This window comes from Nyctibius grandis, chromosome 2 (assembly GCF_013368605.1).
Source record: "Nyctibius grandis isolate bNycGra1 chromosome 2, bNycGra1.pri, whole genome shotgun sequence".
NCBI lineage: Eukaryota > Metazoa > Chordata > Aves > Nyctibiiformes > Nyctibiidae > Nyctibius > Nyctibius grandis.
In genome coordinates this window covers 111,987,941-112,132,119 of record NC_090659.1, presented here as the reverse complement: position 1 = coordinate 112,132,119, position 144,179 = coordinate 111,987,941, and the positions used below count along the sequence as shown (strand labels likewise).

At 40.1% G+C, this 144,179-nt stretch overlaps 2 protein-coding genes across 2 annotated transcripts; one reads left to right on the top strand and one right to left on the bottom strand.

Annotated features, from left to right (window-relative positions):
* Positions 1 to 69,905: 69,905 nt before the first annotated feature.
* Positions 69,906 to 85,317, bottom strand: ANGPTL5 (angiopoietin like 5). Its single transcript, XM_068395549.1, has 8 exons — positions 85,219 to 85,317; positions 83,355 to 83,502; positions 82,248 to 82,351; positions 81,584 to 81,677; positions 80,355 to 80,455; positions 72,637 to 72,757; positions 71,424 to 71,609; positions 69,906 to 70,225 (listed from the first exon to the last, which is right to left on the bottom strand). The coding sequence occupies exons 1-8, from the start codon at positions 85,315 to 85,317 to the stop codon at positions 69,906 to 69,908; spliced, it is 1,173 nt and encodes a 390-aa protein (XP_068251650.1).
* A 4,588-nt stretch (positions 85,318 to 89,905) lies between these two features.
* CEP126 (centrosomal protein 126) lies at positions 89,906 to 131,936 on the top strand. Its single transcript, XM_068395331.1, has 12 exons — positions 89,906 to 89,934; positions 90,017 to 90,142; positions 101,448 to 101,593; positions 102,929 to 103,034; positions 106,755 to 106,953; positions 118,767 to 120,888; positions 123,127 to 123,288; positions 124,819 to 124,937; positions 125,235 to 125,322; positions 125,851 to 126,060; positions 130,028 to 130,092; positions 131,808 to 131,936. The coding sequence occupies exons 1-12, from the start codon at positions 89,906 to 89,908 to the stop codon at positions 131,913 to 131,915; spliced, it is 3,480 nt and encodes a 1,159-aa protein (XP_068251432.1). The 3' UTR covers positions 131,916 to 131,936.
* Positions 131,937 to 144,179: the final 12,243 nt, after the last annotated feature.

The window sequence follows — 144,179 nt, the reverse complement described above, 5'->3', positions numbered from 1 at the left end:
TCCAGCTACGTGCCTGATCCTAATGTGAGGCACAGCAGACCAAAGCATATGCCATCTCAGAAGCTCGCTCAATCCCAGAGTTTAGTATTTCTCCCAGACATGCTGAATTCCCTCTTGCCTGTTAGTGCACTCAGAGTTTTCCCCCTTCAGCTCACCCAGAGGGTGGTGTTGTTCAGCAGAACTTTTAGCAGCAGTTTAAGCCGCTTTTCCCTGCTTGCAGAGGTGAGTTAAGCTTAACACACATGCCCTGACACTCGTAGTCCTCTCGGCAGTCTGCTAGAGCTGAGAGGCAATGGAAGAAGTTTTGTCTTGGATGGGCAGATCTCACATCCAAACAGCAAATTCAGTGCTAGGATTATAGTCCAACTTCCCTGATTCCAATCTGGTCAACTTTCAAGTGCTTTAATGCACTTAAGGTACTCTCGCCCAGCACATTAAGTGAGGACTAACTGATCATTTCTATGTAGGCATGCTAAGTGTCTTAGGCTTTGTTAAAAGCCTATTTGGAGACTGGCTTATTTTCAGGATTTCTCAAATTAAATATTGGGAAACTCACTGATGGGAACCTGGGGTACCATGACCATATTAGGAGAAAATCGAAGCATGGCCAGAAATCCTTACTCCTTTTCCCCCACCTTTGCCCACTTCTGGAGAGAAGGACTTCATGATCTTCGGGGGGAAAAAAAAAACCTATCAGGAAGGTAAAAACTGGAAAGTGGCATTGAAATAAATTCTAATTTATATTTCCTTTGTGACATGTTTGGGGATATTTCTATTTCCTTTGTGGGATGAGGGAGAAGAAAGAGTACTGTATTGCATGAAGTTAATATAAGTACTCTCATAACTGTGCATCTGACTCTGCTTTATTTGTGAGGAAAAATGCTCATACACACACAGCAGCGACCTGGGGAACCTCAGGCTGGATCTAAGGTTTATCTGGAACCAGTGAGGCAATAGAAAAATCATCTAGCCAGCCTAAACCGAACCATTTTCTGCATGAGAAAAGAAGATTTACAGAGCAAATGCAGCATATGTTGAGCTATAATTAGTTCCTCAACTGTTGGGCAGTTTTTTGAGAGAATTTCTACAATCTATAGTGCAATAGAGTAGAGAACATAATGTAATCACAGATTATTCTTTAATTTACACAGTTCTCCGTGAGTACCAGGGCAAACAAGTTGAACATCTGGTAGCAGAGATGTCTACCAATGAACTTAGAGCTGTATTTTAACTCATGCAGCTGTCCTAGCTAGCCAGATTAAAAGCTTTTGTTGCTCTTGATGTCTGCAACATATGTGTAAGAGTCTGTGGGAAAAAATTAAGTCTCATATCATTTGCAAGCTCTTTTTGTGAAGGAAACTCTTCCTCTCATAAAATATGTATTCATTCAGGCTAAAAATACTGCTTTGTAAGTCATGTTCACATGACCTATGTACTAAGAATGTGCCTATGATATCAAAATACTGATGTACTAGAAGGACTGACAAAACAGTGATACCTGACTCTGCATTGACAAAAGGGTTTTATTCCCTTGTGAGCTGTTTTACTATCTTTCCCAAGGAATTGAAGCATCACATATTTCTTTCTGTTCCTTGAAAATGTAATGTATTTCAACTTGATCCAGGTTATGTGCTTCCTGCTGCCCCACTCAAAGTTACTGACCTTGCACAGTGTGTGTGTCAGCAAATAATTTGGAGGACAAATATAGTATGATTTATGCTCATTGGACCCTTGCACTGGTTTTGCACAGGAGGACAAGATGACAGAGTAATGATTACAATGTTTCTTCTTCTTCCCCAGGCAGTGGAGGAACATGTAACATAGTCTTGAATATACTGACCAGAAGAAAATGAGTTGTTGTGTCTGCCACCATGATCTGAAACTTCTTGGTAGAACCAAACAGTACGGAATCGGTTTTATCCGAGCCATTGCCTAGTGAAATCATTTTTCAGGGATATGTGGTTGGACATCTGGGAAACCCATATACTTAAAAACTGCTCTAATTTTGTCTATTTAAATTTTGACCAAGAGACATGAACAAACCGATATTAGAAGTCTGACATTTTGAGCTTTCATCTCCCTACCAACATGGGGTTGATTCTAACTGCAGGATATTTTGACCCGCCTGGCTGTAAATTAGACACTTCATTGAGCTGTAGACATTTGACTAGAGCGTCCTTATTAATTATTCTTATTTGTGATTGAAATAATCCCTCTTTATAGAGTTAGCAGCCTCCAAAAATTGTCTGCTGTCCTGAACTACCTTATTACCAATATATTACTTGGGCTGCAGTACGCATCAGCAGCTCCAAATTACTATTCAGGATCCTACAGCTGTAGGAATTATATAGACCCATAAAGGCAATAATAGGTCCTCAAGTTTGTATTCTAAATCTAGGAAAGCTGTAAATAGTAACACACATAGTTACAGGGACTGTCAGGCAAAACGTGTGAATGATAGGATTTTTAAAAAATCTTAACAAAGAGACAGTCAGACGCCCTGCTAGCATGCAAAACACCCTACACTTCTCCTAAAACGTGCCTTATTAGTATGGACTCTTATGTTATTCAGACACTACCTTGATGTCCAGGCAAGACGGGGTCTTCTGTTATCAAGCTTTATACCTGAAATTCAAAATGCATGGTATTTTACTTGGGACTGGGGTAGTAATGGCCTTGTTTAATAAATGCCTCTCTTGTGTTTATGACAGTGTAATTACATACTAAAAAAAATGGAAAATTACTTTTTTGGGCTACCATTGCTGTGTTAAAGATCCTTCAAAATCAGTATGAATTTCTGCTTAGTACATGCCATTCTGAACTGCATGATACTTATGTTCCTGGGAAGAGGATTTTAATATCAACAAACAGGGAAATTGTCACAAAGGCAAGACTCATGCAGCACGTAGCCTTATTTCAGGAAACTTAGTAACATATGAGAGCTGCTGCATGTAGCTGGGTTGCTATTTGGGTAGCTGGGTTGCTATTTGGGTACTAAGCTAACGACAGTGTTTTTAATTAACAAAACCGATATTAATTTCCTAATTGCCTGTTTACTAATAGGCAAGCTAAAGCAAAACACAATTGCCAACCATTCATATCATCCTGAAAAAAAAACCTGGAAGTCAATCAGGTTCATGGATGCAAACAATACAGTATTTTCATAGTGCCTAGGAATTGTCCAGTTGGACCCGTGGGCATTCTCTTGGAAGCATTTGGTAACCTGAATTCTCTGTGGGCACAAGGGTTATTATGCTAACAGCCAAAGCTACACACAGTACTAGAACCGAGGCAGTTTTCTTGTGAGGTTTTATCACCTCTTGGAGGCGCAGCTAACATTATATTTATAGCACAGCTGAGAGCAGGGTTCTAGGATACTATATTTGAAAACAGACATTACATGACCTTGTACTATGTTTCCTGACAATTATGCTTCAAGGCATATTATACACTGCTGTGAAATATGCTCCAAAACAGAAAGTTAAGACTTTTGAATCAAGACTATTTATAAATAAGTACTGTGCTGCTCTGTTTTTTAGGTCTTTCTTGGCTTTGTGTTATTTTCCTGTTTACCTGAGAATTCATAATTCTGTTTTACCATACATATCTTAATTTCCTGTAATGCTGCACTTTTACAAAGCATTATCATAAACATTTTTGTATCTTGTTACCTGTACTGAGCAGTCGGTTCCTCATTCTAATTTAAATCAGAATTACAGAAGATCACTTTGATTTGAACCACTTATTTGAAACTTTTAATACTTAACTCTGTCACTCACTCATAGCTCCCAGGTTCAAGAATAGACCTAAATCAGTACAGAAAATTCTGGAAACAGAGAAAAAGTAGCTAATTCCGAGGTAACCCAAAGAAATTCTTTACTGTGAGTGTAGTGAAACACTGGAACAGGTTGCCCAGAGAAGCTGTGGATGCCCCCTCCCTGGCAGTGTTCAAGGCCAGGTTGGATGGGGCTTTGAGCAACCTGGTCTAGAGGAAAGGTGTTCCTGCCCATGGCAGGGTGGTTGGAACTAGATGATCTTTAAGGTCCCTTCCAACCCAAAATATTCTATGATTCTGTGATTCTGTGATTCTATGATTCTGTGATTCTATGAAATTCCTTTATCAAGTTTCTTCTCAAATTAAAAAACAAACGTAAGAAATGGGTTTTTTTGATATAAGTCAAACCTATGGAATATGAAAGGTAGAAAAAATATTAAGAAGCAAAATCATGGTAACAAAACTAAAACATTTCTAAACCGTCATTCTGTTCAGTCTGGTAGCGTCAGTTCTATCCTTTTTCTTTTCCTGTTTGACAGTGTCTTCTGTATTAATAGTCTTTGGGACAGACTTCATAGGTGTAAAGATGGGAATGAGGGAGAGAAGATGGAATGAAAGAGACTGGGATATGTGGAGAAGCTCTTGGATGATGCAAGCTTCTTCTTCAAGTGAATGGATAAAATATAAGACCGAAAGTCTTACAAATTAACTCAGATACTATGGACAAAACGGGGCTCATAGATGAGCCTAAACTTAAAATGTGTGTGTGGGTGAAAAGAAAGGACCTGTGGTCAGATTTGGGAATGTGAATAATACTGCTCTGTAAACACAACAATGCACAGACGACTATCCATAAAGACAGTCCCATACTCTCCCCAGGCATAGGGGAACAGATAATGTTTTCAGCAGCATATGCTTCACACTGATACAAACGGATGTGTTGAATTAGTAGAGTCATTTATTTTTACTTCTGATTCATAATCAAGTATATCAGTGGGAAAGGCTAATAACTATAAGAGATATTGAGCTAGAAATGTCTGAAACAGACTACTAACCATTCCTCATGCAATAAACTAATGGAGGAACTATATAACTGTTCCTCTATAAAATCACGTGGATGTGTTCAGGTATGTTAAAAAATATATGTGTGTGACCAGGAAAAGCAGAGTTTTAAGCATAACTTGGTATCATATGTTGGAACAAAGAAGAAAAAGATTTGCAGATTGAAAAAAGCTGCTTGAGAACCTTCAGTATATGCAAAGTCAGTCTTCTTTTGAGAACCACTATTTTAATTCTGCTTATTAGTTGACATAATGATCACACTATTTAATCTCATAAAATTCATCTTGGGAAATCTATTTAGTGTCTTGCTGAATGACACCTGGGAACCAAATCCCAGCGAGGTGTAGTCCAGAATTAATGTATTGGCTGAACTGCTGGATTGAAGAATTTGTTGTGGATGAAGAACACTGCTGAATAAATGTTTAGCACTGTATTTACACATATGACATATACCTTATCACCTGCAGAACAATTTAACAATAATAGCTCAAAAGAAAAAAAATGATGAGTCAGCATGCTGTGAAAGCAAATTTCAGATTTAAAACTTTAGGGTTTCACAGGAGATACTTCTCACAATTTACCATAATCTGCCTGTTCAGTTTAATTAAAGAATGTTGAATGCTTGAAGTAATACATGCAGTCATAAACAGTGAATCACTGGCATAAGTCAGAACCCTGACATTTCAGACATTTCTAGCTGAATATCTCTTATACTTATTACTTTTGTCTAGAGTATTAACTGGCTTTCAAAGAATCAACACATCTCTCAGAATGTGTGGTTGCCAACTAAAATAGACCTATATTTGTTTCATTAGTTATTGTGGTTACCAGTTCTAATCAGGAACATGCTTGGCCCTTTCTTCTATAAAGCAAAGCTAAGTATTCTGGCAATGTCTGATGGCTCTGGCTGCCAGGTAGGTCAGGAGTACCATGAGAGCTGCTCCTCAAGTTGCATTTTGAACCTTCCCTTTCTTGTTTTGTCTAGTAAACAAGAAGCACAGAGGTAAGCAAAACAAGTCACAGAAAAGTACATGAGAGTTTTTTCAAGATTTAAAAATGGTTCTCTCTCAGTTTGATGTTAAAGTTCATGGGACTTACCCAAAATATTTCCACCCTATTACTAGCCTTGGTTTAATGTAATCATAGAGCAAAGGCACTGTGAAAACTTCCCCACATAAATCTGTTAATGCACTTCAGGTTTGAGTTACGTAGTTGCTTTTCCACTTCTAGAACCTCTTCAGAAGCTGAACTGTATTACGCAAAATTTAAAGTCTTCTATACATGGTTCAGGGCAGTGCTGGATAAGATATTTCCAAGCTAGCAATGAGAAAGCTAAGATACCAACTAGTTCTCCACCAGGTTAGTATTGTGATGTTCACCAATTCACGTGGGTGCAGTACTAGCGAGTTTTTTTCCACGGGTTTAGGAGAAAGTGTCCATGGGGAGGTAGTTTTTCAAGCCTGGCCTTAACTGTTGGAGCTGCAGATGGTGCTACTGAGCTATGAACTCTTTTGAAAATCTGGCTCTTAATGGAAGAATCAAATTACTTGAAAAAATTATCAGGCATCACCCATCACGCAGCTGCCTCATGACTGATGTCACTCTTGATCTCACTTGAACAGACACAGCCACTTAAAGATTATTGCACTGTCATACTTTGTAGTGGAAGTTGCTGGGTTTGGCAGCAGCAAAGAAGATACTTTGTGTTTTTTAGCACCGGAGTATGCTTGTGAGGTATTTTGAGTTTTTTGGCATCTTCTGAATGGGGACGAAAAGCTTTAAAATTTGTAGAGGGGTTTTAACCTCCCAAATTAGTAACTTTTTACTCTGAAATTTTGTTTATTCCAAGTGTTTAATTTTGTAAAAGGGCAAATAAGCTTTCAGCTTCTATTAAAATACAGTGAGATTCTAATTTATTTCAACATTTCTTTTCAAAGATAAGTGCAAATTGACCCCTTTAGGCTTTTGTTCCAGCCCTCCTACCAACTGGGGGAATTAAAACAGGATTTCAGTTTGCATTCACAAATGCAGGTGATACTTCTGGCTGGTGACCAGGGCATCTATGGGACATGGAGGGCAGCCAGAACAGGAGGAGTCCTCAGGCATCCACCAAGACCGGAGGCAAGGAGAAGAGAGACCCAAGGAGCAAGGTTTAAGGGTCAGCCACAAAACAGGAAGGGTGTGGGGAGGAACTAAGTAGTAATAATTCTGCTTTGGCCATGAACTGAATTGTAGGGTGATCTGGTAACGGCTTTTTCAGTGATTAACTTTCTGGCTTAACTTTCTGACTGCTGCTGGAAATTATAATGGAATTCTTTTTGCAGTGGTTACAGAGAAATAAATTATAGTGCCAAACAATGAGGGATGCATAATAAACTTAACATCTGTGACACTCTCAGTGACAGATGCTCGAAACGTGTCTCCTCGGAAGATATGATTCCAGTGACCTTGACCCACCGTAGTAGTCTCTTAGAGACGTCCGGTGAAATGTTGTTATTCACAGAAAAGAGACTTCTCTGAAACACATTGTCATGACATACAAATAAAATTGTGTTACAAACAGTCTCATAGTGGGGGAAGGAACCCAGAATTTGTTTTCATTCCGGGTAGGATCACATTTCATGACCTCAATTGGAAAATAACTGAGTATACAGCTAAGATGATGAATCAAGCCCCTAATTCTAGCACATGCTGGAATACTATTAATCCTGGGATTAATCCTGCAGGATAAATTACTCCAAATAAGTGTTAAATCATACTGTATTTGAATTCAGGTGAGAAAGGCTCGAGTATGCTTTATTTTTTATTGTTTTAAGTATTTTTTATAAGAAAAAACATATCATTTTGATTTCATTTTGCATAATAACAGTATTCATTTTCTATAAAAACTTTTAGAAATGAAAGAAAACAACACTTCTTCCATAAATTTCTCTCATTATCTCATAGCAAAAATATAATCAAGAAATGCGAGAAAGTTAAACAAACCACTCTTGATTTCGGGGATAAGGCATAAAAAAAGCCATCAAAACTCATAAATAATAGTTCTGACAATAGAGAAATTAACAGCCTTTTTCCTGATATACTGCTTAAAAATAGGCAGAACACTAGGAATATTAAAAAAATCAAGGTCAGCAAAATATTCAAAAGCTTTAAAACAAACACTGAAACATAATAAAAGAAACTTAAAAATTGGAAGTGCATTATAACAATCAAAGAATTATTTTCAATGCTGGTACATCACTCAATCCTAAGTTCTGCCACTATCGTCATCTGGGTGTCCCAAGTAATAATAATGTCTTACTCAGCAGTTCAATATCACACAACCTCTGCAAGCAAGATTAAGTGCTCGTGAGATCAGCCTAGATTAGTGTGCCTGTACGTAGCCTGTCCTTAGGTGCTGTAACCCTCAGTCAGAGGTGTACCAACTGATTTCCTCCTCAGATTCAGATGGCTGGAAGGGGAGGTGGGTTAGCACCAGCCAGGCCAGCTATGCATCACTCCTTCACTGACCCCCTGATGCTATGGGAAACCTTAGCTGGCCACTTCGCCTTGTCTTCATGCTCATTTGTAAAATGAAAACTCATACAAAGCTCACAGACCTCCATTGGAGCTGGGGGGCTCAGATATATGACCATTTGAAAGGCTGCAGAGATATATCACGTTGTTTTAAACCTAACACATTGCAGTGGAAAGGAAACCTTCAGCTAACAGGAAAATAAAGACCATTGATGGATGCTGCATTGGAAAGCAAAGTGACAGCCTTTTCCCTGTTACTGTTTGGAAGCTGTGGCACAGATACATAAAAGCTAACTCTAAGCAGTTAATTCAGGCATCCACATTGCAAATTGATCTGACTTCCTACATGCTCTGTCAAAAAAGTGAGGCATGACCAGGTGGGCATGCAAAGAAAGGCACTCCAACTTTGAAATGTAAACTCTTTGCTTTGTTTTCTCCTAGAGAGCTCCATAAAGACTGTTGAGCCTTTACTGACCCCTGAGCTCCCATCATGTTTGCTTAATAAAAGATCATTGAGCCCCCATAAAGAACCTCTTTAGGGAAATCATAGAAAGAAAATTCCCAAGGACTGGGAATCTGGTCAGTACTAAAAGTTAGCTCCTTCCTACCACTGACCTTCATACCAATTTTTTCTACAGGGTAGGAGGATGCATTTGAAATTACAGCTTCTCAGTGATGTGGTTGTTTATTTTAAGGCTGCACTAGAAAGCAGTCATATGAGAGATTTGATAGAGGGAGAACCAAAGAGGTGGAAACAGCCTTCATATCCAAACCTACCTATTGCAGTGACAAATCTAAGAGACAATAATTAGGAAAAGATGAAGACATTTCAGAGAAAATCTTGTGTTTATTTGTCTAGTCTTTCATCTCAGGATTTAGATCCAGTGATCAGCTATAGGCTGATATGGTCATTATTAAATATTATACTCCTCACATCTAATTCTACTTTCATTGGCCTGTCACACTAAAACAGGAATAAATACTATTCACAGTATAGGTTTTTTAAATCCTATAATCTTTAAATAGGAAAATATCTTAAATGAAAGTGTTATAACTTCCAAGAAATAACCTTTTAAAGAAGATAGCTATTGCAAGAGGTGATCAGAAATTATTTTCTGCAAAACAGAACAATTAGTGGAGTTACCAAACTGAGCCCTCTGCTTGAGTAATCGAGTAATCAGTTCTGTCCATATTCTCTGGTTAACATGAACTCACAGAATGAAATGCAACATGTCTTTGAAACACAGTTCTGTTTGCTCCAGTTTTTTGATTGTTTCATGGTCAAGAGTAACAGAAGATAGGTTGACTGTAATGAACTGTTCTTCAGAAAGGAGAAAACATTGAGTATATTAGACATAAAAGCATTTATACCAGTAGTTTCTCAATGACAACGCTCATCCTGTTTCCTAAAGCAATTCAGTGTTCGTAAGAGACAGCAGGGAAAATCTGGACCTTTATATCATGGTGCTGTTCAAATACAGCAAGTATGAAAGATGCAACCAGAAATGAAAGATCTATGCAGGCAAGACTGCAAACACAGACTTTTTGTTCCCACATGAAGCTCATTAAAGCACACACTGAAATCTACTTGCCTGGTACTGAATTTACTATTAAAATGTAACTTGAAAAGAGACATGAAACTAATAGGGTAGGTGGAAGAGGAAAGAAACACCACAATCTCTTTCCCAAAGTATGCCACAGGTGGACAAATTCCGGAATTTCTGTTCTGTGTGATCATTTAGTTCTTCAACGTTTCCTTTTGACAGAAATTGAAATAAAATGTCAAAACTTCCCATGAGGTGAAATTTCTAGAAAAGTTCACTTCAGAAATATTGGATATTATCTGGATATTCATTTCAATAAATCAAAAAGACTCTTCTCACTAAAGCTTTCCGTGATGAATCATACTATAAAAGTCAACGTGATAAAGGCAGAACGAAGCACTTCAGCTTTACCACAACACTCCATTAAGAAGCTACTCACAGCAACTATGAGAACTGACAGTTCCTGCAACAGCGTGACTTAATCTGATCTTTGCTTTTCAAACAGAAAAGTTTCAGATGTCTTTAATACAGTAACACACTCATATATCAGGATTCTCAAACATTCTCATAAATTTTAAGGACTGATAAGGCCTTTAAAAGTATTTTTAGATGTGTGTATTATTATCCACAGAAGAATAATTTGTCTTCCTCTGTTTGCGGTTAGTTCTGCTTGATGCTCATAATTTTTCTTTTTTTCTCAAAAAAAAAATTGCATGACAGCAGCTGCTTTCCTCCAGTTCTACAGAGCCCCACAGCACAGCACAGCTGGCAGACACCACAGTTCATGCAGTGGTTTCTGGGCTCCACTTCGAGATCCTGTATGTCTTCTGGGAACTTTTACTAAGACTGTCAAGGGACTCCTGGGAACCCTTTGAGGAAGACCAGGGTGCCTGCTGCTGCCAGGAAAGGTCAGCTGTGGGAGGCTGCGACCACCCGGAAACTCTCACAGCGGGAGGAGGCCAGAAGCCTGCATACCATCAGGGTGATGAGGGAGAGAGTGGCTGGATCCTCTCTGAGACCTGCAGTCTCTGCAGTCTCGTGAGCTTCTGAGACCTGCAGTCTCTGCAGTCCAATGAGCTTCTACCCTAGCTACACTAAGAGAGAGACCAGCAGCACCTCTGCTTATCGGGTTGGGAAATGGAGACTCTTACAATGAGAGATGGTGAGTTGGCCAGTCAGCTCTGGCCAACCAAAGGCCAACTGGCTGGAAAGCAGTTTTTCAGAGAAGGTGGAGAACAAGTTGACCATGAGCCAACAATGAGCCCTTGCAGCAAAGGCGGCCACCTCCTCCTGGGCTGTGTCAGGCAGACCATTGCCAGCAGGTCAATGGGAGTGATCCTCCCGCTCTGCTCAGCGCTGCTGAGACACATCTGGAGTGCTGTGTCCAGTGCTGATCTCCCTGGTACAAGAGAGACATGGACATGCTGGAGTGAGTCTAGTGAAGGGCCATGAAGATGAATGAGGTCTAGAAGCATCTGCCATACAAGAAGAGACTGAGAGAGCTGGGACTGTTCAGCCTGGAGAGGCAAAGGCTCAGGGGGATCTTAGCAACAGATATAAATAACTGACGGTAGGAGTAAAGAAGACAGAGCCATGCTCTTCCCAGTGGTGCCCAGTAGCAGGACAAGAAGTACAAATTGAAATACAGAAAATTCCATTTCAACATATAAAAAAAATTTTTACTGTGAGGGTGGTCAGACACTGAAACAGATTGCCCAGAGAGTCTCTGAAGACTCCCTTCTTGGAGATACTCAAAACCCAACTGCACATAGCCCTGGGCAACCTTCAGCTGACTCTACTCTGAGCACAGTGGTTGAACTAGACAATCTCCTGAAGCACCTTCCAACTTCAGCCATTCTGTGTATCTGATAAAACTACTTTCAGGCTATTATTGTGCCTTTGTCATTGCAGTATTACTGCTTTATGAGAAAGAAACCACATATGGTGTCAAATCCTTTCTCAGTGGACTTTTTTTACTTAGCTTTCTATCACTCATCTCCATACGAGTGCTGTCTCATTCTCTTTGTTATCTCCACCCTATTCACTGGCAGACAAAATGTTTGATTTTTCTGAATTGTTGAATTTTAAATTAGATTAAATTAGAATCCAATTTGAATAAAATAGAAAAACATCATAGTTTTACAAGAAGATTTAAAGTGGTTTGAGTAAATTCTAAGATCATTAATATTTCATTCCTTTCATGAAATTCATTTGATATCAACCTGTCTGTTTCACCTGACTTTTGTTTTGTTGGTATTTTCATGGTTTTAAGAGAAGAGGAAATGGCTTGACTGATATTTGCTTAATTTCTATAGTTTTTCTTTCCTTTTTTTCTTTTCTTATACATTACATACATTATGGGTCATTTATGTTAAAAAGTCCTACATTTTAAAGATGGGATTAATATAATATTTGTATTTTTATTTAAGAGACTATTGGACATCCTGCTCCATGCTGGAGGTGAAGAAGTAACACCAAGCAGTGACACAGCTGTCACAGAAGAATTAAAGTCTCAAACTAGGTGAGAAACAACAGACAAGAAAAAGACTCTTCACTCTCAGCAGGAATGCTGAAGTAGAGGGCTTGTGTGATGCTTATTCCTCCTCATCAGTGTGCTCACACTGCAAATTACAGCTCATCCTTTGATCTTTCAATTTAGACCTCTGCGGACAATTTTCTTTCTTAATATAAACTATAAATGTGATTTTAGGCAGAAAAGGTGAGTTTCCTCCAGAACATGGGAATGGCTGTATTAGGTCTAACAAAAAGCTCATCTACGCAAGGATCCTCATTCTGTTTGCTAGTCATCTTCTGCTCTTAGAAAAAGAACAGGATATTCATGTATGATGCTTCGCTCTAATACCCTCCTGATTCGGTTCTCATCTAAATTTAGACATACACAACAAAGATGTCTACATCTGAGAAAAGCACTCTGGGAACCTCATCATATGGAACATGCATTTGGTGAAATTTGTCTGACCTACTTTAAGCACTACTATCAGGATGCGATGAATCGCACTCTGAAAGTAGTTACTTCCCCTTTAAGTGGGGAGGGAACCAAGCAAGATTAGCTCAGACATTAAGTGTCTTTGTAAGAGAGAGATGAAGTTATCTGAGATTAATCTCATTCAAAACACCTGTAGTCAAACTTATATTTGGGGTTTTAAAGTTAAGAGGGCTTTAGGGCTCAGACCTGTGCTGTGACCCATGCCTAATGTAGCTGTATTCCAAGGGAGGAGAAAACTTGCAGTGCTGAGATGTGTTCAGCAAAGTGGGAAGAGCAACAGCAAAGCAACGACAAGAAACAGCAACAGAAACAGTGTTCAGAGGCAGTAAAAGGAGCAGCAACAGGATAGCAGGCAAAACAAATATTTTTTTGAACGAGAGAGTAAGCTGACTAGGAGCTAGGCAATGAGCACCTAGTGCAACATAAACAGGGAGGAAGGCTTGTGGCTTTAACGACGTCAGTAAATCTCAGTTGGAGGAGTACTCATTTGAGAACCAGTACCACCATTTCTGCGAGAATGCCAGTCCTTCCCTCTTTTAACTCTGTCAGCTGTTTTTCCAAGATGATATTACAACTATGCTTTCCTTCCTTCAGATGAAGGGGGATCTTTATCTTCCTTAAGGCTTTTACAAACATTATCTGTGTGTAAGTGCTGCTCTTTCTGACGCACCCAGAAGGTGCAATGTAGTGTCTGGAATGGAGCACAAGTTGCAGTTGTTTTCACTTTTTTAGTGAAAATCCTTAGAAACTGAACCTAGCCTGTTCTTAACTATTTAAACACATGTGACAGGAACGCTTGCTTCCAGCAAGCAAATTGTACAAAACATCAGCTTCACTCTGTACAGCATCTTTCATGCAAAACAAAGCAGAAATACCTTCAAAAGCAAGAGAAAAAGATAGAATGATTTCTTTTAATGAAACCCAACATAATAAAAAGTAAAACTAAACAAGGACAAAGCTAAGGAAAGAATTCTAAGAATCAAAGCAAATTAAGAACGAGAAGAAACAAGAAATCCTGGTAGGTTAGTTCAAAATGAGCAAAAAGCAAAAAACACATCTAGTCAGCCATAGCACCAATATTTCACTTTAATTTACTTAGCAAAATGATACCACAGCCTCCAGACTTTTTCTCAGATAGTATTTGAAATTCAAGCTGCCTTATGGCAAAATAGATTAGGTAAAAGAAAACTACTAAGGCTAAAACACAACTTGCTTCTCAAGAAAATGTGGTGACACCATAAATGTGGTTCTTATTTAAGCTTGATGAGCATAAACTTAGCGTATGAATGAGAACATTTAGAACAAAACATAACTTTAAAGCCATTCTTATGAGTAAGGTGCTGCCTCATTGCTGTTCAATATTTGGGACTGGAAATATTGGTAATTACAAGTCACAAAATGGCTGTAGATCAAACTTTCTTCTGTTAACTGAGGCTTTTCTAATCACTCTTCCCACTGTTCTGCTTTCCACGCTTAGACCTTTCTCTCTGCTGGTTTTAGGGAAAAAACACTTTTGCATGTTAGATGCTTTGTTATTTGCCAGAAAGATAACTGCATTTTTCCTTCCAGCAGTTCTCATCCCACAATCATCCCTTCTGCTGTCAAACTAGTTTACTCTGCAATGACTCTTGAGGCTGCTTTTCACTCAAGAAGGGAAAAAAAATGAGACTTGTTTCCCAGCTTTCATCCTTCTGAAACTGGTTACTACCATGTCTCTACTGATTTCCCTGTGCAGTGGAGTATCAGTGGTCCTGCCACCAAAGGACCACCTAGGGTTTAGCTTTGATATTGCTTCTACTAAGTCTAGCTGTTAAAGTTTTGGAGTTTAATGATGCAGAATCAGACTCTTGATCTTGTATGCCATTCAGAATGAAATGCCCTGTGCAAAATCACACTGGAATGCAAAGTGTTAGCAAGAGTGCAGCCTCTTGAGTAATGAACCTCAGGTGGAAAAAAAAAAGATTTGCACTTTTATTTTTTGTGCTGTAAGTATAAAAGAGAGTCTTAATTTTGGAAAATGAAATATTGCACATAGGCTCTGTTACCATTTTTAGTATCAAAACAAGTTCAAAGACCATCAAGTTCATCTGCAATGGTAATATTTATTGTGGGTTTTCAAGGGAGGCCATGAACAAGTGCTCTGAACTTTAAAAGCAATCATGACAAATCATTTAAAGCAGAGATGCCAAGTGTTTTGACATCCAGGCCACATGGTGTTTACAAATAAGAGACTGTGAGACAGAGTGGAATTGCTCCCTTGAGTTATATGGTCTTTGTTTCCACGACCTACTGTGATCCTCTTGTTCAAGTGTACTGTACATTTCCTTTCTGTATGAAACACTACTATTTCCAGTTTATAGAATGATTTAAAATGTCACTATTGAAGCATGTTCCAAAATTCACAGGCTTAGTCATATTCTCTTGAAAGCTTCTGTGGCTTATGGCGTAAGGTTAATGATTCTGAAATTGAGTCATTTGAACAAATTTCTTCCAAAGAACCTGCTCTCCACCAGCTCCCAAAGCAGGACACTGTAAGTTCAACACGTTCTCCTGACTTCTTTACATTTACGTGGAGCTTGAAAAATGGCCCAGATCAGCAGTGCTCCATATTTTTCAGGAAATAAAATGTACAATAACTGTTAAGCAGAATCTAACATTTTCTTAACAAAGGCCACACTTGTATTTGAAAGAACTGTACCAGTCCTGATACTTGTCTAGTTTCAAATCCAGAGTTTCTTCCAGAAGAACTCTTGTACATTTTACAGTCTCTTCACCTCCCACGGGTACTTTTAACCCATGCACTTGAGAGGCCATGGAGCAGAGCCCTCTGCCCCAAAGCCACGTAAATATCATTTTAGCATATTCAACAAAAGTCAGTACTGAAATAAAGCAAATCCCCTCCCCCAGGTTATATGCCAATTTCTGCTCTTTAACCCCAAACATGGGAGGAAGAGCAGCGAGCACTAGGAAGACACCTCATCTTGAAGGACTCTCACCACCAGTTACCTCCTATCTAAAGCCTGGGACACAAGAAAGATTTCTCCAGTTTCATAAACTGGTGTTCATCAGTTGAGCCACAGTCATGAATCATGTTTACATTCTCAGTTTTGGGAAAACAAGGTAATACATATTGATGAACCAGATTGTTACTAATCCGCATTATCTCACATTTGCAAGGAGACAAGAGCATGCATGCAGTCAGATATTGCTACTCTGTGATACACAATGACGTGTTAAATCACAAAATCCATGAGTCACAGCTAAGTCAATCTTCTTCAAGCTACCACTCTCTATTTCCTACAACCACCTGGGAAAATTCAATGCAACCACACTACATACAGATTATTCTCAATGACTCCAGTGGCTCCATAACTCACGGGCTTTGGCAAGTACCTGAACTCTCTACTATGCAAATCACAAAGCTGATTTCTAAAGGTTTCTGGTTTGCCTTGTGTCTACATTCAGCCAGTTTTCCAACTAATTTATAAATATTTAATACTGAAAAAATTAACTAAGAGGTGTCTCTCTAGGTATCAACATTACAAGGACCAGTGGGCCAGTTCTCCACAAAATTTAGTTTTTCCATGTGTCTTTTCACTCCTGTTTTTACCCTACTTATTTTATGTGGGAAACATTAAATGGTTATTCTGTGATCAAATGAAAGGTAGCTCTTCATCTAAGACATAACAAACCAAGCAACAGAACTGAGTTTAATTATGGGGCATGTGGTAAGGCCTGTCAACACTGCCTAAATATCAAAGCCTAAATCCCAGTCACACTTAAACACCAAAAAATCTTAGGAAATTCAGGAGGCCAAGATTATACCTTTTGAATTACTGTGTCTCTCTATTTGCTGTTTATGGAGCATCTAAGATGGATAACCAAGACAGGACATTTCTTATTGGGAAGCCATCACTTAACAAATTACATACAAATCATTAAAACCAAAAAGATTACACTAGGGAGTATCCAGAAAGATATCTGGTTTATATTTCACTGGGTCTTGTTACATTCTGTAAAAAGACTTCTGTTGAACAGAAGCCTTTCTCTGACCTTTTCCCAAACTAGTGATGTTTTCACAGAGAGGTAATAGGAGTTATTTTCTGTTACACGAGAATCCATTATATCATATCATAGACTATTATTTTTCCTAAGTGAAGCTGGAATTAAATCAGAGGAAAAGAAAACTCATCCACTTAAAAGGGACTTGAGAGAGTAAAATCCTGCATTTGATAAAAATAAACATGTATTGAGTGCTAGGAACACCATGTCTATCTTCAGCTTCATATTTAGCTGCAGATTGTGAACAGTGAAAGAACTGATGATTCAGCCAGAACTGACATACAAAATGGGTCAGAGAGAAATGGGTCAGAGGAAATACTTATTTATAAGAAGCTTATATGGCTCTTACACCAATACAAAGAAGATATTTCACATTGCCAGGACACTTGCCCCCCAAAGACCAAGGATGTTTTGTTTAGAGTTATGGGCATAGTATTAATTTTTGCTAGGCTACATCCTAGTCACAAGAGTTTTGCAGTTGACCACAGGGCCCTCAGGGGATAACCTGTCAATACCAACATGGTTCACTTCAATCTCTGCACTCTTCTCACAAATATCCCTTTGAGAGATATGTTCAAAATGAACACTGTGGTTTCTATATAACACAGTGATTTTAAAAGCTACAATACTTTTGTATGCATTTTTTTCCTGAGGAACTGCTAAATATTTCCATATGCACAAACAGGGATTTTAATACAAGTGCACAACTTTTACTCAACAGTTATGTAGAGTGATTGCTCCACAACTTCATACTAGGTGCTTCAGAACTGGCAACTGGACTCAAGGCAGGTCAAATCATACTAAATGAAAGAGGCAAAGACTGAGTGGAAAATCACCCCAAAAGATCAAAAGTTTGCACTTGATTCTGACTTTTAAAAAACTCATACTGCACACTTGCCCGTTGTTCCTAACCTCTTTTCATAGAAGACAAGACAATCCTGGCTGGTTATCCTTTTGCTCCCCCAACAGCATTGCTTCTGTATGAAGAAGACACTGATACAGTAAGCAGTCACCCGAGTCTTTAGATAATGTAAGTAAGTCATGCACATTCATACTTCAGAAGTGTAGAATAATCAACAAAATAAAAACACAGGATGGGCAAATGTGAAAAGAAATTCTGGAAAATAACTGTATTTGTGCTTCAAAATGACTCATCAAATGAATGGTATTCTAAAAGTGGAATGTATATACCAGAATTGATTAGGAAAATTTCAAAGACTGCTTTTTGTCAAAAAAAAAAATCTCTTCATTTTAGCCATGAATTTAATGGAAAAACTGTTGGAAATAAAATTATGTTGTGCTTCCATCATGTAATTATTTCATAATTGTCACAGTGACCTGTTTTCCACATGAAGAATTCTCCCTTTAAGTCAAATCACTTTCATTACAAAATCTAGTATGTTCTAAGCTAAAAAAGTTAAAGTTTTAAAAGAGGTGTTAAATTCAAAGCAAAAGTTTCTACTGTCCAAAACTGACTACATTTTTAAGTGTAGCTCATGAAAACATTGAGAATTTTAAGGATAGTTTCAGATAGGATTCAATTTTTTCAAAATTTGCTGTGAGGTAGGAAAGTAATTTCCTCCCCATTCGTAGTATGATTCTTAATATTCATGCTGCATTTCTACAATTAGTCTATTAACTGCAGGACCTTAATTTTCCTTTCATGGTACTTTTTACAACAGGTGATTTGAAAGTGCGCACTTAATGGAGCTGGTTTGTTTTCATTTTTATTTCTGTAAAGGTAACCATCGATTTCTGGGGAGATATTTTATTCACTACTACAAACAAGGTCAAAACCAGACTTCCTTCCAAGTCACGTAGTAACAAGTTACAGCGAAGTGGTTTTATCAAACGTTTTCTAAATCACAGTAACTAATTTGAAGCTGCTTTAACAGTGTTATGATATTTGAAATTAGAGCAGCTGGCTGTAGTCCGCACCAGGGCAGTGAAAAACTCAGCCTTTTCGGTCTGCTAATGTTCTTAACAAGCACCAAGTTTCATTTTACACTGTCTGAAGTTTCACAGTTGGATTTAAGTTGAAGCTAACTTAAGGGGTTTCCAATGTTAGAGTGTTCAGTAATGAACGGATTGAAACTGGTTTAAAACAAAGTTGGTCCAAATCCTTAAAACAAGTCTCTTTAAGCTTTATATAAATCACCTTGGAATAATCCAGAGTTTTTGGTTTAGACAAACTTTAGTTCTGCCTCTGCACATGAACTGTAAAAAACATTGGATTCAATTGTCATGCCACTGATACTTTTTTTTCCTTAGAGTGAAATTACTGATTAAATTGATATAAGAAACTCAGCTCTGGCTTTTGAGTTTTGTTATAAAACCTATTTGGAGAGGGAGTTTTGCTATTCTTCAGACAAAAAGAGGAGAAAAAGATGTTCTACCCACTTTCCAGCTGGAGAAATATAATACAGTTGTAAGTCTATTGTCTTTAATGCTCTGATGTATAAGGCCTGTGTCTGAGAAGAAAACTGGACTGGAAAAATACAGAGGAGCTCATAGCACACAGGCTTGTTATTGTTTTAAGACTTTTTACCTTGCAAAATGGTTTCTTCTTGCCTTGAAACTGCAAACAGCCTTTTTATTTAAATCCTTCAAAAGGTAATTTCAAAAAACCCTGTAAATTTATTATTGCAGAATAACCAGCTCTCAGAAACAGAGCACAAAGCAGCATGTAACTGCATCCGCTTCTGGGAATCCTGTACTCTGCAAGGCCAAAATGATGTTTTTCCATTTTCAGAACACTGTCAACATTTTTTGGGATCGGCCCCAAACTGGTAGATTATTTTCACTTTCTGTAATGCAGATTCTAAAATATAACTAGAAAATTTGGTGGGAGACCCACCAAGTTCAATGTAATACAGAGATGGGTCATAGGAAGCAGAAGCTATATTCCTGTTTAATGAGTCACCCAGCTATTCAAACTATATTTTTAGGCTTTTATTAAAATGAAGGTATCTCTAAGCACATTTTGAGGAAATAACATTGCAATGTTAAAGTAATAAATTAGTAGTAAGGATATAGAATTAACTTATGTAATAGTTGAATATGTGGCATTGCTAATTTTAATATGTTTAATATTGTCTGATAACTCTACTGCATGATTCAGCAGAGACGAAAGAAATACGCGATGCAGGCACACAGGACAGTGAGTGGTCTGTTGATGGAGCTTTAATACGAAAGTACACACAAGAAATCTGACTTTCAAATGCAAAAAGGAAAACTTTCATCTCCCACCTTAAAAACCTTCTGAAAGACAAGCATGTTTTCTAACCTCCTACCTGCTGAAGAAAAAGGGCATCAGCAAAGGCCCATCACCCAGCTTTTGTTTTGCTTTCTTTTATGAAGACTGACCCTTTCTCCAGTTTTGAAAATAAAGAGATGTGGGCACTTATTTCCAGAGCAGGTCTTGTTCTCAGGCAGACGGAGGCTCTTGGGCTGAGCACAGATGACTGCACGCTCCTGCCCTCCCTGTTGTTTCTGCTTTGAGCCCTCTCCCTGGCGGGCATGGGGACCAGGGTTGGTTCATGCACTGGATCCTACCCTAAGACTTCCCCTACATTAAAAAGTGGTACAGTGCAATGGAAGTGGGTTGGTATCAAGGATCCAATGTGCACAATAGATGCACACTGGGAGGTTTAACTTCAGACTAGAGCTAGTCTGGCCCTGGGAATTTAACACCTCTTAGCAGGCAGAGTGCATTGGGTGAGATCTTGGAGTATATCTCCCAGTTTAAGTTTCTTCAGAAAGAATTGAGTCTGTGTGCTGTGAGACCAAACGACAACATAAACTGAAGCACGGTAAGTCTGTTAAGACTGGGATTCACTTCTGAAGTGCACTCCTAACCTAAATTAAGATGCTAGATGCACTCAAAGGTGCCTCACTCTCCTGCACTGGAGAGAGACTTGCTGTTGAGTATAATATTACTAATTCAAAGACAGAGTCCAGCAGCATTAAATTAGTTGTACGTGAGGATCAGAAGTCTGATAACAATCAGCTCACAGAATTTTACCAAAAACAAGTTGACTTTGGCCTTAAGATAGGTTTGTGTTAGTCAAAATGACCCAGTGTATTTTATTAGACTGCCACACCAGCCAGTCACAGTGATTGCTCAACCTTCCATGCTGTGAACTACGGTTCTACTCTTTATAGGTCAAGCACAGTCCATTTGGAAGAAGCAAGATGATATCAACAAAAATAATTCAGCTCATTGGTTATCCAAAGCTTTTAGTGTTCAACATCACCATGCATGTTTGAAACAATTTGCTGACCATGTCCTACTTTTTTCTCTGTCCTGTGTTACCTTTACTTTGGAAGCCAGTTCCAAGCAGGGTTCACCAGTAAAGGCCATCATCTGCTATTACCATCTAGAAATTAAGTCCTCCTCTGACAACTCAGCCTGCTGGAAAAAAAGCCAGCTTTTGCTTTCCTACTGCACCATCAAATGAACTAAATTAACTTCCTGAAAGGATGCAGGGCTCACTCTCCTGCATGTTTCAACTGCTGGCTGTCAACTGGGACTTGCAAGTGCTCAAATAAAGATGTCGGACAATTTTGGCTTCTCGGGAACCTTAAAATAAAAATCTTTTTAAAAAGCTATACAGTGCCTCCTCTCTTAACCGAAACATAGACAGTGGAATAATCCAGCTACGTCAGAGCATAGAAGGTGAAGAAGAAGGACAGGAGTTTATTTGCCCTGCAAAAGGAGCCAGTGGTGGATATCCTCGAACTAGTCCAGCACTGCCAGGACGACTGATCAGAAAAGATGCAGCGATGGTTTGCCGTGCTCAGGCAGCACTTAGAATTAATACTGGCTTTTGGTACATGTGTTTAGCTCAATTGCAATATTAGGCTAATGTTGCATGACTGTGGCTATACTACACCCAGTCTGTACCGGCTCATACTAAGCCAGCTTGGGTGCCTCTCCACCCTTCTCTTCCATCCTGCTGGCACCAGGATGAGCCTGAGCTAAGCTCCTACTGCTCTCATGGATTGATATACACTCCAGCCATTCCCAGCCCAAGAGGAGCAGAGCTGGCTCAGCTCCTAACGAGGTTCACACTCAGCGTGATTGCAATGACTGCAAGTGGTCCTCTGCTGAGCTACAATCCACTTGGGCTGTGTGTCACACACACTCATCAGTCAGCAAAAGATGTATCATCATGCACCTCTGCTTTGAGAGGACAGAAAGAGGGAGCACCGACTCACTTTGTTGCAGTATAGCCCAGTCATGAGCTTGACTTTGACCACGGGCCCTCTGGAATTACTCTTGGCCTCTGATGTGAAGACCTCTAGTTAGCAGTGCTCACACGAAGCTGGAATTTTCCAGCTGCCCACTGGACACCCCTTTTCACTGCCAAACCCAGTAATATGTGCTAGATGCATACACGTTCAAATGCAGTCATTAGGGGTCTGCTCCCACCAAAGCTAACAAAAGTTAACTTAATTTGCATCAGTGGAGGCTGTACTCAGTTCCTTACCAGAGAAAACAGAAAGAGTGAACGCAAAAGAGATACAATACACTTGCTAATGTACCTGGTACTGGCAGTAATACTAGAGCACAACCCATAGGATACCACTTACAGCTCGATAATCACTATGTGCTGGGGACTCCAAAACTCAACATAGCATTACAGCCCTCATTAGCAGCAGTGAGGTTTCATGCACACCCCCTACGAGTCCCAGCTGACGCACTGACAATAAATATCGAGCCAACGTGCTTGTGCATGTATCCATTGATGCAGTTAAAATGCTTTGGAATGAACGCCTGATAACAGGTTTAGTACTTTAAATTAGCTTAGAGGAAACACCAGCTGGTAAAGCCAAGGCATTATTTCAGGCTTGCTGTTTTAAATAAAGTGATAATAACTATGTTTGCTTTTTGCCAGCCTATTCAAGGCTACAGATTTGCTGCACACCAGTCTCCAGTACTCTTGTTCATGCAGCAGTTGATTCACCTTCTGTTGGCATTAAAAATGGAGTTGGAGACAAATGAAAAGACCCCATATCAGGGGGGAAGCTTTCAGGCTTTGGGGCATTGAGACGCACAGCAACAGTCATGCTGACCTCAGAGAGTCAGGCTGATGGCTGAAGCAGCTAAGAACAGAGCCGGCACTCAGTAACACTGAATCACAGCTCGCAGTGTTTCTCCAAGTTATCCCTGTATCAATCCACCTTCAGTTACAGATGCAATTCAACCACCCATAGGAATCTACCCTCAGAAAGATCCTATCCAGATGAACGCAGGTTGATTGTCCCAGAGTTTTTATACTGGTGTGGAATAAAGCAGGCAGCACTTTCACAGCTCCAGCTGTGACATTGATGGTTTGGTTTTGTCCAGGTCCCTGTCATCCCCTCCCCACTGAAGGTGACTGTCCCTACAGCTTCCATCAAAGAAGTGGTTCATGTGGGTGCTCTCTAGTCTATTCGGTCAGAATAATCCAGACCCTTTGTTAAACTGTTTAAAAGAATTTTGCTTGAATCAGAGTGCAGGGCACAGAGAAGAACAACTCATCAGGAAAAGCTGGAGGGGCAGTAACCTTCAGCAGAAGGACAGATATGCCATCATCCCATGAAGCTGTTTGCTGAATGAACATCTCCCAACAGCCCTGTATTCTCTTCCTGTCGATGTTGCTGCTCCAGTATAAAATGCTTTTACTTACAGGTTTATCATTTCCAGGTGCAGGAAGATTACTACTTTAGCTTTGCTTGTATAATTCAAGTGAAACAAATAATCGAAGTGCAGACAAGATCTCAGCAACCACTGCCTCTTCTTCAAATAACAAGTACACATCAGAGGTACATGCTCTCCAGTTTCCTAGGGTTAGGGCATCAATGGACAGAGATACATTAAAATGGAGTACCAGTAAAGAAACAGCTCTTTAAGGTACACATCCTCTCGTATATTTTTTAGTACTTGGCAGAAACATGTTACTTCTTCCTTGTATGAATATCTTAATTTTCCTTGCCAATTATTTACAACAAAGTGTTGGATATGAAATATGAGGGTATAGAAAATCAGAGGCTAAATACAATTATATGTCTGCATATTTCTGCTTCTCTTCTTTCTGCATTTTTCTTCTTTCTGCATTTTCTTTCTGCATTTTTCCTGGTTTATGTTCACCATTTGATTCTCAGGATACTAAGGCAGCTTTTAGTGTAGCATGTTTTGAAAGAGTTGGAAAATATGGACTAAATAATTTCTAAGTGAGATGAGTTAATAACAGTAATAAAACAACCTGCATGTTTCTCAGCTGAAGATCTCCAAGCACTCAGATTAACACACAAAGCATCACAGACCTTTAGGAAAAAAAGTTATAGCTAGGAAAACTGAAGTATGAAAAGGTGGCATGATTAAAGCACAGCACTAGTAAAACTGGGAAAGTTATCCCAACTTAATAAGCAAATGAGCTTTGGGGCAGCAGTTCACTCCATCAAACCCGCACTCCACAAAGTGCATTAGAAATAGGAAGGGCCATGTTGGACAACATGTGAAACAGCCACTGTTTGTGCTGATGCAATTTTCTTTTTTGCGCAAATCCAAATTGTTTTCAAACATACTTACCTCTTCTTATTATCAAATAACAACAATTTACTTTGGAGAACACAAGAATTTCCTTGAGAAGAAACAATGTAAGCAATTTTATAGTCTTCCCAGCTCTTTAAATCCCTTGTTAATAACGATACTTGTTGCTGTTGTGCTTGCTTATTTGGTTGCTAGTTCAAGGATTGTGTGACCGTTAGTCTAAAACTTTTTCCACTAGGAATTAATCCCTATTCCAGGGAAATGGCACTGATTCATTTCTCACTGACTGAAGATGAAGTAACAAGTTTCATTCTCACGCTCTCAGGCCCCAGTGAGCCAGACAGGTTACAAGAGCTGTTCTGGGGCTGCCTCCTGCTGTAATGCATCAGGGAGAGCAGGCAGGGATGCAGGATGAAGCTTTTTAATATACTTGACATGTAAGAAGCTACACGCTAAACACTGTGTGTGCACTCTTGGACTGCCTCTATGGATCTGAAAGGGTACTTAAGGCCTCCCGTGTAATGCTGAATATGTACAGAATGAATTAAATTGATGTAAATCAACACGGATTTAAGTTACTGAATCACTACTTACGCAAGCAATTCCACCAGTGATGCGAAGTGTGTAGAGCATCAAATAACAGAAAATCTTCATATCTGCATCTGGCTCCCATATAAAACGTTGCCCTGTTGGGTGTATTCATGCAAGTTAATGGTTTCCAGGAATAATTTTGCATCACCACGTGGTTCAAAAGTTAGAAAATTTATCAATAATGACGAGAAGATTTTAGATTCTGAATTACATAGTGTATGTTTTTTGTCTGTAAAAATTTCCTTAGAGCAACATGAAAAAATATTTGCCCCTATGTTACTTATGATACCCTATGTTGCTAACAGGGAAAGGGTTTCAAGGAAATTGGATAAATTCAGCTTCTTGTAGTTTTCTCTGTTATATTTTTTTTTTACACAACAATAGGAAGAGATGCATAAAAGTGGAAAAAATAAAGCTGCAATATTGACATAATTTTATCTTAGATATTGAATTCTGCTAACTGTAGGGAACAGTGGAAACAACCTGAAGCTGTATCAGACTCTGGGTTGCTTTGAAGCATCTTAGACTTCATCGTATAGTGTCTATCTTCAACTATAGAAGCTGATTTCTTAAGATTTGCATTTCAGTAAAATAAACTCATGTAAATCTTAGTGAGAGATTTTGTAGTCTTAAAAGAGTTTTCATGATGGCTGACAAACCAAAGAATTTCTTTTCTTCATGCAGCTGAAGCCTGAAGCACTGACATTTGCCTGATTTTCTAGCACATCGATCCTCCACTCAGTACCATGCGTCCCTTCAGTAGTGTGCAGAGATTTTCATTATGAACTTGCAAGGACTATTCTGGAAGGTGGTAACACAGAAGGACAGAATCCTCCAACAAGCAGAAGAGAAGGGAGAATGCCTGAGACTCATGGTCATCCTCAAACTGAGACTCCAATGTTCAGTGCCATCCCACACCTCCTCTTTTTCGATCTTTCTTCACATCAGCAATCAGTCTCCATTTTTGACAACCCAAATGTTGTGTGCCCAAATCATGAATCAAAATATTAAAGAAATCAATCCCAAAAATAATTTTTGAGGAACTCCACTAGTAAAATCCTTAAAGGCTGATTCCTACCCTTTTAGCTCTACACATGGCCATCTTTCACTTAGTCAATTCATCACCCACTTTATAATTTCTGCCTTAATCCCCACCTTCTTCCATTTAATTAATAATTTCCACAGTGCTATACCACTTCTTATACATAGTCAATAGTTACTCTTTTCAAATAAAGATACTGGGTTAATGAGGAACAATCTACCTTTGGTAAATCCATGTAGCATTTTAACCTATTTTCCATTCACTTCCATATCTTCGATAATAATGAGACACGTGAGACACTGGCACAGGTTGCCCAGAGAAGCTGTGGATGCCCCCTCCCTGGTAGTGTTCAAGGCCAGGTTGGATGAGGCTTTGATCACCCTGGTCTAGTGGAAGGTGTCCGTGCCCATGGCAGGGGGGTTGGAACTAGATTATCTTTAAGGTCCCTTCCAACCCAAACCATTCTATGATTCTATAATTCTTTCCCTCAAAGTATGTTCTAAAGTCTGTACACACTTGATGTCAGATTAAAAAGATAGCAGATATCTAATAAACAAGTCAAAAAGACAAATTCTAGCTTGAATTTGTATCTTAGATAAGGGGAGAAAAACAATTTATGGAAGTCTTAAAAACCAAAAAGACAGTAGGTGGAAAAGGCAAGTCTATAAAGAATGCAAAAAGAGACTGATTGTGAAAGAAAGCTACAATTAAAGAAGCCAGGGAGTGCAGGGATAAAGAGAGAAAAGGAAAAAATCAGGTTTCTGAGGAATGATAATAAATAATCTCAGCATGTCTCCACAATAACTGCTTTACCTGAACACAGAGTTACAATTTTGAGCTTGGAGACAAAGTCAGGTTATATAGTGGGAATGAGAAGAAAACAGAAATTATCAAACCTGAGGTGGAAACAAATTTCAGCATTTGCTTGGTGGGTTTTTAACTATATAAACAGTCATCTTTATCCAAGCATGCTGAAGGAACATGAAACTACAAGTCTGACAGCAAGGACTGAGCAGAAATAATAACTCCCCAGTGGAAAATAACAAATTTACTTCTTATCCTCAAGAAAAGTGGCAAGAGGATGCCTGAGAAAGTGACAGGGCAACAACAGACCTCATCAGAGATGTGCAACCAGCACCACCATGCTAACTGCTGTGGAGAATAGCTGCTCAGGACCAGCGCTGGCCACAAAACATATAACCCCCGTCAGCAACTTTGTACTGGGACTTGGTGTCATTTAGCTAATTCCAACAGTGTCTATAAAGTTCTCGAACTTTAATCTTGCAGATGATGCTGAAGCCTTCCTCCTTACCTCTTAATAAGCTGTGATGGCAGCATAGTGGCTCTCTGCATCTATATCATAGAATCATAGAATCATAGAATAGTTTGGGTTGGAAGAGACCTTAAAGATCATCTAGTTCCAACCCCCCTGCCATAGGCTGGGACACATTTCCACTAGACTAGGTGGCTCAAAGCCCCATCCAATCTGGCCTTGAACACTTCCAGGGAGGGGGAATCCACCGCTTCTCTGGGCAACCTGTTCCAGTGTCTCACCACCCTCACAGTCAAGAATTTCTTCCTAATATCTAATCTAAATCTGCCCTCTTTCAGTTTAAAACCATTACCCCTCATCCTATCACTACATGCCCTTGTAAGAAGTCCCTCTCCTGCTTTCCTGTAGGCCCCCTTCAGGTACTGGAAGGCTGCTCTAAGGTCTCCCTGGAGCCTTCTCTTCTCCAGGCTGAACAACCCAAACTCTCTCAGCCTGTCTTCATATGAAACCCCATTAGCAAGGGCAACTTCCTGAGCTTGAGCTGGAACTCAACAATGACTCCATCCCAGGTAAAGTAGGCTTTCTGCACCGAATCCTCAAGGAAAAACAATGAAGAACTGAATCTGTTGGGCTCAGATCTCTTGTTCTGAGGGTTTGCTGTTCATGATTTATCTGAAGATGTTTGTCTCCCACCTCTTCCCTCCCCAATGCCATAGCTTGTAGCGTCATTAGCTGCTTTGAGATAGTTGTTTGCAAGGCAGATCTGTAAAAATGGTCACTGAAACAAGTTGGCTACATTGCTACTGAGAGCAACGCAAAAATCCTGGAGACTGAAAAAAAGCACATAGTAGGGACAGAATGTGGAAGGGTACTGGGATGGAAACTCCCTAAGAGCCATCCCTTCTCTTCAGTCTGCTGAGGCTTTTTACTTGGAAAGTCAGCAGTAAGAGACAGGATGAAAACCAGCACCTCTCCTCTCTCTGGGCAGTCCCCATCCCACCAGGCCTGGGAGTCAAGCTTCCTGTTGTTTGTTCTGTCTGTCTCTGGTGCCTTGAATCTTTCCTTCCTCTCTGAACAGGGGCCCAGACATTTCCGATCAAGGGATTTTGACAAAGGAATGAAGGGCATGCGGCAGGAGGGCTAGACGTCCCTCAGGGTGACTCAGGAGTTCATCAGAATATTGTTCTACACAGAAACCTTATGAAAAATGTGAATAAAAAATAGCAGGAGATAGCGTACAGCCACATATTTACTGGGGGAATGACTATTAGTGAGAGGAATCATAGTAACACATAAGCATAAGAATCATAACAAAAAAATGTTATCTTAACATATGCTGGATTTGTATCATTCATGAAAACATACAGAAAGAGTTTACTTCTAATTCCTTTGTGTGCAGTTGATTTTTACACTATGTCAGTATTATTCAAACATTTACACTAGAGATTTTTCCCACAGCATGCCTCCGTTTCCTGTTTGAAATCCAGTGACCTTAAATACTGAGAAGCTCTTTAAATAGCTTGTGGCAGGTGACACAAGCTCATGTTTTTATTTTAATGAGAAAAGAAGCATATGTAATGAGGATCATTTATTCATGCAATAAGAATCACTGGGGCAAAAATGTTCCAGTTTACCAACAATACAAAATGAAGTGAGTCAAGTCTGATGTTAAGAAAGTAAATCCCTTTTTTATTGTGGTGGGAAATGTGTAGTTTCATAACCTGACTCAAGTATGTCAAAATCTAGCCTCAGTTTTCTTCATCCACTGTTAGCTACTAGAGCCCAAGACCTTTGGGTAGCACATATCAAGGTTTGCTTTTTCTTTATTCCAATTGAAAAATAATTTACTTTTTTTTCAGCTTTCTTTCCTTTATGCATGAAATTAATAATAATTTCTACACTAGTGTCTACCTGTAGCATTGAGTTCTCTATATCTGATATCAACCAAATGGAAAGCAGGATCCTGACTTGCCAGTCAACCTCACCAATCTTACATCAATGTCTCTTCTTTGAAATTGGTGATATGACACCAGCATAAGATCAGGATCAGATTCTCCCACTTCATCTACTGAAAGTAGAATAGTAGGTATTATAGTAGACAGATATAGATATAGATAGATATAGATAGATAGATAGATAGATATAACAATAGAAAATCACACAAGCAATCAACTGCATTCCCATCACTAGGTGCATGCTGTGGAGGCAAATGGTGCCACCAGCACACGGGGAAAGTGAGAAACTGCTACAAAACTGTCTTCTCACTAGTGAATTTATCAGTGTGATCTCTGGCCTGATTCTCCACTGCTCAAACAATAATGAAATTGCAACAGTAGAGTTTTTTTCATAAAAATACCCATGGCCAGGAGAACCAGCCACCCATACTATCTTCCCCATGCACCCACTGGTATCAGACACCAAGCAAAATTTTCAGTAGAGCTGAAGAGTGATGGGAAAATGGGACAAGCATGTGTTCAACGATGCTTCAGTGTGTCTGAAGAGGAACACTGCACCTACAAGAGTAAAAGGCAATAGGAAGTAAGCGCTTTAGTCAAATGTGAAATGATTGCCTTAAGTTCAGCTGTGGCTAAGGTACACCAGCGTGCCAACAAGGGAGAGAAAGGAAAAATGTGCTGTGTATAGTGAAAACATAGCAAAAGTCTTCACAGTCCTCATGCATCTGCCCCATCTCTCTCTCCTTCCTTTCAGGGCCTTCATGTTAGACATACCATCCTTTTAAGAAAAATTCCTGTCTGACTTTTTGGCCTCAGAAGTGGTGTCAGTACTATGTGCCTCACTCGGCTTTTGTTTTACACTCTTTTCTCCTGCTCCAGGTAGAGTTGTCCACCCAAGCAGGCATTGTTGCCTATTGCTCTGCCTTTGGAATGACAGTCTGTGGTGTCTGACATAGGACAGTCCTACTAATGCCATAGACATTAGATGTCATAATAAGGCTTAATGTTTCATGGTATCACACTGTTAACTCATATGGAGTTCATCAGTTCACAGAATCACAGAATCACAGAATCAACCAGGTTGGAAGAGACCTCTGGGATCATCGAGTCCAGACATTGCCCTGACACCACCATGTCAACTAGACCGTGGCACTAAGTGCCACGTCCAGTCTTTTCTTAAACACATCCAGAGATGGTGACTCCACCACCTCCCTGGGCATCCCATTCCAATGTCTAACGACCCTTTCTGTGAAGAAATGCTTCCTAATGTCCAACCTGAACCTCCCTTGGCGAAGCTTGAGGCTATGTCCTCTTGTCCTATCGCTTGTTGCCCAGGAGAAGAGGACGACTCACACTTCACTATAACCTCCCTTCAGGTAGTTGTAGACTGCAATAAGGTCACCTCTGAGCCTCCTCTTCTCCAGGCTAAACAACCCCAGCTCCCTCAGCTGTTCCTCATAGGTCATACCCTCCAGACCCTTCACCAGCTTGGTCGCCCTCCTCTGGATTTGCTCCAACACCTCAACATCTTTCTTGAAGTGCGGGGCCCAGAAATGGACACAGTATTCAAGGTGTGGCCTCACCAGTGCCGAGTACAGAGGGACGATCACTTCCCTAGACCAACTGGCTACACTATTCCTAGTAGAGGCCAGGGTGCCATTGGCCTTCTTGGCCACCTGGGCACACTGCTGGCTCATGTTCAGCTGTCTGTCGATCAGCACCCCCAGGTCTCTTTCTGCTGGGCCGCCTCCTAACCACTCTTCCCCCAGCCTGTAGAGCTGCATGGGGTTGTTGTGGTCGAAGTGTAAGACCCGGCACTTGTTCTTGTTGAACCTCATGCCATTGGTCTCAGCCCATCTATCTAACCTGTCCAGATCCCTCTGTAGGGCCTTCCTACCCTCCAGCAGATCGACACTCCCATAGTCACTTAGTTCTTCTAATGAAAGCATCCTGTTCTGCAGTGTTGGTGCCCAGCTCTTTTTTGTGCATGCACAATATTTAACTGTTTAGACCTCTGTCAGCTTGCCAGTCTTCTCCTTTCTTCTTCCTCTGTCCTCTGGAAATTTTTTAATCCATTGGTTAACTTCAGTCAAACTGAACAACAGTAAGAATCTCACAGTTTAAGCAGCCAGGAAGATAAATTGCATTAAAACTCTCATTTCTATAAGAATAAGTTCTAATAGGAACTTAATTGAACATATTAGAACTTCTTAGAGCTTACTACAGTTCCCTCTGGAATGGCTACAGGCTCAGTCCCTCTTACAAATCTGAGGACTCACACAGGAGCTCAGTCTCCAAGCACATTTGCATCAGTTCCAGCATTCATGGAAGGGTCTTTTTGTTTGAATCTAACTGTATAACCCAAAATCTGCAAGAATTTAACTGTATAACCTGATCTGCAACCTGGATAAGGAACCTGGGTCCAATGAAACTGTGTGAGTGTCCCATTCTTTGGGACACAATTAGGTCTGACGATCCAGTCATAAAGGCCTGACAGTGAATCTGGAAAACAAAACTCTTTGAGTCCTTATTGTCACCAAAAACTTCTTATGGGATGGTAGGTAAGGGCCATAGTCAAACAGCTTCAATTGCCCATGACTAATTTTCTAGTTATTTGGCTCTAGCTGGCTTGACGGCCTTCACAGACATCCAGTAGATGATATTAAAATCAGAGATCTGAGAGAAATTTAAACCTTCTAAAACCTCATGTTTGCTTTTTTTTTTTTTTCTGGTTCAACTTCCCAGCTGGTAAATTTTAGACAACAGTTTTTCTCTGTTTTACTGCTACAGAAGAATATGTTAAAAATTGCAAGGCATTCAGATGTTACCCTAGCGAGGAGGGCCATATAAATACCTATAAAACACAAGCAGTATTCCCTATACTAACACTGACTTAGTAGTTTGATTCACTGTTTTGTTCTTCTACATTAAAGTCTCCCACTCTTTCCCAAGAAAGAAAAAAAAAAAGCAGCATTTAAAAAATAATATTAGATATCAAATGCTAATACATTTGTTGTTGTAACATCAGTTTTTTTGTATTTGTGATGGAAATACTGCTATCAACTTGTTACATTTTGTCTCTGTAGTATAGCCTCTGTGTGTTTGCATATGTACACATACACATATACACAAATATATTGCAAAGATCTCTGTCTTCAAGAGTCAGAGCAATGTTACATAAGAGTTTACTCAATTTAAACTCACTGGTAGTATAGTCTTAAAGAATAACAAGACGTGGATATAAATAAATTAAATATATCCTTTTGGAGCAATTTTTTCATAGAACCTGAATTACTATCCAACATTCACTCAGAAGAAATCAAAGACATCTCTTAAGAATCACTATTTTTGTTTTGTTTCCAGCCTTATGTGTTGCTGCTGTTCCGGGTGGAAACAAGAGAAGGCATGTTACATGTATAAATCATAAAGTAATTCACTGTAAATCAGAGCAAGTATTATTATGCAGAGTTACAAATTACCCAGTTTACTGGGTATCAGTCTTCATAAAATTATACTATTGCTACACTTGTCGGGAAGTTAAAGCAAAGAATAATGCCTTGTAGTACTAATTTGGTGTATTCAGGAACTACTTAGCAAAAAATGGGGCCTCATTAAGGCATTGACTAAATTTGTAAGTGCAGTTTTTCATAATTGTGAAGAAATAGGATAGTGGTCAATCCAATATTATTGATTGGTTAAGTAAAATTTATAGAAGTGTGAGACCACCAGAGTTACTTAAGAGTAACAAGTAATACTTATTTAGAACATGAATCTGATAAAGGTGACCTTGTAGAAGTTAAAAGCAAGTAAACAGTAGGGTGAACACAATGGATATTGTTGGAAAGAAAATCAAACTTTATCAGAGCACAAAAATATTCTCAAGACATTGCCAGTAATCAAATCCTACAATTTCCAAAGGTCCAGTAAAACTTTCATAAACCTTTGGCATGTTAGCCAGTAACACTAAGAACTCCAAGTGCTGACCTTTTTTCCCCACTTTTTTAAGATTTAAAAACACCACTTTTTTAACCTGCTTTTGCAGTAAGAATAAGTAAGCAAAGGATAGGATCCCCTAAGTATTATTAGTTCTCTTTTCTTACTCACACCATAGGAAGACAGTGGCAGCAACATCAAGAACTATGGACTTAAATTGCTGTAACCAACACTGTCCAGAATCATTGCCTGTGTATATCCACAGTGCACATTAGCAAACCACTACAGTAGGAGATCTACTCAGTATAGGCTACCCTCAGATGTTTGCTCCACCTAGTTTGCAGTACGATATTAGGCAGGGCAAAAGCTGGATATGTCACATTTCTTTTCATGGAAATTTTACTTAAAGCTTTCTCATTGAACATCTTATTGGTCTAAATGTGCTATTTACTGGGGAGTTGGTACTCTGTCCCTACAAGAACTGGCTTAGAATTATTACACAAGGAATAGGTATTTCATTTTCAGCTGGACTAATTCAGCTGAGCAAACGCCAAAGTCAAGTTTACATACATGTTTATCACTGCTCTTCCTGTAAATAAGTTACCAGGCTGGGTGAAATCACTCATACAGGATGAAACCAAAAACTAAATATTGTCTGTCCCCACTGAATATCATCTATGTTGTCCCAATCTGCAGCAACAGAAAAGTAATCAAATGATGCAGCAAGTTGTTTCCAAAACTATTTTAACAGCAAGGTCCACACAGAGTTCATCTTCAAGGATCTGACAAGGATCTGTGCTGCTGTGGTAGGTAATAATGGTGTGGGGCCATAATAACTTGGAGCCATAAGAACCTGGACGGCCACTGTCTCTGGATGCAGAACTGAACTTTATTGAACATTATTAAAGCAACCAGTCAGCAGCATCATTCCTAGACTGAATGCATGTGGATTTGCAGTCCAGCTGTGTTACACAGAGTTATCATGAGGCTGAAGCAGTTTACATAAACTGTTTATGTTTAGATTACGTTAAAGAGTCCTCTTTTGCATTCCTGCTCTAAGTCTCTGTAGATGGCTGTCTGTTTAGCTAAGATACTGTCTTGCCTTACAAAATACATCTTATATTGGTGAAATTTTAAATGAAGCTTCTTTCCTCTGTGACTACCACATCTCAGCTCATCTTACGACCGTACTCATTCCTGGCATTTGCTTGGAAGCCACATGGCTGTCATAGCCTCATTGCAAGACTTGGCTTAGAGGACTTTGTGTTCCTCTTGTTGTCTTCTACAGAAATTGCCTTGCTGTTCAACATTTTTGTTGCAAATATTATCTTCAACAAAGCAGGATCCAGTATGAATAAATAATGTATCATAAATTTCTTTGGGATATTTACAATCTTCTCTCACATTCTTTCTCATTTTTCTTTGTTTATTTCTTCCAGAGTATTACCCCACTCACTCTCCCTATTTGTCTAGTTTGATCTCTATTGTCTGATTTACCATAATCCTGTATTTTTTGTGTGGGAATAGTGATCACCTATTTTTCCATGCACACAGACCTACACTAGACTCAACTGGAGAATCACAGCCATTATTGTTATCACTGCCATATGCAGCAGATATTCAAAGCAGGAGCAATCTCTTGGGTGACTGAGTTCAAGCTGAAACAGAAGCTTTAATGAAATATGAAATGTTGCCTTTGGATACGCCATCAAACTTAATCATTAGTGCATGCATCTAGTGGAAAACGTAAACTTGATCCCTCTCAGGCTGGAGAATGCAGTCTTCTTTCTGGAGCTCTCCAATCACTTGTTTCATTCTGTAAAAAGCAGCTGCCATTCAGAAAACAAAGTATGAGCTAGTTGTCTACAGTTCAAAAGATAATTAAAGCACCCAAATCAGGGACAGGATTTCAAGCTGTGACTCACGGTCATTCTCACATGGGAGAAGGAGAAATACTCAAGTCCTCCCCCTTTCCACCTCCAGGTTCAACAACCCTCCATCCTGGCTGCTCTAGGTGTACTCTAGAGAGGGGACACCCTCTCTAAATGCACAGGAGGGAGAAGGCACCAAGGTTGGGCCAGGGATGTGCAGTAAGAGCCCCTCCTGTTTCTAAGAGCTTGTCATATGCACTGCAGGTGCTGAGTGAGGAAAAGTAAAGCTCATCTCAGAGGTCAGCTCAATTATTGCCCTGAAACACTGATATATCCCTGAATCTGCCTCTGAATGCCGGTTTGATTATGCATAACTAACTTCAGATAAGATTTTCATAAGGTATAACTAAACTGCAGGTTTCTTGTTTTCTGGATATCTGACAAGCAGCCGCAGGGCCTATTTTTCTGAAGCACTGAGTGTTTCAATCTGTATTATACAATACAAAGTATTTTGAACAGGATTAGTCTTTAGTAGATGTCTCCGTGTGCCTCAGTTCCCAAGACGTGCAATAGGGACAAAAACAGTCCTTCATCTAACACTATTTTTGTGAAACTAAATTAGTATGTTAGAAAGTCTTACATTCCACATGATGATTGCCATGGAAACACCGCAAGGAAAACATTAGTTTTATTTTCAGAGAAGCGTATAGTAAATAAAGGACAAGGCCATAGCTTGAAGAATGAATATAAAACAAAATACTGGCCAGTGTAACACAGTCCATCATGTGCACTGAATGAGGCAGCGTACCTCTGCAAAGAGAATACGCAATCATGTCATGAAATATTTACTCATGTACAAATGGATTTTCAAGTGCTTTGCTCTATAACTTTCCCACTCTCTGATCATTCAATAAAAATATTTATCTATATACACGCTCATGCATAACTATGTAGAGAAGTGGGTACCTATACATAAATATATACACACACACACCCCCCTATCTATACATATGTAGGAACACATCTTTTTCCTGTCCTATGACATTGCTATTAGTATTTCAAAAACTTCGTCTGCCAGAGCTCCTGTATATGCAGTGGCATTTCTGGTTTTTTGCATCAGCCCTGCTTCTTTTCAGGGATGTTCTGAAAGCATTTCTTTTATTTTTTCCTATAACATTTTAATAGTCAAACAGTGAGAAATGAACCTCACAATTCTGCTGTTCAGTGACACATACCATATTGAGACAGTCTTTTATTAAAGAACTGTTGAAAGCAAAGGTGAATTATATGCACCAATGCACGCAGTATGGGCAACAAACAGGAAGAGCTAGAAGCCACTGTACAGCAGGAAGGTTATGATGTGGTTGCCATCACAGAAACGTGGTGGGATGACTCTCATGACTGGAGTGCAGCTATGGATGGCTATAAGCTCTTTAAGAGGGACAGGCGAAGCAGGAGAGGCGGTGGGGTAGCGCTGTATGTTAGGGAGTGCTTGGACTGTGTTGAAATTGAGGAATATGGTGAGGATGACAAGGTTGAATGTTTATGGGTGAAGATCAGGGGGAAGGTCGGCAGGGCGGACATTACGGTGGGAGTCTGTTATAGACCACCCAACCAGGATGAGCAGGCGGATGAGGCGTTTTACAAGCGGCTGTCAGAAGCCGCCCGGTCGCCGGCCCTTGTACTCGTGGGCGACTTCAACTTGCCGGATGTCTGCTGGAAATACAACATGGCAGAGAGGAAGCAATCTAGGAGGTTCCTCGAATGTGTGGAGGACAACTTCCTCATGCAAGTGGTAAATGAGCCCACTAGAGGAGGGGCCCTGCTTGACCTGTTGCTTGTGAACAGACAAGGACTAGTGGGAGATGTGAGGGTCGGTGGCCGTCTTGGGAGTAGCGACCATGAAATGTTAGAGTTTTCGATAGTGGGGGAAGTAAGGAGGGGCAAGAGCAGAACTCCTGCCTTAGATTTCCGGCGGGCTGACTTTAGCCTGTTTAAGAGGCTGGTGGACCGAGTCCCTTGGGATTCGATCCTGAAGGGCAAAGGAGTCCAGGAAGGCTGGACATGCTTCAAAAGGGAATTGCTAAATATTCAGGAGCAGGCTGTTCAGTCTGTAGGAAGGCAAGCCGTCGGGGAAAAAGACCGGCCTGGTTAAACAAGGAACTTAGACTAGAACTTAAGGAAAAAAAGAGAGCCTACTTGCTCTGGAAGAAGGGTCGGGTAACTTGGGAGGTCTATAGGGACGTGGCCAGGTCGTGTAGGGAGAAGATTAGAACGGCCAAAGCTCAATTAGAGCTCGATTTGGCTGCTACAGTCAAAGACAACAAAAAAAGCTTTTACAAATACATCAACAGCAAAAGGAGGGTCCAGGAGAGCCTCCACTACTTGCTGAATGAGGAAGGTAGTGTAGAGTCAGGGGATGAGGAAAAGGCAGAGGTGCTCAATGCCTTCTTTGCCTCGGTCTTTAATGTCAAGACCGGTTGTCCTCAGGAGACTCGGCCCCCAGAGCCTGAAGTTAGGGACGGGGGGCTGTGTGAACCTCCCATGATCCAGGAGGAGACGGTTAGTGACCTGCTGTGCCAGTTGGACACCCACAAAGCTATGGGCCCGGATGGGATTCCCCCCAGAGTAATGAAGGAACTGGCAAATGAACTTGCCAAACCACTCTCGATTATCTACCGGCAGTCCTGGTTAACTGGAGAAGTTCCAGCTGACTGGAAATTAGCAAATGTAACGCCCATCTACAAGAATCACAGAATCACAGAATGTTAGGGATTGGAAGGGACCTCGAAAGATCATCTAGTCCAATCCCCCTGACGGAGCAGGATTTCCTAGACCATATCACACAGGAACGCGTCCAGGCGGGTTTTGAATGTCTCCAGAGAAGAAGACTCCACAACCTCTCTGGGCAGCCTGTTCCAGTGTTCGGTCACCCTCACCGTAAAGAAGTTTTTCCTCATATTTAAGTGGAACCTCCTGTGTTCCAGCTTGCACCCATTGCCCCTTGTCCTGTCAAGGGACGTCACTGAGAAGAGCCTGGCTCCATCCTCATGACACTTGCCCTTTACATATTTATAAACATTCATGAGGTCACCCCTCAGTCTCCTCTTCTCTAAGCTAAAGAGACCCAGCTCCCTCAGCCTCTCCTCATAAGGGAGATGTTCCACTCCCTTAATCATCTTCGTGGCTCTGCGCTGGACTCTCTCTAGCAGTTCCCTGTCCTTCTTGAACTGAGGGGCCCAGAACTGGACACAATATTCCAGATGCGGCCTCACCAGGGCAGAGTAGAGGGGGAGGAGAACCTCTCTCGACCTGCTAACCACACCCCTTCTAATCCACCCCAGGATGCCATTGGCCTTCTTGGCCACAAGGGCACACTGCTGGCTCATGGTCATCCTGCTGTCCACTAGGACCCCCAGGTCCCTTTCCCCTACGCTGGTCTCCAACAGGTCTGTCCCCAACTTGTACTGGTACATGGGGTTGTTCTTGCCCAGATGCAGGACTCTACACTTGCCCTTGTTATATTTCATTAAATTTCTCCCCGCCCAACTCTCCAGCCTGTCCAGGTCTCTCTGAATGGCTGCGCAGCCTTCCGTTGTGTCAGCCACTCCTCCCAGTTTTGTGTCATCAGCGAACTTGCTGACAGTACACTCTATTCCCTCATCCAAGTCATTAATGAATATATTGAATAGTACTGGTCCCAGTACCGACCCTTGAGGGACTCCGCTAGACACTGGCCTCCAACTGGACTCTGTCCCATTGACCACCACTCTCTGGCTTCTTTCCTTCAGCCAGTTCACAATCCACCTCACTACCCGATCATCCAGACCACACTTCCTCAGTTTAGCTGCGAGGATGCTGTGGGAGACCGTGTCAAACGCTTTACTGAAATCGAGATAGACCACATCCACAGCTTTACCAATATCTATCCACCGGGTTACATCCTCATAAAAGGCTATCAAGTTGGTTAAGCATGACTTCCCCTTGGTGAAGCCATGCTGAGTGCCCCTAATGATCCCCCTATCCTTGATGTGCCTAGAGACAGCACCAAGGACAAGTTGTTCCATCACCTTTCCGGGGATGGAGGTGAGGCTGACCGGTCTATAGTTACCCGGGTCCTCCTTCTTGCCCTTTTTGAAGACTGGAGTGACATTCACTTTCCTCCAGTCCTCAGGCACCTCTCCCGTTGCTCACGACTTAGCAAAGATGATGGAGAGTGGCCTAGCAATGACTTCGGCCAGCTCCCTCAGCACCCAAGGGTGCATCCCATCCGGGCCCATGGATTTATGGATGTCCAGATTGCTTAATTGGTCCCTGACCCAAATGGTCAGAAGGGTCAGACAACCTGATTGATTCTGTGATTCTGTGTGATATTTATTTGTGTAGTAATTTTTAAATGCAATAAAAATTAAATTCCATTTTTTAACTTCTTTGATTCAGGGACCTGCTGCTTTTAAGGTTCACCAATCCTTCCTTTGATGTGGCATTACTCAGAATCACAGAATCAATCAATCAGGTTGGAAGAGACCTCAGGGATCATCGAGTCCAACCGTTGCCCTGACACCACCATGTCAACTAGACCATGGCACTAAGGGCCATGTCCAGTCTTTTCTTAAACACATCCAGACATGGTGACTCCACCACCTCCCTGGGCATCTCATTCCAATGTCTAACAACCCTTTCTGTGAAGAAATGCTTCCTAATGTCCAACCTGAACCTCCCTTGGCGAAGCTTGAGGCTATGTCCTCTTGTCCTATTGCTAGTTGACCAGGAGAAGAGGCCGACTCACACTTCACTATAACCTCCCTTCAAGTAGTTGTAGACTGCAATAAGGTCACCTCTGAGCCTCCTCTTCTCCAGGCTAAACAACCCCAGCTCCCTCAGCCATTCCTCATAGGTCAGACCCTCCAGACCCTTCACCAGCTTAGTCACCCTCCTCTGGACTCGCTCCAACACCTCAACATCTTTCTTGAAGTGCGGGGCCCAGAACTGGACACAGTATTCAAGGTGCAGCCTCACCAGTGCCGAGTACAGAGGGACGATCACTTCCCTAGACCAACTGGCTGCACTATTCCTAATAGAGGCCAGGATGCCATTGGCCTTCTTGGCCACCTGGGCACGCTGCTGGCTCATGTTCAGCCGGCTGTCGATCAGCACCCCCAGGTCTCTTTCTGCCGGCCCGTTTTCTAACCACTCTTCCCCCAGCCTGTAGAGCTGCATGGGGTTGTTGTGGCCGAAGTGTAAGACCCGGCACTTGTTCTTGTTGAACCTCATGCCGTTGGTCTCGGCCCATCTATCTAACCTGTCTAGATCCCTCTGTAAGGCCTTCCTACCCTCCAGCAGATCAACACTCCCACCCAGCTTGGTGTCATCTGCAAATTTACTGAGGGTGCACTCAATCCCTACATCTAGATCATCTATAACGATATTGAACAGCATGAACTCGTTTGATTTAGGAATGACTCGCATAAGGTACAAGTATCTTCAAGTTATCACTGGCATTTCAACAAACCTGAGTTAGTTGGGAAGTCTTTAACAAGATCCTCTGTTCACATGATCCTACTGTCTGGGGGGTTCTGGGATTTGATGACAGGTTTTGTTCACATGAATGAGTGAACACATAAAAGCTTTTATTCACAGCAGGCATAAATCTGGTGGACAGGGCAGAACAATCCCTCAGGGGAAAACAACAGTGGTAGGAAACTCCCTCCCATTTGTGCAAAGTCAAATGAGACCTCATGAGGAATATTTTCCCAGCCTCAATAATTTTCAAAATGGTAACTTGTTTATCATACACTATAAGAAAAGCTTAACAAGATATTATTTAATTCAGAGTGTGCATAACTGACACTACTGTCTTGCTTAACCATCTTCATGGCAATGCGTTCTTGCTCGCAAATCGTTGCAACATCCTGCATCTATCTAACCACAGCTACAAAAAATTACATCTCCTGCCTTTTTCCATGCCTGGACTGGCATCCTCTCCATTTTTGCAACAGATTCAAACTTCTTGACCTTACCTTAATTCTTGAAGGATGGTGCTGCCTCTAGTCTAGTCTCTAGTTCTGCCTCATCCTTCACCTCTCTCCATCTCTACCTTCTGCTCAGTCCTCTCCTCAGCTACCTCTGCACCTTCTCCTATCCTTTGTACCTGTTTTCTGCCAACACATGGAACAGATTCCTAGCCCCTCTCCGTTAGGCAATTTTCTGTTTCTCCGTATTAGTTCCTTAAAAATTCACTGTCTTGCCTTTATGGCTCTCCTTGGGCTCCCACATCCATGATAAGCCCCTTATGATGGTCTGACTTCAAATGAGATCATCATCAGGTCAGAGCAGGGACTTCTCTGTCATGACATTAATCCCAAGATGGACATCATACAGAAGCAGCAAGTTTCTGGGCTGGTCACTGAGAGGATACAGAAGAGTGCCTGAGTACTCAGAGTGGGCTCAGGTCAATAATCTTAGAAAGAAAAGCCTACCTTACCTCACTGGCATAAATATACACATTTCTCCTGCAACTTGTTTCTCCAGACACAACTTTCATGCTCTCTCTTGAGCAGAGGCTGGTTTTGGGGCTCAGGCTGAGATCAGAGATGAACTAGAAAGACTCGACAAGATAGCAAAGGTGAGAAGCAGAGACAGCTACAAGCAGGAGACGATTCTCCTGATGTGGATCAGATGGTTTCAACATTTGGCAGAGCACCGAGGGGACAAAGAGATGAAGAGGGCTCCTCCTGGGACACATATATACTAGGTATCTAGCGAACACATTTCATTTCATGCCAATGCAAACATTTTAAGGGAGTATGCTTGGCCAAAGATAAATGTGACATACATGAGAAAGCAGGGTTCCCTGACCCTGTCTGAATCAACAATCACCATCAGTTTTCCTTCCTTTTCCCCCTCCAGATATCTCTATGCCAAGCTCCAGCAAATCCTATCCTGCCCCAATTAAGCATCTCCTCCCCTTCCCGAATCCTCTTCCACAGGAAATGCTGGGGGTGAGATGCACTTGGGGACAAATTAATTTGGAAAACAACTGTAAAGTCAGTACTTCAGAATATCCTGTTGGGGAAAGCTGTTTCTGCAGCAGGGGCTGGGAAGGCACGGAGGAGTGCTGGCTCCCTGAGCCCCCAGCCCCAGTGCTGCCAGGGAACAGGGACACATGGGGCTGGAGCTTGGCTCTGGACAGTGGGGCTACACACGGGGAGCAGGGCTTTTGTTCAGTTTCAGGTCTCAGACAGTTTCTCCTAGGAAGCAGCTAATTTCCTTGGAGCAGAAGAGGTGCTGCAGGGCCTGCTCACTACAGCTCTGCTTTTGCTGCCTCTTAAATAACTGCGGGATCCTGCTCCATGTGCCAGAGGAGATGTTTAGATCTCCTGTGGGGTCCCAGACCTCAGGTCACACTGAGCTTCTGAAGAGCAACTGAAGAACCCAGCTGAAAATCTAGAATATAAATAGAACCCAAGACAGCAAACAAGCTTCCAACAGCCTCTAAAAATGTCATTTTCCAATAGAAAACTGTTGGTCAGAAAAACTTCTGACCAGCTCCACTAAATTTACTTATTTATATGTCCCCAGCTGTGAAAGAGGGGTTTTTTTTTTATTTCTCTAAGAACACTGTACAGAGGTTCAGCTAACAAGCAAGCACCTTAACATGCTTTCAGTGTTTCTGGAGAAAATTGTTGCATAGGTGTGCAAATTCAGAAACAAGGAAACATCCAGCTACCTCAAGAATTTAACCAATTCATTATACTCACGGCTGTAAAGAACTCAAATGATGGATATTTTGTAGAAATATCAAAAACTTACAAAATATTTTTGATGTTTTCTTTATATCTAAGGAACTTGAAATTTTCTAAAGATCAGCCTCTTCAAAAAAGCCTTATACAAGTCACAAATATACCTGGTCCAAATGGATCAGCTGAGGTCTGCCTATCTAATGACAAGAATAATCACATATTTCTACAGCAAACCTGATTCTAGAATAATCCTGACTATTATGAACGACAGAATAACATACTCTACTTCCAGTTAAAAGGTTTTTTGAAGGTTTTCTTTCAAAAAAACCCCCATTTCTTAATCTAAGATTACATGCTTCAGTGCACTGCAAGGCTCTCTACTTTTCCATTCAGGAAGCACAACTTTTTTTTTTTTTGTCTATTTCCCAAGAGGATTTTCAGAAGAGATTTGCATTGCTCTGCTTCACTTGTCCATAATTACAAGTCTTCAGGAATATCCTCAGAGATGAGAGCTTTAAACTAAGAGTGACAGGGAAGGGAGATGACAAACCACTTCCAAGGGAGGGCACGGTGGCCTGGCTTGGTAAGCAAAGGGAGCAGGTTGAGAGATCTCATAATTGGCAAAACAGGGTTGAAGGGGTCCCATCTCAAGCGTATGTACACAAATACAGAAGTGGTGAGAGGACAGGATGATAGGGGAAGCTCTCGCATCCTTTCTGGGAAATCAAGAAGAGTGGGCACCTCTCCAAAATGCATGGATTTATGAAGGGGAAGCCATGCTCGACCAAGCTAGTAGCCTTCTACAAGGAGATGACTGGCTCAGTGGATGAGGGGAGAGCCATGGATGTTGTTTACCTTGGCTTCAGAAAGGATCTGGACAATCTTTCCCATCGCTGCCTTCTTCAAGACAAGCTGAGGAATTACGGACTACATAAATGGACAACAGTGAGGTGGATTGAAAGCTGGCTGAACTGCCAGGCTCACATGGCTGTCACCAACCTGTTCCTGGATCTGTTGAACACATATAGCAGTATTACACATACATACATTGTACACATATGGTGTACAATAAATACATATATTATACATACACATGCAGACACATGAAAGTCCTGTCCTTCCAATTTCCCAGTGCAGAAACAAATAAGCATCTGGGAGAAAATGTAGCTGGCTTCAGGTAAATCCTATAGGTGTATCATGGGAGGATGGCAAAATAAGGTCTAGCATTATTAACTGGAGAGGTAAAACAGCATTTATCAGGCAGAAGCATTTTAAATCAACAGGATTCATTAATTTGCATCCACATATCATAGACAGTTTTGATGAGGAGAAATACGACTTACTGGTATTAAATTTTAAAACATCTTGAAATATGAGGGGACTGAAGGTCTGCAAAAGTTGTACAGATACTAAAAAAGGCAAGTAGGTTGTCTGACAGAATTTGAGAACAGTTTGCCTGATGTTAATCCCAGGAAAAAAAATAGCGAGTTCTACAAGGGATCTGATTAATACAGAAGAACAAGAATAGCAAAATACCAGTCTGCATGGCTTTAAAGGAACCAGATCTCATCAGATGAACTAGGACTATGAACCTGATTTACACAGCCAGAAGCAAAAATACAAGAGTTTATAAGGCATCCACTTTGCTACCGTGTAATATTGCCGTATGAAAACTAATACTCTAACATGTCAATTAAACAGAGATTAGCTAAAAAGTGGGAGTAAAATCTGCTAGTTAATAACTGGAGAATCATTCCCAAATGTACATATTTCTGTAAAGCTTCCTCAGTGATTAATATTGATTCATAGATGTTCTTCATGCCCAGGGAAAGGACAAGCACAAGCCCCAATTTATTCTTTGCCAACATCTGTCTGGAGAGGCTCTAGCCCATGGCTCAAAGCAGGTAATACACCCTTGCCCTTCACTGTGCTTCCAGGAAAGGCTGTGATTTTGAGTTTTCCTGTTGTCTAAGATCACATCTGCTATTTCTGTTTCTTTTCTGATATGCCAATCTTTTCTCTAAACTATAATCCTCACAGATCTGCCTATTAATGTAACTTCACAAAAGGAATTTATTTTTTATAGACTTGTTTTTTTCCGCTGACTTCAATAGGCTGTGGATCAATATCCAGTGCATTTGCTGGGCATATACTGTCCTTTCTCACCCTACTTCTTTAACACACAGGTCACCGATGCCTGCAGCTGTACTTGCTGGCTGCACTTCCATAGCAGGCCATGTCAAATGGCATCTCTGCTCCCAGTGAATGTAAACTCAATAAAGTACCCTAAAAGAGAGCCTGTCATAGTGTCACTCTGACACACAGTCCCTGGTAGCTCAAATACTTGGCAGGTCAAAAGAAACTTGGTAACAAAATGTCTTCACCCACTCCATCCACTTCTAGGAGATGAAGACACAAACCAGTGGAAGAGCGGTCTCAGAAATACAGAAATTCTTTGGGTATAACATATTCCTCCTTCTCTGCTTCTAAATCACAGGAAAGCAAATAACAGAAAATAGAGTTGGTTATATCAGAGTTGATAGGAGTTTCTGAAAACAACTCTGGGTTCAAGTTTGAGGAACTATTAGAAGTGCTACAACAGCATGACTGAAACAACATCTCCTCTGCACCGGCTACACAATTTCATGGTTGTTTAAGCAACAGCTTACAGACCACTTTTCTGCCACCAAAGGGGTAACATCAGGGTATCTTAAACATGGCAGAAGCATACAGTGTGCTACAGACAGTGGACATAAGTGTGTTTTGCACAGAATTCATTGGCCTTTGAGAAAAGAAATGCCCCAAATTAGTCACTCCGTTGCATATTGTGCCATCAGTTTGCAGCAAATTCACTGTGCGTTGAGAGTCCGTCCCAACCCAGTAGCTCATGGTAGGTGAACCCCAGCAGGAGCACAGAAAGCAACAGCTGACACACCAGCCAGCCCCTGAATCCAGTGTGCCATGGCAGATGAAGGCTTCGGGTGGCAGAGGAAGAGGCGTTCATCGCCGCTATGCTGTACCCAGCCATATGCACAGCCACAGCCCCCAGCATGGCTGGTGTGGGATGCTCTGGTGCATTCCTGAAGAAATCCAGATGCAGCCCTGAAGTATTCAAAGAGGAAAAAAAAAGCTCTGCAGCAGGGGTTTAAGCAATGAGCAGTGTTTTCTTTCCATCACCGATGCATTGCTCTGTGGGTCTCTTCCCCTCTCTGCCCCGGTGCCACCCTGCAGCTACCAAACAAAACCTCCCACCCGCTCACCCGGTCTGTCCCGCACCAAGTCCAGCCAGCAAGGCCTGGGTCTGCCATGCAATGTGGCTTAGGCACAGCGCCAGTGAGTGTCACACGCTCGTCTGTAAGCTCCAGGTCCCCCTCTAAGATCCCACAGCCCTGAGCACCCTGCCTACGCGACACCCCAGAACAGCCAAGTGCCTCCGACACGACAGCGGGGAGCCAGCCAAGGAAACCCTGTGAAAGTGGGCACGGCTTAAACCTGGCCCTCCCCTGGCTTTCCTCGTGATCCTAAAAACATGTCCCCATTCTCCAGTTTGCACTCAGGAGTGGCTACCCCGAGAGGCCTGCGAGCAGGGTCGGGGGGGCAGGTGTCCCCTGCTCAGTTTGGGGGCATTTCTACTGCAGCTAATTTAGGTGTCTCTTTAGTTGATGCTTTTATTTTGTGGATGCCGCACTCAGATACCTAACTTTTGCCAGGCACCATGGAGCAAGCCTAAAACAGACTTATATATCCTTCCTTTGTATCCTTGTCTTAGAGAAATTCCTTACAAGAAGAGTCCAAATTCCACAGATTTTTTTCCCATAACTCTAATCAGGAACGGTACGTATTTGGCTTGAGGTAGTGATGCCTGTTGTGAGCTTTCGTTGCTGCTGGGTGGCTGCTAAAAAAAAATGAATCTAGAATTTGAGCACTTCCTTTTCTGATGTAATTTGAGAAAGCAAGTTTGTAAATAATTGGACTATACCTGCAGTTGATGACATTAACTACATCTATTAGTGTAGTAATACATACAATGACTGTCTTCAGTAACTCTGTAAGTAGTGATGCAGGAAAAGACAGAGGTTTTACAATGAACAGCATCAGCTAGTCAATAAAGGTGTACTTGATTGACTCATAATTAACTGTGGAATTTTCCTATCCTTTTAAATGTTCTTTCATTACAGCCCAGAGAATAAATTAAGCCAAGGCTTTCTCCAAGTAACACTTTAAAAGTTATCCACAAACTCACCAAATCAAAGCTTGTCATATACATTCTTCAAAATCAACACAAACATACAGCCATTTAGGTTTCAGATTATTGTATAGTTACTTCTGTGAAGGAGCTTAATCACAGTTAATTCAATTCAATAGAGATTTCACTTTATAACAAAGCTGAAGTACACTCTATAAATGCAACCCAAAGGAACACCTTGCACCCATATATCTGATACGAAATTTAATTAAAGATTTCAGCTAAAGATCTTTTGCCTTGATTGACTAATCTTGGGTGCTAAACTGAGACTTCAGCTTCCAGAAAAACGCCAGACACTGATTCTGTTAAATATATAATTAACTCAACCTGCAGTTAGTTTGGATAGGAGTGCCCAAGCTGCAGCAGGACCAGGGAGCCCTTGAGGAGTGCAGGCACCCCCACCCTCCAGTCCCAGCAGGGACCTGCTTTTGCGGAGCAAAGGTCCATTCCCAGGGCTCAGATAGGGAAAACCAGGGTGCACAAGTCCAGGTGTCCCCAAATTCCCAATACAGACATACCCAGTGCAAGGAATGAGCATCTCCCCAGGCACCCACCTTCATCCGTCAGAGCCCAGAGGAGATCAGAAGGTTGGCTCTGCTTTACTGGCTGTGTTTAATCTCTTAATTTCACTCAGGTTTTCACTTCATTTTAGGAGATTGGGGCTGTAACTGCAATATGGCAAAAAGACTCAACAATTGTCACATCACAAATTTATATCCCCTATTTTTTTTGCCACACTAACAACAAGGAGAAAAGCTTAACTCAATCAGAGAAATTAACAACAAGCAAGATAGATTAAAATCTAAAAGTATAGGTATTTTGTCTCAAAACAATAACATTAAAAAGTGATATTTATAGAACTCTCCAAGGGATTTCTATATGTGTAAATCAAGGAGTTACGTTCTCAATGCAGCTGGCTGCAGGCTTTGACTTTTTTATATGGCTAAATCACATTTGTTACAGAAATTAAACTGACGCAACATGACCAAATTTCCACCTGCAGTTACAGCAAAATAAATACGAGACAAAGTCTTTTGAACTAGTTCTTTTTTATCATTTATCTGTCACTCCCAATGCATTTCATATTCATATCCACTTTTCTTAGTGGGATGGAAAACAACTCCTGAGCCTGAAGCTATTTCTTTTATTCTCTTAAAAAACATAACTTACATTTAGGTATTAATATCCTATCAATCTGTACTCTAAGAGTGTTCTCTTCCACCTCCCCTGGCTTGATATGTCAAAACTTAGCCCAGGAATGATTATTTATTGCTGGGCCTGATGATGCTGCAGGTGCTCCTCAGCCCACCGCAGCAGAGGACAATCGCTTTTCAAGCCAGAGACAGACTCCTCTTTGCAGAGCCTTCACGCCATGTCCCACTCCGGGTGTGCGTCGAGGATAGACACACTGCTGAGAAACAAAATAATTCAATGGAGACTGTTTTAAAAAACCTGTTTGCCTCATTGTGCTGCCTCTTTCTTTGATGATCAAAGTATTGCATGTGAAAACAAACTGATGGAATCTCCCTCCTCATGCCAGCACCAAATGGCCATAAATCCGCTCCATAATCACAAGGTAATGAGAAAGATGTTAAGAGGAGTTAAGACAGACTAATTAGGAACACTTCTGAGAAAACTTCTCATTAAAAAAATATCTATCACTTGGAAAAAATGGACTTACTGGGGATTTATACAGATAATATCTAAATTCAATTAGTGTTTCTCTGGTTCCTCTCAGTTTTGTGTTTTCAATAGCATTTTAAAATCCTATTATGGTTAAAGAATGGCCATTTACCTCCTGAACTTACCCAGCCTAGTCCAGTGGACAATCTGAGAGCAGACCTCCCTCTCCAGTACTTACAAACACTTATAAAATTATCCCTAAATTTTCTGACCATAGTTATCTTTCATTTGAAGCCAGTGATATTATATTAAATAAGAGAATGGCATTACTCCGATTTTTACTCCCCTCAGTTGGCTGATGGACCCTCTCCCCTTCACTTTAAAGTCTGCCCTACAGAGGGGACCTTGGTGGTCTGGAGGGACAGCTTGGCAAGTGGTGCAGGGGCACCACCTCACTAAGCTTTTGCATGGATGTGAGCATGAGAGAAACTCCAAAAGGAAAAGAAATTGCTTGAGAAGACAAAAAAAATTATAAAGATGTGTAGTTTATTTAAATTCATGCTGATTTTTAAAGAGTTCCAAACTAAAAAGGTTATAAATAAAAGAGCTCAAGCATCTTCTGTGTTTGGAGGTGCATTAAACACAGCCTACCCCAACATGCCCATCATTACCATCTGGGTCTGGACAGACCATGGGGAATTTCTCAGCTGGGAGGGTCTGTAACTCCTCCCACACAGCCACACCTGACAGCAAAGCAGCCCCCAGACCCATGGCAGTTTGTCAGCAGCCGGCCAGGGCGCAGCAGCCCCATGGCTCAGAGACCCCAGGTCGCAGAACAGTCATGGCCTCAGTTCGTACCCACTCACATCCTTCTGGAGCTTGGGCTGGGATACAGATGTAAATGCCTGCTTACTTTCTCCCACCCATCCCTTTGTACACAGCACTGTGTCCAGCCATCGTTCAGACCAAGTCAGACACTTTTCCATGAGCAAAGTCAAACGGGTCGGTGGTTTTTCCTTAAACCAAGCACCTCTGACAGTAAAAGGCAATTCACAGTATTCCTACTTTGTCCACTGCCTGCTTGGCTCTTTATCCAACTGAGACCCAGATGACACAGCTGATGCACTCATACTAATTATTATACTACAGATCACATACTTCCACAAACTCAAGACATCCAGACTGCTACTCCTCACTCCTGTAACCTCGGGCTCCCCGGGTCTCTGCCCAAGCTCCCGCGCCGGTACGCCTCTGCCTGGTCTTGTACCTCCCTTTACTGAAATAAACTAGTTAAAAGAGACTGTAACTTTATGGTAGCGGTGAACAGACTCCTGAAGTTAAGAAACAGGGAACTTGGCAAAACTGCGCCCGAGCACACCAAGCCAGCACAGAGACAGCAGGGTAGCAGGGTAGCAGCCTTGTGGGGCTCCGCAGGCTCCTGCGATGCTCATCTGCCCAGTCATGTGTGAGGAGCACAGGAGGAAGATGTTTCTCCAAAAATAAAATTGTGACTTTTTCTCAAAAAAAAAACGGAAAACCTGAAAATTACGGCTGGAGACTCAGAGTCCACATTTTCTTTCATACAGCAATTTTGATACATTTTTCCTACCAGGCCTATAGATAGCCAAGTTCCCATCTATTTGCTGTCATTAAAAATGCAACTGTTATTTTTAGATTAATTTAAGGCCTAACCTCAATGTCCAGCAAGGGAGAGTACTGTGCCCACCTACTGAAAACCCCAGTATTTTGTGCCTTATGTGTCTCAGACATCCCATCATGACAGCTTTCCCTTAGCCCATGGAGTACACCTTACTGCCAGTGCCAGCTTTCCTATTTCCAGCACCTCCCAGACCACTAAGCACCAGTATTTCGCTGCACCAGCTCAGCATTCCCACCAAACGAAATGAGGTGCTCTCTCTTACAGGACAGATCCCTGCTGAACACATTTGTAACCCCGTACTATTTGCTAATCCTCATTGCCAGAGCCGAGCCGTTGTGAAACGCTCTGGTGCGCTGTCAGGTGCCCATCAAGCTCTGCCTTCCGTGAATTACTACCACAGTCAGGATCAGGCGACCGAGCAGCCTGCTTTATTTCACCTCGATGGTATCTGTACCTCTCGGGGAATTAAAGTGCTTGTCTGATATACACCATGGCAAAGCAGTGATTTGTACAATAGGTCATACCTGAACATTTTTTTTTAATCCTCTAAATAAAAGGTGTTTTAGTACGATAAGCACTAATCGATAATTAATTTTCATTAGAATGAAGGGGTTATTTCTGCTTCTGCCTTTTAATTGTTAATTAAAAAGGACAGAAAGGAAGTGGAGACAAATTGTTACGCATCTAAAAAGTTATCAGCAAAAGAACGTAAAGCAAAATCTGAACAATTACATAGCTGGATTCCTTCAAATATTTCACTAGAAAATAGAGTGTGCTTTTTCTTCTCATTGCAATTTTTTAAAAAGAAAAAGTTATTAAAATTGTAATATCTAACAGGCTTTGTATCAAAATATTCTTTTATATTCCTTGGACCTTCTCAGCTTTTGTACCCTGGTCTGCTCAATTCTCTTCTGTTCATTTATGGGCATTTTAGTGGACTGTCAATCTGTGTGGTTGGATCAGAATTAAATCAGAGCACTAGAAAGGTTTGCAAAATACTCAACCTTGCAATAATGCAGGACCTTAACGAATATTATGACACAAAAATATCTGCGAACATAAAATGAATCTGCTGTCATAGGCAGGAGACATACAAAATGAAGCCTTATTTTTTAAATACTTAGTTTTGTACTTATGTGTCTGTGCCGAGTTCTGTTTCATAACTCATGTATTTACATTTGCAACCAAAAAAACACAGAGGAAAAAATTACTTCTATTTTATGTCTGCTCATCGTAGAAAATTAATTGGGTTTTGACATTTTTTATCTGCAGCTAAATACCACAAAACAGCTGACACTTGGAAACATCTACTGCATTTTCCTGTATATCTCATAGTTTCCTCATCTCTGGTTCAGTAACAGCTTTGTTAGAAGTTTGTTGTCAACTGAGTGTTGAAAGAAAATATGAAATTACAATCTGTAAAAAAGGTTAAAGGGAAAGTAGAAAAAGAAGTCGAGGAGAATTTATTTTATAAAGAAAATGTCGTGTCCATTTATAAATTCATATTTGCCATATTCAGAATAGTCATGAAATACCTTCCTAAAAGTGGTATCTGCTGGCACTGGCAGTTAAACTGTTTCCTGATTTGCAGTTCAAAGGCAAAAAACCCGTATTAGCTGTTTCCTAAATTCCCAGAGAGAAAAAATCTACAAAACGTTTTGCATAAGCCTAGAGCTGGCTGCCTGTACTGTCCTATAATACTAATGAAAATTCAGGGATTGCTGTCTCAGAATAATGTGTCCCGTGTTAGTTTACGGGAAATGACACAAATACATCAGAAACAGAGGTGACTCTCTGAAGTGCCAACTAACCTGACGCTGGTAACCTGATTACCACTGCAGTTACCAGCGTCCGGCCGTAAGGCTCGCCTGCAAGGAGAAGTTAGCACACACACAAGGTGCATCCCCACCCACAGCACACCGGCTGCTCCTCACGCCCCGCATGCCAGCTCAAACTGCAGCACCAAGACACAAACCTACAGTTTTGTACATGGTCCAGGAAAGGAGGCGCAAGGAGGGAGAGAGTGACATCTTCTCCCTCTGTGCCTACGTGTGGGTGCACAGTGAACTCCGAAGTCCTGCTCTGCTGAGTGCTCTGGGCAGCACCTGGTCAAAGTGTGCTGTAACATCTGCCTAGGAGATATCACGTGTTACTTTTGCATGAAATCTCGGGTGCATAAGAGGAAGAAGTGTCTGGCATGCACTCAAGCACAAGAGGAGTTAAGTGTAAGTGGTGTTCAGCCACTGACAAAGCTTACCTGTCCCACCTTAGGAACTACAAAGTGCTTCCCATATCTATACAATAAATGCAACTTCTGAGCACTTACAGAAGGAGGTTACCCACCCCACACATTTCCATTACACAATCTTCATCCAAAAGACCATCTAAGCAAGCCCCACACCTGATGGGAGCCAATAGAAGGTGCCTATGGCAGCTGTAAAGGTAAAACAAGACTCAGCCTCCAGAAACCTCCGGTGCAGAAGTTTCCTGATCTAGTGTCACTGTCTGTGAACACAATAGCCTTCATACATTCGTCTTCCATTAATCCATCCAAGTCCTTTTTGAATACATGCAAACTTTTACTGTCATTTTAGCAAACTCCAAAGCTTCACTAGAAATTGCGTGCAGACATATTGCTTTTTGTTTGTTTCAAACTTGCCATCTGCTGATTTTATTTGCTAGGTGTTGGTTTGGAAGATACATGACATCTGTGCCCTCATCACCCTTTCCATGTCATTATGGATGCTATAGATCTCTTATATTCTCCGCTCCACAAGAAGGTCAACGTATTTAAGAGTCTTTATTTATTTGCTCCCACATGGAAGCCATTCCCTAGCTTGAATCATCTTTGTCTTCTTTCTTTGTACTTTCTTTCTTTGTAGCTTGCAGCAGCTCTGCTCCCACTGTGTAAATGAGGTGAACACCGAGGCTACTGGAGTGCATACCTTCCCATTCTTCCCTTTGCCTCATCACCAGGGGGTCTGCTTGGGCTCCAAGGCAGTTTGAGAGTTACTTTATTCTTTTATTTGGGGTTTTCTTCCCAGTTTCATGTATCATATTGCCTACAGAGGGTCATGAATTTCTTCCCAGCCACTCCAGCACTTGTCCCTAAGTTCCGTTGCGCATCTAGAAGCACATAGCAGCCACAGCTGCCTCTGTGCCATGCTGTGGATGGACCCTATGAAGGTGCCTCAGTGACTTTGGTTGCCACACTTTGAACACCCTGGAAATGCCCAGTGCAACTACACTTGTACCTTGTATTTTACTGTTTAACATTCAGTGCCTGTGCTATATCAGTTGCAGAGAACTCAGTGCAGTTACTTTTATGATCGAAGCTTCATCACCATGAGGCCCTCTTCCCTGGTGTGAAATATGAAATATCTTCTAAAGCCTTGCATGGCACTGCACAGAGTAAATACAAGAACATGCAATACAAAAGAAAAGGAAACGCACGAAAACCACAGTGCGTGGATAGACGGTGTGTGCTCTAGAGGTTTCCTCATGGAAAGCAAACACCGATGACTTCAGTTCTGGGCTACAAGGGAAGCCCTGCAGAGTTTGTGCCTCCTGCCACCGTGCATCCTGGGCTGATACAATGCAGGTAGGTAACAACTGCAGGAAACTACAGGCCAGTCAGCCTCCCTCCATCCCTGAAAAGGTGGTGGAACAGCTCTTTCTGGATGCCATTTCTAAGCATGTGGAGGGAAAGAAGGTTATCAGGAGTAGTCAACATGAAGTCACCAAGGGGAAATCGTGCTTGACCAACCTGATTGCCTTCTATGATGGAATGACTGGCCGGGTAGATGAGGGGAGAGCAGTGGATGTTACCTACTTTGACTTCAGCAAGGCTTTTGACATTGGCTCCCACAACATCCTCATAGGAAAGCTCAGGAAGTGTGGCTTAGATGAGTGGACAGTGAGGTGGATGGAGAACTGGTTGAGTGGCAGAGCTCAGAGGGTTGTGATCAGCGGTGCTGAGTCTAGTTGGAGGCCTGTAGCTAGTGGTGTTCCCCAGGGGTCAGTACTGGGTCCAGTCTTGTTCAATTTATTAATCAACAACCTGGATGAAGGGACAGAGTGTACCCTCAGCAAGTTTGCTGATGACACAAAACTTGGAGGAGTGGCTGCTACACCAGAAGGCTGTGCTGCCATTCAGCGTGACCTGGACAGGCTGCAGAGCTGGGCAGAAAGGAACCTAATGAAGTTCAACAAGGGCAAGTGTAGGGTCCTGCATCTAGAGAGGAATAACCCCATGCACCAGTACAGGCTGGGGGTTGACCTGCTGGAAAGCAGCTCTGTGGAGAAAGACCTGGGAGTCCTGGTGGACAACAAGTTCACCATGAGCCAACAATGTGCCCTTGTGGCCAAGAAGGCCAATGGTATCCTGGGGTGCACTAGGAAGAGTGTGGCCAGCAGGTCGAGGGAGATTATCCTCCCTCTCTACACTGCCCTAGTGAGGTCACACCTGGAGTACTGTGTCCAGTTCTGGGCCCCCCAGATCAAGAAAGACAAGGAACTACTGGAGAGAGTCCAGCGGAGGGCTACAAAGATGATCTGAAGACTCGAGCATCTCTCTTATGAGGAAAGGCTGAGGGAGCTGGATCTGTTTAGCCTTGAGAAGAGATGACTGAGGAGGGATCTTATCAATACTTACAAATACCTTAGGGGCAGGTGTCAAGAGGAGGGGACCAGACTCTTCTCAGTGGTGCCCAGTGACAGGACAAGGGGCAACGAGCACAAACTGAACCATGGGAAGTTCTATCTCAATATGGGGAAAAACTTCTTTACTTTGAGGGTGCCAGAGCACTGAAACAGGCTGCCCAGGAACGTTGTGGAGTCTCCTTCTCTGGAGATATTCAAAACCCGCCTGGACACGACCCTGTGCAACGTGCTCGAGGGGAACCTGCTTTGGCAGGGGGTTGGACTAGATGATCTTCAGAGGTCCCTTCCAACCCCAACCATTCTGTGATTCTGTGAACTGACATCACAGCTGGAGGATGCTGCCTGCCAAATACGATTATGGTTAAAAAAAATAAAAAAAAAAAAAAAATAAAAAAAAGAAACACTTCTTGCCGGCTAAACACGAGCCAGCAGTGTGCCCAGGTGGCCAAGAAGGCCAATGGCATCCTGGCCTCTATTAGGAATAGTGTAGCCAGCCGGTCTAGGGAAGTGATCGTCCCTCTGTACTCGGCACTGGTGAGGCCGCATCTTGAGTACTGTGTCCAGTTCTGGGCCCCGCACTTCAAGAAAGATGTTGAGGTGTTGGAGCGAGTCCAGAGGAGGGCGACCAAGCTGGTGAAGGGTCTGGAGGGTATGACCTATGAGGAACGGCTGAGGGAGCTGGGGTTGTTTAGCCTGGAGAAGAGGAGGCTCCGAGGTGACCTTATTGCAGTCTACAACTACCTGAAGGGAGGTTGTAGTGAAGTGGGAGTTGGCCTCTTCTCCTGGGCAACTAGCGATAGGACAAGAGGACATAGCCTCAAGCTTCGCCAGGGGAGGTTCAGGTTGGACATCAGGAAGAATTTCTTTCCAGAAAGGGTTATTAGACATTGGAATGGGCTGCCCAGGGAGGTGGTGGAGTCACCATGTCTGGATGTGTTTAAGAAAAGACTGGACATGGCCCTTAGTGCCATGGTCTAGTTGACATGGTGGTGTAAGGGCAACGGTTGGACTCGATGATCCCTGAGGTCTCTTCCAACCTGGTTGATTCTGTGATTCTGTGATTCTGTGAAAGCGGAACAGGGAAGTACAACTCCTGCTCTGCCTCCCCGCGGGACCTCCTCCGGGCGGGCCACGGCCTTCCCCGGGAGATGTCAGCACCGCGCCGCCCAGGCTGTGTGAAGCGGGAGGCGGCGGCGGGCCCGCCGTCCCGGGGTGCCGCGGTGCCGGGGCGCCGCCGTGCCGTGTTGCCGCCGTCCCGGGCCCGGCCGCCGCCGCTGCTGTCCGGCCCGGCGCTTTGGCGCCCCCTGCCGGCCCCGCGGCACACGGGTTCCCGCGGCAACGGGACCTGCAGCCCGCCGCCGCGCGTCCCGCCCGGGTGTGAGGGAGCGCACCCCACGGGGCCCGCGGTGTACCCGGGGCCTGCCGGGGTCAGATAATCCCCAGGTTTCAGGATTTAAGTCCCGGAGGACGGACCTGCGCGGTGGGAGCGAGCCGGCGGCCCCTTGGCAGGCGACCCCGCCCCGCCCCGCCGCCGCCACCCGAGCGGGGCCGTCCCGCCTGCTCTGAGTAACCCTTGAACCCACCGGGTCAACACCAAGCGGGCCCCCGCTGCCGCCACGCTCCTGGGGGCTGAAATCGAGCAGGATTCAGGCACTTAGGAGCCCTCCGCAGCTGACAGAAGAAAGAGGCGAACCTGGAAAAACTCTCTTAAATTTTGAATGGTTTTTGTAACAAAGCTTTGCTGGCCTCAAAGCTGAGCTTGGTATGTGCTTCCGAGGGCTTGTTTTTGTTACACAGTCTTGCCTGCAAGTCACCTGCCAAGGACGGTCTTCTGCAAAAATAAACAAAAATGTCAGCCCATGTGAAGCTCAGGAAGAGCTGAGGCAATGGAGAAACGCACATGGAAAATAAATGTGTGCAAGCCCGTTTTATACTGGTCTTACCAGACCTCTCTCTCACTGGGAATTGCATTAGAAATATGTACCTGGGTATGTCTGCTCATGTGTGATCCCTACACACATGTGTGCACACACACATACACAAAGCTAAAATTTAAAATCACGGAGAAAAAATGTTTTCTTTAAAGAAAGGACTGTTTCTTCATTTCATGAGTTATATCTTTATGAAATACTGCATGGTACATGTGACGTTTGCACTGTTCTGTATAAGAAGGATTTATTAGAGCATGTTGTAAGACCTTAACTTCTGGTCAATGAATATTAGAACATGTCACCAGGACCTACTGCATCCACTGAAAGCCAAGGATGCATTTCTCTCATCAATTTTAACTCATTTTACAATGAACTACAAAATGAAGTGCAGCCTGTCTTTATAGATTAGAACACGTGGCCAGCCTGGAAACGGTTGTGCGTGTTTCCATTACCCTCTTGTAAATAACTTCTGTTCTCAGTACAGCCATGCGAACAGAAATCCCACACAGCAGCTCTCCCATGCCGATGGATTCTCTCTGCTGCCTTCTGGGTCTGTAATGGGGCTCCTGCAGGGCATGCTCCAGAGGGAGCGGCGCAAAACAACACTCAAGTCACCAGAAAGGTTTCTGATTCACTGATTGTAACTGTAAAGTAGCTCCTATTCTTCAGGTTTAGGTGTAGTAAATATAAACCGAGTTGCAGTGGCTGCATTTAGAAAGGATCTAAGTCATAAGTAGAATTATTGTATGTGCAACATCTTGGTAATGCCCTGATTACGTATGGCTCAATGCAGTTTGCCAGCTGGAAGCTCATCTCCAGTCACGACATCAAATACATCTATGGCAGCATTTCTGGTATGAGCCACCACTGCGGAGATTAGAACAAGTAACATCAGTGTGTATCTCATAAGATCTCAGGGGGGGCACAGTGTCACTCCTGTGGAGACCTGTTTCACACTGGCCTGCCCTGCCAGGATGTCGCTATCAAAGTTATTTCTAGACCTCTCCTGTTGGGAAAGGTTCAGGCATCTCAAGCCATCTGAGATGTCCTTGGGTGTCCTCTCTGGCCTGCACTGGAGCTTCAGAGCAGCCAGTGTCCTGTGTGAGACCTCACATGTGCCAGGACATTTCCAAGGGCCCTGATGCCTCTGTGTAGGCAAATTAATCCCTTTTTAAAGGTTTGCATATGCTCAGGACTTGATTTGTCCTGCCGAGCTCCAGGCACACTCCAGGGAAGCTCAGGTAAGAAGCGCAGGTTTCCTTTGCTCCCTGTGTAATCCATAGAGGCAATTCAGCTTTCCTCAGAGCTATTTAAGGTCTGGCTCCAGCTCTTGATGTGCATGCCTTTCACTGATGAGATGGGGAGCACTGAGTAACTACACTCCCAAGGTAAAAGACTTGGCATGTCAGAATTTAAACCTTTTTTTTTTTTTCCCAGTGATGAGACCAGCATAAAATTCTGGCTGCTGAGATGGTTATTTGTTAAGCCTAAGCACTGTTCACAAATTCAGAAAGTAACTACAAAGACTTTAGGGCACTTGCAGGTGGAAACCTCTGCATAAGCCCAGGGTCAGTGCTGGAGGAACACCACACTGATGCAGATTCCTTATTTTACTGGCTTATCACTAACACGAAATAATCTTGTTCTGTGCAGAGTCATGAGCTATAAGCAGTATTATCCTGTCCTGAGGTATGCAAGTTGAGAAAACTTAAGCCTAGCTGTCTGACCTTTGCATGTGTGAAGTGTTGGTTTATTTCTCTTTGGCAAGTTCTTATTGCAGTGTTTTCCAAGTCATCTATTTCCTACTAACCTAGTTAAAGCTGAGTGTAAAAAATGGTGCCTGTTGTTATTTATATTGGGGGAGCAGCAGCTCAAAAGAGAGCGATGTTACTATTTCCTATATCATTTTTATGTAGTAAAAGACTAAGATTAAGTGATAGGTCTAACCTGGTCAGAGCACTGTTTTGAGCAAAAAAAATAATTCTTTTGTTCTGTTTTAATATTGGAAAAATTCTAGTGCTTTTTCTTACATGGTAAGATGTAATGAATGTGTGTTTATTTTATCTCCCTTCTTCTTAGTGAATTCATTCTTTTTGCCCACAAGGAAAAGGACCACACATCAAAACTTCCTTACCCACTGCAATCTCCTGCCAGTGCTGAATGCCAGCTTTACACAGTGGCTTTATTTTTATTTCTATCATCAGGCAAGGACCTTCCACTGTAGCCTTCACAAGCCTCTCAGTCAAGCCATGAAATGTGGTGATTTGCTTACTTTGGTCTCTTGGCTTTGCATTTCACTATACATTGCTCAGTGTGCAGTTACACTTGCCACCCTCTCTACCTTCATTTGTTTCAGAGCAAAAAAAGCCATCAGTTTTCTTCTCCCTCACTGTATGTATTCTTATGTCTGCAGTGTCTTACTTATTCTTGATACTTTCAGGTCAGGAATTTCACTTATTCAAAGAAGCGCTTGGCAACATCACTACCTACTTCTCCTTTTGGAATTTGATTCTTCTGTGTTAAAAAGAGCTCTTTCCCCCACTGCAAGACAGAAAATCCATCACTCCTATTATGCAGTGAGCACCAGACCCCGAGCGCAGCTCAGAGACATACCCGGCCTCATATCACATTTCAGACTTGGCCTGCAGTGGATGTTGCAGGTGCTCCAGGGATCAGTGTGAGATGAGAGCAGTTAAAGAGTGACTTCTCTTTCATACCTTCCCATTTTCTGGAATTTTGACATTTAGGAACTTCCTGAACTGGATCTTACATTTGGAGTTTGTATCATGTTTAACAGTGCCTAAAGAGTCCTGATTATATCTTGTCCCTTGTTGAACACACTTGTATTTTTGGCATTCACAATACATGATGACAATGAGTCCTAAAATTTAATCACATATATGAAAAAGGTTTCCTCTGTTTGTATTAGGCCAGCTGCTCCCAGAGTACACTGGGAGCCACTTAACAAACAATGAGCAAGGATTCATCTTCTCCATGACATTAACTGTTAATCACAGATCTCCTTATTATACCCTTTTTTCCCTAACCTAGAGAGTTTCTTTTCCTTTAGTTTATCTAACATTTTAGTCATTCTTGTCACTCTTCTTCGTACTTCTTCTCCTGCTGTGACCTTTCATAGGTGGAGTGGCCAGAGCTGCATGCAGTGTTCAAGAAGCAGGCACACCATTCGTATCTACGTCATTTCTCGGTCCTATGAACTCTTTGGTAGGCTTCTTAGTAGTGATGTGCTTGAAAAGCTATTTGTTCTTATCTTTAGCATATTTCTCCTGAAAGTTGCTTTTAAACACACACCCACAAATGATCAAGCCAAGTCACTAGAGGTTGCATTCTATTAAATTTTCTTCACTGCAACACAACTTCAACCTTTATTTTTTTATTGGAGTCTCCTCTTAAATTTCAAAACAATTCAAAGAGAAGACAAGTGCCAGGCACTTTATCTGCAACTGGAGCATGCCTTCAGTAATGGAAATAATCCTGGGGGTGTTATTAAACATTTGTTGTTTATACCTATAGTCTATTTTGCAGCATCTAGCAAGTTCGAAGCAGATGTTATCTATCTTTCAAAACTGTTGTGGTTTAACCCCAGCAGGCAGCTAAGCACCATACAGCCACTCACTCACTCCCCATCCCATGGTGGGATGGGGGATAGAATTGTAAGTGTAAAAGTGAGAAAACTTGTGGGTTGAGATAAAGACAGTTTAATATAATATTAATAATAATAGCAACAACAATAATAATAATAATTGTTAGGAAAAGAAAAAATACAAAGAGAGATAAAAATAAAACCCAAGAAAGACAAGTGATGCAAATGAAAACAATTGCTCACCACTAACTGACTGATGCCCAGCCAGTCCCCAAGCAGCAGCTTCCCCGCCAACCTTCCCCCAGCTTTATATGCTGAGCATGACACCATATGGTATGGGATATCCCTTTGGTCAGTTGGGGTCAGCTGTCCCAGCTGTGTCCCCTCCCATCTCCTTGTGCACGCCAGCCTACTCGCTGGTGGGGTGGTGTGAGAAGCAGAAAAGGCCTTTACTCTGTGTAAGCACTGCTCAGCAATAACGAAAACATCCCTGTGTTATCAACACTGGTTTCAGCACAAATCCAAAACATAGCCCCATACTGGCTACTGTGAAGAACGTTAACTCTATCCCAGACAAAACCAGCACAAAAATGTACCTGTCTGGGACTGTGTTGCACACCTAAATATGATAAACTACAGAGTCAACAGAAAATTAGCCTCGTTTCTCAAAAATCTTGTCAAAGTATTCCACAGTACTTAGATTATTTTTTTTCATGGTACTGATATCTTGATTCGGACTGGCAAAATGCTAGCAGGCAGCATTCATTCTCACCTTCCTCATCACGTCAATCTCATATCACAGGAGTTTGAAGCAGCTGGTCAGGGCCATTAGAGAGGTGCAAAGCCTCTGAACAGCTGTTTCCTAAATGTCTGCTAAAACCATGTAAGTTTGAACTTTCTCCTTTGTGCACTGTAGTCTCTTCAAGTTTCTAAAGCATCTATAAGGGAAGATTGTCAATGTTGGCAATTTTCTCTTTTCTTTTTTTCCTCCATATTCTAACACAAATATATTTTTTGTTCTCCCTATGTCATCTTTACAGTCTTATTATTGAATATCTTTCATGTATGGGAATTCTGTAATTAGGCCTCTCACCCCTTTATCAACTTCCTTGTGTGCCATTGCAACTACTATCATAGGATTGTTGCATACTAGAACTTTTTATGCACATAAACTCTCCTGCAGTTTTAACAGTGATTCAGTAACTGAATCATTATTAGACTTAGTCCAGTAATGTTCTTGTCTTACCATCAGAAGCCAACTATACTTTTTCTCTGTAGGGAACACATAGTTTGAGTTCAGTCTCTTTGCTTTTGGTTTAAGATAGTGTTACAAAACCTTATTCTGACTGTTACTGGGAGTGAAATCACCTATTGTGGTTTAGAACTCAAAATCCAGCTATGTTGTAGTGCCAGCTCAGAGAGTATTGTTTCCTACCATTTTTTTAAAAGATTCATTCAAGTATTTTGTCATGACATGGCTTATCATGGTGACAATTATCTTCTGCCTAACAGATCTGTGGTTACAGCAGCCACCCATGAAATGAGACAACTAATTTTAGGCAGCCTTGAGCCGGAAGTCCAGCAGAACCACATCCTATCTACTAGACTAGTTTGTTACCGAAAGCCATCTCTACCTCATGCCCAAACCTTTATATTCATACTGTCGAGTGGCCAGTTTCAAAAAAGATGTTGCCCTAGAGCTTATAGCCAAAATAACCTCCTACATACAGGTGATCTGACATAAGCTCTAAGCTTGAAATTGATCTAAACTCCGACTTCACAGTAAAGTATTGTAGACACTGACAACTGTAAGCCGTTATGCAAACAGGAAGCATTTCCACTGCTATTATCTTTTTTTTTTTTAATAATATCCAAATATATCCTTACAAAAGGGGAGAAGTTAGGATCCTGAGTGAATGAGGGCAATAAAATTTCTTCTTTTTTCCTGTATAGTCAATGAAGGGAATAACATGTTGAAACGTGCTCTGGAGGACTTCAAAAGGTGGATCTCTGGGAAGTGGAAAACACTTTTTTACTGTGATGATGGTTGAACACTGGGTTGCCCAGAGAGTTAATGGAGTCTCCATTTGTGGAGATATTCAAAATACAACAGGACATGATCCTGGACAACATGCTCTAGGCGACACTGCTTGAGTACATGACCTTGAAAGTTCCCTTCCAACCTCAATAATTCTGTAATTCTGTGATCTCTCTCCATTGAAGTTCTGGGAGATTGAAGTGTCGTTGTCATTGCTCAGGACTAGGGAGTTGAATTTCAAATGCATCTGAGCCTCCACTGTGGACAATGGATCCTACCTTAAATTCATTCTTTAGGCAGATATTCAGAAAAAAAATCACCAGACTGCAATTTTAGTACTTATTTGAAGAATCTAACTTGTACAGGGTGGGTATTTTATATGCCATGGGTTTGGTTTTTTTGCCATTGTCACATTAGTCTTCAGTCACCTTTCAACTTTGGCAGTAGGGAAAAATAGAATTATATGAAGAAGTCCTAAGGATTTTTTATTTAAAATTTTAAGAGAACAATCCTATCCTCCTGTTTCATTCCTGGCAAAGAAGTCCTTCAATTTACTATTATGACAGGAAGAGCTTGTGTATTTCCCTATGCATTAGAGACTTGTTGCAAAAACTTGACTTTACAAAGAAAAATGATGTTATTGTTTGCTGTTGGTCTGTAGTTTTGTAACTGGAATGATGTCACCACTTTTGCAACAAATAATTGCACTGCAATGAACTTGGAGGGTTTTTTCAATCAAAGACTTAGTATATACTATGCAGAGCCAGCTTTTTCTCCATAAAGGGGAGTAATCAATTCTTAGAAAAGTAGAGTTCTTGTAGCTGAAATGCAGGCCCTGGTCCCTGCTCTGTTGTAATAATTGCTATAAAAAACACACAATAAGAAAGATGATCATTGGAGAGTTTAGAATCTAGATAAACACCCCCAAATGCATACATGTGCTCATCCATTCCAAAGTACAAGAAGTCAGGCAAGTATGGCAGAAGGCCAGCATGGTTGAACATGGAGCTCCTGAATGAGCTGACACAAAGAAAGACCCAGAAGGTGGAAGCAGCAACAGGCTATTTGAGAGGAACACAAATCTGTTGCCTGCACAAGTTTGAGTATTTTGCAAAGCCAAAGCTCAGCCAGAGGTGAAACTAGCCAAGGGAGGTGAAGGGCCACAAGAAAGGGTTATATAATTATATTGGCAGCAAAAGAAAAGGTAAGGAGAATGTGGGCCCACTGCTCAAGGGGGCAGGAGACCTCGTGACTAGGGAGATGAGAAAGGACGAGGTACTCAGTGCCTATTTTGCCTCAGTTTTCACTGATAAGGCTTGTCCTTAGTCTTCCCTAGTCCCCCAAGCCTACTAGCAGAGTCTGGGAGTGAAGCAGAACCCACAGTAGAGGAAGAGAGAGTTAGGGATCACTGAACCCAGTTCAGACACACACAAGAAATCAGTCAGTCAGTACAGGACAATAGGTAGCAGGCACAAGCTAGAACATGGGAAATTCCAATCAGATATTAGGGGAAAAAATATCACTATGGAAGTGGTCAAATACTGGAACATGTAGCCCAGAGAGGTTGTGGGATCTTCATATTTGAAGGTGTTCAAGGCTCGAATAAAAGAGTCTCTGAGCAACCTGACCTAATTAAATGTGCTGTTAGCAGGGAGCTGGACTAGATGGGCTCCAGAGGACATCTATGATTCTATGCACTTTACCTTGGTTTATAACCCCATATAACCCCATATAACAAATACCTCTGTCTCTACATTTTTTACAGGCACCTTGACAAACTGTAGAAGAGATGAGAGAGAATAAGGGCTATAGTGAAGCTTCCCAGAAGATACATATTAAAGCATCAAAATATATGCAATGCCATATGCACACACACACACAAATCTTCTAAAGGACATAAGCTTTTTCTCCTGGCTTTAGATAAGCCTGAAAGGAGTCTGGTCCCTTAAACAGACCCAGCAGGATTATCTGACCACAGAAGTCACAAGGAGCTACTCGTACCTTTCTGTTAAAGGAAAAGGCTGATAGAAGATAGTACCTGTTGGGACTGATATGACTGAGAATGGATTGAGAGCAGCCCTGAGGAGAAAGACTTGGGGGTGATGGTTGATGAGAAGCTCAACATGAGCCAGCAATGTGCGCTTGCAGCCCAGAAGGCCAACCGTATCCTGGAATGCATCAAAAGCAGCATGGCCAGCAGGTCGAGGGAGGTGATTCTGCCCCTTTACTCCACTGTCGTGAGACCCCACCTGGAGTACTCTGTCCAGCTCTGGGGCCCCCAACATAAGAAGGACATGGAGCTGTTGGAACGAGTCTAGAGGAGGGCCACGAAGATGATCAGGGGGCTGAAGCACCTCTCCTATGAAGACAGGCTGAGAGAGTTGGGGCTCTTCAGCCTGGAGAAGAGAAGGCTCCGGGGAGACCTCATAGCAGCCTTCCAGTACCTGAAGGGTGCCTACAGGAAAGCTGGAGAGGGACTTTTTACAAGGGCAAGTAGTGACAGGATGACGGGGAATGGTTTTAAACTGAAAGAGGGTAGATTTAGATTAGATATTAGGAAGAAATTTTTTACTGTGAGGGTAGTGAGACACTGGAACAGGTTGCCCAGAGAAGTTGTGGATGCCCCCTCCCTGGCAGTGTTTAAGGCCAGATTGGATGAGGCTTTGAGCAGCCTGGTCTAGTGGAAAGGTGTCCCAGCCTATGGCAGGGGGGTTGGAACTAGATGATCTTTAAGGTCCCTTCCAACCCAAACCATTCTATGATTCTATGACTCTATGATATTTCTGGATGACTTGTACAAAACGGGATCACAATTTGCCCTGAAGATCAAGACAAGTCAGGACTGTCTCTATTTTATTGGATCATCCAGCAACATTGCTCAGGAAGAATGAGAGCCCGTGCTTATTAGACTACCTATGGGCTTAGTTTGTAAACTTTCAAGTAAGCCAGAAAACTAACCAGCTCTATACAGACCAGTCACTGAACAGAGTTCCCACACAAAGTTGTGGGTATTTACATGATGAACTACATGTAACTGATAGTTACAAACTTTGTTAAAAGAATAGTGGGCTTGGACATTCAAAACAAGCAGCAGTGAAGAGATCTTGAATTTTAATCATCTGCCAATACTTCTTTCTTGTCTTCAAAATGCAGCCATGTACAAGTTAAACTGTAGGCCCAGTCTCATCTCACCTTTTATTCTTCCTTCCTTGCTCACTACAATGTTGAGTTGATGTTGAGCTTTGCATCCCAATGAGCTAATATTTCCATTAAAACCATCTCAGGTTCTGTTCAAGGGCATCTACAGAGATTAGGGTGAGGCTAAAGGGAACTTCACCATGTTACTGCATTTGGTGTTTTAGTATTTTATCTTTTATGTATCAGATGAGGAGGAGGGAAATACTGTTGTGGGTGTCTATTACATGTGCGTGTATTTTGTAGTGTGTACTTTGTGTATTTTGTAGTGAAGCATCAATACGCTGTAGCATTAGAGTATTTTTTCATAAATATGTTCCATAACAGAGACCAATAACAAAACCAAGATGTTTTTTCATGTTAATGAAACATGGCTGATTATAAAGTTTAAAATACATGCCAGAATTTACAGGGAAAAAAAAAAGTAGAAATCTAAGTAGTTTAGAGGCTCTTTTACTGTCCAATTAAGGATTTTCCAAGTGGAAAGTAAAATGCCTTTGGTTGTACTGTTTTGTTATTTCCAGATGTCTAATACACTGACCCCTGCACTGCCACGTCAGTAGTACTCAGGCTGTGGAAACCATGTTGTCATTTATTTATATTACTGTATCATCATAAACTGGGTCAAATAATTTGAGTTCACCAAACTGAGATTTACAAATTGAAGACATACTCTTGGAAAAAGAAAACAAAAGAAAGAAATGCAGTTTCATAACATCGGAGATTACATGTCCTTTAAAGACAATTTCTCATAGTGTGGAGTATCATTCCTGGAATAGATATTAAGTGCAGTTTAACCAAGCTACTTTTTATTTGGAACACTCAATCAGTTTCTCTTAATATGCTACACCCTACATGTTTCTTTTTATTTAGTTGAAACAAGACTGTTTGGACAATAACTGGCTGATTACCAGTCCTAAATATATGGCCACAAAAATCTTATGTATGGTGGTTGGGAACCATCAGCTGTAAATAAGGAACACAGGCCCCTGGAATCAGTTTAATGTCCTTGTAAATTTTCCGTGATTAACTAAAAAATTATTTGTTTTCACAGTTGTTTTATTCTTAGAGAGGAAATGGAATGAACCTTTGAAGACAGTAGCCATCTATCACATGGAAAATGTTCTGTTGTCATTGCTGCATTTCAGATTTGCACCAGGCAAGCTGCCAACTAATCTCTAGCACTCTGCTTTTCTAAGCATACACTAAACTTTAAAACAAAACCAGACTATGCCAATTCTCACATTTCAGCACACTCAAATGATGATAAACTATGAGATTCCCATGCTCAAAAGCTTTTCATAGAAACCATAAGGTTTCTAGCATCCTCTCAGCTGCTAGAATCCATGAAAGGAAATAAAATAATTAAATGACATTAATTATTATCTAATTACTTGTTTTGGTGCCACAGAAGCACTAAGTGTGGTCATGACTAGTAGATAATGTAGCAAATACAAGAGGAGAAATTCATAACAGTCTCTCTTTTCATGTATGGTTTCTAATCTGAAAAAGGAATGAAGCATTGTCCATCTTTTGCTTAAGAACACTGTACTGAGAACTCATACCTCAGTGATTTAAAGGAGTGAAAAACTGACTAGTGTTTGCAATTTGGACTTCATCCTGTTTGCAGTTTACATTGCAGATCCAGCTCTCACAGCACAACTAAGATGCAAGTCAAGCCTGGGGCAAAACGAATTCATTTTATCTACAAAGGGAAGGAACTCGCAGCCACAGAGAACAATGTCTGCCTGTGACCTTGCTAGTAGAACAGTACTTAAAGGTATTAAAACATATGTATTGAGTTCAAAGCGGTCTCTGCAAAAAGTCTTGGAAATTTTTTTGTCTTCCAAGGAACAGTAAATATTCCCATGTCCTCCCAGTACTGATATTGAGAATTCAATTCATTTATTGTACAGGTTACAATTTCACTTGACTTTAATATCCAATGTCTATTTGAAAGAATGATACTTCAAGCTTTAGTTATCTTTTCAGGCCCATCTCCTCCGTCATTTGTTACTGCCAGCTAATCTAACCAGCGCTGACAAAGGAGAGATTAAACCTGGTAATTAAATGTGGTATCATCTGCCAGCATAGATCTACAATCTTCATTCTCCACCTTCATTTTTAAGCAGGGATTCTAATAAAGCCAAAAGGAGCCTCAGGGTGTCAGTAGACTCTAGCTCTACACTCAGCACCCAGATTCCCTACTTAGACTCTTCCTTTCTGCTCACAGGTTTGGACCTGGTTGTCAGAGCAGAGGTCCCACTGTTAAATTTTGAGGCTTTCATCAAAGCCATTAAATTTCCATGAAATGTAGCCCCTGGCATTCTCCAGTAGGATTGTTGTACTGCAGCCTGGAGACTCTTTCTGATGTAATAGCCCTAGTACAGTAACAACATCCAGGCTTGCAGCCAGAATTAATACTCTTTAAACAATCACATACTGCTCTAATGCTAATTAACCTTAGTGCAGAAGCTCTTCCATTTTAGTATCTACCTTTATAGGTCTGCTGGGTCCATGTTGCTGTTAGAAAGGGATTGTGTGCCTAATAAGCCTGGAGTGAGAGGTGGGGCTAAAGATTGTGTTCATACTATCTCTCCACCTCTAATTACAAAGACTACAGGGTCTGACAACAAAATCCCCCGGCACTCAGAGAATTGAGTCTCTCCCAGGAGCGTGAGCTACCCGCTCTCTCACAATCCCTCTACAGGGCCTGTGATAGCTCTCTAACAGAGAGAAACCTGCTTTTAGCAACTTTTTACTTCCAATTGTTAAGAACTAATCAAGCATAGAAGAGAAGAGGAAATTTTTATCTCCCTTAACCTTGTAACTGTATACATACCCTATCACAAGCTTCATTTCCTCCAATAGTTGCATATATCTTTGGAAAGAAGTTCTAAAACATGGTGGTTCTGAACTGATGATGGTTTCTGCTCACTGTATTGATGTTCGGTCAAAGGGCGAGACAGAGAAGAGGAAACCCATAGAGTTTTTAACTTATTTCATTCCACATGTTACTACAGAGCTGATCTACTGAAACTGAAGCAGAGATGAGAAATACCATGCCTAGTTGCTACAGGATAGATGCCAGGTTTGAGAAACACTGCTGTATTGACAATATTCACATTTTTATTGATATTATTCTATTTTTACTGCCAGAAATTCGAAGAATTCATACTACTTAATTTAAAATGTACTTATACAACTCAAATTGGGGTTTTGTTCATTACCACATGATTGTTCACAAAGTGAATGCCAATAAGAATGAAAAACATAAGATCAGGCCCATATATCCAAAAATTAAAACTCCAGCGGTTATAGGAAACATTATACATTTTCTTTGGAAAAAAGTGTTCATTTGTAGTGAATTGTGAAATAGACAATGGTAGAGTAAAAATCTGATTATGAAACACATTGACCATGAAAATTATATAGAAAACAGACCATAGTTCTTGTGCATCAATATCTACCTTACTTGTATAAAAATCAGGCCCTGAGAGTATACAGAACCTTACATATGTGTTGAAATAAGTCAGTATTATCTTGCCTGATAAGGAATACAGAAAGAAGAGGTGATTCTGGAAAATTAACCTAAGGTGAAGAAAAGGTATTTTTCCAAAATATAATGATGTGATGGAAATGGCAGGTACATGGCTATTTAAAAGAAAATTTGCTGAAAATTCTTGGCAATTCAGATATGCAGAGAGCATAAAAAACAAGTTCAAAAGTCAGCATTACACTCCTTTTTATAATTTTTCTGCTGGCTCTAAGATTGCATAAGAGGCAGTTGAATAAAAGCTGACAAACACTAAGCTTCATCTGTTTTCTGAAAACTCCATTCTTCTTAGGGCCTTTTTACTCAAGCTGGAACACTACAAATGCTGACATTTCGTAATAAAAATGAGTAACTGTATTATGGAAATATATGATAAAGTTTTAAGATTGAACTGTTCAAGTGAAAATGAAAGGTATTTATGATGCAGTGATACATTACCCCACATAACTGCAAGAAGAGATACATTTCTATTTTCATAGCTTAACGGAAATATGGATGATAGGTTCTTCGAATTTTCATTGAAACTGATTTAATTTTGACTGGTTTATTGTTCATTGTCCATGTATCCCAGTGAATTCCAGTTGCAAGAAATCTACCTGTGTAGCGATGAACACCATTAAGATTTGCAAGGCCGCACTGATTGAACCACCACCCAGTGTTATCACTGAAGTTACTGCAGCTCTTTACAGGCTGTTCTTTAATAGTGCACATTGGCCTGCATCCATCATTATCAACATCATATGTGCTGAAAGGCATTGAATTCTGGTTATCTTCTTTTCTATATCCTCTAAATGCATCACCTAAGTACAAGATAAAACAAAAGGATAAGAGAGTTCTTTATGGAGAAACATAACATTTCTTGCTTGTTGGCTACCTCGCAAACTTTTCCTCTGAATTTATTAGAAAAATAGATTTCTTCAAAAGTGGTGCAAAAGCAATGTGTTAAAGACGTAGGAAAAAAAAGTATAAAATACTGAGAGGTATGGAAGAAGTTAAAATTCAATGAAACATCTTTATATTGTTGTTGCTTTTACTGACACACACCAGCTGTGAAGGTAGAGGCTTCAGTCCTCAAAGACAATGGAGGAAAAAAGAAATGAAAATGGTTGTTAACTTCAGATTTTCCAGTGATGTGCTCAAAGCCTCAGAGTGAGTCATGAGATAGATAAAATGGAATTGTTAAAACACAAAAGGTCAGTGATTACTTGTTCTGTTGTCTTACTAAAGAAATGTTTCTTACAAAGACAGGTAAAGCACCAACACATTTAGAGAGCAACTATTACATTGGTAATAAGGAATATTCTTGCATATTAAACATGAGGGAAAAAAAATGGAAAAAAAGCAGTAAGACATGGTGCAATACTTAACACACATCTTTGCACATTTGGTATAGCTATGATATTAAGGAGGTCTGGAATTGTTAATTAATTTGTCTATATACAGCCAGTAACTGTTATACACTGTAGGCTTAATTTGTTCCAGTCAGTTTCCTTCTCTGTCCTTTGTACACCACTGTCTGGGCACTTCTGAACTACCCAAAGCAACAACATCAGGAAGACTTCCCCTAACATCAGCAAATTTGGGATAAGAAAACAGACATCTAAATAATCAGACCATTAGACAGATATACACAAGCACACACAAAATCCCTTATGTATTTTTTTATATGTATTCTGTGGACTTGAATCCATTAAAGTTCCTTTATTTTCTTTATTGATTTTATTAAAGGAGTGTTTATTCAATTATTCCATTAAAGACCTTGAAGCAATAGAATAAAATGATTTCTTACTATGTAAAGATTGATTTTGGCATAACCAATCACTACATTATTAACCATTTATCTGCATAAGTGTTCATTATGCACCAAACAGAGAAAACCAGATCAGAAATAAACATTTTTAAAGTTTTCTTAATTAAATATTGCTCTTTTGACTGCAATTTTTCACATTAAGAAAGGAAGCAGCTATCTTTCAGTACTTGAAAGACGGAGGTTCTTACCAGCATTTCCTGAATAACGCCCCAAATGGATCTTAAAAGAACATGCTTCATCCCCTATCCAAAATCCATCATATGATGCGTAGGCATGCTTGTCATTTTCTGATTCCAAATCCACATAAAGCCTGAAACTAGTAGCTTTTTGATTTACGATGTGAAAAATCTTCCTCAGTCCAAGCCAAAATTCCCCTAAACCAGAAATATATAGTCAATAAACTTCTAGAAACAGAAAGCGTAAAAGAAAAAATGGATTCCTCTAGTTTTCATACTTTCCTTCCTGAACCAAGTGCAATAAAAGTTGTCTGATGTCTTTGAAAGACTAATGAAGGTACAGAGTAATCTTCCTATTTCATTGGGAAATCCATGAATTCCCATGTGCACATCTCCTTTTTTCTCTGTGACATTTTTAGAAAATTGCCAATGTGATAACTTTCAAGCATTTGTCTTCAATATACGTTTAGAAGACCACAAAAACTGGATGTGTTAAAGATCCACATGATTAAACATAATTCAGTAGCGTTCCTAAGGGCAATACTGAGAAATGATAAATGTTAGCATTCTATGAAATGCAACAAAACTCAAACCCTATTCTCCAGATTTGCTGTCTCTGTAAAACACACTTTTTTCCATGAAAGGTTGCCCCATCTGAGCTGTGCTTTTTTGTATAGTTGAAAAGTAGTGTGCTTCCATTGCAACCCCAGATAAACTCCTGACAAAGCAACTGATTTTAGACTTGCTGGATGAAAGGTGACAGTAAAAAAGTAACATCACAGTCGTGTTGGTATTAGCTACTGAAGTATTTCCACTCTGTTTCTAACTTCACATGCCTTATGGTGAAATATTACTGGTTTTTCTCTGCTTTAAGGAAATATTTCGCAAATGTGATTAAAACCAACTAAGGCTTTTTTTTAAAATCTGAAAAAAAAGGGTAGTACAATTTATACATTATTTCAGGATGAAAATATCACAACCTTTTAAACACCTCTTGTGAGGATGAGTAATGGCTAAAGACTCTACTAGGGTGATAGTCATTATTGAGAAGATCACACAACAGGTTTTATGAAAAAAACCTCTTAAGTATAAATAAGACTTTTAAGAAACAAGAACTTTACTCTCTATGCTACTAAAAATCCCACACAATTTAGTGGAATGCAGCTCACATAAAGACAGCAGAAATGTTGGGCCCAAAGCACTTTAGAGTATTTAAAATTAATACCAGAAAGGTCACCAAATCCATCCAGATATTCAGACCATGTTCTCTGAAATGGAATGATTCCATCAGTTCTCTTCTGAACCACAGTCCATCCACCTCCTTGAAAATCCATGTCACACAAAACCTAAAACAGACATAGATATGATTAAGCATTCTTGAAGTAGCTGTTATGAAGAAAACATTTTAATTAAATAAAGGTGGACTATTCAGAGTTTTGCTAAGAAACATGCCTTTCAGATACCTTAATAAAAGGCTCAAGGAAAATTAAAAATTAAGCTGCAGTATTTTCTTCTATGTTCTTGTTGGACTGCTTGATTTGGATATTTCCTCAACCAGTAGAAACTGTTGTGTGCAAATGTCTGCTCATATCAGATATAATAAATAAGCTTTGATAAATGTTACTGTATATTAATGATAGCATAAAGTGGAAGCAACATGCAATGTCATGTATGATCATGCAAAATATTACAATACAGGCACTAACACTGAATATACCTTTATTTCAGCAAAGCAAAATAGACACAACTTCTTATGTGTTCTCCCTTACCATTAAACCTTCTTCCCCAGAAATACTGTGTTTGTGATGCCTGGGAAATGTAGAGCCCTTAATAAAGGTGAGGAATGGAAAAAGTGGTAGCAATAACCCAGTATATAATAATTCATGCTGGAGCAGCAAAAAACTCTACATAAAAAGAGGCCCCAACCCAGGGAAGTCCCAATATGAACATTTAACATCCTGCAACTGAGCAGTCTCACTGAATACCTAAGATCAGCTCTCAAATTTATGAGTCTTTATGAGTCTTTGCTAAAATTTGTGCCCAACAGCATGTCAAATGGCAGTGGTCCAGCTGCCCTCTGCTCTGCTATAGAATATCACATTATGGGGCACATTTTCTTCTCAGCCCATTTAACTTTAGACACATCATTGAGTTCCCTAAGTGAGGCACCTTATTGCCCTTGTCTCCCCTGTAATCACCCTTATACAGAGAAATGTGCATTCATAGCGTGGCTCTGGGAAACCAAGATCTAAATCACCCTCTGCAGATGTAGTCACCTCCACTGTCTACAGAAAGGGCCCCTAGACCCTTGGCTGCTCTCTAGGGATTTCAGCTAAGTGCCTAAAGTTAAATGGAATGTATCCAGGTCACTCTGGGTATTTTTCAGTTATGTCCCCAGTGTCAGAACTTGACCAGTTCTAACAGAGATTAGAAAGTCTCAGCATCCTGAGAATATAGAAAGACATTTAGACACTGCACCACCTAACCTGTTCAAAGTAGTTCTAGGGGATACTATGCTCAATTAGTGTTTAAAAACAGCAGCTCATTTGTAAGTGTCTTCCAATGTGACTAATATCAGGAGAGTTAACCTGGAAAATGCTTATAGCTATGGAGCCATTAGGCTACTTGTGGTAACAAAAGTAAGTTCATAGTAAAATGTTGGCTATGAGTAAATCATAACAGGAAGCAGATGCACAAGTGATGGAGTAAAATAGGAATTTTTTGTTCATGTTACAGGGAATGTACAGAATGGAATATGTTTCAGAAAAGAGAGATTTGCAATCTTAGCCACTTGCTAAAGGTAGAGTCTAGGTGGAAGTCAGTTTAACCCTCAAAAAATTTGTGGCATTGTGAACTTTATATGTTGCACCCCCGTTGCCTGTACCACCTAGATATTTTTTGTGAAACCAAAGATTTGTTCCTTGGCAGGAACACATCAACATCATATTCAGAACCTCTGTGACTTAACAACATCTTTTCTATGAGTGACAAGAAAGCAACAGGACAGAGCTGCCATGTGATCTAATACAACCCAGGGAATCTTGGATCTTCAAGTCAGTCAAGGCCACTGGATGCTTTGAGCAATTCTTGCAACACAGATACTGAATGAATCATAGTAAGGATCATGTGCATGAAAGAAAATTATATAGGCTTTATTCCCTGGAGAATCACATGCTTATTTCAGTCACCCAAGGAGGGTGGAACTGGAATAAAGAGAAATACAGAAGATTCCAAAATTAGTATTTAGATGCAAATACCTAAAACTCATTAAAAATAATCCCATTGCCTCATCCGCTGTCTTGAGAAAATGATTGCATACTTGGCTACTCCTCTCACTATGACTCAAGAAATACAAAGAGGAGCTCACTTGGTCACAACATCAATCTTCAGTCCAATATAAATCACTGGGAGTGTTGATAATTCTCGGAGCAGATTTGGTTCTACATGAAAGGTCATCAGCCAGTTAGATATGGCACCAAAACATACACCAGCTAAGTAAAATATGAGCTAGATACACAAAAAACAGTCATCACTGTGTGGTTTCTTAATCCCTTATATCCTGGAAATGATGCATTTTTCTTTCTTAAAGCCTTATAATAGTTAATCCACTTTACAGCTTGTTCTATGTCTCATGTTGTGCAAGGTATGAGGGGCATGACTGTGCCAGGTACAATTTACATTAAATGAGCAGGAGGATGCTTCTACTGAATATTTCTTCCGTTTCCACCTTTAGTGTGTATAAGAGGTAAATTCACAGAATCATAGAATCAGTTTGGTTGGAAAGGCCCTTTAAGATCATCGAGCCCAACCATTAACCTAACACTACCAAGTCAATCACTAAACAATATTCCTTAGGACCACATCTACTCATCTTTTAAATACCTCCAGGGATGGTGACTCCACCACTTCCCTGGGCAGCCTGTTCCAATGCTTGATAACCCCTTCCTTGAAGAAATTTTTCCTGATATCCAATCTAAACCTCCCCTGGCACAACTTGAAGCCGTTTCCTCTCATCCTATCGCTTGTTACCTGGGAGAAGAGACTAACACCCTCCTCACTACAACCTCCTTTCAGATAGTTGTAGGCAGCAATAAGGTCTCCCCTCAGCCTCCTTTTCTCCAGGCTTTAAAACAACCCCAGTTCCTTCAGCCGCTCCTCATAAGACTTGTGCTCCAGACCCTTCACCAGCTTCGTTGCCCTTCTTTTTGGACCCTAAACAACTGTTCAGTTTGTCTGACACAACAATTCCAAACAACTGTTCAAATTGTCTGACACACCTTAGAAATACCATTGGTCAAAACTTACTCATTGAAAAATGTATCAGAAAGTGATCAAGATTCAATTTTGCAGAAGTGAAATTGGTTTTAATTGCCTCATGTTTGAATGCTCAGACAAAAGCCCATTTGGGACTAATTTTCTGAGATGACGAGAACCTGTCATTACCACTGAACCTGGATATTCTTAGAGCTCCCGGAATTCAGGTTTCAATTAGCCCAAGTTAAGCTTCAAAATCTATACTCACTTTTGAAAACATGAGGATTCAAACATGAGAACAGGATCAAGTTGTCTAAATAGTTTTCTTCATTTATCTGTTATCTTTATGCAAACGATTATAAAGACATTTTGGTTTAGTTTCAGTTACATTTAAAGGGCAGCTTATTGCTGAAAAGGTCCTTATTGAAATAAGTTGTTTCATGCTGGCTTTGTTTTCTGTTTTTTAGTTGCTTACTGTGGTTTTCTGCTTCTTTGTATTTTTCTTATTTTGCTAGTCTGCAGAATTTCCAGAACTCCTGGCTATTAGCCCCTTAAAATGAATTACAATTTCTTGTTTATGTTTTAATGTCTTGATATTTTTGTTCATCTGTCATTACTCTTGTACCCTTTTTATGCTTCCACACATGGAAGAACTTGCATTAAACAGTTTTCCTTAAAATAACATTCTTTACAGAACACACATATTTTCACAGAATCACAGAATCACAGAATGTTAGGGATTGGAAGGGACCTCGAAAGATCATCTAGTCCAATCCCCCTGCCAGAGCAGGATTGCCTAGATCATATCACACAGGAACGCGTCCAGGCGGGTTTTGAATGTCTCCAGAGAAGGAGACTCCACAACCTCTCTGGGCAGCCTGTTCCAGTGTTCGGTCACCCTCACCATAAAGAAGTTTTTCCTCATATTTATGTGGAACCTCCTGTGTTCCAGCTTGCACCCATTGCCCCTTGTCCTGTCAAGGGACGTCACTGAGAAGAGCCTGGCTCCATCCTCATGACACTTGCCCTTTACATATTTATAAACATTCATGAGGTCACCCCTCAGTCTCCTCTTCTCTAAGCTAAAGAGACCCAGCTCCCTCAGCCTCTCCTCATAAGGGAGATGTTCCACTCCCTTAATCATCTTCGTGGCTCTGCGCTGGACTCTCTCTAGCAGTTCCCTGTCCTTCTTGAACTGAGGGGCCCAGAACTGGACACAATATTCCAGATGCGGCCTCACCAGGGCAGAGTAGAGGGGGAGGAGAACCTCTCTCGACCTGCTAACCACACCCCTTCTAATCCACGCCAGGATGCCATTGGCCTTCTTGGCCACAAGGGCACACTGCTGGCTCATGGTCATCCTGTTGTCCACTAGGACCCCCAGGTCCCTTTCCCCTATGCTGGTCTCCAACAGCTCTGCCCCCAACTTGTACTGGTACATGGGGTTGTTCTTGCCCAGATGCAGGACTCTACACTTGCCCTTGTTATATTTCATTAAATTTCTCCCCGCCCAACTCTCCAGCCTGTCTAGGTCCCTCTGAATGGCAGCACAGCCTTCCGTTGTGTCAGCCACTCCTCCCAGTTTTATGTCATCAGCGAACTTGCTGACAGTGCACTCTATTCCCTCATCCAAGTCATTAATGAATATATTGAATAGTACTGGTCCCAGTACCGACCCTTGAGGGACTCCGCCAGACACAGGCCTCCAACTGGACTCAGTCCCATTGACCACCACTCTCTGGCTTCTTTCCTTCAGCCAGTTCACAATCCACCTCACTACCCGATCATCCAGACCACACTTCCCCAGTTTAGCTGCGAGGATGCTGTGGGAGACCGCGTCAAACGCTTTACTGAAATCGAGATAGACCACATCCACAGCTTTACCACCATCTATCCACCGGGTTACGTCCTCATAAAAGGCTATCAAGTTGGTTAAGCATGACTTCCCCTTGGTGAAGCCATGCTGAGTGCCCCTAATGATCCCCCTATCGTTGATGTGCCTAGAGACAGCACCAAGGACAAGTTGTTCCATCACCTTTCCAGGGATGGAGGTGAGGCTGACCAGTCGATAGTTACCCGGGTCCTCCTTCTTGCCCTTTTTGAAGACTGGAGTGACATTCGCTTTTCTCCAGTCCTCAGGCACCTCTCCCATTGCCCACGACTTAGCAAAGATGATGGAGAGTGGCCTAGCAATGACTTCCGCCAGCTCCCTCAGCACCCGCGGGTGCATCCCATCAGGGCCCATGGATTTATGGATGTCCAGGTTGCTTAACTGGTCCCTGACCCAGCCCTCATCTACCAAGACAGATTCCTCCTCTATCCTGACTTCTTCTGGGGCCTCAGGGGACCGGGGCTCCTCAGGACAGCCTCCAGCAGTATAGACAGAGGCAAAGAAGGCATTCAGTAACTCTGCCTTCTTTTTATCCTCTGTCTCCAGGGCCCCCACCTCATTCATCAGTGGGCCTACATTGCCTCTAGAGTTGGCTTTACCTGCAATGTATTTGAAGAAGCCCTTTCTGTTGTCCTTGACCTCTCTTGCAAGGTTTAATTCCAAGGAGGCCTTAGCTTTCCTAGTTGCCTCCCTACATCCTCTGACAACAGACTTATATTCCTCCCAAGTGGCCAGCCCCTCCTTCCATGATCTGGACACCCTCCTCTTCCACTTGAGTTTGCCCAGCAGTTCCCTGTTTAACCATGCAGGTCTTCTGGAACCCTTCCTTGACTTCCTACCTGCTGGGATGCTCTGATCTTGAGCTCGGAAGAAGCAGTCCTTGAATGCTAACCAACTATCTTGGGCCCCCTTACCTTCTAGTACCCTGTCCCATGGGATTTCCCATAGCAATTGCTTGAAAAGGCCAAAGTTGGCCCTACTGAAGTCCAGGGTTGTGATTCTGCTAGGCATTCAGTGAGGCAAAGAAGGCATTCAGTAACTCTGCCTTCTTTTTATCCTCTTTTTTAGATATTTTCCTCTGAGAACCTCTTGGCACTATCTTTTCAGTCCTGTATAACATCTACCAGACAAGAAATGAGACACTCATTTCATGAGTGCAGATGTTTCTTCTCATTATCTGTTGTTACCTTGTGCTTTTAATCAAATTACTATGGTTTTTCCTTTTGTTTCTTGTTCTCCTTAAGGAACCTTTCCACTCATATAACTGATTTGCAGATTCTGGCAGTAACTTTAAATGTAGAAAATTGTCAAAAATACTTTTGAAGTGAAAGGGACTTTATCATTTCAGATTTATTTGCCAAAAGTTATAAGTGAACTGAGAAATCACTTTTCTCACATAGATTAGTCATACTATCTCTCAGGAAAAGTAATTTGGGTGAGGTATGAGTATTTCCTCAGTGGAATGCCCCTCAATCCAGACGAAATTCTGAAACAGATGCATTTTGCGCTATGGTTCATCCTGGGGTGAGGTAGACAACATTTTCTTCATACTATTAAATATGGTTGTTTTGTGAACACTTCTACCTGTCTTTGCCTTTCTTTCACCTGGAAGGAACTTGTCAATTATTTATAGATCTTTCCCCTGAGCTTGCTGCATTGTATAGAGAATGACAGGTTTTTCTATCAGGGGTCTGCAGAACCAAGTTCATTTTTTTCTTTTGAGATCTCAGCATACTTCTGAAGCTTTTTCATAACCAGTTTGAGCTCTTTTTTTGTAGCATTTTGTAGGGTTCCAGTTGGCTAGAGATAAAGGGATTCATCCTTCCTTTATTAGATATAAAGGAAGACCATAAAGTTAGATATTAAATTTTGCCATTTATTAGCTGGCTTAAACTCCACATTTTTTCTCCAAAAACTAATGACCCCAGCATGAACTGCAAAATTAAAAGTTTGAAAGTGCCATATCTGTCTTTCCACTATGCATAAGGGCTTCTCTAAGTAGAAGAGCCTGAAATGGAAATAAACACTCAACACAAAGTATTCTTGTGTTTGCATGGATCTGAACGTCCTGAGCCTGAGGAAATTAACCCAAAAATCTCTTCTCCTAGATGAGCACTCTAACTGAGCAATTACAGAAAATGCAGGTGGTGATAGGAAGCATGACTGCTGCAGTTCATGCTGAATTTCATCCTTTTTTCTTTGTCTTAAAAATGTATATCCTGCAAACTGGATATGAAGACTAAAAGTTTAGATGCCTCTCTGCCTCTCTGCCTCAAGACTGAGTTATAATGGTGCTCAGACAAGAGATAAGCACCTACTCCTCAAACTAATGTACATCTGCACCTATATGTAGATGCCTATACAATATCATGGTCCAAGCTATAGGCATCAGCCGAGTCACCTCTCACGAGAAGGCAACTGTATACAGTCATCCAGCAGAATAATTCAAAAAGCCAAAGGTCATATTTTAGGAGCCAAATGGGTCAGTCACTTGGCTCCTCAGTTTTCCATCTCTAAAATAGAAAAGAACAGCACTTCTCAATGTCAAAAAAGGGTGCTGGAAAATATCTTGGGTTTTCCTCTTTGGTACATTTTTCACTGTATATGAAAACTGATGATGGGATCTTATGACAGATGTTAAATTTCTTAGGAGAAAATGAGAAACTCATCAAAATTATAGTAATGGCAGACACATTTGGAAGATTTAATACATTTCTTATTCACCTGTTGAGAAACAGTCTAGGAAAAGCGCATATTCTCAAGCAAATTGTGACTATCCTGAGAGATGAATTTATTACCTCAAAAGGATAATTTGATCCTTCCGGATGGATAATGTACAGACCAGTTGGAGTTTTTGAAACTGAACCAACGGTGTCTTTAATATCAGTGCAATCCAACCCTAGAGAACAAAGGATGTGATGAGGTTTGTTAGAAAAATACGTTAAAAAAGAACAAATACAGCTTAAGCACAGAGTATTACTTTTCTTGGTAACACATGAATGATCTCAAATAGCATTTTCTTGTAATGCAAAGTTTAAAATCATGTTTTTTCATTAATTTACCTTATAAATGAAAAATCTTTAAACTCCATTAAGCTCAGAAAGAAGTATAAATTATATTGTACAGAGAAAGTTCTTTCTAATCTTAACTGGTATGATACAGAAATTAAAAATTATGTATCTGGGTCTTATTATGTGTAGCTGGAACACAGGAGGTTCCACATAAATATGAGGAAAAACTTCTTTATGGTGAGGGTGACCGAACACTGGAACAGGCTGCCCAGAGAGGTTGTGGAGTCTCCTTCCCTGGAGACATTCAAAACCCACCTGGACGCGTTCCTGTGTGATATGATCTAGGTAATCCTGCTCTGGCAGGGGGATTGGACTAGATGATCTTTCAAGGTCCCTTCCAATCCCTAACATTCTGTGATTCTGTGATTATTTTACAGATTTTATTTCGGTAACACTCGTACTGAGTAAAAAGGCATATTATCTAGGGAAGGATGTCTTTTTCCTGCAAATATTTGTATTCATATTTGTAAAAGCATTTATATTATAATGTACACATTAAAAACCCTTTGCTTCTAAGTGTTAAGCCGGGTTTGTGTTATACACACTCAAGCAAGCAGTTTCTACGTCCCGTAGGACTGCTTAGAGTTAATTTCCTTTAGTTGGGATGAACACTACAAAGATTAACTGTCCAGTATTCAAGTGACTTCCATCTCATTTGAAGAAGGATACTGCAAATGCTGAGCACACTTTATTTCATTACAAGAGAAAGTGCTATTTAGCAACATCAGACCGCTTATGAACAAGATGCCCAGAACTATCAGTTGCCAATGGTTTAAAGCAGTCTTTATGATGACATTCTTAAACAGTTCACAAAATTTCCAAAGTTTATATGTGCATACTAATACAGAATAAATACTGTAAATGTTATAATTGCTTACCTTTGCTTTAATTAGTTCTTTGTCAAGATACAAAGATAAAAAGGGAAGAGGTCAAGACTAAATGTGAAAAATACTTACCATGAGATTGAACTGCTTTGTAAGGCAGTGGATCCAAATGCTTTCTCAAAACTTCTGCATTCAAAAGAAGTAGTCTGTTCATGAGTTCGTTTACCTGCAAATTCAAATAAAAGATCTTTAAATAGGTTGCAATGAGGAATTTTACATTCTAAAGTTGTTCTTTTTGACTCCTAGTGAATATAATCTGAAGTTAATTTTTGCGATGTGTTAGTGATTCATACCTTCATTATGTGAATTGGTCCAATTTTTTACTTGTTGCATCCAAAATCACTCTTAGGCACAATTCTATTTAATTCAAGAAAAGCCCTTCATTTTGAGTAAGGCTTTTTATCTGTCCTGAGTGAGTGCACAGCGTTTGTAAACTACTGTCACAGGAGTTAATGATAATATAATATGTAATCTACACAAATATGACAGGACTGCTGATAGGAACCAATGTGGAGGAGTGGTCCGTCACTTGCCCTACTCCTAAGTTATTGACCAGGTGGTGCTAATCACTCCTCATAGAAATGGAACTCACACCTTACCCGAGGTACAAGGAATGGTGATAGAAACTATAATTCTACGGTTTTAATGACAATATAAATTCTTAATTTTCCTTGGTTAGACTATACCTGTAGTGCTAAATAATAAACAAAAATCTGTATGATGAAGAAAAAAGTACCTGATTAGAGAGGTAATCCAAAGAAGACTGTTGATCATCCATCATGTTTCTTACCATTTTTTTTGTACTTCTTGCATATTCAACAAGAGAGTTCTGCAAATTTCCTTTAAAAGAAATATGTTCACCCACTTTGTTATCATAAATCTAGAAAAATTTTTGACTGAATAATGACACATATATTTATGATATCTAAGTGAATATTGAAGGTGTTTAACCTTAGGGTACCTAAAAGTGAAATTAAAGTAGTACAGACACCACAGATTAAATCCAAAGATGCTAAGAACCTCAGCCTCACTGGTTGCAGTGAAGATATCTTAAGAAGAGATGGCCCTTCTTAAGGTTTGAAGAAGAATTTAATCTTATCCTTGGGCAACTTGGATAACCACTTGATGGACACCACAGAAATACAAAAGCAAATGATAAGAGACAAATACATACATAAAGTTTCCTGTCATCCTACATTTACTCATTCACTCTGCTACTTACTCATGCTCCTGGTTTTTTGCCTAAATATAGGCAAAAATGCCAAAAATACAGAAATTAAACTTGTCAGGTAATTAATAATAGATATAAAAATCATATGGGAAAGACAAGAATTTTGACAAATTTTTCTGAGGCTGATTACATTGTTTGCTGTGTAGTTTGTCAAGGCAGTGAACAGAGAACGTCCTTTATAGATATCTATAAAAGGCAAGATGAAGTATAGACTTCCTCCCACTTAACTAACTCCCACACATGTAATTACAGTGTTTAAATGAGGGACAGACACCCTACTCTTCCTGTGCAATGGAGGAGCTACCAACATTCAGAGGGTAACACAGATTTAGCTGGGCTAAGCTGCCGCCTGGATTTCCCTGTCCTCACCAGTGATTACGAAGAAAGACCAGCATGATTATACCCTAACTTTGTCACACCAGCTGCACCCCAAAAACATGGCACTCCAAATTTTCTGAACAATACTCAGCCTGGGCAGCAGGGTCAAAGGCTGTCACATGTGCTCAAGAAAATTAAAAAACAAATTAGCACAGCATAGCGTAGCATAGCAGAGGATTGCATGGCATGGCATTGCGTAGCTTGTCGCTGAGAGTATTCTTTATGAATACATACTGCACATGTAATGTTTTTCCCCTCGTAAAATTTTAGCTTGAACATCACATGGTACAAGGCACTGTTCTTTTTGTTTTGAAATATCTGCAGATTTATTTTTCTCTTCTGCCTTGAGTGGTTCCTCCACAGCTCCAACATTCCTTGTGCCCTGTTGTACCAAACAATGGAGGGGGAAATAAATTGATCATAAAGCATATATAAAATAGCTCAGTCTGCCAAAATGAAGTAGACTACTCCATGGATCTTCCTTCAAAACCTATTTTTTTAAAGCTTTATCAAGCGATAATTGACAGAGCTGAGACCAAGGTCTGTTAGGCGTCTTCTGCTTAGCCACACCTCACAAGAGAAAGAGAGTGTCAGAGGTAAAGAATAACTTCTATAAATTTAAAAAATACCACCAACATTTCTGGTGAAGAATTCTACCTGTGAGCACTGTGAACTGGAGGCAAGAATTTGCAAATCTTGCATTTAAGCAGCTCACATTTTAGGAATCGCCACACCCAACAGGCATCTCAAATGCTAACAAAGTTACTTTAACTGGAAAGGAGCAGACTTTTGGATTTACCACATATTAGCAAAAGACTTTCACTCTTGAAAGTCCCTAAATTAATTGCTTAGACTCTGATCATGGAAATACTCACACAAGTTATTAATCTATGCACACAAGCAGTCCCAAGCACATTTGCAGACAAACCCAATGTTAAAAAATATTTTAAATGCTCTTACAAAGGAAAGAATAAAGTGATACTATTCACAGGCATACAATTACCTGAAATAGTAACCATAAAAGCATTGATAAAAGTAGTTACACCTTTTAGTGTTCTTTTTAAATAATAGTTTCGTAGTTAATATTTTTTCTTCCATGGTACCATTTGATATAACATAAGGGAATGCCTCTGACTCATCACCTAAAGAAATGCTAAAAGTAATTCCTGAAATATGTGTCATTGTAAAAAGGTTAAGAAACACATTTTCATTTGAGTCTTTGTTTGTTGATTCCATAATCTCACTAAAGCATTGTAGTATGTTCATATACTGTATTTTCAAATGTAAGTAGGACCCTTAGAAACTGAAAGATTTTAACAAAAAAGAAAACTTGTTCAGACTTGAATATATCTTCAACATAATTGTTCTCCTTTCCTGCTTCAGGTTTCTCTTTCCGATATTGGCACTACACTGGCAAAGCACTGAACAGCTTTTTGCTGATTCTTGCTTTTAAAAAGTAAAAGTAAAAATTATATAAAGCTGTTAACAAGAAGATTTTACCAAAAAAAAGGTTTCTGAATTATTAATGTAATTGCATTTTTTGTCTGGAGATAAATGTTAGAGAACTAAAAGAATATGTTCCTTTAATTTTGAAATAAGCACAAAATAAAGGAAGAAAAATTCTATAAGAGTTATAAATACATCACTTGAAACTATGTTTTGTTCCAGAGCTTCATCACAGCTATTCACCAGATGTTCAATTAAATACTGTCAATAAATTATTTTTAATCAATATTTATTTTTAACAAAAGCCAACATGAAACAGGCAATTAAATCTGACCTTAGCAATTCAAGCAAAAACTGTGACTTTGCCAAAACCAACAGTTACTCTGCATTTACAGTCATGCAGATGAGATTAAAAATATGGCCTAACAACTGAGCTGCGAGGAAGGACATTAAGACAAAAATGTTCTCTTATACTGAATTCCTACAACTTCAATGCAGTTTCTTTTCTCTATCTGAAAATACCTGATTCTTCTGTATTTTCATATCTATCCTGAATAAAGCAATCTACATTTTAAAAACATCTGTCACTTTCCTGAGAAATCATTGAGTTACATTTGTTACCTTATCTAAGCAAAGTAATTGAAAATCTTACCTTAGATGAACAAGGCTTGACATTATTTTTGACAGTCTCTCCTAAACTGAACAAAAAAAGATTAAGACAGATCAGTGAAGTTACCCTAAAGCAGTTCATCTTTTACTTGAAGAAATGCAAACGTTTTGACGGGTTTCAAATTTCTGTGGAAAGGATTGTACGCTATGAAGTCCTGAGCTAACTATTTGGGAATGTCTACAGCACAAAGGGCAGCCAACACATCACTCCTTTAATGCCTGGATTTAATAAACCACATTTCAATTGCACAGTAGATTATATATACTACTGCTTGTGTCCTGAGAGCAATTACTGCTTATCACCTCTACATGACACATCAAACATATATATTTTCATTGTGATAAAACTGTGATAGATTTTCTTATATGCTATTTTTGAGCATTGGTATATATTTGGTATTGAGTAGTCTAGGCTACTTGAAAGAAAAGTATTAATTGATGTTTTCATCTTTTTACAAAGGTTTTTATCGCTAAAATGAAGGTGTTTACATTGGTGTAGTGGTAGTGCACTAGAACAGGCTAAGGAGGCAATTTTAGAGAATGTCCTAAAAGCAAATTCAAAACATAAAACTGAAAAATATTACTTCAAAGTAATACTTCGTATTACACAGAAAATTGTTTACCAGGAGGACAATAGCAGTCTCTTTGTCTCACTGGTAGCCCATCTGTAGGAACACAGGTATTGAGAGTGAGACAATCATTCAAATACAATTATTTTTATCCCTGAAGAACATCAAAGTACAAGAGAAAGTCCTGAAAAAGAAGAAAATGAAGTGTAGTCCACAGAAACTTAATTAAAGTTATGAGGCACTTAGTGTCTTCACCACTCAAATCCACTATTTTTGTATCCTAAAAACTGGATTTGATATTTTAACCAAAAAGCAAATTATTTGGAAAGTTTATTTGGGAAGTTCATAAAGGTCCAACAGATTTTTCAACTCCTCATGCACATTAGAGAATTTAAATTGTTTGTGATCTGGCTGAATAAATGAAACCTCAGCTTCTAACGTACTGCTGGGAGATGCACTGCCTAAAGGAGCATCAGAATACACTGTTCAACATCATCTTACACTGGTACAGCCAGACAATGTTCCAAATTTGTCTCAACATTGTGGTTCATCTCCATCCCTGTCTGTAGCAGGAATACACTGGAAATAGTTTTTGCTACAAAGAGATTTGAAAGCAATTGGGAGAGGGGGGTTAATACAGGTTTAAATCCAGATTTTAATCCAGTTCTTAATCCAATGTTTTCTTTCAAAATTAATAGCTAAAGGGCATGAAGCACCTGTACCTGGCCTCTTCCTGAGAGGAGCACATTCAACTGCCTCTGAAATTTTTAAAAACTTTGGTTCTTCAGTAGCTCTCTAAATCAAATTTTTAATTTCTTCTTAAGTACCGCATGGCACATCATAGTTTTCCAATATAAGCATTACTAGAATTTAGCTAGTGCATCTGTTGATGCTCTCTCAAGAAGATACGGGTTGTGATCCATAGTTCAGTCTCAGGAAGAAGGTGAAAAAATTTTCATAGCTATGCATATATGACATTACGGGGGAATGAACAGTTTTTATTCCTCTTCTTATACACAGAAATAGGAAGAGGAGACAAATTTCAGGAAGAAATCGTTAAAAAGGTCAGAACCTTGACTGAACTCCTCCCGTGCAGTCGCCTACACAGTTAAACTGAAGCTTGGAGGAAAGCGAAAGGGCATTAGCAGATTAATTCCCCCTGGAACAAGAAGGAAGGAAAAATGTGTCTCTGCAGCAGCATAGCTGAGATTTATAATAAATTCAGAATCTATCCCACAAAGTTTTAAGAGCTGGTCTTTATCCTTTGCTGGAATATCAGTCTCTAACCGACAGTAAAATTTATGAAACTTCTTTCAAACCTGCTGCCAGAGTGGGACCTTCTGTTTTGTAACCCCTTGAGATCAGTCTGCTTCCTATCCCAGAGCAGTCATACAATTCTGAAATACATGGTCCTCAGCTAGTCACCTTCTCATCCCACAGTCTGAGAGATGTAAGGTTACTCACCACAAGGAATTATCTAATAACCCTAAAGGAGAGCTATGAAGAAGTAAGAAAAAGGAAAAGGTAAAAAAATGAAAGATATAAAGACTATTCTTAATTCTAAATTTCAGAAGGTATCTAAGGTGAAGCTGCAAGTTGTGCTGGATAAGATAAAAATTTGCAGTAAGTATAAAGAAGCTCAAATTCTGCCAGCGTGAGCTGACCATGAACTTGAATCTTCCCAGGTGTGACATGGGCTCAAATTCTGCAGTTGCTTCGCAGCTCTGCTACACTCCTCTTCGGGTGACTCAGTTCTCCATACTGATAAAGCCTTCTGCTGCATCCTAAATGAAACACTGCATTTTATCAGGCAAACTGGGATTTTAAAAGTGTATGTGGGTTGAAAAGCACATGGTAGTAAAGTGACAAATGTGTGTTGAAAAGCACATGGTAGTAAAGTGACAACCAGTCTTCTACCTGCAACACAGAAGAGTTCAGAAGAGGTGGTGACTTTGGGACTTGTATTCTGAACTAGAGGTGAAAGACTTCCATTTTAGGGTCATCTTCTCAACTGTGGTAACTAGGATATTATAAATACAAAGCACACTTGGCAACCTGAGCATCAGTGCTCTTGAATGTAGAATGGTAACAGCAACACCTACTTCACAAGCTGTGATACAAATATGTGGGGGGGTTCTGTGGAGAAAGGTATTTCAGGAACGCCAAGTGCTATTTTTACCCTCCTAGTCAAAGACATAGAACAGCTGCACGCTGAAAAAGAATTGGTTTAAGCTCAAATACAACAGCCAAGAAACGTCTCGCCAGGAAATCACCAAGGCATTTAGCCTTCCGCTGACAACTCATCTGAGGCATGGCAATATCCCAAGACAACACACCCTGCTTCGCCTGAAAAAAAATGAACTTTTTCAGCCTTAAGAACAAATAACTTTTTTTTACTTTTTGTAACTTTATTTACATTTTATGTATTTTTTTATATTTTTGTATAAAATTTGATACAATTTTACATATTTTATATTTTTATTTTTTGCATTGCGACTTCTACACCCCGTGGTTAAAAAAAAATAAAGTTTATCCTGTTAGCTCCAAGTCTTTGCCATGAACATATTTAACAGGCATCCACAGAGAGCTCTGCAAACCCCCAAGCAGCAACGGGCTCAGGGAGGTGTTTCGTTTGCCCTGCAAAACTAATGAGAAACGTGTTTGTTCGGATACCGGTTTTTTTAACAGAATGGTACCCTGTTATTTACAAAAGTGCAGGGAGGGTGGAAGGGCCGGGGAGAGCCAAGCACCGCGCCTCGGCACGGAGTCCGGCAGCGGTGTCCCCTGAAGAGGCGGGCACACACGGAGGGTGCCCGGCGGCGGAGCGAGGTGCCCACAGCTGGCTTACACCGGGACCGCCGGGGACTACCGGGGGCCTTCGAGGGTAGGCTCGGCTCGGCCCGGCCCGGCCCGGCCCCGGCGGGAGCGAGCGCTCCTTGCCGCGCCCCACGCGACCCGTCCCTCCTTAAGTCTACTAAAGGCAGCGCCAGCCAAACCGCCGCCGCCGCTGCCACCGCCCTCCCCTCCGCCGCTCCCCCGCCCGCCCCTCGGCCGCTCCCCGCCCGCCCCTCCGCCGCTCCCCAGCCGCCGCTCCCCGCCCGCCCCTCCGCCCCGTTGCGAAGGAAGCGGCGTCTCTTGTTGCTATGATGCGGCGGCGCGGCCGGGCCGCACTGAGCAGCGGGCCGGCGCCCGGCACTGACCGCAGCGCGATCCGATATGGGGACGACGGGCGGCAGGCGGACCGCTGCTGTGTATCCTTCCCCGTATCCGCCCGCGGGCTCCGCCGGGGGCGAGAGGCTGGGGCGGGCGGTGGAGCGGTCCGTGGGCCGGCCCTCAGGCGGCCCGACGCGGGAATGGCCTCCCCGCAGAGAGGCAGGGCCCGCGGGGCGCCCGGACCCGTCCTGCGCTCTGCGAAGGGGGTAATGGGGCCGCGGAGCTGTGTGGGGCCCGTGTGGGGCGGCGGCGGCGGGGTAGGGGCGGTGGCGGCACAGCCCCCGCCCTGCCCCGCGGTCCGGGATGGCCTCAGGGGTGGCTTCAAATAAAACTGGTACGTCGGGTTTTTTAAACTGTTGTAGAAAAGTTTTCTTGTTTTCCCTCTTCCAAGGCATACTGCCATTGGGAATTGTATTTTCCATCCTCACCTGGGGATCTGTATTTTCTTGAATTTAAGTAATAAGAAACACTGACACAAGTTCTAAGCTCCTCCTGTACAGTGCTACTTAAATCGTTACTGAAGTGAGGCAGGACTGATCTGGTCCTGTAGAAAGCTTTTATCCAGTGATGTTAATGAATTTCAGTCTAAACAACTAATTCTTTAGATTGTGAGGGGGCTGTTTTTACTATTGAAACATTTTCCCTGGGATAAATGTATCCATATGTTACAGATTTAGATAACAGAAATATGTATCTTCAAATAGACATAATAAAGGTAATGTTTTTCATTTGCTGATACAATGAAAGGTGAGTGCAAATCTAATGTCAAAATCACTGTAAACAGTGAAATGCAAACACATTTTTTCTGGATAAGTTAGGTATGACCATAATATACATTTGTGGGACCAACTATACTTAGTCAAAAGGCCTATCAGTGTTTTGTATCTCATGGATAAAGTTTGCCCTTTCCTTAAAAGGTATGTAAAGTCAACCACACAGGCTTTTAATCTTTTAATGAGCTGTTTGATACAGTTTCCATTGTCCTTAACACAATGCTAGGGATGGAGCTTTAACATTTCATTTTGTACGGGATTTAGAAGAAGAACGTCAGGCATTGAAAGAAGATCAAAAAATGTGTCGGAGTAGGGCACAGAAATATTTGATAGAGAACAACAGAAGAAGAAGGTAAGTAACCAGGGTTCCTTTGGTGGGAGATTGTAAAAAACAAAACAAAACAAAACAAAACTGAGTCAAAACCTTGAAAGAGCTCAATATATTTCTACTATTTGCACATTCATATTGTTAAATAGCCTCACTGCTTTGTTCTAGAGGAATCTAGGCTAAAGTGTTTCACCAATACAGTTTCTTGCTATAGAACAAAAAAATATAAAAATAACAATATTCTGAGTTACTCGCTGCTTTTTGGAAACTCACTGTAGTCACCTCTTACTGTATAAAGTAAAGGTGAGTAGCGCTCTCATTTCATGGGTCTGCATTTCTAATATTATTCTGGTTGTTATTAGCTTCAATGGATGTGTGAAAAATGCATTCAGATGTACAGCACGGGTCAGCAGGCAGGCAGTTGTCATCGCCTTCCGGAGTGTATGCTTTTCTTCTGCATGGCGTAACAGCTGCACAGCCTCCCCTGCGTGGTGTGGCTTTGTGCTCCCACTTCCCAATAAACACAACACAAAGTCTTTCTAGTATGGGATCATATTTATAATAAAGTTATTCTGCATTGACATTTTAAACAGAGCTTTGAATATTCTGCCTTTCTGCATACATGAGAATGCAAAGTGATTAAATATTCTGTGACAAATGGTTTAAGTAAATTATACACTGAGATGTTTCAGTGAAGTGCTGTACGTAGTTTAATAGGCATAAGGGGCTTTTCCCGAGCATTGAGATCGTACTCTCACGTACAGGAGATCCGGCTGCGTGTACTATAGAGGCAGATGGGTTCCTCCTTGCAAGCTCCCAGCCTCAGACCAGGTTCCTCTGCCTAGTGTTAACGCTCATCCCCCATTGTTCCTGTATCAGATAATTTCTGTTGTACAATGTTTACTTATTGAAATATGTTGATACCTCATTAGGGAGGCAGTAGATATTGTTTATATTGCCGTTTTAGCTTGACAGTTTGTGCTGTCAGCATATGTTTTGTAATATAAAGAATAATGGAAGAGGAGGTATAATCACCTGGAAGTGATTAAAGACAGCATGTGACCCACAACCTTTGCAGGTAATAAACTGACTCTCAGCTGAAAGATTAAATATCTTATTTAGTTTTCTGGAACAGTACCCCTGTAACACTAAGCATCTCAGATGAACACTGCTTATTGTATTACTGGTCTTGAAATATTATATTCTAATGAAAAGCAAATACCAGACAGCCTGTGTATTTTTGATAGACTGATATAGTTAAACTAATATTCGTTGATACATAAATATATTTCCATATGAATTTCATTGCAGCCTTAAGAAACACAGTTTAAATACAAGTTACTCAGGTAAGCCAGTTAAAAATTTAGGTATGGTATTCATAAAATGAACTTGTTCCGTTTGTGATAATTGAGAATGGCGTAAGTGTAAGCATAATAAGCAGTTCAAATGGAAGTCTGTGGTGACAAGTCTTCCCCTAATGACTGAAAAAGAGGTAGTTGTCTACTGTTAGAACGGTAGTAAGTGCATACAGTATTAATAAGCTGTGAAATATGATTCAAAATTAAGGATCATTGCATGTATGGAGGAACTAGATGATCTTTAAGGTCCCTTCCAACTGAAACCATTCTATGATTCTATGAAAGTAATTTGGAAAGAAAAAGTTCCTTGAAATTGAATATTTTTTTCCTGACAGTTATACAGATAGGAAGTGATTTATCTTCTAATGGATCAGCCATCAGGTCATGTCTCCAATCTGTATATGAGCCAAGATCCATTAGCTTTGTAACACATGAAGGTGTTAGCTATGATGATGGTTTCTCAAGGGTAGCATGAGTTCCTTAAGATCCACATTCTCACCTGGCAGCACCCTAAATTCTCCCAGGCAGAACTTACAGGCATGTATCAGAAGTTATTCTTGGCACTACTGTTTTATAATTTCAAATCTGAAATTGTTTCATTTTTTTTTCTTTCAACATATGGAGAGTAGACATGAGTGCACTGTGAAGTATGACAGTCTGTTTTCTACTTCTAACCTCCACACAGAATTGTTGAGGTTGGAAGGAACCTCTCGAGGTCGTCTGGTCCAACCCCCCTGCTACAGAGGGGCCACCTAGAGCTTGTTGCCCAGGAACATATTGAGACGGCTTTTGAGTACCTCCAAGGACTGAGGCTCCACAACCTCTCTGGGCAATCTGTGCCAGTGCTTGGTCACCGTCACAGTAAAAAAAAAGTGTTTCCTGATGTTCAGAGGGAATCTCCCGTGTGTCAGTTTGTGCCCACTGCCTCTGGTCCTGTCACTGGGCACCACTGAAAAGAGCCTGGCTCCGTCCTCTTTGCACCCTCCCTTCAAGTGTTTATAGACATTAATAAGATCCCCGAGTCTTCTCCACGCTGAATGGTCCCAGCTGTCTCAGCCTTTCCTCATGCTCCAGTCCCTTCATCATCTTCATGGTCCTTTGTGAGACTCTCTCCAGTTTTTCTATGTCTCTCTTGTACTGAAGAGCCCAGAACTGGACACAGCACCCTAGGCTGTGGCCAGTGCTGAGTAGAGGGAAGGATCACCTTCCTTGACCTGCTGGCAATGCTTTGCCTAATGCAGCCCATGATACCATTTGCTGGCCATTCAGCCAGTTTTCAATCCACCTCCCTGTCTGCTCATCCAGCCTGTACATCAACGGCTTGTCTATGAGGATCTTATGGGAAACAGTATCGATGTCCTTAGTGAAGTCCACGTAGACAATATCCACTGCTCTCCCATATCTACCAGGCCAGTCATTTCTTTGAAGAAGTTTAGCAAGTTGGTGAAACATCACCAAATTTAATGTCAACCTTAAATTTATAAAGCCTCTGCAGAAAGGTAACAGCACAGAATCACAGAATCACAGAATCAATCAGGTTGCAAGAGACCTCTGGGATCGCTGAGTCCAACCATTGCCCTGACACCACCATGTCAACTAGACCACGGCACTAAGTGCCAGGTCCAGTCTTTTTTTAAACACATCCAGACATGGTGACTCCACCACCTCCCTGGGCAGCCCATTCCAATGTCTAATAACCCTTTCTGGAAAGAAATTCTTCCTAATGTCCAACCTGAACATCCCCTGGCGAAGCTTGAGGCTATGTCCTCTTGTCCTATCGCTTGTTGCCTGGGAGAAGAGGCTGACTCCCACTTCACTACAACCTCCCTTCAGCTAGTTGTAGACTGCAATAAGGTCACCTCGGAGCCTCCTCTTCTCCAGGCTAAACAACCCCAGCTCCCTCAGCCGTTCCTCATAGGTCAGACCCTCCAGACCCTTCACCAGCTTGGTCGCCCTCCTCTGGACTCGCTCCAACACCTCAACATCTTTCTTGAAGTGCGGGGCCCAGAACTGGACACAGTATTCAAGGTGCGGCCTCACCAGTGCCGAGTACAGAGGGACGATCACTTCCCTAGACCGGCTGGCTACACTATTCCTAACAGAGGCCAGGATGCCATTGGCCTTCTTGGCCACCTGGGCACACTGCTGGCTCATGTTTAGCCGGCTGTTGATCAGCACCCCCAGGTCTCTTTCCGCCGGGCCGCTTTCTAACCACTCTTCCCCCAGCCTGTAGGGCTGCAGGGGGTTGTTGTGGCCGAAGTGTAAGACCCGGCACTTGTTCTTGTTGAACTTCATGCCGTTGGTCTCGGCCCATCTATCTAGCCTGTCCAAATCCCTCTGTAGGGCCTTCCTACCCTCCAGCAGATCGACACTCCCACCCAGCTTGGTGTCATCTGCAAATTTACTGAGGGTGCACTCAATCCCTACATCTAGATCATCTATAAAGATATTGAACAGCACCGGCCCCAGAACTGAGCCCTGGGGAACTCTGCTAGTGACCGGCGCCAGTTGGACTTTGCCCCATTCACCGCTACTCTCTGGGCTTGGCCATCCAGGCAGTTTTTAACCCATCGAAGAGTCCACCCATCCAAGCCCCGGGCAGCCAGTTTGTCTAGGAGGATGCTGTGGGAGACAGTGTCGAATGCCTTACTGAAGTCTAGATAGACTCATCCACAGCCCTGCCCTCATCTACTAAGCGGGTCACTTGGTCATAGAAGGAGACCAGGTTGGTCAAGCAGGACCTGCCTTTCATGAATCCATGCTGGCTGGCCCCGATGCTCCGATTGTCCTGCATGTGCTGTGTAATGGCACTCAGGATGATCTGTTCCATCACCTTGCCTGGCACCGAGGTCAGGCTGACAGGCCTATAGTTCCCTGGATCATCCTTCCGACCCTTCTTGTAGATGGGCGTTACATTTGCTTATTTCCAGTCAGCTGGAACTTCTCCAGTTAACCAGGACTGCCGGTAGATAATAGAGAGTGGTTTGGCAAGTTCCTTTGCCAGTTCCTTCATTACTCTGGGGTGAATCCCATCCGGGCCCATAGCCTTGTGGGTGTCCAGCTGGCACAGCAGGTCACTAACTGTCTCCTGGATTACGGGGGGTTCACACAGCCCCCCACACCTGACTTCAGGCTCTGGGGACTGAGTCTCCTGAGGACAACCGGTCTTGACATTAAAGACCGAGGCAAAGAAGGCATTGAGCACCTCTGCCTTTTCCTCATCCCCTGACACTACACTACCCTACTCATTCAGCAAGTGGTGGAGTCTCTCCTTGACCCTCCTTTTGCTGTTGATGTATTTGTAAAAGCTTTTTTTGTTATCTTTGACCGTAGCAGCCAAATCAAGCTCTAACTGAGCTTTGGCCCTTCTAATCTACTCCCTACACAACCTGGCAACATCCTTATAGACCTCCCAAGTTACCTGACCCTTCTGCCAGAGCAAGTAGGCTCTCTTTTTTTCCTGAAGTTCTAGCCTAAGTTCTCTGTTTAACAGTGAATTTCCTTTAGCAAATAGATCTAGGGAAGATACATCAGTACTTCTGCTCTGTTCTCAATCTTGTGTCATTTAGGTTCATTCTCTTCATGTTGCATTGTGGAGGAAAACTTTTCTGCGTGGGTTTTTTTGTGTGTTTTTGGAGAACCACCACCAGCCTACCTTTAAACAAGGTTATACCAAGGCCGAGTCCAAGTCTGATAGCACCTAGTGCCCAGCTAATGAGAACGGCATATGCAGAGAGCTTGCAGATTGAGGTCTTCTGTTTTCAGTGTTTTCTGAAAGTACGTGTAATGAAGTTTTCCCTGACAGAGTTGTATTGATCTGTTGACAATACCTCTAAAATGCAGCAGCTTCAGCATTAAAAATACTCAACTTCTGACAAGATGTGCTCAGTTAATTGATTTATTACTAAAAGACAAAAACATCACTTACACAGAAAGGAGCAAGTATAGTTTTGCAAAGCAAAGACTCAGTAACTTAAGTCACAGATCTTTTTCTAAGTGAATACTTAGAGGAACACATAATCCTATCGTATATGATGCCATTAGTTTCTTTGCATCTCTTGTACTGACCAGGCTCCTTGGTTTTGTGTTAACAGCAGTACTTCAACGTACTGAACAAGCAGCCTACTGATTATTTTTACACAAGTTGCCCTAGTATCAAGAAAGTAATTCCTTTATTGTCTCACTAATACATGAAGTTGCAATTTCAAGATCAGCTTCAGAATTAAATATGCTCTGGGGCAGTAGCTGGTAGATATTTTGTTTAAATAACAGTATTCCGGAAATAAGAGCTACTGACTAAACACATACTTGATGTAAATAAATGGGATATCATATTTTGTGTTTATATACTGCAGTACTTTTTAAATACCAGCTGCCAATTGGCTGGGGACTGCAGCCATCCCACTGTTTTTGCTCAATGCAGAATGTGTATCCCATTTTACGGTGACGTTACTGGCTGCAGGTAGTTGACTCACTCTGGAAATGCAATTGTCTGTGTGCATTTTTAAATAAACCTTACAGTCAGCTGTCTTGGTTCAGCGTTTCGAATTACCTTGAAATCCGAATAGCTAATCCATCTGTTATAACTGGGGAAGGAAACGCTTTCCCAGTTTATATCAGTTTTCAATCTATTCCCATTACTGCTGTTTTTTTCAGAAATAATTTATTTTCAACATATGCACAAGCTTTGTGCTCCACCTACTGGCTGGTTATCACTGATTATTTAATAAAGGTCTTCAAATTATTCATCAGTGTTGTGAATGCAGAGCAAAAAGCACTCTAGTACCAGAAATGGGAGAAAAACGTTAGCACTTGGTGAACAGAGAGGGCAAAGTGTTAAGAATTTAGTATGGCTTTCTACATCAGAATGAAACTGTGAAAAGTAGTGGTCACCGTAACCATGCAGACCTGAAATCCAGTGTTGCCATTTCTGGTAATGGGCCACATGACTGTGCTGAATTTGCAAGGCCTCAGGAGGGATGCTTGCCAAGCTTGCTTTCTCTGAACTTTTCTTGACCTGCCCGCAGCTTTGTTTTGCTTGGTTTGGCTGTAACAGCAATTTCTCTAATTGACCAGGTGTCTGTGGCTAATTTATTTTGCCTTTGTTTATCTTTTTGTGGTATGACCATAGTTTTATATAGATGGCACTAACAAGCTGTTGTTCGATGTGGAGAATGAGATATTTATGACTCTAACATAACGATGTAATGTAGGAAATACAGGCCTGGTATGAGAGAACTGGAGGTGCAGGATGCAGCATAGAGGAGTACAGGCAGGACATGATAAGAGATGATGCACAGGCTTGGCACTGGAGACCCCACGGCCATAAACAACTCACTGATAGCTGGTTAAAGAAATGCAGACCTAGATCTGACAAAACTGGCTTTAAAGGTAACAAGGAGAACAAAAGAATAGTGTGTAATATATGTAAAAAGCACCACGTATGGAATGTTTGGAGGTTCTGTGGAGCTGCAGATCAATGAAGAAAGAAGAGCAAAGGTGTAAAAGCATGTTAGCAAATATAAAAATTACTCCAAGTGGATCCTGAAGTGAGGAAGAAGAAAGCATTAACATGAACATCATATTGCTCTTGGTGAAGGGGCTCCAGATACTGACCACTAACTGTAACACCCCAGCACCACCAGAATGAAACAACCAGCCTTGGGATGCAGAAGAGCAATGGAAGCATAAGCATAACGTCAGGAAAAGGGGTAGAAACTCAGTGTGTGAATAACAATTTAAGCTGTATTATCACTATTATTGAGGCTTTCTCTGTATAGAAGTATTCTATTATTATTTTTTGGTAACAATTATATCTGGATTAATTTAAGTTTTTAATTATGCTAACAAAAAAGAAATTCTTGGCTTTATATACGGTGTGCTTACTTTTTGTCCGTAAATAAGATTTGGAGTGTAACGATTGGTGGATAGTGCGGGCAGCCCTCCCAGGAACCTTGGGGGCATTTTGGAGGACAGCTCCCTGTGAGCCCTTATGGCATTGAAAGGGTCGGTCGTTCAGAAGCCCTTACAGCAATTTGAGGCTAGCCTTTTGTCTTCATCATATGAGAATCAGAGAAGATGAGGGAACAGAGTTAATACATGTTCCTATGGTCCTGGTAAGTATCTCACTTAAAGAAAAAAAAAATCATTTATGGGCAACCTCTGCAGATCCTTTTAAGGATATACAGTGTGTTTCCTGTTTGCCCATGAAGGGGATTTTGAGTGTGACACCCCGTTCTAGCCTTTTCTTGATCTTGCTGTAGTCGTTAAGTATACAAATACCCTTCTACCTCAATTTTAAATTTACCATGTACTGTTTTGCAAACATGATACAGCGATGAATGAATAATATCAACTCAGTATCAAAAGGTTCATTTCATAGCATTCCATAAGCACTGTATATATTCCTTTTTTTTTATTTTCATCCAAGATAGTAGTAAGCATTTAGTCCACCTGGGAATGTAGCATCCATCACTTCACTGTGAAGATAATTTAATAAAATTAACCAGGAAATAGTTCCACCATCTGTTCATACTGTTTTTAACATAAAAATACCTTCCACGTAATGTCTGTATATGTGAAACTGCTAAATATTTTAAGTTTCATGTTCCAAATTCGCTATAAACATTTTGGCAGCCATTGCAAAAATTGCTGCACCACTGGATTGTTTACAGTAGACAGAAAAACTGGGTTAAAAAAACACCAGTCAGGAAATTCTTCTGCTAACTCTCCATCTTAAAGCCATACGCTTTTGCCAATGTTACATCTGTGATATGAACCTAAGCTGGTGGCTTAAGGAGAGTGGATGAACAAACATTTTTTTAACTGTTTCTGTGTAATATATGAATGCACATTTGTAAAATTATTTATTTTACATAGTGCACCTGGGTGTCACAATTTACATTCTCTGAGGTCAAGAAGTTTATGGTGCAGGCTTCACTGAATATCTTTAACGCATTTCCTTACATTTAAAATAAGATCCTTTTTCTCCCTCAAGTCTTAATCCAAACCAAATAGTGATCATGATGAGCTGTGGTGAAAAAGACCTCCTGCGTCAGCATTTGGACTTGCCCGTTTCCAGCTATATGGAACAAGAGTCTTTTTCTTGTGCCAGTTATTAGGAATGTGGAAGAGTGCAGCTAAGTCATACTCCAAAATAATTTTAAAAATAAGTAAATAAAGGTTCTGTCAGAATTTACTCTTTCCTTTTTGGAGTTACACTCTGGAATTACTCCAGGTGCAAAGTTGTTGTATTTCCCACATGTCTGAATTTAACAACTACAGTTCAACTAAAGGTCTTCTTGAGCAGCTTCTAGAAATGTTAAGAGGATCAAGAAGAATGTGTTTAAAGTACTTACTAGGATAGGCAAGTCAGTTTTCTCTGTTGTGATTTTCCTATTTCTTTAGTCAGGATAAAGATGTAAAATATTGCAGATTTCTGTATCAGATTTTAACGTGAGTATTTTTGACTACAGGAATACTGGAAGGTGACAATGAACTCCAGTTCTACTCTTTTAGTTCTAACTTCTGGATTTTATTTACAATTAAAGGTCATGGGATATTTTAACCAAATTGCAATAAGACATTTTATGTAGATAGAGCTGTCTGCAGATTTTTTCTGGGTTTGGATAACTGCTTGTCTGGCTTCACCTCATGCCTCAAGTGAAGCCACCCCTGCTTGCTGACAAACTGAAGTTTGCAAATGAAACTTGCAGTGTGGGGATCATATTTTAATTTAATTGTTTCTCTTTGCATAAGTCAATCTTCTGTCTTATCCTTCATTTGGAGCTGTAGAGTTTTATAACTTCATCCCTAGAAGAAGGGTTACCTTGAATTGTAGAAATTAATCTGGATTTTTGAAAGTGTCACTATTAAGTGCCATTTGCAATAAACAGGTTGTTAAAATAAAACATAAACTGCTGTCTGTATACATTACAGGATGTCATCTCAGCAGTTCTTGTGATCCAGGACAGTTGTGAGGAATGCGGCTGCTGCAAGAGCTGGAGCTTTCTGAGGGGAATTTACTTCCACAATAGAAGCAGTAATTGCTTATGTTGTTCACTGGCGTTTTGATTTCTGACCTTGGAGAACGTCAATCTAGAGTGCTACATACATTAGCAAAAGCAGTGGATCCTTTTGCACGCTGTCTCTCTTCTTGCTTTTGGCTTTTCATATGCTCCACCACTGTCTTTCTTGAGCTGAACACTGGTAGTACTGGAGGTGTAATATTGAAAGCAAGATCAGGTGTAACACAGCTTCCAGTTTCCCCTTATGATACGGGGAGGAGTTTTAAGGGGCACTCATAATGACAGGAATGCAAGTACATAGTCTTTGTGATTTAAGGTTTGAATAGCTGCATGGAATCTGTTCACAGTACATTTCCACTTCAAAAAAAATAGTATCTATTTTGTCTTCAGTTTCTATTAATGATGTGTAATAATTTGTCCATAAAATTGGGAAATCTCAGTCATTAGTTTCAGTATGTTTTGACAACCCTGCATATATGAATTTTCAAAATAGTGAAAGTTCCTTATGTCTCTGTCTGCTACACTGTGGCTTCCAAGGGAATTAAAGTGGATATTCCTGTAAAAGTGTGTACTTGGGAATTAGCTGACAGTTTTCCTGTTTTTTACTATTGCCAATTACAGCCTTTAGATATTCTAAAATAAAAGTACCTATTTCAAATTATTTTTCTGTTTGTTTTCACACATGATCAGTCAGCACTTTGAAGGGATACTAGGGAGGGTCAAGATGAATATTTCAGTTTGAACTTTTTCCCTGAAAGACAAAGGGAAGAATAATTAAAATAGCTTGAGTTAAGGAGTAGCTCTGTTAAGGAGCAGCTTTGCTCCATTAAGCAAGAAGATCTATGAAGCAACTACAAGTGATTGAAGTTATGGGAAGGTATCTTATTGTGATGAGAGAAACAAAGAACATACAGCTAAACATTACTACCTTGCTTTCCACTAATGCTGGTTAGGAGTGGGACCCTACCTAGTGTACTAGTGACCTGTCAAATCATGTTTCTAACACACAAAGAACTTTAAAGATGGTAAGCTCCCAGTTGTAGTGATCCTCGCATGGCAGGCTTTAGAAGTTTAACTTGAAGAGTGTTACTTTTACAGTATTACTGTATTTAAATATGACTTGCCTACATAGGCACCATGCCAATAAATTTACTGGGTATATTTCACTCAAGGAGCTAGTTTTAGTTTGTTGGTTAGAGCTGATGATTTTTTCAGCAGGAATAAAAATTCCACGTAGCTTCCTCAGGCTTGTGCCTACTGAAGGAAAGGTTTGTGGTGATGGTTGTTTTCCATTAGAGCCTGCTTTGCTTTGCTTTCACCAGTAGAACAACAGGTTTAACATATTTGATATTAACAACTGATTCTGTCAATCATAGTTTCTGTTACTGTTTTATCCCATTTTGTGCTACAAATCTGATTGTCTTTCAGGAATTTTCTCAACAACTAGAATTTGATACTAACTCTTACGCATTTATAGGTAAAGGCTGTAGTTCCTTTGTGTTATTTCTGAATAACAAATTTTAAACTGTAACTACTTCCCCAACAGCTCGTGAAAGGCGCACACACAGCATCTGCAGTTCACCTTCCTATTGATCTGCCCACTGTGATACATTTAAGCAGTAATGTAAAGACTGTGGCAAAAGTCACATAGATGGCAAGGACTGGTTGAGACTGCATGTTAATTCACATATAAGAAAGAATCAGGTCTCTGGTTGAGGCTAAAGAATAAAAAGATTATGGTGTGTCTCTTCTTCATCACCTGCTGTCCCGTTTACATTCGACCAACCATAAAAATCCAGCTGTGCTGAAGTTTATAGCATTTAATTTATGGACAAGCAAGCTTTTGTACTAAAATTGCAAATTGATAGGCAAGTAAGTTACTAATATTTTGGTAAATGTAATTAGAAAACATAGGGATCATCTACTTTTTCTTCTTAAATACAGAGCCTTTGAAGAAAGATGGAAGCAAGAAGAAGAAAAAGAACAAACACTTAGAGAACAAGTTCTGCGGCAGAGGAAAATTAAACTTCAGGAAGCAACTGATAAGTTCCAGCGTGCTCACCTGCCTTTTTCTCAGAACAAGCAAATAGGTTTGTAAATTAAAATTTAACCATTATTCACAATACAAGTGTTTTTCTATTAATAGAATATAATTGAGGCAAACAGAACAATTAACCTGACTCAAATTAATTTAATTCATTAGTATAATCAAAACATAACTGACAAGAAGCTCAGTTTTCATACATATGACAAAAGTGGGTAAAGGGAATTAAAGAAACCATTTTTTTTCCTAAAAATTGTATTGCGAGTTATTTCATTGTATTCTGGTCACAGGAAGTAGGTCACCTCTTTGGGATATTGTGGCTTCCTGGGTTTTCCCTGCTTTTTTCACTGCAGAGTGGTTATTGCTTACAATACGGTGCTTTCACGGCTGGGTGTGGAGTGTTACAAGGCCACTGGAAGTTACGAGGACGGTATAATGATCCCCTATTTGAACCCCACATTCAAGAATGTGCATTTTGTTTATGATTAAGTAAAAGCAGTCCTAGCATATATTAATGTCTTACATAACTTTTGCTGAATTAGTCAGCTTTTTAAGCTGTTCTCTCGCTGCTGGGAAGTAATGATCACTTCAACTCAGTTCCTGCTTTCTTGGAATCAGTGCAGATTGGCAGGAGTTTTTAACAGCATCAGACAAGTCTGATTTCCAGTTAAATTTCCAGTGTTGAAACTCTTAAGATCTGGTATATTACTTAGGTATTCTTTAACAGATTTACTCTCCCAACTGCAATTGTGCCAACTGTGAGGTAATGTCTCTGACTTCAAGATCAAATGTCAGATTAAAATAACAAAATAGAACAGTACTGGTTTAGGGCTTCTTCATAGCTCTGACAGACCAGACTGTGTAGCAATATAATGAACCACAATTTCTTTTCTTGGTTTTCCTTTATAGAAATTCTGCCTCTGCCACTTTCTACCCTACTTTTGCTTACTTGGAAGAGGCAACACTTTATGCCTGTCTGGACTGTTTCTTTCTCCACTGATTCGATTAGTAAGTCATAATTTGGCCTCTATAAAATATCTGCAAGCCATAACTTTGGCTTAGAGCATGAGCAGAATAATCATGATGTAAAAACAAAGTTAGTGCTGGATTTTTTAACCTATTTTTTCAACAGTGCAGTCTAAAAACAAATAACAAAACTGTTGAATACATGTGTAACTGTAAACACTTGAACAGACTGGGGTTTTGTTTCAGAGGAACTAGAGATGCTCCAGCATGTCTAATGATGCTAAACCACTCAGTTTATTGTAACAGTTTGGATTTAGACTTCCAAACTTAAGAAACTTAACCAAACCATTTATGGTAAAATATTCCAATTTTTAAAATATTTTTTCCATTGTGTTTTTTACTCTAATCCTTCTAGTCCAGACAAAAGCAGCTTTTCAGTTAGAAGCAGCTCTCAAACAAATTAAAGGATCAGTTTTAACACCAGGACTGTGCTTGCCCAGCAGAAACAAAACCAACTTCAGGTAAGCATTTCTGTTTACTCTGATGATCAAAGGAAGTAAATTGCTTAGTGTGTTCAATAAACAGCAGACAATTACTCTTTAAGAAATTGTAGGCCTTTTCTCTAGTGGCAAAGAAAGCATTTCTGTGAACTGTTCCAGTGAAACATTATGAAACATCCTTGAGTTGTTTGTGTCCATTTGGTGAAACAGCAGAGGAGATGACACAAACCTTTTCCCTTCAGCAGAATTCTGGGAATAGTCAGGGCTAACCCATTCTTCATTCAGCTATAGCTTGACTCAGATTGCCATGGTTATCAAACCATCTGCTGTTCTGTGAAGTATTCTGTCTAGATAATTTCTTATTCTCAACTAGATTTTTTCTTTTTGACATTCAAGGATAGTTTAGTTTGTATATTCATCCCTTGATCTTGTCTTCTTTCCATCTGTCATTCCTTTAAATTTCTCATCCTCTATAAGTATCTTGAGCATCTTGATAACAATTTCGCCTGCTATTTCATTTTATATCACATACAATTTGAATTGCATACTTTCCACTCTACCGGAGCACTTTTTCAAAGATACCTTAACTTACCACAGAATGTTTCTTCATGCATAGTTTATCTATCTGCTGTATTTGATACTCCTTCCTGATTATCCCCTTCCTAATCTCTCATTTCTTTAACGATTCAGCTCAGGGTTTTATTTTTGTTGTTGCTGGTTTTTTATTACTATTGTTGTAATTCTTTTCTGCATGCTGTAAATTGGGCAGATGTTCAGAACAGAGATAAAATCTGTCTAAAAGGGGTCTCTCTACTTTTGAGCTTCAGTGTATTCTTCATTGTGAGATTAATATTCAGTTCGATTACATTTCTACTGCTGATTAAAACATGTTTGCAGGTGATGAACTGGGCAATTGAGAAAATATTTCATACCTCTCAGAGCTAAATACTCGTGCTATCTGCCGGTCAACATGCATATAGTTCTGCAGCTACTACACTAGATTGACATAACAAAGGAGGATTGCAGCCATAAAAACAAACAAACAAAAAATCTATCTGTTAAATATAAGTTGAAATTATGGCAAGAAAATGTAGATGTTTCTGAACCCGATCTCAGGGCTCCTGATCGTTTGTCTCATTTCACTCATAAGCTTGATTAAGGACAGTATCTCAGTGCCTCTTCCCCTGCTTCTTTATTTTTCATCTTTCTTCACACTGCTCCTTGTGCCTCAAGGGCTCACAACTTTCTCTCAGGACATCTTCAAACCACTTACCATTTGCTTAATTTCTTACAGTATAACATTGCTGTCACTCCATATTATATTCGTATAATTAAAAAAATTCACTATCCTGTAATAATGATAGTGTGTTCTTTTCCTCATTTTCATTTTTATAACCTGATTTCCTAAGGAAATTACATTTATACGTTCATATTCTTCTACAGTTTGTCTTCCCCTAGTAACCAAATTGAGAGAGCGCTAAGAATCTCAAAGATAATCATATTTCTACAAGTTTGAATTTGGCAACTGAACGAGGAAGTAATTATTCAAACAAGTGACCCCAGCATGAAAAACGCTTAAAAGTTGAGTTGACCAATTGAAAGGTTACAAGCCAGTTAGTACGGATAAGACAGCACACACATACCTTGGAACCTGCCACAGGATGTGCTGCCTCTTCCCTGGCTGGTAACTAGGAGGCTTGGCTAGGACCCATATGGGGTGGGTGAAGGAGGATGTAGAGAATATTGACAGGATGGTAATAAGGGGAAGATGAATTAAGTTATTGCAGTACAGGCTTGTGTATAGGGGCAAGGTATACAAATTAATATGAAATAAAGCTTTGCTTATCCTACTGCTAACAATTTGTCTACCTTCCTTGTGTCAGAAAATATTCTATGCATTTTTGTCTGCATCTCACACAATCCCTTACTGAGCACTGAGATTCAAACTGAACACGTGCTATGCAGCATAGATTCTTCTGGTCTGCTGCAAAAGAAGTTAGTGCAGGGTTGTTCCTGTTAGTTTTGGTCTGGGAGCGATAGTTTGTGTGGGTTATAAAAGTGACATTTCTGTGTTTTCAGACTTGGTTCCAAAAAATGTGCAAAATTCTTTTAGAGGGCAAATAAATGTCTTGCAAAAAGTACAGCAAAGTAAGCTTTGATACAGAAAAACATTTTGACAAGGTTCTCAAAGGTGAAGGTTCTTCAAAACTCACCAGTTCTGAGCTGTAAATCTTTAAAAATGTCTTATAATCCCTTTAATTGGAAATTTTGGGACAGCTGTTACTCAAAATCCAATGATTGCTGAGAAGAAGTATCATTTCAAATATTGGACCTGATCGTGGTAAAATGAAAGCTGGATCCCCCCTTTTTGGTAAAGGTATACCCGTTTTACAAATAACTTCACTGAAAGTTTATACTGGTTATCTGTTTCCAAGATCTGTTCTTCTACCACCATTTGCAATCATTGTGGAGTACAACAAATACTTGATCCTAAAGTCGTGAGACATAAGCTTGGCTTTCTAATCAGTTGTAAGGGTTGTGGCTCTACTGCACAGATGTGAGAACTCGAAGCATGGATCTGGTGAGAGATTTCTCTTAAGTGCCGCTTTGGGTAAGCCAGGCTAAGGTCATTTAGGGCCCTTGAACCAGTTTGGAGCCAAAAGATAGGATCAGTGTCCATTGCTAAACTGTTCCACCTAGGCAGTCAAGCAACCAAATCAAAAAGTGAAGTGTAGCTGGCAACCTGGTAATAGTTATATTTCCAGAAGACTAAAGCGTGATTGACCTATGAGCTGGTGGGTTTGGGGGTGTGCATTATTTCTGGGTTTCTTTAATGCCTACCTTTCTTATTGGTTAAAGCTACTTGCTTCTTGGTTTTGACATCCTTGATATCTACCCAGTTCTTGCCTCTTGTTTTCCAGAGCTTGGTTCCTATTCCTAGTGACCTTACCCAGCCTTGTTCTGCTTCTGTCTGCTTTTTATTCTTGAACATATCTCATTACACACTCCTTGCCTTCCTAGTCTCTGACTGCACATTTTCTTTGTCATTTGGCTTCACATGCTTCTTGACTTCTTTAATTCCTGAGTGTCAACCAGCCCCATGGTTGCTAATTCTTGCTAATTTTCATCCTGTAGAAACCTGTGGTTTCCTCTATCTTAATTTGGGCTCACCCTGACCACAATAGCTACACTAGCTATTCCAAAAATTTTTTTTTTCAGATAGCAAATACAAATTCTTTAATGTACCACATTGCTGATATTACACATCATCAGCAGAGCTGAGCTCTCTGGATACTACAAAGCCTTCCTGCTATTTGAAGTAAGGGAATATCTGACAGTGTCAGTATATAGTTATCCTCTATATAAGCCAGCCTTATGGAAAAATAAAGGTCATTTTACTTGTTTTTTTTTTTTAAAAAAACACATCCGTGTTCCATTTCTGTAAATGACCAAACCGTTGGCTGACATTTTCCAGATTAATTCAGCCTGAGGCAGTCACCCAACAACCCAATCAGAAAAGTCTGACTATTTATAAACAACAGAAGAGAAGGTTTAAAATGGAAAGCATTGGACAGTTTTAGATAGTACTAACAGCACCACCTGTAGTTACATATAGTATAGCTGTCCTTCACTTGCCAGGCATTTATTGATGGAGTATACTTTTGGAACAGAACATATTTAAAATTCTACAGTTGATGTGTAGAAATAAGCCAAAGTAATAAGTTATTTGCTTGCATCAAGAACTACAGATGACACTTCATCCTCATCAGCATCTAGAAACGGTTCGTTCCATCAGAAGCAGATTTCAGCAATGGTTGGCTGCGATAAAACAGTACAAGAAAGCACTAGAACAAACACGGATAGTAACCAACTTCTCTTCCAGAAAAATCTGAAAGAAATGCAACAACTCCTTGAAAAACAGCATCTCAGCAACTTGGAGGTATGATATTTTCACGTGGTTCATTAAATGATGCTTCTTAAATGTAATAGAAAGTTTCTTGAATGTGATAAAAATGAAAGCTCTGTTAAGCACACTTTACCAAGTAGACAATACCTGAGGGCACACTGCACTATGCCTTACCAATAGATTATTTATAGTAAAATTATACATATTTTTCAATAAGAAACCAGAGATCTTTAAGAATGTTTGTAAGAATATTTTCACAAATTTTTCAAAGATATCTGTCATGTTGTCTTTCTTTCTGTAAACGTAAAATTTATATGCCAGACTTCTTGGCTCTGAAGTGGCTAGCCATTAGTCTATCACAGGAGTCTTGTGCTAGCTCCAAACTTAAATTGGTGGCTTGCAATTCACACTGAAGTTTCTGCTTTGCTGATTGCTACAGCTCAGCACAAAATGCTATAGCAGTATAATTACGGTAGGTCAAACGTTGGGGTTTTTTTGTTTCCTGTTTTTTTCCCCAGTGTGTGGTGATTTCTTAGGGATTGACTTCAAGTCTCTTGAGATCCTTTTTTGTCGTCTTTGGAATAGATGCAGGTATTCCAGTAACAAGCCAGTAACAACTTTCTGCCTAAACTAATTTTTGGACCTAAAATCAGTTTCAAAAGTCACCTTAGAAACACAGTGACAATCAAGAACTGAGCTGCAAAGTGTTTTCTTATAACTGCACTTTTGAGTGTGATTTTAGGTCTGTCAGTGTTGTCTTTGATTTTGGAAATATTGTCTTCAGTATTACATTTTTTGGAAACAAGAGGACACAATTTTGGACTCATTCTTTTATGATATTATCTACTGGTAGCTGGACTCGTGGTGTCTGAAAAGGACCTTGACACTATGAAGCACCGTCCCTTTATATTGATGATGGCTAGAGGCATGGGAACGTTGGTGGCAATAGAGCAAGGGCTTTTCCTTTTAATACATGTGTATGGATAACCTTTGAAAGACTGCATACAGTTCTGATATATTTTGAGTTCTTTGATATATTGATGTTTTCAGGCACATTCATCTCTGTCTTTGTACCTCCTTTGTTCTGATGGGTATTCATGAGAATCTTGAGCAGCTGATGGCTAACACAAAAAATCTTACTCAACTGGAGTAAATTTTAAAAATGTTGAGGAGAGAGAAAGTATAGTTTGTACTGGCAAGGTTGTTGATTAGTGTTCAGTCTTATTTCCAAGCATGAAAGAAGGAAGAGCGAATGACAATTTATAGAAGACAGCTGATAAAACTGAATTCTAGATAACCACTTCCAAACAAAATACAAAAAGGTCTAAGCTTTTTTTTTTAAAAAAAAACACATTGTGTATTTCATTGGTACAGTGTTTGCAAATCCCTCCCTAAATGATGATGTGGAATTTGGCAGTAGCTGCATTAGAACATCTTAGATTTAGTGAAAATAAAAGGAAATTTTTTGAGGAAAATATCTAAAAAGATTTTTCTTAATATGTTGTAAGACATCTATATTGTAGTGTATTTTATCATAACAACTATCACATTCTAATTGAATTCTAGGGGAAAACTGCTGAGAGTCATTCAGGGTTTTTTACTTATAGTTTTTTCTAAATGTTATCATCAGCTTTGGACACTGCATATAATACAGGAATTTGTGTTTACAAATTAATGTATTTTTGAAAATCAGAATCATAGAATAGTTTGGGTGGGAAGGCACCTTTAAAGGTCATCTAGTCCAACCCCCCTGCAGTGAGCAGGGACATCTTCAACTAGATCAGGTTGCTCAGAGCCCCGTCCAACCCGACCTTGGATGCCACCTCTTTGGGCAACCTGTTCCAGTGTTTCACCACCCTCATCATAAAAAAATTCTTCCTTATATCTAGTCTGAATCTACCCTCTTTTAGTTTAAAACCATTGCCCCTTGTCCTATCGCAACAGGTCCTGTAAAAATTTTACTTTTTTTTTCCAGAATGTATTTTTCTGCTACCACTAGAGGTTGCTCAGCTTCTTCCCTCTGATGAATAGTTTCAAATTATAAATATTTATATTTCAAATATTTGGACTTTCTTTCTTGAAATTACATGCTTTGGACTCTGATTAGAAAAAAAGTCAAGAAAGCTATTGTCATTGTTCTAAGGCCTGAGTTTCAGAAGTTTAATACTTGGATTGTGCTGGTGTGCATGTGCATTGTGACTTCCTGTGATGGGAAATAGTATTTGTAATACTCTTACTAATAAAATTTATAATTATTTATAATACTCTTACTGACATGAATAGGCTTCGGTAGTCTTGTTATTGTCTGTTGTCCAAAGTCATTTCAACAGTGCTTGCCCTTCTGAAACTAATGTCAGAGTATTTCACTGTGCACATGCTTTGCAGTCTAACCATCCATTGAGATCCCTTGACCTCTCTTTGTTTCTGTTTTTACAGGCCCAGCAGGATTATAAAGATTCCTAAAATTCTTTTCTTTCCTACAGGGTAATAAAGTTCTATGTAGGCCCTTACCAGTAGATTTGGTGTGTTCCCTGCTGTTCATCCCTAAAAATTTGTATAGTTTCAGCAGTAAGCCAAGATTTTTAGTGATCCTTCTACCATTCCCCAAAATTATTTTGCTTAAAATATTGAGAGAAGTAGATTTTATTTTGTGCAACAGTTATGTCTGAGCCAATATAGCAAATTATTAGTTGTAATATTTCCATAAGTATGTTCTGTTCTGAAGAAATTAGTATTGTTAACTTCATTTGCAATCAAAGGTTTTGTTGCACAGTCCTTTCCTGGTTTTGTTGTAGGCATAAATAAAATCTTTAAGGTGGAGCTGGTAGCACAGTCTCTAGCTAAAGCTGCGTGCAGCTTTTCACCAAAAGACGTTACTCCCAAGTGTTTATAATTTTTCCAAATGTTAACTGCTTATGCTGAAATTTTCCATTTCTGGCACCTGCCTTGAACTGAATAATTTAGAAAATTTCCATTAAAATGGCTCAACTGTGACACAGAATACTATTATTCATATATCTTTTGTCTGTTTCTTTTCACCACCTCTTTAATTTGGTGACCATACAAAATTGTTTTGGTCAGAACAGTATTTTTATGCTGTTCCAGAAAAATACATTATGCTTGAATTAAACTGTTTGATTGATGTAACATTTTATCTCTATTGTTTCACTTTTTAAGAAAAATACTTGGAAGCAAGAGCTAATTCACAGACAAAATAGGTATAGATTACAACATGGAGATTGTATTTTCCTCTTCCCTCCTTTATATGACTATAATTAGGTTATTCGAGTAGTATCTGTGAAATCTAAATTTAAATTCCTTTCTGATTGATTCGAAGCAGGAATTTTACCTTGTCTCTCCTTTTTTTTTCAAGCAATTGTGCAGCCATTGAAGTACTCAGTATCAGCCTTTCTATGGATACTGTTCACTTTGGCAAAAAATGCTTGAATATTTATTGAAACAGGGACTGGAACACAGGTATCATTTCTCATAAATTGCAACCCAAACCATGAGGTCAGAAAGTTATTATATTATCTCAAATACAATAAAATTTTGTAGCCTATTGTACTGTGCGTGTGCTCATATATGTTACAAATAGAATTAAGTCTTTGAGAAATAATGAAGAATATTTTCTAAGTGGTGTTCATAGAATCATAGAATCATAGAATGGTTTGGGTTGGAAGGGACCTTGAAGATCATCTAGTTCCAACCCCCCTGCCATGGGCAGGGACACCTTCCACTAGACCACGTTGCTCAAAACCCCATCCAGCCTGGCCTTGAGCACTGCCAGGGAGGGGTCATCCACAGCTTCTCTAGCCAACCTGTTCCAGTGTCTCACCACCCTCACAGTCAAGAATTTCTTCCTAATATCTAATCTAAATCTACCCTTTTTCAGTTTAAAACCATTCCCCCTCGTCCTATCACTACTTGTCCTTGTAAAAAATCCCTCTCCTGCTTTCCTGTAGGCCCCCTTCAAGTACTGGAAGGCTGCTAGAAGGACTCCCCGGAGCCTTCTCTTCTCCAGGCTGAACAGCCCCAACTCTCTCAGCCTGGCTTACCGTGAAGACAGGCTGTCTTCATGTTCCACTGAATGAAAGCAGCAGATGTTACAAACACATAAATATGGACATAGCCCTACTTTCATGAGTGAATTGACCTGTATGACTGTTAGCTATTTGTGTTACTATGCTTTTGAGGTTGGGCTGTGTCTATGAAATAGAGATGTTTCATGTAACTGATGGAAAAACTGAACTAATTTTCAAGTGCATTTTTAGTATGACTGGAATGAGTTAAACAAGGGTTCCTTCTGCAAGGTTTATTGTATCAGTCTAACTCTTCAGAGGCATAGACAAGACCAGTGTGGAAAAAAGGAGTGCCTGTGTACAGAGTCTTTCCCAAGTGTCAAGAACTTGTAGAATGCTTAGGGCTAGTTAGTGGGAAAACAGACTCTCAAGGGGAGAGTTAGGATAAAATGGCACTGGAATTGAAGTCAGATTTGACTTTAAGAGACCATTCAAGGACTTGAAATAGGTTTCTGTGGTCACCTTATATCTAGAAATGTTGGCCATTTTTTATTTACAACTGTGAATGTTAACATCTTTTATGTTGATCACTTAAATTATATTACAAACTCAAGTGATTTCCCTACTTATTTTCCTTTTGGCAAGAGCAGGGGGATCAGGTTTTACTGGCTTTCAAACAATATTTCAACATACCACTATATTCCATGTTATTTCACTAATCCAAAATTCACATTTGCTATAAAGGCAAATTGAAATGTATCTCCAGACTAAATTATTTCACCCAAATTCTCGAACTTGTTTTGATTGTGTATTCCTTAAGAGAAGAGGGTTTTTTTACATAAAATAGTGGTTTATTCCATGCCTGTGCTGTATAAAATGTCATTACAATCTTCATATCCTGCAATCTGGATGTTCAGTCATTTGAAGAGTGTCTTGCCTCAATTCAAAGTCCTTCTTGAATTGGTGATAATGTAGGATTAAAGCTGAAACAGCATTTTCAGTACAAAAGAGTTTGTTTCACAGGTAAATTAATACATTAATAAGACTTTGCTTGTGGAAGTTAGAATTTTTATACATACAGCATATCTCACAAACCACAGAAACAGGGAAATTGAGAACTGTCATCCAATACATACCTGCTGCTCCTTTACAAGCATATACTTTTTCATAAGATTGGCCATATATATTTACATGACTCCATTTTTGGTTTTACATTCATATACATATATCCATATATATATATATGAAATATTTATATATAGCTATGCACTAAATTATTTCTACCATGCTTCATAGCTATTTTTAAGTCATTTGTTTTACTGGAACAGAATAAATTGTTCATAAATGTAGTTAAAGGAGAAGAACAGAGGAAAAAATAGCAGTATCTGATCTTTAGTTTATTGCAATTATGGTAATAATAAAATGTTTGCTTGCAGGAAGGGAGTGGAAGATACAAAAGTTTGTGCATCCTGATCTGCCACGATGCTATATTATATTGTAACTTGGTATTGTCAGATATAGTATATACTAACATCTCAAGGGGATGTTGGGAAATCTATTGCTTTCTCGTCAAGATTAAAGTATCACTATCCAGAGTAATCCTACCCCTTTTAATATGGCAGAGCCTTGTTTTGTTTTGTTTTGTTTTTTAAAGAGTCACTTTTGTGAAGTGGAAAGCAAAACAGAATTTAACTACTTTTTTCTTCCAGTATTCTGCTTCTGTCCTAGTAGGCTCATGGTGGCCTGGGTACACAGAAACCTAATCAATTCTTTCATTTTTTTTTTAAATATTAATTATTATAAACCCATAGCAGCACTTCTGTGGTATTGAGTAGCTTGAGCTTTGCTGTGCAGTTTATGCCTGATACTGGCATATCTCCATAAGGAAGTGTGGCTCACTAACTGGGAAATAAAGCATTAAACCAAACACCCAGAATTCAGAGGACAGGAATAAACAGAGAATAACTGGGACCCAGGAGACTGAAAGATCTTGTAACAAACAACTTGAAGAATTACGCTGTTTCAAACAGTGGCAAGAAAAAAAAAATACCAGCTTTTAAATTCAGTAGGCTGTTTAGGGGAAGGTAGATGCTGAAATCTTGTACATGTTCTTATAAATCATATCTGTAAAGTTCTTAAGAGAAATGTATGTCTTGCAAAATATCTGATTGAAAAAATGGAATTTGTAAAACAGGTAACATGTAACAGTCACTAAATATTTTTTTCAAGATAAGTTATTATATTAATGAAGCATGCAGTGAATGTTGGCAATTACATGAAACTGTCTCATTAGATAAACTTATTTCTAGAAAGGTATAAATATATAATATTAGAAAACACTCTTAGGTATATGGTTTAACTTTTAGGTTGCCCTTTTGGAGTCAGGCTTTGGACTCAATGATCATCGAGGGTCCCTTCCAACTCAGGATATTCTATGGTTCTAGAAGTATTTTTGGATTTCACCTTCAGGATTTCCTAATGTAAATCCACCTTCTGCCTTGGTTGCTGCTGTGCAGTGCACAAGATAGAGTGGAAACATGTAAAAAACTGTTCCATCTTCATGATGTATTTACATTGCTAAAAGAAAAAGTAATGCTTTTTATAGACTGCAAAAATATATACTAATTTTTTAGCAAGCCAGAGAGATCTGATAGGATAGTCCCTCAGCTGAACTAGGGATTATTTTAAAAATTAGATTCAAACACTCTATGGTTGTGGGTCTTTTAGGAGGTGTGTACTGGTCAAATAATATTAATAATTTTTTGCTGATGCTACAGCTCCAGTTCATTCAAATCTGTCAATCCTAATGCTTTGTCTTATTTGTGTATTTGTGAATAAGAATAAACCACAAAGACAGATTCTGAGTTATCTAGAAGACGAAGAATCCATCAGTTATTCTTCTCTTCTTTCCCCATAAATCAGACTTTGTTGGAAAGCTTTTCTGAAAAGGATAATTTCAGGGCTTTGAGCCTCATCATTAAGACCTTAACCAGTGACAGAGAGGATTATTTCTTTGCTTTAAAATGGAAAAAAAATCTCTTAGAATTGTTTCCCTTTCATTTCTTTCTCTAAAGTATTGTCTAGAAATAGCTTCATCTACGAAATATTTTTAAAAACATCATTTCTCCTACAACCTGCAAATTTCAGTGAAGTGAAAATGGATAACTTTTAGCTGATCTCCATTCTCCTTTTCTGGGATAACCAAAATGACATTGAATATAGCATAGATTGTAAATAACTATGAATTTGCTCATTAAATTATGTCATTGCATTTTATATATAACATTAAAACAATTATTAGTTAAGCAGTTAAGAACTTCTAGAATTAATATTGCATATGCATGCCCAATTTTTCTCCATGTCTGTTTGCCTTATGATGGCTTTCGAATATGCAGTCCCATACTATTTTTACAAGACCTCATCTCTTAAATTTGCTGGGTAGATGGTGCCTGCTCAAAATAAATTTATTAATGGGTTAGAAACAAAAAAGGGACTAATGCATTGTGGTGCTCAGTGCCTCAACATTTAAGCATTTAATAATGTTAATGGTATTTAAAAGCTGGCATTATGAATTCCACTTCTGGAGCTGACTGACTAGGTTAGTCTGTGAGAGAGTTGGGCATCTGGAGTAGGGATCCTGAGAAGCAGCACTCTGAGTACTGAGATGCTAAGTTAATTAATATAAAGCAACAGAGCATGACGTTTAGCTGAAAGCCTGGTTTCCTACACAGTTATGTACATTTACCTCGGGACTTCATTAAAACTGGAAGTCAGAAATTGAAACCCTGACATTCAGTGTTCAGATCACTTTTCTTTAAAAATCCTTCAGTACAGTATGGCTTACTGAAGTGCCTGAGTGCGTACAAAATTGGAAACTTGAGTTCTTTTTATCCCGAGGAGTTTAAACCTGTGTTTCTAGCATCCTATGATGATTTTCCAAACAGGCAAATCAGGTTCTTTTAAATACTCAGGTTCATAGATAGCTAGTTTCTGTATCCAAGATAGCTTGGGGGGGAAATTAGAGCACAAGTCTTATGAGGAGCAGCTGAGGGAGCTGGGGCTGTTTAGCCTGGAGAAAAGGAGGCTGAGGGGAGACCTTATCGCTCTCTATAACTACCTGAAAGGAGGTTGTAGCGAGGAGGGTGTTAGTCTCTTCTCCCAAGTAACAAATGATAGGATGGGAGGAAATGGCCTTAAGTTGTGCCACAAGAGGTTTAGATTTGCTATCAGGAAAAATTTCTTCACTGAAAGGGTTGTCAAGCATTGGAACAGGCTGCCCAGGGAAGTGGTGGAGTCACCATCCCTGGAGGTATTTAAAAGATGAGTAGATGTGGTGCTTAGGGATATGGTTTAGTGGTGGACTTGGTAGTGTTAGATTAACAGTTGGACTTGATGATCTTAAAGGTCCTTTCCAACGAAAACAATTCTATGATTCTATGATTCTAAATTAGGCACCTAGGAGTTAGCCTAGGAAAGACAGGGGTGTTGATAGGAGGCTTTTCTCTGGTCATCCTACACCTCCATAGCTTCTTTGGTGAGTTTGGCACAGTACAATGGATCTCTTATGTAACATAAGCATCAAAATCCTACCTCAGTGGCATTTGCTTTCTTGGGTCTGCCCAAGTCTTCTGTGAAATCAGCATTGTGTAGTGCCATGCATTTTATGTTTTCCAAACTTGCATAGAAAAGAGATTATTAATTTTCTAATGGACTTTCCAATTTCACAGTCAGTAAACTCAAAACCAGTAAAGGTGTTTAGGTACCTCACTAGCTTTGACAGGTATCTTTGTATCTGCATGAACATTAGTGTCTGTTACTTCACAACAAATGTGAAGTATAACATTATATATACACACATACAACACAAAGAACTCCTGTGAATAAACCAGTTGAAATTATCAAAAATAGCAAGTAGTGCAATAGATGAGGGGCCTGGGTTTTCAGAGTAGGTAGCATTTTTCCAGCATTTATCTTCAGAAGAGTGTTCCCATTCACCTCCTGGCACTGTGAACAGTCAGCACTTCTTTTGCAGAAAATGTCAAATATACATATAGAAGCTCTTCAGTGTAATGGCGTTCTGACACAGTCCGTTGGCAGAAAATTCACTTGTTGGGTTCTCTTAAAATTTTACTTGTTGCAATGTTGTTCTTTCATTGGCCTCATGAAAGATTTCTTAGGGTCATGTTTTCTCTTAATTTTAGCGCTTTACTGAAATGAAATTGCTTGACACAGCTGTTCTAAGTCTTAAGACATACAAGTGTCCTCCTTAACTCCTCGTAAGTGTTCTCTTTCCTAGAATACCAAGTATGTGGACAGGCTGGGTTTAGATTTCATGCATTAGGACATAAGATAATGCAGGCAACAGGCAATACAATAAATTGTACTTACATAACAGAAACAATGTGCAAATCCAGAAAATAAAAAGATAGTACCCTCTGTGAACATTTTTATTTCCTTATCATCCTATAATATACTCACAGATTAAATCAAATTAAATCATTGGGATTTCCAGGTTTATTTCCCTGTAGCTATTGACTATGAAAAAAGAACAACTAATTGTTGAATGCTTTTTGAGGACTACGTAAGGAGTTCTAGTTATGTGTTTTTACAAGAAAATGTGCCATTCACTTTCATTACAGAGTAGGCTAGAAAGGGAAATAAAATATGTAAAGATTTTAATGAGAATGATAAGCATCTTTAATGTGTGAAATGATGAAATTGTATGATGCAACAAAATAAATGTAAATGAACTAAATTTGCATGAACTAAGTAAAAGCGAGTATGTGTTTAAATGAGGAACCCTTCTGTATTCTTTAGTTCCTAACTTATTTCTGGAGGTTGCCTCAACTGAGATTTTGTGTTCCCATGAGGTTTTGTTTTACAAGGAGAGTAAAATTATATATTATACAGGATCAAGTCTATTTTCAACCTCTGGAGCACAACTGGGTAAAATTGGTTTTATCTTAATTTTTAAAAGTTGCAACTTTTCTTGCACCCTCCAGATTTACCAATTTAAGTTACCTGCAATCGGAACAAGTTTTTAAAAATCAATCCTTGCAAAATTTTTCCTCTATTTAACTTAGTCATTTTAGAAACACATGTTTAGCTATACAGGTGCAGTTTCCAGATTAGACAAGAAGTAAGCCTGATACCTATAATTTATTTTTACTGTTTTTTCCCCATCTGAAAATTTCAAAGTTATTTCTTAAATTTGGCCTGGAACAGAAAACTCTGAGCATATGCTTTTTTCTTGTTCTGTGAAGTTCAAGCAGAGGTTAACAATATAATTTAGCCAAACATAAAGGTTAATAAATAACTAACAACGTGTTATTTATTCTTTTCTATTAGAAAGACACCAGTTTGTATAGCTTTAGTTTGAAAACGTGCCCTAAAGGGATCTTTCCCTACACTTGGTTCTTTGTTTTTCTATTTAGTTTCTTCATCTCAGATCATAACTATGATGGAAGACTGCACCAACCTCTGAACAGATAGTGCAAGATTTAATTCAACCATAAAAAGTCTTTCAGGACTCACTAAGCTTTTTATTCTGCAATTTAAAATATTTGTACAGCTATAAACTATGCAATATTATGGTATAACAATTTTATTAGAGTAAAAGAAAGGTTTATCACAAAAATGTGTTCTTATTCACTAATGAATTTTATGCATTCTTTGATAAGTTTTCAAAATGTTAATTCTGTTCTAATTGCCAGGGGATATATAATCACTTACCTAGGTTAACAGATTTTGCTACTTAAAACATTTTCCATTTAAATTCACTAATGAAAAAAAATCTTCATTGCATAAGATTGCATATCTAATGCAGCTTCTCTTAGTTTTTCATGTCAATTCTTTCCAACATATGGTTTAAAATCACTTAGCTGCTGAGTTGTGTGGAAGTGAACTTAGCAGAGAAAGATTGTACGAGATTGTGAAAATAGCCGATATGCTTGTTTTCCTTTATGTTTATGTGTATTTTGAAATCTTGTACTTAAAAAAGTATAGATTTTCAACCATGTCAGGCATCTGGGTGCTTGGATGGAGAAGTAATAGAGACAAAAACACCTGTAGAGTACATACATAAGGTTGTCCCAATGGTGATTCAGATGGTGCCAGTTGCTCTTACTCATCACTACATTAAACTTCGACTAAGAAGTTGGGGCAGTAGATGGGACTCCCATATGCCGTTAGACCTGATCTGTCCTCATAGATCAGATGATGTTTTCTTCTTTCTGAAAGATTAGAAGAGGGGGTTCCACTGGGGGGAAGTGTTAATCACTGTGATTATGATAGTTGGGAGATGCTTTCTGTGTTTGCCATGTCAAGGTTTAAATCCTCATCACTTGTCACACTTTGTATGAAAATAAACATATTCAGTCTAGTGTTACAGAAAAATTCCAGTTTGGGGCAGATCCACTATCAAACCTGTATTTTTATGGATTGTCGTTCATTTTGTAAACTCACTTACATGTTAGAGTACAAAAAACATCCTGCGCCATAGGACAATCCAGAAATAGTAGTGTTGTTTAGACAAATCTTGGTTCTTTTTTAATGTTGTAGAATTGATATAAGACTTAGGATTAAATTTGTTGCAGCTCTTTCCTCTGAATTTCATGCCCAAACCACATCATTTCCTTTTTCAACTGAACATAGGTAAATTTTGACTTGATGGAAACACTCGTGGTGCTATGACCCCAAGTTGTAAAAACACTAGGCTCAATATTGATTGTATTTTAGCCTAAGCTCTCATTAATGAAAAATTAGTATCAGCAAAAAAAACATTTCTGATAAATGTAACAGTCTGTTTTTATGCTTCTGTTTCAGAATTTTCATCAAGAAGTCAAGAACACAGATGATTCAGAAAGCTTGTCAAGCCTTGACAGCCTTGAGGCTGGAGAACAAAATGGAAATTACACAACACCAAGTGAATCATCTTTGACTACGCAGTGTGACTGTACCCTGTACAATCCAGAAAAATCACAGGCTAGGAATAATGGTTTGTTTTATGCAACTCAAAGTACTTCTGAAAATATGCATCTAAATAATTGTCTGAGAAATGTAGATTCACAAAACAACCACAACTTAACTATTCATGATCTTTTAGCTAAACATAATGTTCTAACTCCTGCTGAACATGTAAACAATTCAGAAGAGGAATCATCTGCTTCTAACAGATCTGGAAGAAAACCTGCAGAGTTCTCTACCTCTGGGACACAAGAAAGCTCTGTAAGTAATGCATTTAGTTTTCAGCAAAATATAAAAGAAGAAAGAAGCAAGCCATGTTCTGGAACAGCTAGCACATTAGCCACTGGTCATCCTGTTTTCAGTCCTAGCAAAGCCTGGGCCAGCCCTGACTCTATTCCAGGAGAAAGAGTTCAGGATCTGATGCAAGATGACAGTTTTAAAATGACCCCACAAAAAAGAACTGTATCTGTGCAAACCTCCAGTCAACCTATTGCAACATTTCCTAATCAGGGATGTTCCACTGGCATTCCCAGCACAGCTGATACATTACCAAAGGACAAAAACATCAGTACGGAGCTTTTAAAAAATACCTCAGGAAAAATAACTGAAACAAAAGAAGAAAATATTAAATGTATTGAAAACATTAATCCAGGATCATCTTTATTTCAGGACATACCAAATGCCTCAGTTCTGTGCAATGCTAAGGAACAAAATAACAAACAGGAAGAAAAGGAAAATATGGTAGAAACCATGTCACTGGCGTCTGATATGGAGTTAAATTCTGGCACTCCTGCACAGAACAAAACCCTGAAAAAAAATATTCTTGAAAGAAAAAGAGCAAGATTATTCACAAGTATCTTAAAGAAGGAATCTAAATATGAACCCAATCACTTCAAAGCTGTGGTTATGAACCACGAGTTCAGTTTTGGAACTCGACCCATGTCTTCTATCAGAGACAGTTTAGAACTGGCAAAAATAAAAAAGAAAAGTGCAGAAAATGAAAAATACAATAGAAAGCTAAGATGGTGTGATCAAGTTAACCAGATAATAATAGAAAATAATGAAAAATGCTACAAAAAAACCACCAGTGAAATATCTTCTGCCCAGCTGCAATATGTTCAAACTACAAATAATGCTCCTAAGACTAATTTAAGTATTGTTGCTCAACCTTCAAACCCCATATTCATAAAAAATCATCAGGAAAACTCTCATATATCAAAACCAAATGTTAGTACTGAAGAATCAAATAAAGAATGCACGTCTCTGAATACATTTATGTCTACTGGATCCTTTTCTGCTAAAAAAGCTTGGATGGTATCAAAAGGTGAAGAAAGTACACCCCCAGTACGTAGCAATAATTCTAAAATTAATGACTTTAATCAACTCAAAACCAAGGCAAAAATAACTAGAAGACCAAGAAATGTAAGAGCCCAACCAAGTTTTATGCCCAAGAAGACAACAGGCACTATAATCCGACCGCAGTCAGCCGCTGAAGCCAACAAAACTCTAAAAGCTCCAAGGAAATTGCTAGCACCTCACCCACCATCTGCACCTCTGCCGGGAAACAGAAGTGGCAGAAACGCTGCCAGCCCTGGGTGTCAGCCACTGCCGCCTTCAAGTCTTCAAGTTACCGCTACAAGCAGGAATGATTTAAATGAAAGGCCTGTTTTGTTAGCAGATCGGGTTTTAAATAGAAAAGGTACAGAAAACAGTGAGTGTATTACTTGTCATTTGGACTTGGCCACTGCAATACCTACACTTGGTTGCAGCACGGCCAAATACGAACCTTGGGCAAAAAATACTTGTTCTGTAAATAGTGTTCAGACAAGCGCCTGTCAAGATCATTCAGTAACCCGCACTGAAGGAAGACCTGTTAACGCAGAAAATGGATTACATCTCCATCATGCCCCAAGAGCTGGAAAAACAAGTACCTTGTGGCAAGCAGCTCATACTGCCCAAGCTCCGAAAGACTGTGCTACCGGTAAGAGTCACATTTCTGGGTTTGGGGTGGGGGGATGTTCAGAAGCAACTCTTTTTCAATTACATCACAAATTTGTTTTCAGTTAAAACATCCAGTCTTTCACCCATTCACCCAGTACAGCTGGTTTTAACAAGTTTTCTCCATTTGTCATTGTCATTTCTATTCTAGTGGTGCCCAGAGGCCTCTCAAACGTCAATCCCGATTTTTAGTAGCTCTCTACAATATTAAATGAAAAGGAAGTCTTTTCCCTGATATTATATTCCTGATTAATGAGCAGATGTGGCAGGTGGTCAAAATAATTATATAGGAGAAAGTGACTAAGTTTATATGAGCAAGTTTTACAAGGTAACTGGGAGTCATAGCTTGTTGTCCAACAGTCACTGCCACTTGAGTGTGAAAGAAATGTAGATCTACCATGTTTTCCAAAAGCTGACATTGGAAATGTCTAAAATTATTAAGTTTTAGTCCCAGTAATATAATTAATGCTCAAAAAAATAAATTTAAATTTAAAAATAAAGAGCTTCTACTGGACAAATTAGCTCTGCTGCAAAATATGGCTGATTTATAAAGAATTTTATGAAATTTTAGGACCAATCCTGCATTTTATTAAAAATTAAACTTGGGGACATTATGATGCAGAGGTTGATTGGTAAGATAGAGGCAAGATGTATAAGGAATTCTGGGAGAATAAACTTTAATCTCCCAGTTTTTACACTTCAAAATATGTTTCATGTGTTTTGATTTGTCTTTCTTCTCCTCTGCAGCCTAGCTATATTCTGTGCCTGGGGCACTGATGGCATCCTTGCGCTTGTAATTTGGCTGTTGTATGCTGGTTTGCTTCCTATTGAGGGTTGCAGCTGGAGGCAGAGCTCCTGAAGCTGTAAATCCTGCTTCAGGTATACGCAGTATCCAAACCACTTAACGTACGGGCATCACCTCAAGGATCAGCCATGCCGCTCAAATACACTTTCCAGCAAAATAAGTAATTCCCATAACTTAAAAAAATGGCATTTCTAGTTTTATCTACAGTAATACATTGTTTTAACTATGGAGTGATTCAGAACAGCTCTGTTGTGTAAGAGCAGAGGTAGGTGAATATTCTTGGCCTAAAGCAGGGGTGGGAAATGAGAAATGTTATCTGCTTGTCCATTCCAGTTCAAAGTCAAACAGATGAGCTTAAGATATGTGTGACTTATGTTAACCTATTTGATTTTACATTGGAAATGAGTGAAGCCTTGCATTACCATGCCTCGCCTCCATTAGAGATACTTGCCTCTTGATGTCCTTATTTGCACATCAGATCAATGAATCAGGACATTGACTGATCCAAAGATGTGCGCACTGCTAATACGGTCTTCACTGCAACTTTAAGTGCTACATCCCCAGTGTCACATAGCTCCAGCTCTTTCAGAGGAAGAGCTGAGTAACCTCTTTTTAAAATTTGGGTGGTTGGCCCTCTCTCAGTATCTGCTTAGACTTTCTGTTTGAAAGTCTTCTTTATTTTAAATACTCTAGATAACTCTTAATGACTTGCTATTATTTGTTCTATTGCCTGCAAATGCACATAGATCACCACAGTCTTTGTTCTGCAGTGTTTGCTATGAGAGGCTGAATATGGCATTGTTCTTGAGTAACATACCTGCTGTGGAACTATTACTGAGCTCCTAAGGTCTATGAGGACACTGGAGAAAATGTGATCTATTGCAATGGTTGGCCAAATGTATGCTACAGAAAGAAAAAGTGAGAACAGGATTAATAAATAAAATTGTTGTCCATGAGGATCTTCCTTTAATTGGGCTTCCAGGCTTCAAGTGGTATATCTGCTGGCTGACACATATTATTCTCTGTAGCTTAACTATTTTAAGTCCTTTGGTGTTCAGTCAGTAAAATGCTTTAAAAATGTGTGTAACATTTAGCCTGTGACAAATACAGGGCTCATTCACAGGCTTACAGTTAAACAGGAGTAGACTGCTCAGTATCTCATGCCCTCAATGAGACTATTGCTTATTATATTTTTGTCTTAAATTTCCAAAAGGAGTCTTTTCCTTGGCATAGATCTAGCATGTCTGGTAAACTAATTAAATTAGATATTGATGCATATCAACAGAGCAACTTTGAATTTAATTTTTCAGAAAAACATTATATCATTACTAATACAATAAGAGATTTCTTCTTTGCTGCTTCTTAAATATTCCCTGGTATTCAATATAACATGATCACATTTCCCATTCTTTTCAGGTACTGTTCAGCACCATGTGTCACATTGCAATAATTCTCATATAACTAAATGGCAACCTTTTAAAGCTAATGTGAACCATGTTACTATTGATGGCAGCAGCCAGATGAGTAGTTTCAAATCTGCTTCTAGGATCAAGGAATTGTTTTCTTTTTCTGCAAATGGTAAGAATTCTGCTTTGTTAAATATCACTGTAATAACAACTAAAGAAATAAAATTCTGTTAAAATCACTAAAAGACCTCTTTGTCTAATCATGAGCTGTACATTAAACGGCACATGTAAATATTTATTATGTAAATAAATAGGTAATTGATCTTCCCAAGTATAAATCAAGTAACTGCATTTAAAATCAAGTAACTGCGGTTACAAATGAGAATATAATACTGCCTTGGATATGTAGATTCCTGACTTGCACATGAAAATGCTGATTTGCATCTCCAATTTGTATGCATGAAAGTTTAATTAAGAACTTAATTTAAATTTTGAAACTTGATGCTTTGATTTTGAAAATGTATTATTATTACACCAGACAAAACTGAGATAAATTTGAGGTACAGTGTCTAGGTTAGGCTTCTCTAGCCGAGGGAAAATTCTACACAGCAGTACTGTCTTCACTAAAATTAGTATACAGTTGTATAAATTAGTAAGATTAGCTACAAAATCCCAAGCTGTAGAACTAAGGTTTTAACCCATGACTTTACATTCAAATCACACCTATGAGGCCACACCTGGAGGACTATGTCCAGTTCTAGGCTCCTCAGTACAAGACAGACATGGACATACTGGAGAAAGTCCAGCAAAGGGCCATGAAGATGATGAAGGGACTGGAGCACCTCTCCTACAAGGAAAGGCTGAGAGAGCTGTGACTGTTCAGCCTGGAGAAGAGAAGGCTCGGGGCGGCGGGGGGCGGGGGGGGGCGGATCTCATCAATGTCTATAAATACCTGAAGGGAAGGTGCAAAGAGGACCGAGCCAGGCTCTTTTCAGTGGTGCCCAGTGACAGGACCAGAGGCAATGGGCACAAAGTGAAACACAGAAGGTTCCTTCTGAACATAAGGAAACACTTTTTTTTTACTGTGAGGGTGAATGAGCACTGGAACAGGTTGCTGAAGGAGGTTGTGGAGTCTTTCTCCTTGGAGATATTCAAAAGCCATCTGGACTTCATCCTGGGTAACCAGCTCTAGATGGCCCTGCTTAAGCAGGGGGGTTGGACCAGATGACCTCAAGAGGTCCCTTTGCTGTGTTGGACAATTAGACTTTGGGATTATTCTCTAAATGCAACTGATTTTCTAAAACATTACTTTTTGGCACATTATTTGGTATTTGTTACATCATAGTTCACTGTCCATTCTCCCTCTTACTTTGTAAAACCACCTTGTATCTCTGCACAGACCACCTTTATTAACTGGGATTCAAAGTAAGGCTTCACTTAACCTGCTTATAAATGTCTACATACAATCCACATCTGGATTTTATAGTCCTATTCTAACATGAAATTAAATACACCTTAGAAGTGCCTGCTTCTCTCTTTTCACTATAAGAAAATACATTTAGCGAGATCAGATGTAAACATACACAAGGCAAACATTTAAATTTGGACAGAGAAGTTTACTCACCATTACTAGTTTTGCTGCTAGTAGCTTTATCATGTTTGTACACATTTTTGGTTTATTTTTGGATGCATCTCATTTAAGGTGTTGTTCCTGTTACAAGACAAAAGCAGGTTTTTGACAACAGTGAAAATGAACACATTTCAGAACACAGAAGGCAAATTGTACCCTCTAAAAGATGGAAGCCTACTCATCATGCACAGGTAAATATTAAATACTATTTTAAAAAAAAGCTTATTTATCCTCAAAATGGAAAGAGTTTCAAGAATATAAAAAATTTGTTTAGTGTCACCAAATTTTGAATCCATGTGCTTTGTCAGCCTGCTGTCACTACTAATGAAAATAATAAAACCAACTAGACTACATCTACTGCATTAGTGTACACTAATATCTTTGCACCTGAAAACTTTTCTTAATATGAAATAATAAATAAAGGTGTTCAAGAAGTAGTGTAGTTACCTTAAATTACACTTAAAATATTCTTGTAATGTTTTTGATAGAATTCATTATGTACTGTCCAGCTGAGTCCTGTTCAATCTGCATTTCATCCAGTACAAAATATGAATAACACCTACAAGTCTGATGAAGGTACAGTAACACATCTCACTTCAATTCTTTGTTATACATAAAGTAATGACCTAATAAATCCACTGTGTAACATAGCTTGTCTCTTTTGGCACCTAAGTAAGAAAGGGTAGTTTGTTGTGTAAACCTAATTTTTTTTCACACAAATGTAAGATGTAGCATCATGTATCATGATATTGATGGTTTTATAAATGCATTACAACATACAGTCAAGTTTCATTCCATTCCTATTTGTATTTAATTGTATGATAGCTACATGTATCATACATAAGTGTATGATATGGACAGGTATTTCTTGCTATCATTATATATTTCCAAAGTCAGTAGAACTTGCTGGGGTGCCAATTGTAAGATGCATAAGTGATTTTAATTATGTCATTTTCTAATGCATCATGCTTCTTGACTTTGCTACTTTTTTGATCTTTCAATGCGAATTTTGCATGTTTCACAGACCTATAGTAATGAAAGCAAGCAGCGTATTTAAATATCATGAGCTCTTCTCATTTGAAGTTACCCCTGTAATCTCTTCAGTTTCAGAAAGCACTGTTCAGTTTCTTATAGCTGAAAAACTAGCAAGTACACCAGTTGCAGAAGATGTAATCCTGGCAGCTATGGAAAGTGTACAACCAGCCAGACAGCCCTTGCTGCTTAGCAGGGCTCCATGTCTGGGCATGAGTGCACTTTCAATAGAAGAACAGAAGATTTTCCAGTCTCTTGATTGTCTCAATCAAAGGCTACAAAGTAAGTTTGATAATAAATAGGATCCTACATCAAGTGATTAAGTAACTTTATATCTTGCTGTCATGGATTAATTTGGATTAAAAACATGAATCCTGTGATAGAAATACATTTCTTCTTATTTTCTTTTCATTATTCTTTACTAAATGTAGCAAACAGGAGAGCAAAATCATGAAACCTTTCTTAGAATCAACGAAATTAATTTGAAATAATGGTGACTTTGCCTTGGTCAAAAAGATCCTTCAAAATATGACTGCAGGACACCTTCAGAAACTGTCTCAGTCCAGCTGTAGCTGTTGTTTCTAACAGATGTTTGTCAAGATGGGGATTCGCCCCAGAGTAATGAAGGAACTGGCAAATGAACTTCCAAACCACTCTCGATTATCTACCGGCAGTCCTGGTTAACGGGAGAAGTTCCAGCTGACTGGAAATTAGCAAACGTAACGCCCATCTACCAGAAGGGTCGGAAGGATGATCCAGGGAACTATAGGCCTGTCAGCCTGACCTCGGTGCCAGGCAAGGTGATGGAACAGATCATCCTGAGTGCCATTACACAGCACATGCAGGACAATCGGAGCATCGGGGCCAGCCAACATGGATTCATGAAAGGCAGGTCCTGCTCGACCAACCTGGTCTCCTTCTATGACAAAGTGACCCGCTTAGTAGATGAGGGCAGGGCTGTGGATGTAGTCTATCTAGACTTCAGTAAGGCATTCGACACTGTCTCCCACAGCATCCTCCTAGACAAACTGGCTGCCCGGGGCTTGGATGGGTGGACTCTTAAATGGGTTAAAAACTGTCTGGATGGCCGAGCCCAGAGAGTGGTGGTGAATGGGGCAAAGTCCAACTGGCGGCCGGTCACTAGCGGTGTTCCCCAGGGGTCAATTCTGGGGCCGGTGCTGTTCAATATCTTTATAGATGATCTAGACATAGGGATTGAGTGCACCCTCAGCAAATTTGCAGATGACACCAAGCTGGGTGGAAGTATCGATCTGCTGGAGGGTAGGAAGGCCCTACAGAGGGATTTGGACAGGTTAGATAGATGGGCCGAGACCAACGGCATGAGGTTCAACAAGAACAAGTGCCGGGTCTTACACTTCGGCCACAACAACCCCATGCAGCACTACAGGCTGGGGGAAGAGTGGTTAGAAAGCGGCCCGGCGGAAAGAGACCTGGGGGTATTGATCAAGAGCTGGCTAAACATGAGCCAGCAGTGTGCCCAGGTGGCCAAGAAGGCCAATGGCATCCTGGCCTCTACTAGGAATAGTGTAGCCAGCCGGTCTAGGGAAGTGATCGTCCCTCTCTACTCGGCACTGGTGAGGCCGCATCTTGAGTACTGTGTTCAGTTTTGGGCCCCACACTTCAAGAAAGATGTTGAGGTGTTGGAGCGAGTCCAGAGGAGGGCGACCAAGCTGGTGAAGGGTCTGGAGGGTCTGACCTACGAGGAACGGCTGAGGGAGCTGGGGTTGTTTAGCCTGGAGAAGACGAGGCTCAGAGGTGACCTTATTGCAGTCTACAACTAGCTGAAGGGAGGTTGTAGTGAAGTGGGAGTCGGCCTCTTCTCCCAGGCAACAAGCGATAGGACAAGAGGACATAGCCTCAAGCTTCGCCAGGGGATGTTCAGGTTGGACATTAGGAAGAATTTCTTTTCAGAAAGGGTTATTAGACATTGGAATGGGCTGCCCAGGGAGGTGGTGGAGTCACCATGTCTGGATGTGTTTAAAAAAAGACTGGACCTGGCACTTAGTGCCGTGGTCTAGTTGACATGGTGGTGTCAGGGCAATGGTTGGACTCAGCGATTCCAGAGGTCTCTTCCAACCTGGTTGATTCTGTGATTCTGTGAAAACTGGTCTTTAAACTGTACAGACAGAGATGTACCAGCCCCACTTAGGAATCTGTTCCAGTGTTTATCCATCTTAGTTTTTTTTGCAATTATTTTTAAAATAATTACCCTTTATATTATATACCCTATATTTTTGCAAATATAACCCTTCATAATGAATGGCTTTTCATTTCTTTTCTTCTAGTCTTTTAGGATGTTCCTCTTCTCCATGAATTCTTAAAGATCACAAATATGGTTCTGAGATTGCTGCAGTCAAATCTGAATGTTTATATGAATATCACTTGCACAACTATTTTAAAAATCTCAAACTTACCTGAGTGTTCTCTAACCTATTCTTTCTCTGTGCTGGGCTCATTTCTTACCTGCCTTATACTGGTACTTTTTAGATGAGCTGTCCCATTGCAGTTGACATTTTATTGAAGAATGTGGGGAGAAAGTCTGTACTCATTCCTGATAATTTTTTCTCTCCAGTGATTAGTTAGCCAACACTTTCATTCATCATCCTATTATAACTAATATACTCGTAGAATAAACTTACTTTTTGGGTCTCTTGCTACTGTATCTATGGTAAGTATTTCCTTTAACGTACACGATCATATGGATTTTTCATAAAAATTCTCATTAGTTTGACATAGTTTCTGCATTTTGTGTGCTTCATCCTGTATTTGAAATCAATGGGGACCTTGTGCCTTAGTCCACATGGTTTCTTCACTGGACTGCTTGGCTTTACATATCATTGGAATAACTTCTGTTTGCCATTTTTGCTGTTTATGGAACTGCCAACTCTCCTGAATGTTATGTTTTCCTTGGACATTTTTATATAAAACTTTCCATGCCAATTATTTGAGTTTATGAGTCTTCTTTCTTGAAGTCCATTGATTTGATTTTACTATTCCACTTCTTTTCCTTGTGGACTGCACCATTTCATGGTCAGGTTACCCACGTTTACCTCCTTATTGACTGGAATCAAAATAAACCAGGTCTTATAAAGCTCCTGCACTCTATCCATACATTTCTACATCAAATGGTGGATTGCTTGACTTTGAGGAAAAAGGCTTCAGTTTCCTGTAAACTGCAACAGCAGAATAAAAGGTCTTTGCAACCGCCTAGAAACTTCCTGCAGCTGTAGCTTACAGTTCCTGCTCCCACCAAACAGTGGTTCAGAATTTCATTATATTGTACTTCATAGATATTGCTTCCAGGCAAACACAAGTGAAGAATTCTCTCTTTTTTCAGAGAGGAGTTTTAGTATGATGTTCTCAGGTTAAGAAAGTAAATATGAAAAGAGAAATACAAGAAAGTAGAAAATAAATTGCTGTATAAATAACAGAGAAATAACAGAGAAATAGAGGCAAAGGTAAATGCTGCAAAGGAAATGGGAGCAAGAAAGCTGAAGTTTGCAAAGCGTGAAAAGGAAAACTGAAAACTATAAGAAAAGTACATAAGGAATATGACAGAAACAATGAAAGAATCATAGGAGTTAACTGACTGCAAATGATGTAACTGTGAAAATTAATGTAATACATGTATATATATGTAGCTTAGACATTTAATTAGCTGGCCTAATTATTTCGGGATTAAAATTGGTAATAAGAAGCTGTGAAATTTTACAGGGAGACTTATAAACATGTAAGTACATGTAGGTATTTACCTGTAAGTGAGTGAAGTGCTGTAAGTACTTACATGACAGGTAAGTACATTGCTTTTTTAAACCGTGACCTTTTTGAACCCCTTTTTTTGGCTTTGTTTTCACGTGTTACCAAATTAAGTGACTAAAACTGTGTACCTTCATAGCGGTCTTTTTAATGAATAACAGTTAGTCACTAACCGATCTAAAGCTGGAATTGTTACCAGCTTAGAGTAAAGAGCATTCTTTTCTCTAGTTTTAGATTTCTTTATTGACACTATTTTTTTTTTCAGATAATAATACCTAGCTGCAAATTTTAAAAATACAGATACGGCATATTCTTCAGCAGCTGTTGGTAGGGGAAAAACGAACAGTGCTATTAAACCACAATTTCCACAATCTTTGGGAAGTTTTGTGTTGAATATTTGACTGTGAACCATATTGCTACTGTAGTATTTGGTTTACATAATATTTATTATATACTTTTATGCTATTTTTAGATGTTCAAGAAGCCATTACCAGAACTCCATCTGCTTCAAATATTTTGCAAATAATCACCCCTTTGGTAAGTATTTAATTTAAATATGTTCAGCTTTAGTCCCTACAAACTGACATAATGGCTTATTTTATAGTAAAAATATAATTGAAAATATTGAGATCAATCTGTCCAACTGGCTTGCCAGATTTTCAGATTTCTATTTATGCAAAAAAAAAAAATACACATATGAACTTTGTATTTCTGTAAACAGGCTTTAACAGTTTATACCAGAATGCCTCATCCTCTGCCTTCATTTTCCTTTTGGAATCTGAAGACACTTGCAAAGTCCAGGAAGTTCCAAGAACCTTTAAGCAATAGTAATTTAGCAGGGTCCATTTGAACTATATATAGCTCATAATTAATTTGTATTTCTTAATAACATAGAGATGAAAGGGGGAATGATGCATGGCAGTGCATAAAATAATTGATAATACAATGAATTCTTACTTTGACCTGCATGATACCTGGAATATAAAGAACTGGACAGGCAGATGAGGGTCCAAATTACAAAATTTACATCTCAAATGTTCAGTTTACAATGCAGGAGTTAGTATTTATAATTCTGTATTATTAGTCTCCTCCTTTACTATCTATTTGTACTGAGGAAAAAATATAGATAGATGACTGTATACTTCACATATGTTATATGCTTTCACATATTTCATATACTTTACCGGATAACCTGTTACCAAAAATACTAGAGAAAATACTCTTTATTCAGAAGGCTTTTGCCACTTACTGAGACTGATAAACCCCAGAAAGTATCCAGGCTCCTAAATTCAGAATGATTGTCTGGTTTTGAAGTGGGACTGTGAAAAGTACACAGAGCACATCATTACCTCTCTTCTTGTGAATCCTAGTAGTAGGTGTGACTTGGAACCTCAGCTTCCTCTCTTCTGCCTCCTGTCTTACAAATTTAATTTTTTTATGGCTAAACAACTTTTAAATTTTGTATTTTTCAGCAAGTGGTGTAGCACAGCTACCTGTATTGGATATAACTGTGTTTTACTAAAGCATTTTTGAGCTTGTATGTTCTCTGGGGCTTTCTTCGTAGCCTGTCCAACTGAAAAAAAAAAAAAAAAAAAAGCTGTTCCCCCCACTAGCGCATTTTCTTGCCTTTCAGTAGTCCGACTTCTTGGCTGGCTGGTCTGTGACAAAGCTTTCTCCCACTAATTCTTCATCTACAAGACTTTTATTTCATTAATAAGATAGGTACAAACGCTAGACATTACTCAGGCTGTCCAGTCTCTGGAACTGTAAGTTCTCTGATGGACGTTTAAGACCCTTCTTTCCCTACAAGTACATACTTAAGCATTTAAACAGGTGTCCAGCTGTAGATATACATTCAGATCTCAGGCACTGGCTTGGAATTCTTCTTGACGATAAGAGTGAACAACTGTCATATGAGTTCCCAGCTGAAGAAAAAGTATAGATGACTGAGATTTCATCAAATCTTCTGCTATGAGAAGTGATGGGATTTTAAATCTTTATTTCACCAAGAGAGCAACCTGCTTCAGCTCTCCTAGTTTCAGAGCATCCAAATAAATTATGGATATTCCCTCAGTGATTCGTGTGACTGACATTGTACCCTGTAATACCAACCTCTAAATCCAGATGAAGGTGCACAGTTTTTTATATAATGGAAAACAGATCATCAAATGATGTTTCTTCAATGTTATATTATAGTTAAGCAATTTCTGTCTATATACATGTATATCTCATTATTCTCCATTTTATTATAGAGTCTTCAGCAATGTCTATCCTCCCCTTTGGTGAACACCACAATAGCCTCACAGCAGTACCAGGATGTCTCAGCTAGCCATCAATTGCAATTGTACAGGAGATACTGACATTATGTGCTCCAGGATATTGCAGCTTTATGTACTTTATATGTAATGTGTATACTATTTGGCACTATAAAATTAGCAACAAAATAAAGATGAAAGCAATAGCTCAAATAATGAATGTCAGTTGTCTGGTAAGCATTTTTAGGATAATTTAGTCTATTTTATTATGCACTGTATTGTAAAATTAAAAGAATTAAAATACTTCACATTTTTAGTGTTCGTATTGGTTGTGTAAATTTCTTGTATCCCTAATTAAAGTGAAAGGAAAACAAATATTTTGCTACTTAGATTATGTGTAAACTACTCTCCTAACTTCTTGAGTTTTTTAAGATTCGCTAATAGATTCAATTACAACTGTAAAAGATATATTTTTAAAGTTGTTTGATTATCAGTAAATGGTACATGGAATTTCACCTTTTATCTTTATATTGGTATTACAAATTACTGCAGACTATGTGTTGCCCTTATTCAGTAGCTACATCTGATGGCTCTAAAACTGACAGTGCTCCCAACACCATACTTCTCCTAGCATATGCTCCTGCAGGTCTTGTTCTATGTGTTGGAGATCCCTGTCCTCTAGATTTTCCCAACAACATTTTTCAACAACACTTGCACTTAAAGAGCAATTCTTCCCCAGCTCCTCATGTAAAGAACCCCAGGCTGAAACTGTCAGGAAACTAGAAAGAAGGGTGCTTCGGAAGGAAACTAATGGTATGTAGATGCACTTTCACTGAAGCATGTAGGGAAACCTCTCTAGTCAATGTCAGCTTTAGGCTGAAACAATTATTCTAGAAACACAAAACCATAAGCACCCTGCTAGCTCATCAGCAAAAGCTGGTTTTTGGTTTTCCTGATTGGCTTTACCTTTGTAATCCACATTACACAATCGCTACATAAAAGGAAGCAAAGTGGGGACAACAGGCCTGGAGATAAGGACTCCATTCCTGTGTTTAAGATACCCAGATGGAGCCAAATATTAATATATTCTGCATAAGGACATATATAGTCTAAGAACATGTCTAAGTGTCTGTCTGCAGAGCTAGATGCACTTGCAGTTGTTTTTGCAAGGGTTTATTTTGGAGAGACGGATTGGTTTTGGCAGTCTTGGATTGGCAGATTATACATTGGTCCCTCCACTTTAAATTCGTCTGTAGCATGTCAATTAACATGTCAACAGATTTGACACGTTTGGTGATAAACCTGTCTGCATCATTATGTCAGTTCTAGACTAAAGGCCTTTTGTTAGTTAATTACCATGATACCTAATTACCATGATACCTAAATCTGTGAAGTTAATTGCTAAGGAGTGGTAACTTTTTAACTTCCTCTCTTTTGCTCTTCCTCTGCTGTTTCTGTACAAAGTAGATGATAAAACATTGAAACAAGCTGTAGGAGCTATATACAATGCATAGAATCAGTCGACAAATCTATGCTAGTAATTAGCTGCAAGAAGCAATAAAAGCAATTTACTAAATTTCTGGATTTTTAACTCCATATTAGAAGCCTGATTTTCTGTTCATAACTATACAGTAAGAATCGTGGGGTTAGTCTAGGGGCTTAAGCACTACCTTATCTCCACCACAGATGTGCCCGAATCCCACACAGCATTGTTGCTAGTCTTTGTTAAAGTGTCAGGGAGCTTAGGAGAGTTCTATTTCAGGAGTGGGCTCGGTGCTGTACCAGTGCAACCATGGGAACATGCACCCAGTGAGGCACTGGCATTTCTCTCAATAGAATGCATCTTCCCAAAAGAAGCAATCAAATTATTATTTGGCAAAAGTATTTTTTAAATTTTGTTATTCCCCATCAAACCATGATCATCATACCATTAGCTTTAATAAGTGCTGTCATTGCCTAGGAGGTAACCAGCCTGTAAAAAGGAGAGGAAAACATGTGCCCATCACAACAATGGACAATTTATCAGGGGATCAGAGCTACCTGCTGGTGCGTGGGGTCAGCCAAGATTAAGGCAAGCTACATCAGTAGCAAATAGTCAGCAACTGAAATTTTACAAAGGGGGTTTAGGGAAAGATTATTTTTTTTCAAAACAATGTTTTGAAGAATGGCATAATGCTACCTTTCTCCTCTAGCTAGGCATTGCAGCGTCTTTGGAGGAATAATCTGGTAGGCTTAAAGGGGCTGACTTGAGTCTGGAGCCTGTTAAAACAAACTGTATTTAAACATGATGTATTTAAACTTGATGTCTTATGATTGCTGTTGCCATCTGTCCCGACAGTGCTGCCAGAAGGAGGAAGGTATAGCTGCAGTCCACATGCTTAAAGGATTCTGATGTGTGTCAGCACTTACTGGGTCTTTGGTGCTCAAATACATGTAAAATTCCCAGCAAAAGACACGCGTGTATCCTCAGAGCAAATGAACAAAGGCCTTCTGAGTTGGAACTCAAAATTGGTTTGCACTGAAAATACTGAGCCCTCACATCTCTGTTTGTATGCAGTACACTGTGACATTTCATTATGGTGAGGATCTAATATTTAAATACAAGGGAAAGTTTCCCCACAGAGACTGAGAGAGGGGAAGGCAAATAATCCAAATACCACAGGCCATGGATCAAAAACAACCCTGCTAGTCAGCAAGCCAGAGCACCAGCTTAACAAGGTTTCTTCTCCTGTTAGTCAGTTTCGGTGGCAAAAGCAAAGCCCACCAGTCAGCTGCCTCAACCACATGGAGAGGTTTTTTTTCAAAAACAGGTGCCTGTATTTAAGTTTCTAGGCAAACATTTTCAAATAGCTTATTTGATTCAGGGTTACAGGCTTCAACTCAAAGTTAATAACCTTGTTTCCTAGATCTCTTTGGCTCTTTTGACAATACTAAGGTATAGTTTTTGTTCAGGAATCTAAACAGTGTGACTCGGACATCAGGAATGTGCACTACAAGAGTCGACCCAGAGGCAGCTGCTGGGTTCTGAGTACTTGTGAAGAGCCAACAAATTCTTCTGTTTCCATTAGTTGATGGTTATTCTTCAGATTGATGTTTCCAGGCTTTCCTATTTATCACATAGAAATTTAGAACATTTTTTTTTAAAATGGCTTAATGTTATTTTTCAAGTATGAAGAAAAGTAACTATGTTAAAATGAACAAGCTTAGTTTAGACACGAACATCTTAAAATTTGGGTACCTTAGATTTCTTTCAAAAACTCATCATTCTGCCTACAATTTTTGCTACTTTTAAAATAAATTAGTCCATATTCTTTCCACAATAAAATTTTAGTATAGAAAGAAAACGTGAAAACCAGTTTACAATTATGGTTTCCAATACAAGCCTAAATGCAAAACCCCCACAAATCTTCTTTAAATACGCACCTATGTGCCTGCTTTTCAAACTGACTGAACACCCATAGGGGTAGTTTGAGGTGCAACTGCCCCTCCCTGCTTTAACAGAGAATGACATGCAAATGGTCCCAAAAAACAACCACATGTCCTCAGTGCATATCCTTTCCCATGTAACGAAGTATACTTTAAGCAAAAGGCTAAAGACCAACAGGTCAATTGAAGTCAAACAGGAGAGCCAGAGCACAAAATGAATGTTTTATTGATAAGATTAAACTTTCATATTTCAAGAAAGCAAATGTGTTCTTTTTCTTGGAAAGAAATTTGCTGCTTTACACTCAGCTTCCCTCTTAGTCTAATTTGCTGCTTGAGCTTCAACACTCTGGGTAAATTGGCGCATCCATAAAGCATGGATTTATAAGAAAAAAATTTTTTATAATATTTTGCTTATATTACTGTGGCATAATATTTTACTCATATTACTGCAATGCCCAGGCAAACCTGATTGTGATGAACACTGTAGAAGTCCGAGGCCTGCAAACAAGCAGTAAGGCTCCAGGGTCAAATGGAGGCAAGGTTTCAGCAGGAGATGGCTGCTCCACAGCTCTTCTGTGGCTGTATGGGGTGTGCAAGGATAAACCCCTGCCAGCTTCACTCAGGAGAAGTTACAATAGTGGTGTAGACACAGCATTGTCTTCAGCCCATCAGCTAATACAAGGCATCAGCCAGGGACAATGTCCCAAATGGGTTGCAGACAGCAGCGGAGCAGAGCTGGATGAAGGTGTCACTGACAAGCAGCCTACCGAGCACAGACATGGTCAGGAGAAGGCTAGAAGAAAGGGGCTGATGTTAACACAATCTTTACACCCCATCAAGGGTTTGCAGGGCATGAAAGCACCCTGCCAAGGTCCACCTTCTCCTCCATCTCCTATTCTGCAGCCTCCAATGCCAGAAAGAATATTAACTACCTCTACATCTGGGAGGGCACCACAGGCTAAGAGCCACCACCCACAGCATGTGCAGCTAGGTTTTAGGATGGCAGGAGGCAACGGACCTGTGACCTCCTGATCAGGGTGGAAAGGGCCCCTGCCTGTTCTTGGCAATGGAGGCTGCGGTGACAGGCATGAAGGTGCTGTGGATGTGATGGGTGGGTGAAGCTGCAGCCACATGGGGACTATGTCATGTCCTCAGTGTTGGTGGGGACAAGCAGGGAGACAGGGCCTGGCTGGGCTGCAGCTGGAGCTGCCACAGCAGCCCAGGGTTTCTGAACAAGACTCTTTCTCCATCCTCTTCTGGAGCTTTCTGCAGCAGGTCATCAGGCAGCAGAATCCTTGCCTATGTAAGGTCTTGGTGGTGGCAAGAACTATAGTGGTATTGGGAGGGAAGAGGGGGACCGGGAGAGGCCAGAGACCTTCCTCCTTCAGCTTCAGTTCCTGGCCAATTTGCTTTCATGGGGCAAAAGTATTTTCTGTAGCTACCAGATTCACAGGATAACAGAACTGCAGCCTTGTGAAGGGATGAAGGTCTTGCAGAGCCACTATTGACAGCTGTACTCCATGTTTCAAACATTTTAAACACTATGTTTTGCAGCCAAAAGGGGCACAATCAAATCTTTACTTTGTGACAGTGTTTGGAGGCAGCCAATGTTTGTGTAAAATTGCAGCAGTGAACACTGCCATTCTACACAACCCGAGGCTATTAGGACTGAGGGTAACTCAAAGCCTTTGAGACTAAAGGGCACTCTTGAAATATGGATTTACCTGTATTAGGCCAGTGCTTAGTACACAAGTCTTGAGTTTTGTGGCAGAAGCCATGGTAAAGCTCCTGCTGTGGAGAAGAACCTGACCAATGCTGTCAAATTCTGCAGACAAAACAGGAATGACAATGCACATTAGAAATCTGCAAAATATGGGCAGAATTAATATGGGGAGTGCCATCTAAAACATGGCTGTTGGTCTGCAGGAATAATGAGACTCACTTGTCATCAAACACACTGAAACACTTAAATCTGCTCGATCAAGTAGACAGGAGGTTCCATATCCTTTAATCGTCTTCAACATAATATTCATAATAATCTGGATCATAATGATTCCTGCTCTAACACCACTGCTTTTATAAGACAGAATTCACCCAGAGTGAATTTGACCCCATATAACTAGAGATGACTCCACAATGTCTTTGGAATTGTATTTCAAATCGTAGCTGCAGGATTCCTTCAATACTGAATATAAATCCCAAGCCAGCAACAATGGTGGCAATGATCCAGGTGACAGAAGTGGCTGTGGGTGACACAAATCTACATATAAAGTCTCTATTATTGTATATATTAATTTTGTGTTTGTTTTGAGAAGGAAGTAATTGTTCAACGTTTTTGTTTAATCTATATCCAATACTTCATGCTCTTTCAGAGTGGCAGGAAAAGAAGAAGAAGAAGAAGAAGAAGAAGAAGAAGAAGAAGAAGAAGAAGAAGAAGAAGAAGAAGAAGAAGAAGAAGAAGAAGAAGAAGAAGAAGAGAAGGGAGAGAAAGGAGAGGAGAGGAGAGGAGAGGAGAGGAGAAGAGAAGAGAAGAGAAGAGAAGAGAAGAGAAGAGAAGAGAAGAGAAGAGAAGAGAAGAGAAGAGAAGAGAAGAGAAGAGAAGAGAAGAGGAAAAGAAGGGAGAGGAGAGAGAAGATAAAAAAGGAGGAAGAGAAAACCCACTTTCCTATGCCTTTTGCCCAATTTTCAGCAATGTCTGTTCATATTTAATCTTTCCTACTGGTGCTGGGATGAGAGTCTAAAAGATGCTGAAGCTGTCTCAGGTTGTGCCATAATGCAGTTAGGTAAAAATGCCCATAGAATGGACAATAGTCTGTTATTTGATGGTCATTGAAGAACTTAGCCATTAAGCAAACTGAAATAAATGAAAACATTTATTTCTAAAGAAGGAAATGCTCCCGAAACACTTGATATTCAGCAAAGACTTTTGGTCAAAGAAAAAAAAATCACTGAAGTTGAAATATTTCTGTTTATATTTAAAAGTCTGACTTTCCACTTCAAGATAAGGTTTTGAGACTAAATTTAGCTTAATCAGATTAGTCAAAAGCTATGTTAAATGTTTCATTTCAGGTCCATTTAAGTATTTTGGTAATTTCTTGCCAGTGGAAATTATTTCCCCTTCTGATTTCTCAGTTTGACCATCTAATAAAAAGCAAAAATTATTTACACAATCTATTCAAGAGGTCTGAACTCAGTTCTCGGTTGTAGGCAAAGGGTTTGGCACTGGAGAACATGGCCTTCAGAGAGCATATGGTCAGTTTGCTGGAGTTATTTTCTCTTAGTTATTCATGTTGCAACGTTGATCTCTGTGTTTTGTAGTCAGCCCATGCCCACGGTCTCCCGTTGGAGAGCAGAGCTATACGGCACTGCTTTGCATGTGGGGCAGCACCAACAGAGACATTCTCAGTAGTTGAGAACAGCAGAGGGAGGTTTCAGCTAGCAGGGATATGGGGGGAAGGATGTGTATTTACATGTACCTTTCATGATATTGCTCTTAACAGCAGACAGAACTAGGAAGACAGACCACAGGTTGCTGAGGTTGAACCTCTTTCCCTTCCTGGAGAGCCTTCCTGTAGACTGAGTTCCAGCAGAAACAAAAGGTGACTTGGCTGACCAGAAAGATTGTACGTTTAGGTTAAGTGTATAATGGCCTACATTTGGTGGAGCTGAAGAGTGAGCTTGGGATTTCCTAGACAGCTCCTATGCCAGTAATAAATGCAATAAGTCTTTCCCCTTTTTCTTGGATTGTTCGAAAGCTGGATGAAAACGTGAAAGCAATTATTTCCTTCAGACCTCTCGAAATTACTGTACCACGTGCACCTTGTGATTAATTCCCTCTCTCTGACTGTCTGAGACGGTCAGAAGGCATCTGCTTTCTGAAGCAGAATGTGCTGTAAGGTCTTGTGGGATGGCAGAGGCTTTGCCCACACAAAACGCCTTTGCAGACACAACTAAACCTTCCAATTCAATGAGCTTATTACATGTGTGTGTGTGTGTTTTCTAGAGGGCTGGAGATATATAGGGCATATATAACCAAATTCTTAATCCTTAGTAATTAGCACTGCTTCTGAGAGCGATAGACATAATAACGTTTTTCTTTTGTGTTTAGATTCCAGGATGTGGCACAGTATAATGCCTGCTTCTGTGCTGTTGCTACAAAAATACCCTGCTGCAAGTGGAGGGGGAAACTGTCTTCATTTGAGGGGGGGTTGTAGACCAAACATGGCCCAAGCCTGTTTGATAGTTCTCTCGTAAATGAAATGATGACAATCCTCTTGTGACTAGGAAACATTCCAGAGCCGGGGTGTAGGGTTACACAATGGTACAGTGTCTTGCCCCTGATTTATAATTTGAGAAGCAGATTGTGTTCAGTCAGAATGTGAGTTGAACAATGAGGTTTCTAGTCCTGATCTCATGAACAGAGATTTATACCAAGAGGCTATTGTATCTTTTCTTTTGGTTTGCCATGCCAGCTAACATTCATAAAGTTATTTAAAAAAAAAAAGCTTCTGTCACACACTTAGGTCAGAAAGTTCTCAGGAAAATAGTTAGTCAAATACAGAGTTGTCTCAATATGCACTTACTATGGCTTATGTTTCTGGCCTTAATAAGTCTCAAAATGGTTACTGGATCAAACGTCACACTCAAGCTTATTACATGTAAAGATTTGTGGAGACATGGCTTAAAATGCCTTTTCGCATATTTGAGTTTGGTCACGGTTGAGTCAGTCTAAGATAGCTTATTATTTGCAAATCATACATAACCACTGAAAGAATGTTCTTCCAGTGCAGAAGAATCATTAGTAGGTGGAATAACAATAACATCCCGAGAGCTACTTTCCTTCCTGCTGCCCCCAGAGCCCCTGTGCTAAATGAAAGGTCATAAAGACATGGCCTGGAACCCGCTCTTCGCTGATAGTTGAGTAGTCATTGTGCACGCAGAAGAGGATGCACAGCACATTAATTAATGCTTCAGTAATGCTGCCTAGAAATTTAGCCTGACCACCAATAAAAAGAAAATGGAGGTCCTTTTCCAGTCTCACCGTGCTAGAAGACAGACTGGCCCAGCCACGTGTGTTGGCAGCGCAGCTCTGCAGCCTGCAGACCAATTCTGCTACCTCAGCAGGAGGCTGTCTCGGAGTGTCACGGCAAGAGATGAAGTCACGCAGAGCCCAGCAAAATCCAGCACGGCTCTTAGGAGATTAAAGGACAGTGTATCTGGAATACAGGAGGCATCTGGCTTCAAAGTAACTAAGTGCCACCCAGCTGTCATCACCACTTTTTCATACTCCTGTGGGACATGGACAGTTTATCATTATCAAGGCATGTGACTTCCCAATTCCACCTGCACTGACTTTTGTGCTGTTGCTTGTATAAATAAGCACACAGTGCAATTAGCCTGTTATGCATAGTCCTGTCAAATATTGATGGCTGTAGTAGTACTCCTGTAAGCTCTGTTCTCCCAGACAGCTGATGCACATGTCAGATGAGAGGCCAAACCCAAATGCGATGGCCAGTTTACATATATTAAACAGCTGAGCATAGGTGAGGAGACAGGGCAGCAGAAACATGTCAGGCGAATCTTCAGATGGCAGCCAGCTCCACACCATGGGAAACTGCTGCTGAACAGCATCTACTGTTGCAAAGAACATGGATCAGCCACATCACACATAGAAAGAAAGAGAGTAAGTGTGCAGGGGCATGGGGGAAAGTGGGTGTTGTGAAGATCAACAACTACTCCAGTAGTGCTGGTTTTTTTCATTTTGAAAGCAGAGAAGGTGAAATAAAGTATCCAGCACGCTGAAAAGAATAATTTTTATACAATATTATAGCAATCCAAGGCAGCTTCAGAAACTTTTAGTGAAACCTGAAGGGACAGGGTTCAAAGTTCCCATTCATTTTGATGGAAATTGGGTGTCCACATTTTTTTGAAAGATTTTTAAATCCCAGGTATGATTTCTAAACCAAGTACAAACACAGCATTTGAACAGCACTCAAAAAGAGCAATAAATGTACTGAGCACATTGAAGCAGATCAGGGTGAATCCAATGGAAATGCCTAGTTCAATTCCCAATTACCAAAGTGTAAATCCTTTCCAGAAGTCATGTAGAAGACACTTTAAAAATAACATAGTTCTTAAAATCATACAGGTTTTCCCTGTCTATCTGGGTCAAAATTCTCTTTCAGAGGCACGTAGCTGCCAGCCATGTTACCCTTCCCCTGAGGGCTGACTACAAACACATAACTTTGTGGCACAGCACTTACAGCCCTGAACAGTCCAATCAATTTATCTTGGCACCGCATGCAACATCTGGCCCATAATTAATACAGCATTTTAAGATCCTTCTGGTACTATTAAATGCAAGATATACTAAAACCAATGAGTCTAAAAGTTACTAATTTTTTTTTTCCTGGGGAAGAGAAAAACTGAAGGATTAAGGAAGATGGAATTATTAACATATTTTAAAAAGCAGGAGTACTACATTTCACATCTCTGCCTGTTCCTCAGATCTCTTTTGACATTAATAAGACAGTACTCACACATTAGTGTGTGGGGTATCAGATGGCCCTTTTGTGCTTATTCATTTCCTACAAAGAACGTAACTACTGTGGCCGCTCATGCTTCCTTTGGCAGCTGAGTAGCTGGAGGTTTAACATGTCATAAATCTGCAGCTGTAGCAGAGCCCAAGTCCCACCAGGTCCATGGCCACTGCATTTGCCGTGTTCTGAGGAGGGTCCCCAAGCTTCCCCCTGGGCCGCCGTGTGTCACCCACATCCAACTGAGGTCTGCGCCCCTACCTGTCACTGCCTGGCCACCGTGGGGGGACTGGACGTAAGCCGAAAGTTTCCCCTTGGTGGCCTACTGCTGCTGTGTATGGATTTATTCAGAAAGTTTGAAGAAAATGTTAAAAATAATTGTACGGTACCATTGTAGACTGAGGAATTAGGAGTTTTGTATGTCTCCTGTAGATGTGTAGAAATTGTGTGTGAGATAATTGCCATGTTCTTCCTTTATAACAACTGGAGAGAAACAGACCATTTTAAGATACGATTCATCTGTCCCTATATATCTAAAACAGGTCAGATTAAGCAGTCCCTAAAAGTACCTATTTGTCTCTAATGACTTCAAAGAGAGCTTAGAGACTAGCTCAGACATCAGCACTCTGTAGAAGGGAGATGATATGCATGCCATTGTAGGCAGATTCAGAAGAGGTCAACTGACTTCTTCATTTTTTCTCTTGGCATACTGGGTTTTTTTAAAACTAGATCTCAAGCTGAGATTACCGAAGTTAGCTACAAAACGATGTGTAACAGGAGAATTTGATGATCACAAATGCATATGCAGCTGTGGCATATCCTGGCCAAACTGGTCACATCCCTGTAGATACAACTTTGTCCACTTGCAGTCAATTCTCCTTTTTCCAAGTAACTGAAGCGTTGGGATCCCACAAGTAAATGAAAAAATGTGTTTCCAAACCTAAACCAAGAAAGTTTGAAATCTCTGATCCTAATTCCAAACATGTCTGGTGCAACTGGGTGTAGAGAAGCTAAGCTGACTCTGCATAGATCAGTTTGGCTATATCTCTCTCAGTAAATAAAATGGGCCAGAGCCAATTCTGTAGCTCCAAAAGCAAGTGGCATGCTACAGCTTGCATCCACTCAGCTGAACGCTCTTTCCACTTAGAGCAGGTGGCTTTGTTCATACTGCATTTGGGAAGAGTCCCAGGACTGTGCCAGGCCCTGAGCTGGGATTGGACATTGTCTGGAAAAGTGCTCACTGGCACAGGCCATACCATGCCAGGGACTGTGCTGCCAGTTAAACTGTATGGACCATTAACAGACCAGTGCCTAAACCCATCCCTCACGTTACTACATGTTTCCAGTGTAGCTATAGAGGTGGTTTAAGAGTCTAATAAAATATATTGGCTCACACATATGTGAATGTGGGTTATGGTTTCCATCAGGCAGCCAGATCATACGTCTCTGTACCTAGGACATGGTTTAACTTCAACAAAGATAATCTGGCCATCAATACGGACAGTTGTCCGTATTTTCAGTATCATATCATGTTGTGATCATATCAAGGGAAAACAATATATTGCAGTAGCATGCTCAATATTGAACTGGAGTGGAGTTTTGATATTACATCTTCCTAGTGTCTAGACTCAATCTTTCAAGGCAGAATTTTCAATGTTACCTAAATAATTTTCCCAATCCAACCTGACCCACTCTGCTATAAAGGTTTGAGTTACTCTAGATGGAAGTTTTAACACATAGGAAAAACGCTATTTCAAATTTAGTAAACAAAAAGTACATCTATACTGTCTTGTTTGTGTTTGCTAGAGTTTTGTGCCCAAGTCTTATCTCCTGAATGTCCATGCTGCCTAAATGTTAATTCACCCTCAATCGCCATTCTGGAGCAAGCTCAATTGTTTCTGGGCTGGGAAGAACTAGGCAGAGACTGAGAGGTGTGTGCCAGTGTCCCACCCCTACACCCCCTTCACTGCATGCAGATACAGTATGAGTGTGACTCATGTTGGACTTGGCTTCTCCCAGACTAACCAGTATTTCAGATGGCCTCTTGTCCTAAGCCACCCTTGGTGTTACACAACAAAAAGACATATCTGGCAGCCCGCACAGCAGCTTCCCAACAGCAGCCCAGGGCAACATCTTAAAAAGGACCATACTCAAATCAATGGCTCCATTGTCGGGAAGATTTCTTAGCAGCAATTTAAAATTACACTGAGTGCCATAGCACAAGCTATACAAACTGGAGAGCAGTGCTGGTTCTATTTCATATATCTATCTGTATATCTATGTATATGCATATGGATTTTGTCTCCCATATGTATATGTGTGTGTGTACACACATGCAGGAGGGGTAACCAGCTCTTGGGTGCAGGCAGACATAGCTGCCTAGCCTATATCGAGGTACATGTGATCC

Coding starts and splice junctions, on each gene's coding strand:
- ANGPTL5 (XM_068395549.1), bottom strand. CDS start 85,317: ATGAACTGCTTTAGGGTAACTTCACTGATCTGTCTTAATCTTTTTTTG. Junction 80,456..81,583: donor CAAAGCAGTTCAATCTCATG/GTAAGTATTTTT, acceptor TTTGTTCTCTAG/GGTTGGATTGCACTGATATT. Junction 72,758..80,354: donor GATCAAATTATCCTTTTGAG/GTAATAAATTCA, acceptor TGTCTGTTTTAG/GTTTTGTGTGACATGGATTT.
- CEP126 (XM_068395331.1), top strand. CDS start 89,906: ATGGATAAAGTTTGCCCTTTCCTTAAAAG. Junction 90,143..101,447: donor GAGAACAACAGAAGAAGAAG/GTAAGTAACCAG, acceptor TCTTAAATACAG/AGCCTTTGAAGAAAGATGGA. Junction 125,323..125,850: donor CACCTACAAGTCTGATGAAG/GTACAGTAACAC, acceptor TAATCTCTTCAG/TTTCAGAAAGCACTGTTCAG.